This window comes from Peromyscus eremicus, chromosome 23 (assembly GCF_949786415.1).
Source record: "Peromyscus eremicus chromosome 23, PerEre_H2_v1, whole genome shotgun sequence".
NCBI lineage: Eukaryota > Metazoa > Chordata > Mammalia > Rodentia > Cricetidae > Peromyscus > Peromyscus eremicus.
The window spans coordinates 5,141,885-5,280,565 of record NC_081438.1 but is presented as its reverse complement, the minus strand read 5'-3'; the positions used below and the strand labels follow the sequence as shown (position 1 = coordinate 5,280,565).

Below are 138,681 nucleotides of genomic sequence, written 5' to 3'. Positions count from 1 at the left end.
GAGTGTCCGTGTGGGGAGGAGTTGTTTTGCTTAAAGATGGTCAAGGAAGGCCTCTCTGATAAAATGGTTGCAAGAACAGGGAAGGTGAGTAGCACACACATGTAATCCCAGCATCTGGAAGGCATTATGAGTTAGAGGCTGTATAGTGAGACCCTGTCTCAAAAACAAAGACAACAACAAACCCACATAGCCAGCTGTTGTGGGGCCTCTCACCTGTAATCCTAGCACTTGAGAGGCTGAGGCAGGAAGATGACCATGAGTTCAAGATCAACTCGAGCCACATAGTTCCAGGCCATCCTGGTCACACAGAAGGCTCCAAGTCAGCCTGGACTACAGAATGAGACTGTCTAAAAAACTCAACCAAACCAAAACAAATTTGACCTGTCTAAAATAAAATAAAGGACTGGGGATATGGGTCAGCAGTTTGGAGCACTTGCTGCTCTTGCAGGAAATCCAGGTTCTGTTACTGGCACCTACATTAGGTGGGTTACAGCAGCCTGTAACTGCAGTTCCAGAGTATCTGATGCCCTCTTCTGGCCTCTGTGGGCACTGCACACACATGGTGCACATACAGATAAGCAGGTACACACACACACACACACACACACACACACAGATTTTAAATATATGTGTGGTGATGGAATATTAGTGAGAAGGTCTAAAGATTACAGCGAGTGTGACAGGAATAGAAGACCATTTCCTGAGGTGGGGAAAGCAATTTATATAAAATGTATAACATGGGCTGGAATGGAACTCGGTTGGTAGAGAGCTTGCCTACCATACGCAAAATTCTGGGTTCAATTCCCAGCATTGCATGAATCTGGGTTGGCAGGGCAGGGCAGGGCAGGCCTCCCGGCTTTTTAACTTTTATCTTTATGAAGGCTTTTAGACAAATAGAAAGAAGAAAGGAGGAATTAAAAAATTATGTAGGCTCTGGGCCCTGGTGGTGCACACCTTTAATCCCAACCCTCAGAGGCAGAGGCAGGCAGATCTCTGTGAGTTCAAGGCCAGCCTGGTCTACACAGCGAGTTCTAGGATAGCCAAGGCTATCAAAGAAACCCTATCTCCAAAAAAAAAAAGTTATATAGACAAAATTTAACAGATGTTTGTGGAATTTGAGGGAGAAAATAGCAGCAACCACCACAGGCCAAACGTTGAGGATATGGAGCTGATACCAGAATTCAGATTTTCCGGCACCAATTCCAGGGTTCCTCCTGATTCCCGGAGCTATTCAATGACTCATTAAGACATGGATCCGTACATTCATTTATTAAATTGTATTAAGCACCTGCTAGGCACGATTGCCCAGGCACGATTCCGAGCAAGTAACTCTGAGCATGCAGCGCTGGCACAACCACGGACTTTACAGTCTATAGAGGGCGTCACAGAAGACGGTGATAACTGTCTTTAAGAGTGAGAACAAGGACGAGGGTGTCCGGTGACTAGGAAAACGCAGAATTAGGAAAGAGAATGGCGTTTCCGGTAACGTGATTTGTTCTCGGCATTTCAGATCGTGTCCAGGGACTCCAAAGAAGGCAGCAATTAATATATATATTATTATATATAATAATAATATATATATTATATATATAAAATAATAAAGCCGCACGAGTTCCGCGGGAGCTCAATTCAGAGATCACGGTCACCTAGCAGCAGACAGGAGGGAGGCGGGGCGCAGGTGCAGAGCGCATGCGCACCCCCGCTGGAGCCGCCGGGAGGCCTTGGACCCGGAGTGGCCGATGTGCGCAGGTACGGCAGCTCCTGGCCGGCGTTGAGAAGGCGTGGCCCAATGGAGACGTCGTTTGGCGTCTCTGTCCCGCCCCCTTCGCTCCGTCCCTACTTCCGCTTCCGGCGCGCCGGTGTAGTTCCAAGATGGTGGCGGCGGTGTGTGCGTCTCGGGTGTCCGGGCTGCTGGGCCGGGCCCTCCCACGGGTGGGGCGGCCCATGTCGAGTGGCTCCCACGGCGAGGAGGGTTCAGGTACAGGGTCTCGGGTGGGAGTGGGGCCTCGGCGGCCGTCGGGCGACGTGGCCGGGCCGTGACCTTGGCGGGAGGGCCTGGCGGGAGGGAGAGGCCGAGGCTGACGTTGTGGCCCCCCGCCGCAGCTCGCATGTGGAAGGCCCTCACCTACTTCGTGGCGCTGCCCGGGGTGGCGGTGAGCATGCTCAACGCCTTCCTCGCGTCGCGGCGAGGCGAGCACGAGAGACCCGAGTTCGTCGCCTACCCCCATCTCCGCATCAGGACCAAGGTACGTGCGCCCTACGCCTTCGCCGTCCTTGAAGCGTCCGTTATTTCATTCCCCACTCCCCCATTCCAAGCCCTTGGGGCTCTGGGAGCTTGGCTGCCGGCCTGTCCGCGCAAACAGGACGTTTTAGTTGTTCTCGTTTTACCTAAGGGAAGCCAACTTGTGGGTCAGCTTTCTTAAAAGGTCGCACGGTAAAATGCCTCTAGGTTTTCGTTTTCCCCGGTTTATGGCGCCTCTTGTCTTCTGGTGCAGCTCAGAAGCAGCTGTTTCTTGCATGAAAGCTTGGAGGTGTGGGGTGCCCTTTTATAGCAAATGCAAGCCCCGAAGTTGATTCGCGATCTCGGCATTTGCTGTGCTGGGTGATGCTAGGTGCTTAACGACCCGATTGCCGGTGTGTCCCTCACAGTGCCTATCATTTCAACTGTTTCATTCCTTGGCTGTTCGTTTAGACGGCTCTCCCGTCACTTGATGTATTCTAACAAGGGTGTCTTCTTGATCCTTAAGAACTGTGTCACCTTATTCACATAGGACTAGCCTCGCGGAAACTTATTCTAGACGTAGAACCCCTGAGCCTCGAGCCCAGTCTTGTACAGCCTCAGCCCTGGGAGGCAGAGGCAGGTCGATCTCTGAGTTCAAGGCCAGTCTGATCTACATAGTGAGCTCCTTGACAGCCAGAGCTATTTAGTGTCTCAGGAAAAAGGGAGGGGGGGAGGGAAGGAAGGAAGGAAAGGTAAGGTGTTTGATAGCATCCTGCCTTGGCGTCTGCCACTAGGTGGCAGTACTAATCCCTCCTAAATGTCTGCTCCGTAGCCTGCCCCTGGGTGGTAGCTCAGGTCTGTAATCCCAGCACAAGGGAGGTGAAGACTAGGAGGATCAGTAGCTGAAGGTTATTCTCTGCTACATTGTAAAATCGAGGTTAGCTTGGGCTAAATGGGACTGTCTCGGAAAAACCAAAAATGGTTGTGAGCCAAACAAAACAAAACTGGGCCTAGTGGCACATGCCTTTAATCCCAGCACTTGGGAGGCAGAAGTAGGTAGATCTCTGGTCTACATAGCAAGTTCCAGGACAGCCAGGGCCATGGAGAGAGACTTTGTCTTTAAAAAAAAAAAAAAAAAAAAAAAAAAAAGAAAGAAAGAAAGAAAGAAAGAAAACAAAAGGTATTGTAATTGGCAGAGTCATAAAAAAAAAAATCTAGGCTCCCAGGATGGCTCAGCAGGTAAAGGCACTTGCTGCCAAGCTTGAGGACATGAGTTCAGTCCTGGGACCCACTCTGTAGAAGGCTCTAGAACATACACCTGCAAGTTGTCTTCTGACAGTGGCCATACACAAAACAAACTGGTTTTTAAAATAAGGTAGCGAGTTAGCCGGGTGTGGCGGTACACCTTTGATCCCAGCACTCAGAAGGCAGAGGCAGGTGGAGCTCTGAGAGTTCCAGGGCAGCCAGGGCTGTTAAACAGAGAAAAAGAAAGATTTATTTTAAAGTAAGTGTGTGTGCACGTGGATGCTCAGGGAAGCCAAAGCAAGCTTCAGATCCCCTGGGTCTAGAGTACAGGAATTATTAGCTCCCTAATGTGGGTGCTGGGAACCAAGCTTGTTGAAGCACAGCAGTGAGTCCACACTGCTGAGCCGTCTCAAGCTATCTTGAGCTTGCTTTCCTTACCATCTACTTCAAGGGCCTCCTGCTAGTTGTTTGTTAGAACACAAGTTACAGGAAAGTCGGGGCTGGAGAGAGGGCTCAGCAGTCCAGAGCACTGGCTGCTCTTCAAAGGTCCTGAGTTCAATTCTCAGCAACCACATGGTGGCTCACAACCATCTGTAATCTGATTGTCTCTTCTGTGTGCATGAAGACAGAGCACTCATACATAAAATACATAAATAAATAAATCTAAGGGGGGAAAGCTATGGGAAAATTGAAGTTGTGCCAGTAAAGGGCAGATTTTCATTTTGGTTTTATGTGTCATCTGTTTCAAGCAGTTCATGGCCGAGTTCTTTGTGAGCATTTTTTGGGAACTATTATCTAATTGACATCTTCACTCCACAGCCCTTCCCCTGGGGAGATGGTAACCATACCCTGTTCCACAACCCTCATGTGAACCCACTTCCAACTGGCTATGAAGACGAGTAAAGAGAACCTGGACCTTCCCCCAGACCGCAAGGGACCACAGCACTGGTGTGGACCATTACTCTGTGTGTGGACCATGAAAGCGCATCTTTCCTTGTATCAAATGGTGACCGTTACACCAGTGTTCCATCCCTTTGCTCCTAAGAGGAGATGGCTTAAATAAATAACTTAAACTTACATTGTTCATGAGCTGAATGTCTCAGTCTTTGTTTATTCCCAGAAAGCGACAGTACTTTGCTATTTTACAGAGCTTCAGATCTGGTTTAGCCTACTGAATACTGTTTATAATTGGTTCTATGTTGGTTTCTTGTGCTTAGGGTGGGTAAAGTCAAGAGCACAGACAGATGGGTTCCCTGACAGACACTGAATGATCAATAGAATGGTTGCTGTTTACCACGAATAACAGGTACCTGTGACAACCTCAAAAACTGTTTGGGCAAAATAGCAAGTTCCAGGTCAGCTGAGGCTACACAGACCCAACAGAGTGCCTGTGCTCCTGTAAGCTCTGCTGTGGGTCTCAGTGTTGTCCGGTTTGAGTCTACCAAAGGGGTAAAGATTCATTTCTCAGTCAGGCGTGGTGGTGCACACTTTTTATCCCCAGCACTCAGGAGGCAGAGGCAGGTGGATCTCTGTGAGTTCCAGGACAGCAAGGGCTACACAGAAAAACCTTGTGTGTGTTTGGAGGGGGGGGGGGGGGATAAAAACAAAAGACAGCAGTAGTTACAAAATGACTCTGACATAGCCGTTAATTGCTTGTCAAGCCGGGCGGTGGTGGCGCACGCCTTTAATCCCAGCACTCGGGAGGCAGAGCCAGGCGGATCTCTGTGAGTTCGAGGCCAGGCCAGCTTGGGCTACCAAGTAAGTCCCAGGAAAGGCGCAAAGCTACACAGAGAAACCCTGTCTCGAAAAAAAAAAAAAAAATTGCTTGAAATAACTGGAGTCATTTTCTAGAGAGGTAAGTCAGGTAGGGTGGATAATTGGTAATTGTCTTAGCAGTTTAAGATGATCCTGTTGGAATGTGGTGTAAAGCAAGGAAGTTATTAGTGACTTATTATTTTATTTATTAGTGAGAAACTAATATTATTGAGTTCACACTGTTAGATTTTAGTCACAGCCACTAATTATAAGGATTTACCCCAAAAAATAATACATGGCTAACCAACGAAATCTTATATGTTAATTTCTGTCCTACAACAAAACCAGATTTTCAAGTGGAAGAGTATGTCACTTTACTTTTGATTATCGATAGCTCCTGAGTGAAACTGGTCTGTTGAGCTAGGGACAGAGCTACTGCACCCCACCTCCACCCCCAGGTAGTGTCTGAATAACTTATAGTACAATGCATAACTCAGGTACTGTAGTGTTTCTAACATTAGACCAGTGGGTTTTGTTAAAACCTAAACTAAAGGCAGTGATTACTAAATCTAAACAACTCTCAAATAGGAAGTAATTTTTCTAAATAAATCCTGACAGTAGGTGTGGTGGTATTATGTTCCCCAAAATATTGTGCACCCTAATAAACTTATCTGGGGTCAGAGACAGAACGGCCACTAGATACAAAGGCTAGAAAATGGTGGGACTCACACCTTTAATCCTAGCATTCCAGAGGTAGAAATCCCTCTGGAGCTCTGTGAGTTCAAGGCCACATTGGAAACGGCCAGGCATGGTGACACACACCTTTAATCCCAGAAAGTGAGCCTTTAATCCCAGGGAGTGATGGTAGAAAGGAAAGATATATAAGGTGTGAAGACCAGAAACTAGAAGCATTTGGCTGGTTAAGCTTCAGGCTTTCGAGCAGCAGTTCATCTGAGAGCCACTGGGATAAGGACTCAGGAGCTTCCAGTCTGAGGAAACAAGATCGTCTGAGGAAACAAGATCAGCTGAGAAGTTGGCCAGGTGAGGTAGCTGTGGCTTGTTCTGTCTCTCTGATCTTCCAGTTCACCACAATACCTGGCTCAGGTTTGATTTTATTAATAAGAACTTTTAAGATTCCTGCTACAACTAGGCTGGAGCTTAATGACATTTTTAGTAGCCGGCTGCCTTCAGACTTGCTGTGCAGAGAGGATGGCCTTGAACTGCTGGACCTCATCCCTCCAGCTTCCTTTTTTTAATGTGTTTTAATATTCTCTGTGTGGTGTATATTGCATGGTGACTATTATGGCTGCTCTTTTTAAGGCGGGGTCTTGTGATGTTGCCTAGGCGATCTTGAACTCCTAGGCTTTCTAGCCTCACCATCATGAGCTAGGTGAAGGCATGTACCACCATGGCATTATTTCAAGGATTCTTTGGTTTGTTTGTATTTAGAGACAGTGTTTCCTAGTTGTCCTGGAACTCACTCTGCTGACCAGGCTGGCCTCAAACTCAGACACCCACCTGCATCTGCCTCTTGAGTGCTGGGATTAAAAGTGTGTGTCACCACCACCACCTGGCTATTTCAAGGATTCTTCCTTTTTTTTTTTTTTAAGATTTATTTATTTATTAATGTATACAGCATGTTTGCCTGCAGGCCAGAAGAGGGCACCAGATCTCATTACAGATGGTTCTGAGCCACCATGTGGGTGCTGGGAATTGAACTCGGGACCTCTGGAAGAGCAGCCAGTGCTCCTAACCTCTGAGCCATCTCTCCAGCCCCTATTTCAAGGATTCTTAAATCTATTCTGAAAGTTAATTTGAATGTTTTTCTTACCTAAGCCAAAAATGATCACCGTCACCACCACCCCGAAACAACAACAAAGACTCTGAAAGGCCATGGTGGTACATACTTAGAACCTCTAGAACTTTGGGAAGAGGAGTCTGATGCCAGAGGACTGCCATAGTTCAAAGCTAGCCTAAGCTACAGTCTAAGACTTGTCTTAAGGGGGGGGGGGGGGAGGACTAGTGAGATGGTTTGGCAGGTAGAGGTCTTGCTGCCAAGTCTGATGACTGAGTCCCATACCCAAGACCTACACATTGGAAGGAGGGGACTGACTGCTAATGTTGGCCTGCATCCATATGCACGAATGCTGAATTGCCCACATGAATCAGTTATCAAGAAGGACTGCCCCAGTGTGGTTGTTTGAATGAGAATGGCCCCATCGATTCATGTCTAAATTCTTGGTCCCCAGTTGGTGGAACTGTTTGGGAAGGATTAGGGGGCGTGGTCTTGTTGGAGGAGGTGTGTCACTGGGGGCGGGCAGGCTCTGAGGTTTCAAAAGCCCACACCATTCCCAGTTAGCTTTCTGCCTTGTGCCTGTGGATCAGGATGAGTTCTCAGCTTCTACTCCAGCTTCTTGCCTGCCTGTCTGCTGCTATGCTTCCTGACATGATGATCATAGACTTAAAGTCTCTGGAACTAGAGCTGGAGAGATGACTCAGAGGTTAAGAGCATTGACTGTTTTTCCAGAGGTCCTGAGTTCAATTCCCAGCAACCGCATGGTGGCTCACAACCATCTATAATGAGATCTGGTGCCCTTTTCTGGCATGCAGGCAGAACACTATATACATATTAAATAAATCTTCAAAACAACAAAAACCTCTCTGGAACTATGAGTTCTATATCTCTTCACAGCAATAGAAAAGTAACCCAATATGATGGTACACACCCGAGGAACACACCTGTAATCCCTATACTTGGGAGGATCAAGAGTTCTTCATCTACATGGCAAGTTTGAGGCCAGCCTGGGCTACATGAAATCTTATAGAGATAGATGGCTCAGTGGTTAATTAGAGTGCTTGTTCTTCTTGCATAATAGTTCAAAACCATCTATAACTCCAGTTCCAGGCGATCCAACAGGCACATACATGCATGTGAACAAAATATTCATACACAATAAATAAATAAAAATAGGAAGGAAAAAAATGGTCTGGGGATGTAGCTCAATTGATATATACTTGAATGTATGAAATCTTGGGTTTAACCTCAACAGTACATAAATCAAGTGTGATCTTAACTAAATCCCAGTATATGGGAGATAGAGGCAGGAGGATCAGGAGTTCAAGGTCATGCTCAACTATCCAATGAATTCAAGGACTATATCTTAAAAAAAAAAAAGAAAAAGAAAAAGGAAAAAATGGCTCAGCTGGTAAAGGCACTTACCAAGATAGAAGCCTGAGTTGGATTCCCAGGACCCAGAGAAAACTGATTGTATCCATGCACACACAAAATGCAATAAAAATACAGGAAAATTAGGGCTGGAGAGGTGGATGGCTCAGAGGTTAAAAGCGCTGGCAGTTCTTCCAGAGGACCCAGATTCAATTCCCAGCAACCACACAGCAGCTCACAACTGTCAGTAACTCTAGTTCCAGGGGATCTAACACCCTCACACAGACATACACACAAGCAAAACAGCAATGCACGTAAAATAATTGTTTTAAAAAGTTTTTAAATCTGGATGTGGTGGAACATACTTGAAATCCCAACATTCAAGAGGTAGAGGAAGGATTATTAAGTTTGAGGCCAGCCTGGGAGACTGCCAAAAAAAAAAAAAAATCTGTTCTGTTCTCTTTGCCATCTACTGGCTATACTGAGCCCTTACTTACACAGAGTTGTGCCAATTTGAGTTTAGAATACATGCATTAACCTTTAGCCTCCTGGCTTCCCTCATAGAGGTCTCAAAAATCTCTTGTGATCTTTTGGACAATGGCTTAACCAATTGAAAAATATGAATTTTTTTTACATCTATATTTTCCTAAAAATGTAAAATGTTTTGAAATGGCATTAGGATTGGTCAAATTAAAATGAAGTAACACAGAAAATAGAGTGTAAGCCTTCTGTATATCAGCTTTCATTCTGTCTTTAGGGATATACTAAATTCTAAATTTAGGGAGGTGTGAAGGCTACATGACATTGTGTTGGAACCACAATACGTACTAATTTATATAAGCTGGGTATTATAGTGCCTATGTGTAATCCCAGCAAGCTGAAGGTAGAGGCAGGAGGCCAGCCTGAACGTCAAACTGCTGACCTACGTGTTTCATCAGCCACCTAGGCTTAAACAAATCACATTACAAAGCAAAGCTCGCGCTCTGCAGCACAATGAGATACATGGGGCAACGGGGGAATAAGTGTTCTATAATGTGCACAGTTCCAGGGGCAAAGAGTAGAATCTGAATTTTAGAATTTATTCCATTTTCATGATTACAGACTTAGGGTGTGGTAGGCAAACAAAATAAGTAAGCACCTCTCTCCCACTTGGCCAGATGCATTTTGCCTTATATGCTATGCAGATTGACCTTAATTCATGGAGTTGAAAGTTGGCAACAGCAAAGCTGTAATGTAGGTGATTCTTCCACAGCCACTCCAGGTGTTGGAGCTATGAGCGGCGCTGTGAGCTCCCAAGTGATGTTTATGCCATTTCTGAAGCTTTCACAAGTTAATCCGACACCTCGTTAAGGCAGGAGCTGAGTAAAGCTGTCTTCTACTTCGTTAACCCTGGCCACCAGCAGTTATAACCGTTACTATAAAAATACAATCATGTTCCCAAGCAGTGATTGAAACTGTTGTGTCCGGATCCCTTTTCAGAGCATTAGCTCCCTGAGAGGAAAAAGAGGTCCTGACCAACTGTGCTCATGAATAATGACTCCCGTGTAGTGTCCTCTGCAGCAAAAGCTGTCGGCAACCTTGATCATGACCAGTTTATCATTATTTACATCCAAGGACTAGTTAAAGCTGATTCCAAACCATGTATTATAACCAAAACCCCAAGAAGCTGTTCCATTGTAGCACATGGAGTCCCTGCAAGATGCCAGCAAAAGTGAAACTCTCAAAGCAAGAGGGACAGCTGCTCTTTTAGAAGTGAGAGGAGAATACCAAGAAGGAAGAAATAAAACTCCCCTCTTAAATTCCTGGAATCCCATGGCTAGCTTCACAGACTAGCTGACACAATCCAGAGGCCTCTCAATGTACCGATATCTTCCAAGTGACAAGCAGGTCAAGAGGAGCTTTCAGGCTTTTCTTTGCCATGGCCCATGAACTCCAGTCCTTCTATAGGAATCTCTTTCTCCTTTATTGCTTTCTGAAAGAAGAAGAAAATATATTAACAAAATCTATGGAAGTAGCTGAGCAGTGGCGGCCCACGCCTTTAATCCTAGCACTCGAGAGGCAGAGCCAGGTGGATTTCTGAGTTCAAGACCAGCCTGGTCTACAGAGTGAGTTCTAGGACAGCCAGGGCTACACAGAGAAACCCTGTCTCGAAAAACAGGAGGTAAAAAAAAAGTCTATGGAAGCTTGAAGTCAGTGTTTTATAACTGCAGTGTAATGGCACAAAAGTAAACCAAAGTGAACCACATTTCAAGGGACACCCTTTGAGACATGGTGTCACTATGTAGTCCTGGCTAGCCTGGGACTCACACATACCAGTCTGCCTCTGACTCCTGGTTAAAGGTGTGTACCACCACAAAGATAGTAACTCCTGTGTGGTATGCACACCAGTTCTTGGGAGGCAGAAGCAGGAGGTACCACTACTTTGTCTTAGTGTCAGTGTTCAAATCTATTCCAGTACCAGCAGCTATGTGACTGAGTCACCTTCACTGTCTGAGAATTGGCTAAAAATCGCTCCTGGAATGGAGCGGGTGTTTTAGATTAAGTTAGTGGAAGTGCATCTGCTGGGCTGGAATCAAACTTTACTAGCTGCAACTGGGAATTGATGGGAAAAAACAGGGCAAAAAAAGATAGCATAACAAAACAATGAGGACCACCGCAATGTCCACAGTGTAGAAAACAGTAAACACCATCCACTTCTAATAACAATGAAACGTTGCACCACCAACAAAATAATCACGGTCACCAGACGCTAGTGCATTTGAACCAATCACTACTTCTGAGTGCTAGTTTTCCATCTGTAAGATACAGATAACAGAACGTCTTGCAGCCAAGCCTGGTGACCTGAACTCACCGGAGCCCACATAAATGTGGAAGGAGAAAACCGATTCCAGGAAGTTGTCCCTACCCTCATCGCGCACGCAGACACACACACACACACACACACACGTGCAGTTTTTTGTTTTTTGTTTTTTTGGAGTTGAGGATCAAACCCAGGGCCTTGCGATTGCTAGGCAAACGCTCTACCACTGAGCTAAATCCCCAACCCGACACGCAGTTTTTTCAGATATGGATAACTACGGCTACTTTGCAAGTTTAGCATGAGCACCAAATAAATGAACCAGAAGATGCTACTGTACTCCGCAGAAAGCAAAGCACCACAAAAGCATCCCCGTGTGTCAAGGAGCGACACCCAATTTCGTGGGATGGCGGAGAAGAGGGCTGGCCGCAGCAGCGTCTGCGGCGGGTCTAGGGCGAGGCTCACCTGGACACACTGTTGGTAGCGTTTGAAGAGGTCGGTGCAAGGGTCCCCGGAGCCGTCCCCTTTGAGGAACTTCTCCGCAAACCAGCGGTTGAAGCATTGATCGTACTCCCGCTTCATGTCAGTGCAAGCCTCCCCGACACTGTTCATGGCGATGGCGGCGGCTGCGACGGCGACCACGGCGCACTCTAATGTCGTCAGCATCGCGCGCGTCGTCCCGCCTTTCGCACTACGGAGGCGGAGAAGCAAAGAAATGTGGGCACGGGCTGTGCGGGGACGTTTTCCGGCTGCCCTGCACCGGGGCCGAGGCTTCGCTTCCAAAGCGGACCCACAGGGAAAGGTCCAGGCTGCGGGGCCGGGGACCCACACTGCACGCCTCGCCCCGCAGGGCGGCGGCCCCGTGCCCGCCGCGAAAATCGAGCATCTGGAGCGCCTGGCGCTGGTGAACTTCGGCAGCCGCGAGGCGGTGGCCCGGCTGGAGAAAGCCATCGCCTTCGCCGATCAGCTGCACGCCGTGGACACCGACGGCGTGGAGCCCCTGGAGTCGGTACTGGAGGACAGGTAAGCTCCCGGTTGCCACCTCGAGGTCTTGACCAGGGCACCTTCGAGGCTGCTTCAGGTCCTTTCAGTGTCCTTTGCGTGACTGGGAATTTGCCCAGTCACCAAGAGGATGTCTTCACTCTTCCCTAGTTCATTATAGATCCTGTTACTCCCGTTTAGAAGCCTCTAGCCTTCCTAGTCTCGGTGTAATAGGAACAAGATCCGAGCTGTTTGTGGTCATCGCCTTCGAAGCCCTACTTCATCGATCCCCTGCTCATCCACTCGGATGTACTGGTCCCTCTGGACCCTCCAGCCGGTACTGGCTTCCATAATTTTCTCAGCAAGCCACGCTCATTCCCTGCATCAGATTAACTATCTGAAAGAAGCAAATACTATTATATATTTTGGAGACCTTCTCAAGTAAGTTCATATGCTAATATGGCATATCCAAATAACATATAAGCCATGTTCCATCTATTTTTGAAACAGAATCTGGCTATACAGCGCGGGCTAGCTTTGAACCCAAGGTTATCTAGCTGTTTCCCTAGTATTTATAGGCCTGTATCACCACACCCAGCATTTGTTTAATTATTTTTATTTACTTCTTCTGAGGCAGGGTCTTATGTAGACCAGGCAAGCTAAGGATGACCTTTAATTACTGGTCCTCCTCAGACCTCCACCTTCCAAGTGCTGGGATTATAGGTTGTTGAGCAACCACCATGCTTATGTATCCCAGGCTGGCCTCAAACGTGTGCCAGTCTTTGCCCAGTTTCTCAAATGCCGGAATTATAGGTGTGAGGTACCTTGGCTTGAAGGTGATTTTTTTTTTAATTATTAATTTGTGTGTGAATGTTTGGGCTGCTTGTATGTCTGTGTGCCACGTGTCTGGTGCAGAAAAAGGTTTGGGATCCCCTGGAACTATATTTACAGGTGATTGTAGGCCATGATGTGGGTGTTGGGAATCAAACCTGGGTCCCCTGAAAGAGCAACCAGTGCTAACCACTGGGCCATCTTTCTAGTCTCCTTAGTGACAACAGAGAGCCAAATCTGTAACCAGGTCCTTTATGTGAAGTGCTTCCGCAATTTGAATCTTGTTAGTTTCCTGGTCTTCTCACCTTCCAGCCTTTGATTCCTTCAGGTCTTTGACCTGATGCTCAGGTCCAAAGAGGTTTACACCATTTGCCTAATGTGACCCAGCACTTCACAAGAGAAACCCGATGTCATTTTCCTGACCCAGCCCTTCAGGAGATGTGCCACCGCTTCTAATGAAGCCAAGGAGGTTTCCTCAGGCCTGCAGGGCATCATCTGTCTGTCATAGCCCTTTCCCATTTCTCCAATCCGGCACTGTCATGTTCTTTCATTTTTTTGTTGTTTTTTTTTTTGGTTTTTCGAGACAGGGTTTCTCTGTGTAGTTTTGGTGCCTGTCCTGGATCTCGCTCTGTAGACCAGGCTGGCCTCAAACTCACAGAGATCCCCCTGCTTCTGCCTCCCGAGTGCTGCCCACTAGTCATTTTAATATGACATTTGTAGGACTTCAAAAACGAGGCCTCATAAATCCCAGCACCCCAGGCCAGACTTGAATGTGGGTTTTTTTTGTTTTGTTTTGTTTTTGTTTGTTTGTTTGTTTTTCAAGACAGGGTTTCTCTGTGTAGCTTTGCGCCTTTTCCTGGAACTCACTTGGTAGCCCAGGCTGGCCTCGAACTCACAGAGATCCGCCTGGCTCTGCCTCCAGAGTGCTGGGATTAAAGGCGTGTGCCACCACCGCCCGGCCCAAACAGCACTTTTATTTGAGCCATTTCACTGCCCGACCCCACCTGACCCTGGTTTTCTTTTTGGTTTTTTGAGACAGAGTCTCTGTGTAGCCCTGACTGTCCTGGAACTCCCTCTGCAGGCCAGGCTGGCCCTGAACTCAGGTGCTGAGATTAAAGGTGTTCGTTATCACCGTTGCCACCATCACCAGGAGTCCTTTGTTTACAGACAAAAAAACAAACAAACAAAAAACACCATACATTTGGGGGCTGGAGAGATGGCTGAGCGGTGAAGAGTGGTAACTGTTCATGCAGAGGACTGAGTTCAGTTCGTAGCACCCCAAGCCTGGCAGCTGAACTCCAGGGGATCCTATGCCTCTTGTTTTCATGGGCACCTGTACTCGTGTGCACATACCCACACAAACACACACATAATAAAACTAAATCTTTAAATTACATTAGATGTTACCAGCAAATTTATGAAGCCTCCTTCCGCACTTCTGTACATGAATGAAGCTAGGAGAGATGAGTTTTGCGGTGCTGGGAATGAAGCTAAGAGAGATGAGTTTTGCGGAGCTGGGACTTAGGATCTCCTGTGTTCTCAGCATTCTCCAACAGAATCCTAAGTCCAGGAAGACCAGTGGCTGCCTTTGAATGGTACAATGGCAATTTCTTTTCTACCTTCTGTGCTAGATATTGACTTTGGGCCCTCACACATATGAAGCAATCACTGTACCACTAACCAACAGCTCCAGCCCCCAATTTTTGTTTTGTAAAAAACAAATTCCAGCCTTTAATCCCAGCACTCGGGAGGCAGAGGCAGAGGCAGGCAGATCTCTGAGTTCGAGGCCTGGCCTTTCAGTTTTTGGGGTGGGGAGGAGGTGGGGTTTTACAGTGGCACACCCAGTTCAGGAGGCAGAGGCAGAGGCAGGCAGATCTCTGAGTTCGAGGCCTGGCCTTTCAGTTTTTGGGGTGGGGAGGAGGTGGGGTTTTATAGTGGCACACCCAGTTCAGGAGGCAGAGGAGGCAGGATGGAGAGTTTCGAGTCCAGCGTGGCATACACAGTATGGAAAAACCAAAACCAACCAGACAAGTGTGGACCCTAGAACCAATCCAAACACCACTCCCGTCCCCCTTCCTGTCCTCTTACCAGGAATGACAGTATCTAGCTGTGAGCTGGATGCTTCTGTTAGGGTTAGCTCCCTTTGCTGGGGACTTCAGCTCCTTTTGTTATTGGAGACAGACTTCTTCAGGTGGCTGTCCTGAGCATGCTCTGAAGACCGGGCTGACCTTGAGCTCAGACGTCCACCTTCCCCCGCCCCCCAGGTAGTGGGATTAAAGGTGCTAGACCCCTTCCTTTTTAATAGGAGTATCTAGAAGCAGGCTGACTCTGGTAAGGCACTTGCATGTTTTGAAATTAGAGTGAAACTGCCTGACAAGTTTCACTGTCAATGTATTCCCATTGTAGTTTCACTAGAGATTTTACTTCAGTTTTTTTCTTTGAGACAGAATCTTACTGTGTAGCCCTGGCTGATCTCGATCTTAGTATGTAAGCTGGCTTAGGACTCAAGAACTCACACCTGCCTCTGCCTCCTTAACATTGGAATTAAAGCAGTGTCCCATCACCTGAGTATTGTGTCTGTCTGTCTGTACAGAGACGCACTGAGCAGAGGACAAAGAATGGGAGTTGATTCTCTTTCCATGTGGCTCCAGTTTGTTAAGCTAGGTGGCAAGTGCCTTGACCCACTAAGCAATCTACGTATTTTAGAGAAGCCACGACGTCTAGAGAACAATAGAGATTCATGATGTTTGTGATGTACCTTACTTTGAGACAATGCCAATGGGGGCACTAGCCTTAAACTACCTAAGTGCAGGGTTCTTGGCATGTACACCTAATGGCACTCACTGTTGAGTGTATCTTGCCGAATGGCAGGCATCTGTGTATCCCTCTAAGTGGCTGCATTCATCTTAGGGGTACTGCTAAACTTCTTGCTGATTCACTCTGACCAGCTGTGTTCTCCTGCATGGACTCATGCTACATCTGGTGAAACGTCCATTTCCCCCCACACCCCCATCCACTTATTTCTTGTCTATCCTTTGCCAGTGACATCAGTGATTCTTGAGTACATGCTTCTCACTGAAGCAGGGTCTGGGACACTTTAAAATATGTTGTGTATGTGTGTGCAGTGCCCTTAAAGAAAGCATCAGATCCTCTGGAACTGGAGTTACATAGGCCGTTGTGAGTCACCATGTAGGTGCTAGGAACCGAACCGAGTCCTCAGGAAGAGTAGGAAGAGGAGCCAGTGCACCTAACCACTGAGACATCTCTGCAGCCCAGATTTAATACAGTTGTATCATAGTTGCCCTTTCACTTACTTCACCAAAATTAATTCACTCATACTAATTATCCAAACGTTTGCTAATCAAACTAGGGAATAATCACAGCTTACCTCGGTGCCCAGGAGGCCCCACAAACAGCAGACAGCTCTTTGGTTTACTTTTACCACAGCACCCCTACTTGGGGACGGTGGCCACAGCGAAGACTGTTTTGCTCCCCTCTAGCCTCCTTGTTGATCCTGTCTCTCTGTGCTCTGGAAGCCTCGGTCCCCTCAAAGTGGAACTCCGACCTTTGGCTTTTGCAGATGTCTCTACTTGAGATCTGACCATGTAGCAGAAGGCAACTGTACTGAAGAACTACTACAGAATTCCCGTCACGTCGTGGAGGAGTACTTTGTGGCCCCGCCAGGTATGTGTTACCCAGGGTAGTTCAACAGAGCAGTTCCGACATTCTCGCTGAAGACAAAAGGATCACAAGTGGTGGCGGTATGACGTGGTCCAGGAGCCACACTCCCCCCCCCTCTAGGGCCAGTCAGTAATGAAGGACCAGGGGCGTGTGCAGCAGACAGCACCTCTCCTGGGCTGGAGCCCTGTCTACAGGAACAGCTGCCATTCCCTGGTGCTCTGCTGGTGCCAGAGGAACCCGAGCCCATCTGCTTGGAGAACTTAAATGTATGACATTTCGTCTGCTATTTCCTCCACTTGTATTGGCAACCAATTCAAATAAGAAAAATTAGGGGGCTGGAGAGATGGCTCAGAGGTTAAGAGCACTGACTGCTCTTCCAGAGGTCCTGAGTTCAATTCCCAGCACCCACATGGTGGCTCACAACCATCTGCAATGAGATCTGGCACCCTCTTCTGTATACATAATAAATAAATAAATCTTTAAAAAAAAAAAAAAAAAAAAAAAAAAAAATTAACGTGTCCCATAGGCCAGCTGAAACATACCTATAAGCATATGTATCTTAGCCGTGGTTTGTAATCCCTGATACAGCAACTTACATATTTCCACCCTCACTGTACACACTTAAAATGGAAGCTTGGGCAGCTGGACCTTTTATCTCCTGTGCACGAGTCCTCAACCTCCACGTCAGACACCAAGACCAGGTAGTTAACAAATAAAGCTTTGGCTAACTACACTAACAAACTTGTGGGTTAAACTTTTTTTTTCTTTTTTTGGTTTTTCGAGACAGGGTTTCTCTATATAACAGCTCTGGCTGTCCTGAAACTTGCTTTGTAGACCAGGCTGGCTGGATCACAGAGATCTCTGGATCACAGAGATCCACCTGCCTCTGCCTCCTGAGTGCTGGGATTAAAGGTGTGTACCACTGCTACCCGTGGGTTAAACTCTTAACAAGGCCATATTTGCCTCAGTTAGCTAAAGAGAAAAGACTTATATATAAAACCTTGCCATCTCAGGGCCCAGTAGTTGCTACTTCGTCAGGTCATCTACTGGCCATATCACAGAGATAGAAGCCTGCTGCAGACTTGGACTCTGGGCCCAGAGGTCCATTCTTAGTCTTCCATTCCTTCCTGCATATATGTGGTGGTTATGTACAGCTTCCTCTATGCACTGCAAAGTGTGGATCTGGCTTCACTTTGAACTGTTGCTGATACGTCAGAGTTGGGGAAAGGATGGCATTAATAACTACTTCCACTGTTCTCCATGAAAACCAAGTGTGACCTTTAGTTTAGGAGGGCCAGCTGGACAGCTGGCTCAACTATAATACTCTTTCTTGTTTTCAAACAGGTAATGTTCCTTTGCCAGACATGGTAAACCAGATCCCTTCTCCCACAGCAGAGTAGCTGTTCTGGGAAAGGGGAACCCTATCAAGATGGTGGACTCACCAAGGTGGTCATTTACTACTGTGAATTCTAGTGTAAACCAGACATGATGACTTCTTGGTAGCTGTTCTGAGGACAGAAATGGAAAACACCCAGCTAAAAGACCACCGCAAGCCTGCTTCAAAGGAAATGGATCAAGTACTCACAGGCTGTTCTGTGTGGAAAACATCCTCCTGCATCCCCTCCTAAAACCACCATCAGAATGTATCTATGTGCATTCTTCTGTGTATGCTTGGGGATTAGCGAGCTCACCGGTGACCAGGTGACAAGTTATTTGAGTTACTTTTCCACTGACCTGAGCAGCCAACCACCTTCATTTGTTCCTAGTACCAGAGGGTTCATTTTATGGAAAGGTTTGCGTAGCACCAAAGTAAACTCCAGCCTGGGAACACCTAATTTAGAACCATCTTCCTTTCTCAGAAGGTAGTGTTACCCCTTCCCACACACCACGTATATGAATACTCGACCCCTCCCCACACAGTATCAACACCTGACCCTTCCCCACAAATGTGTGAACACCTGACTCCTCCACACACACACACATAGTGTCTGTGAACACCTCCCCCCTCCCCACACACCCAGTGTCTATGAACACCAGCCAACAGTTCCTTTCTGAAAAGAGAACTTGTTAAAAATAGCACTGGGCTTGTTCTCATTCTTCCTCTTCCCTTTATCTGTAATGTTCCCTCACATATACACACACACACATTGTTTCGTTTGTTCAGACAGGGCCTCTGTACCTCAGGCTGGCCTTGAAGGCACAGCTATCTTCCTGCCACGGCCTCCCAGATACAGGGATTAGAGGCATGAACAGATCATCTCTGTGAAGTCCTCTTACAGGCAGTTTAATTTACATGTCAGCTCTGAATTATAAGAACTCTGAATCTTGGTTAGAGATGGCTCAGTGGTTAAGAGAACTTCCTAAACTGGTGCCATGGCGCATGTCTTTAAACCCAGCAGTCGGGAGGCAGAGGCAGGAGGATCTCTGTGAGTTCCAGGCTAGTCTAGTCTACAGAGTGAGATCCAGGACAGCCAGGGCTACACAGAGAAACCCTGTCTTGAGAACAAAAACAAAACAGAGCACTTCCTAGTCTCCTGTCTAACGGGAGTCAGGCTCCTAGCACCATGTCAACTCAGAGGGGCCCACAACCTCCTGTGACTCCAGTTCCAGGGGTCTGTACTGCCCTTCTGACCTCGGTGGGCACTAACACACATGTGGTATACACATGCACATAAAAATCAATCTTAAAAAGATAAAAATGAAACCTATCCATGTGCTTACTCAAAGACAACCACACACCAACTACTAAACATTTAAAATATATTTCTCAACAAAATGGGCGACTCAGTCGTCGTAACTGCTGACCTCCAGAGCACAGCAACCCACAAAGATGCAGCACTGATTTCTGTCCCATAATCAGGTGAAAAACATACAACTTGTCTCTGTACCAAAGCCACACCTTCTATCTCTGCAGTCTCAAACAGTTCACTGCTAGTGTGGTGGCCCCGGCTGAAATTATATATTTCCTTAAAAAAGAAAAAAGAAAGAGAAATTGAAAAATGTCCTAAGACGCTAAATTATCAATCTGGAATGTAGATTCTGAGCACAGAGCAGCTCAGCGCATCTAAAAAAAATAGAGAAACTTCCCACCACCTTCCTCAGTAAGGCCTGAAAGGAGAGAAGTAGTGTGGAGAGCCCCTGCTTTGGTACGGAGAATCACGGCCCCTGGACCCAGACCGGGACCGTGAGTAGCCATAGCTGGTGCTTCTCTCAGGATAAACTCGGATGTAGGAAGTTTCACCCTGAAATTGGAACAAACAGAAAAGGGAAAAGTAAAGAATCAGAATAGTAAGCAAAGCCAACCTCTAACCTGGCTGTCTAAGATGCTGTAATGTTATTCAACTTTGACAATGTTATTTGGAGGTAGGTACCCTTACTCTCCCATTTCAAAAAGGAAGAAAATCAAGATAAACAAATGCATACTTCTCCCTGCTGTGACTTTGTGGGACTTAGGAATAGCAAACACTCCCTTTATTTAAAAAAAAATTTTTTTATTTATATGTATTGGTGTTTTGCTTGCATGTGTGTCTGTATGAGGGTGTCATACAGGTCTCCTGGAACTGGAGTTACAGCCAGGTGTGAGCTGCCATGTAGGTGCCAGAAGAGCAGCCAGTGCTCTGAACAGCTGAGCCATCTCTCCAACCCCTGTACATAGATCTTTAATGGTACTGGGAAGTCATCCAATGGCAAAGGCCATGACCTATTGCTACGATTACTAAATTAGAATTACTAGAAGGTAAGAACCCACCTCATGAGAGCGGAATTTTGTGTCATCCAGTTTACGCAGAGCGTATTCCATATCTTCTTTTCTCAGATATTCAACCATCCCCATTCCATCCTTTTGTACATCTGCATAACAGACATCCCCAGCTTCACGCATGTGATCTTTCAGGTCCTGCCAGCTGCCTGATGGAGGAAGTCCTAGGCACAGAGAATGTAAGAGAAGAACCACATCCTTCAGCCACGTTAACTGCCCTGTTAAGAGCTAGCAACACCTATGGTGGTCTATACTCTGTGGATCACTTTATTCTTAAGGGTTCCCAAGTCACAAATCCTTATAAGGGGCACAAAACCAGAGAAATATACATAAGTGCATATGGAAAACCACCATGAGCAGCTAGTCTAGGTTAACTGTCCAGAGACCAAAGTTTCCCAACAAAGCATCCTGTCACAGGCTTACAACCTCTGAGAATTTACCACTCTGTCCTTCACAATCAATGTGGCACTCCCAAAACTGAGTTCCGTTTTTTTCATTATGAAATTTATTAGTACCAAGTATTTCTTGTGAACTTACTTTCCCGAGACATGGGAATTTTGAAACAAACCAAGTGTAGCTGAGAGAACAGCACAACAAAAATCAAAGTTTGTTTTTTATTAGCGTGAACGGTTGACAGAGCACAGAGTACCTCGTAAGAGATCACCAACATTCCTCACTACAGTTGGGGAAAGTCACACTCAGACGCTAAAACTAGTTGGGAGTCATACAACCCTACCTGGTGTCATGAAAGGGAAATGTGCTCCTGCTCTCAAAGGCTGTGTTTACCGCTCACAGCTCAGGACTGCAGCCATTTCCTAATAGTTTTCTAAGCAGGATTTCAGAGCAGCATGGAGAGAAAAAAAGATAATGTATGACATCTTGAAGAAGGGAATAGAGTCCTAGGGTTAAAAAATTACAAAGGGATACAAGATAGACAGATACCATCACTCACGCACTACTGTGATCGTGGGACATTCACACTTTAAAAGGCGCCAGGCTCAATACATTTCACTCCACTAGGGCCCCCAAACTCCCTGTAATGTGCAGAAGGCCCCGGGTCTTAACACTGCATTGATATTTCAAAGACATAAACTTCTGAGCTTTAGCATTTCACCCATCATTCATTGACACCAGTTACAAATGTTCTATGCTTTCCAATACAATCCCCAAGATTCTTAGTTGTTTGAATCTGGCCCCTGTGACGTCTATAAAGCCAGATATCAAGGAACATTCCCAAAGAAAAACATTTTTAGAATTCTAGATCAAAGGTTCTGATATCATCTTCTCCTCTCACCAATAAGAAACCACTTTATAAGAAACATGTTTATCAGGCGGTGTTAGCGCACCCCTTTAATCCCAGCTCAGGAGGCAGAGGCAGGTGGGTCTCTGTGAGGCCAGCCTGGTCGACATAGTGAGTTCCAGGACAGACAAAACTACATAGGGACCTTGTGTGAATGAACAAACAAAACAGAAACAAGTTTCTGTACCACAAGGCCATATTACTTGTACAGTTTCATTTGTACAGTACCTGCCTCCCTGAAAACCTAGAGCAAAGCTTTAGACTGTCCCTGTGCACTGGCTACTAAAAAGCCGACATATACCACATACTGACTAACAGCTCGTGTTCCTTAGCGGCCAGACTCTGAGGTAGCACACACGCACCATCTCATTCAATGTGGTGAGAACATACCTGACACAAGAACTCGGAAGTCAGATCGTCTTGTAGGAGGCCCATTCCTTGCACCACGAGGCCACCCACCCCGACCTCCGTAAGTCCTGGGTAATTCCACACGAAGTCGACACTGGCCATAATCATAACCGTTTCTTCCATAAATTGCATCCTCAGCATCTCTGCAAAGAAAAGCTTGAAATTAGTGCTGCCCAATAGGCTGAATGACTTCCCAGTGAAGGCATGAGTAATTAAGAGGGGAAATCGGCCTGAGGGAATAGGAGGACGGACACCCAACAAAATCTTGATGGACTTCTACTGTAGTTGAGGGCATTTTCACATTACTCATAAGCTTTACAGCTGGGCCGGTAAGAGGGCTCAGCTGTGGCATGCACACATTCTCAAGTGCAAAATACTTACTCGGAAACTGAAAAAATTAAACTATACAGTTAATGAAGGGGGTTGAGTATGAGTGAAAAATGTGATATGTGTGTGTGAAGGCATCATAACAAAACTCACACTTCTGAAGGCGCATACTGACAAAAGACTACAGTAGTCAAGCACATGGTATTCTAAGGATGAAAAGTGGAGAGACAGTCAGGGGTGATAGTGCACGTCTTTAATCCCAGCCCTCGGGAGGCAGAGACAGTGGATCTCGGTGAGTTCAAGGCCAGTCTGATCCACAAAGTGAGTTCCAGAACAGCCAGGGCTACACAGAGAAACCTTGTCCCAAAAAAATAAACAAAAAAAAAAAAAAATTGTTGTCGGATAACTGATTCTCAACCTGTGAGTTAGACCCCTTAGACAAACTTCTGTCTCCAAAAATATTTACATTACGATTCGTAACAGTAGCAAAATTACAGTTATGAAGTAGCAATGAAAATAATTTTATGGGGGCTGGAGAGATGGCTCAGAGGTTAAGAGCATTGACTGCTCTTCCAGAGGTCCTGAGTTCGACTCCCAGCACCCACATGGTGGCTCACAACCATTTGTAATGGGATCTGATGCCCTCTTCTGGCGTGCAGGCACACATGCAGGCAGAACACTATATGCATAAAAAAAAAACAAATCTTTAAAAAAAAAGAAAGAAAAGAATTTTATGGTTGGGGTCAGCACAACATGAGGAACTGTATTAAAGGGTCACAGTGTTAGGAAGGTTGAGAACCACTGCTCTACAGGTTTATCCTACATTAGGCCCCGTAATGTCTTCCAAAAGGCCTAACGACATAAAGCTTATAGGGAGGATGCATTAAAAAGTTTAAAAAGGTGATGGTGGTGCCTTTAATCCCAGCACTGGGGAGGCAGAGGCAGGTGGATCTCTGTGAGTTTGAGGCCAACCTGGTCTACAAATGGGGTTCCAAGACAGCCAGAGCTGTTACACAGAGAAAACTCTGTCTTCAAAACAAAACAAAAAGTTTAAAAAGGCCAGGTGTGGTGGTACACACCCTTACTCCCAACACTGGGGAGGCTGAGGCAGGCAATTCTGAGACCAGCCTGGTATACAAAAAAGACTGTCTCAAAAAGTCAATACAAATATAAATGAGAGACAAATGTGGATCTGAGGATGCTGGTCCCAGCTCCCACATGGTGGTTCACAACCATCAGTAACTCCAGTTCCAGGGCATCCAACAATTTCTGACTTCCTCGGACAACAGGCATGCATGTGGAGCAGATACATACAGGTAACGCTATGTAAATAAATCTTTTTAAAAAGGTAAGTGAGGGCTGGGTACGATGACTCACATCTTTAATACCAGCAATGGGAGCCAGAGGCAGGCAGATGTCTGAGTTTGAGGCCAACGTGGTCTACCAAAGTTTCAGGCCAGTCAGAGCTATAGGGTAAGACCCTGTCTAAAGCAAACAAACAAAAAGGCATCAAGGAATACATCCAGGACAACGCTGACTGCCAGAATGTATTTCTAACGAAGCCTGGGATGGGGCAGGCATATAAAGGATTAAAATCGAATTTGTATGTGAAGTCCTTGAGTTAAACTTTTCATACCTCTAAATTGAGAAATAAGTCTATCTCAGTGGGTTATCAAATGGACTAAGATGCTAATATTTTAAGTGCTTTGTTTGAAATTTCTCAATTAGAGCAGAATATAATTATTCTGTTAAGACTAAAGGAAAAACACGACCATGTAACAACACACAGTACCTGTTAAGTCATGACAGGAGGTTCAGATTCTACCTAGATCCGTTATGAAACATCAAGTGTTAGCCCCTTACCAAACTCTTTCATTAACCAACCCGAAATTTCGTCATCTGTGAAATACGGTCAACAATATCCGCCTCATGGGTTGTTGGAAATGCCAACTGCACAGCATGGCACTCGACACAGAGTAACTTCAAAATACACAATGGCACTGTTATCTAGTTAAATAAGAGTCCTAACTTTCTCACGTTCATATGTAAAAATGCTTCAGTCTACTTTGGAGGCAAAAGGCAAGACACTTAGGAATAAGCTCTGTTAGTCTTCAACCCTCGAAGTCCAGGGTACTTCTCCTGGCAATCCGTATCTCCAACCCAGGCCGGCCAACGGCGGGTAGGCAGGCAGAGATGAAGCCTTCCTCCCAAGGATGCTGAGAAGACAGGAACAGGCCCTTATTGACCCTCCCAGTGACGTGACCACTGTAGCGCACTGAAAAGTTCCTGGGCTAACGTCTGCAAAACCACGGCCCCCCGAGCGCGGATTTGGGGACCTAGCTTTTCCTCAACGCTGGTACCGGTAACTGCTGGCGGGCCTCCCCCATCAGAGGGGAGTGAAATCACCGCCGCCGCCGCCTCCCTCCCCCGCTGCTTTAATCCGATTCTTTTTACACGGCTCGGCGGGGAGCCCGGGTGGGGATCGGTTGCAGACACCCCATCACAGCCGCCCAAGGCAACCTGTCCCCGCCGTCTCTTCTCCCTTCAACGGCGAGGGCCCCGGACCCGGGGGCGGGGTGGGCCAAGTCCTCTGCAGAGCCGGTTCGGGAACCCCAGGCTTCAAAGCCCCGGGCCGCTTCCCTTTGGGGGGGGGGGTGCTCCCCCGTTAGAGGGTGCCTTCCCGGCCTCGAGGGCAAGAGTGCTGGTTTCTACCCTCCTCGAGGCAAGTCTGCCGGGTTCGGGCCCTCCGGAGCCCATCTGGGGTTTTTAACACTAACGAAGGAAGTGACAACCGGGGACGCTGGAGGAAAAGACGTCGCCGCCGCCTCCAGCGCGGGGGGGATGCCGCGAGGGGTCGGTGCGGCGGGGAGGGGGAAGGGAGGGCGCCGGGGGAAGGGGAGGGGAGGGCCGGGCCGGGCGCCAGCCTGCTGCAGGAGGGCGAGCCGCGGGGGTCCTCACCGCGGGTCCTCGAAGCGTACGAAGGCGAAGGGCACGAGGCCGTGCCGGTTCTTGATCTCGATCTCGCGGATGCGGCCGTACTTGTAAAACAGGTCCTCCAGGTCCTTCTCCCGCACGTCGGTCGGAAGGTTCCCCACGTAGATGCGGCCGTCGCCCTCGCCGCCGCGCTCGTCCGCCCAGCCCGACATCCGCACCGCCCCGCCGCCGCCGCGGGCCCGCTGCAGCCCACGTCCCGCCGCCGCCGCCGCCGCCGCCCTCGCCCTCTGCCCGGATCCCCGCCGCAGCTCCCCCGCGGGCTCCGAGGCGCTCAGCCGCGCTGCATTGTGGGAACGCAGCGCGGAAAGCCGTGGGGTCGGAGGAGACTAAAGGGATCTTAAAGGGGAAGCGGGCGCGAGATGCGCGTGCGCGCCGAGGGCCCCTGGTGCCCCTAGAGGTGCCCGTGGGGCGTCGCGGGAGCGAGTCCCTCGCCGCGGGGCTCGCTCTGGAGCGCCGCCTAGGCTCGCAGGGGCTTCGGGCACACCCACCGAGCCCAGCTGGGCGCGAGGCTGTCATTCTAGGAGCCCGGGCGCCTCACCCCACACAAGTCCGCAGACGCCCCCCGCGCTGGGCTGGCGTGGCCCCCAGGCTCAGGTCAGCAGCCCTTGGCTTAGACCTGGGGTGTCAGCCCGAGGTGGTGGCCAGAGCTTGGTGGTCGAGCTTATGGAGAGCCGAGCAAGGTGGTGCACGCCATTCATTCCAGCACTCCGTGTGGGGGCAGAGGCAGGAGGAGAACTGTGAGTTCAAGACCAGTCTGATCTATACAGAAAGTTCCAGGTCAGCCAAAGCTCTTTTTGCAACCCTGTCTCAAGGGGCGGGGGGGGGGGGGGGAGAAGTTGTGGAGGATAAGAGTGTAAAAGACTCTCTAATACTAAACATTTCATAATATCACCAAAACCATCGCTGTAGAGTTTGGCTGTTTGTGCGTTCTGGGCTACAAGAGTGAGTTTGAAAACAACCTCAATAAATAAAACAAAGCTGTGTCAGTACATTCCAGTACTCTCACACTTGGAACACTGAAGTGAGAGACTCGAAAATTCTAGGCTAGCCTGGGCTACATACTGAGAGCCTGCCTTGGAAAACTGTCCAGACCTAGACGGCTGGAGGGATCAGATCAGGTAAAGGCAGCAGAACGTCAGCTGTAACTCCAGGCAGTGAGTGTGTTCACTGAGCCATTGTCTCAGCTGTTGTTCCCGTAGTCACATTTTGGGGATCCTGGTAACTGGAGGCTGAGGTTGAAGCAGTGAGTGTTAGGAATCTAGCCTGGGCTACACCGTAAAACAATAATATCTCCTAAACAACAACCCTTAAATTATGTATGTTTATGTTTATCCTTGTATTCTGTACAATTAAAAAAAAAGTTCTGGGGGCCGGAGAGATGGCTCAGTGGTTAAGAGTACTGACTGCTCTTGCAGAGGACCCAGGTTCAATTCTCAGCACCCACATAGCAGCTCACAACTGTCTGTAGCTCCAGTTTCAGGGGATCTGGCACCTTCCCAGACATACATGAAGGCAAAATACCAATGCACATAAAATAAAAATAAATTTGAAAAAAAAAGTTCTGGATGCCGGGCAATGGATGGTGCATGCATTTAGTCCCAGCACTCAGGAGGCAGACAGGTGGATCTTTGAGTTCAGCCTAGTCTACACAGTGAGTTCCAGGATAGCCAGAGATGCACAAAGGAACCTTGTCTCGAAAAACAAAAAAATAATAATAATTAATTGAAAAATGAAAACTTCTGGGCTGGAGACTTGGCGGGTGGAGGCGCCTGCTGCCAAGTCTGACAGTTTGAGTTTGATCCCTGGCCCCACATGGTGGAAGGAGAGGACCAACCAGTTGTCTCCTGACCTACACATGGGCACTGAGGCAATCACACATCCACACACATAAACACACTTAAAGACATTACAAGTGAAAGAAGAAAACTATCCTAAAGCTGTTTCCAGGAGGAGATACTAGCTGTAGACCTGAAGGACGGGGAGGAATTAGCCAGGAAGGTCAGCAGGTGTGGAGGAAAAGGCAGCTGGGGCTGAGACGCCATAAGCCAATCACGGGATTCGGAATTTGGGTTCCGCCAAGGGCACTGCCGTTAAAGGGGTGTGTGTGTGTGTGTGTGTGTGTGTGTGTGTCGCACACATGGAGAGCGAGGTTGAAGTTCGGTGTCTTCTTCAGTCTGCATCTGTCATGTGTTTTGAGACAGGGTCTCTCACTGAATCTGGAGCTCACTGATCTGCACACTAGCTGGCCAGTGAGCTCTAGGGAGTGCTTTCTTTCCACCCTCATCTCCCAGTGCTGGGACTCAAACCCAGGTCCTCTGCAAGAGCAGCCAGTGCTCTTAAAAACTGAGCTACCTCCCCAGCCCCACAGGTTTTTGTTTGGTTTTGTTCTTTAATACTAGGATTTTTTTTTTAATGCTAGGGATTGAACTTAGGGCCTTGTATGTGCTAGACAAGTGCTTGGCCACTGTACTATACCAACAACCCTCTTTGTTTTTATTTTTACAAGTATTTATTTTGTGGTGAGAGGGTCACATGTGCCCATGAGGTCAGAGGACAACTTCAGGTAGTTGATTCTCTCCTTATACCACTTAGGTCCCAAAGATCAAACTCAGGCCATCAGCCTTGGCAGCAAGCACCTTGGGCCTTGCTGAATCATTTTTTTCTGGACCCCCCCCCCCCCCGGCCATCATTTCCTTTTTTGTTTGTTTGTTTTTCGAGAGACAGGGTTTCTCTGTGCAGCTTTGGCGCCTTTCCTGGAACTCACTCTGTAGCCCAGGCTGGCCTCAAACTCAGAGATCTGCCTGCCTCTGCCTCCCGAGTGCTGGGATTAAAGGCGTGCGCCACCACCGCCCGACCCATCATTTACTTTTTATTTTGAGACAATGTCTCACTAAGTTGCTCAGGCTACCCTAGAACCTGGGACCCTCCCATGTCAGCCTCCCAAGAAGCTGGAATGATGACCTGTGACACCATGACTAGCTAAGAGGGCTCAAAGACAGGAAATGGTAGGACTTCGAAATGGCCCCGGGATGAGGGCTGCTGAAGGAAAAGTCTGGGATCCGGCTCCTGGCTTGGAGAATGTGTTGGTCAGTGATGTCATTGCAAGGTAGAACTGGTCTGCAGAAAAAGGAGCTAGTCTGAGAGGCATGGATGATGTGGAATTCGGGAACATGGAGGACATACGAAAGGAAAGCTAGAAAGCAGAAGGATTGTAGGCAATGTGTGCCCTCTAACTGAAGACAGAATTCTATAACAGGACCTAATGACAGTGGATAGGTGTTCCTCAGATGATTCAGACAGACTGTCCTTCATGCAGGGAATTTATGGAAGCATCAGGTGTGGTGGCACAGGCCTGTAATCCCAGCCCTTGGGAGGTAGAGGCAGGAGGATCAGGAATTCCGAGTTACTCTAAGCTACGTAGTGAGTTGAATGTAGCTTGGTTTATGTGAGACCCTGTCTCAAAAAACAACAGACAACAAATTCTCTGTGTTTGTGTGTGTGTGTGTGTGTGTGTGTGTGTGTGTGTAAGTTTGATCAATATTCATCTTTGATGTATTTTTTTTTTCTTTTTGGTTTTTCGAGACAGGATTTCTCTGTGTAGCTTTGCGCCTTTCCTGGGACTCACTTGGTAGCCCAGGCTGGCCTCGAACTCACAGAGATCCGCCTGGCTCTGCCTCCCGAGTGCTGGGATTAAAGGCGTGCGCCACCACCGCCCAGCTTCATCTTTCATGTATTATAATGATAATAAGAAAGGTGCCGTGGTTGAGGCACAAGCCTATAATCCCTGCACTCAGGATGGTAAAGCAAGAAGATCTCTAACTTGAGGCCAACATAGCCAATTCCGGGCCCACTGAGACCTACTCTGAAAACAAAACAAAAAACCAATCCCCCCCCCCAAAAAAAAAAAAAAACAAAAAACAAAAAACAAACCAAGTGGTTGGTGGATGTAGCTTAGTTGGTAGAGCATTTGCCTTGCATGCAGGAACCCGGGTTCGGTCCCTAACGCGGCATTAACTAGGTGTGGTAGCACACTCCTGCTGCCCCAGCATGTGGCAGGATCAGAATTTCAAAGTCATGCTCAGCTAAGTAGCTAGCTGGAGCCCAGTTCAGGATACACAAGATCCTGTCTCCAAACAAACAGGGTTGGGGAGGCCACCCAAGTGAGTAAAGTGCCACAAAAGCCTGACCCGACCCGAGCTGAGATCCCGGGGACCGTGAACAAGCCAGGTGGAGAATCCCTGGAGCTTGCTGAGCTGCCAGTCTTAACCAACTAACTGATGAGCTCTTGTCTCAAAAAAAACAAAGAAACAAACAAACAAACAAAAAAAAAAAAAAAAAAAAAAAAAAAAAAAAAAAAAAAAACCTGACGGAGGACCTAGGGAGGTAGCTGAGCATATCTAGCCTATCCGAGATCCTGGGCGTAAGCCCACCACCACAGAAACCCAGGTGTGGTGTCTCAAACCTGTCATCTCTGGAGATGAGGACAGGGTGACCAGAGGTTTAAGGTCATCCTCCAGGCCAGGCTGGCCCATGTGATCCCCTGGAGAGAGAAGGGTGCACTCAGGTGCACACACACACACACACAACACATACACACACACACACACACACACACACACACACACACACACACACGCACACACAACACACATTAGATACCAATGGGCTTGTCCTCAGATTGAGACATTTCTTGACCTTCAGAGACTGTGAGGAGTTAAATGTACTGAGCTGGGCATAATGCTGAGTGACTATAATCCCAGTATTTTGGAAGCTGAGGCAAGAGGAGCTTGCGTTTGAAGCCAGCCTGGAGTACATACTGAGATCCTACCTTAATAACCAATGGGTGCCCTTCCCACAGCAAGCCATTTTCTATCAGAAAGTAAGTAGGGTAGTGTCCAATTAAATAAAACAAAACAAAAAGCCATGTCTTCAAACCTGTTCACCTGGTTTTTTTTTTTTTTTGTTTTTGTTTTTTTTTCTCCTTTCCCTGTGACATCAGTCCCCTCTGGCATCTCAGTGAAAAGTTTCCTTCCGTGTGAAGCTCAGTCATGAACTTCTCTCAGCAGGCAGAAGGGGGAGTGATATAAGAAGGAGACAGTCAGTAGGAGAATGAGTCATCTTGGAGAAATGGGCCTTGGCTGGCATGGGAGCTGTGGGCTGGGTCACTGGAATGTGTTACTGGTCATGGCAGCCTGGAGCTTGCTGTCTGTCATGTGCCAGTATATTGCTGAGCTGCGTCCGGGACTCCAGCTTGGTGCCAGAGCCCTTGCCCAGCACGCACGAAGTCCCCGGGTTTGATTCAGGAAGAAGGACGGGTGGAAGAGTTGATTTCTGGAGAGCTCCATACTAATGAGCCATGAACCACGCGGGGCTGGGGGGCTGGGAAGAACCAGCAGCTAAATTAGGAGATTTAGAGAGCGTTAGGAATGGGGGAGCAGAGAATTTGAGGGATGCGAGTGCCAAGTGTGGGAGGACCAGAAGACAGAAGGGAAAGAAAATTCAAGAAGGTTTTCGGTCTGTTGTGAACATAATTCTCCTCTGCTGTTTTCTAAAGAGACAGCAGAAAAAGAATTTTAACATGGTTTTCAATGATTACGGGATAATGAAGGACCTGCTGTTTCTTTGGCGGTGGTCAAACAGGTGGGAAGAGGAGAGCCTGGTTTGATCGGAGGTTATTTAAAGCCCTGAATTTCCAGCAGCTGTCCCCATGTTTTTGCTAAGTTGTTACAAGTAGACAGAATCCTCAGTCATTATTTATTTAATTTGAGACAAGGTCTCCCTAAGTCGCCTTGGCTGGCCTGGAATTCACCCTGTAGACCAGACTGGCTCGTCACACACAGAGACCTGCTGGCCTCTGCCTCCGGAGTGCATGGGCCACCACACCTGACTTGTATTTATCTTTTCACACAGAGACTCCCTGTGTGACTCTGGCTGGCCTGGAACTCATTACATAGATCAGATATAGACAGTCTATAGCCATGGCTTCACTTACAGAGATCCATCTGGCTTCCAAGGACTGGGGTTTAAAGGCGTGTGCCACCATACTTAGTCTTTTATTTATTTTGTCGTGTTTATTATTTAAATAACAAACACGTGGTGGTCAGAGGACAACTTCATGCAGATGGTTCTCTCTCCTTCCACCTCTACGTGGGTTCCGAGGATTGAACTCGTGCCGCCAGGCCGGTGCGTGCAGGTGCAGGGGGAGCCTTTGCAGCCCTCACCTGCCGAGGCATTTCACTGGCTCAGTTATTTATTTCTGACGCAGGTTCTCTTGTAACCCAGTCTGGCCTCCAACTCCATAGGTCCTCCAGGTTGAATTTGAACTCCTGGTCCCTCTGTCTCCACGGGATTTTACAGGCATGCGCCAGCGTGATTTATGCGGTGCTAGGGATTACCCAGGGCTTTGCGCCCACTGGGCAAGCACCCTGCCCACTGAGCTACCTCCCCAGCCCAGAACTCCACAACGATGGGAATGTTCCGGGCTCTGTACGGTAGTCACTAGTTATTGGCATTTAAAGTGTCGCTGATACAGAGAAGCTGGCTCAGTTGTAGAGAGCTTGTCTCTGAGGGCTGAAGACCTGAGTTCAGGTCCCCAGAACTCTCCCTGTGGTGCTCTGGGGAGGTGCGGATAGGAGGGTCCCTGGGGCTTGTCTGCCAGCCAGTCCAGCCTGTCAGCCAGCTCCAACAGGAGAGCCCCTGCTTCAAAAAATAAAGTGGAGAATGACGGAGGAAGGCACCTGACGTCAATCTCCAGCCTCCATGTGCACGGACACTCACACACGTGTGCACACACACACAAAGTGTGCACACACACATGTGGCTACTGGTATTGAGAAACTGGGTTTTTGTATCATACCTAATTGTACTTAACTACTTTGAGGTTTTTATTTTACGGTTTTGTGTATATAGATAGGTGTTCTGTCTGCATGTATGCCCATGCCAGTGTCGAGGAGGTCAGAGGGCATTCTGGTCCTCTGGAACTGGAGTCACAGATGCTTGTGAGCTGGGAACGGAGCCCGGGGCCTCAGAAGAGTAGCCGGTGCTCTTCACCGTGGAGTCATCTCTCCAGCAATGTTTGTTTTGGTGTGAGACAGGGCTCACTTTGTAGCCCAAGCTGACTTGAAGATAGATCATGAGCTGAGGCTGGCTTTGAACTCCCTAGGGAGCTGAGAATGACCTTGGACTTCTGGTCCTCCTACCTTCAAAGTACTAGGGATACAGGCCTGTGCCACCATACCTGTTTACCCTGTAATGGGGATCAAAGTTGGGGCTTCGTGAGCGAATGCTCCACCCGGTGAGCTGTGTCCCCAGCTACTCTGAAGACTGTTTTAAAAGTACATTTTTGCTTCTTGGTGGTGGCGGTGGCGATGGCGGCGGTGGCGGCGGCGGCGGAGGCAGAGGCACACCTTTAATCCCAGCACTGAGATAGAGGCAGGCCCATCTCTGTGAGTTTGAGGCCAGCCTGGTCTACAGAGCCAGTTCCAGAACAGCCAGGACTACACAAATGAACCCTGTCTTGAAAAACAAAATAATAATAATAATAAAATAATAACAATATAAAAGTACATTTTAAAAATTAATTTATTGTGTGTTCATCTGTGGACAAGACATAGCTCCAATGTGGAAGTCAGAGGACAACTTGTGGGAGTGGGGTCCCTCCCACAAGGGAGGGGATCAAACTTAGGGGATCAAACTCAGATGGTCAGGCTTGGTGGCAGGTAGCTTTACCAGCTGGGACATCTTGCTGGCCCCTCTCAAGATTTTATTAAAGAAAAAAAAATGTTAACCCAAAGCCAAGCTTTTTGGAGACACACATGCATGCACCTCAACAGGAGAACATGGGGAAAAAACACACACACGGGTGCCAGGGTCGGAGGGCAGGAACCTATGAACAGTGGCTGAATTGCCTTGTGTCTGGCTGAGACTCGCTGGCTAACTTTCCTCTTCTGCAAGCCCATGACGTGTGCAGAGGTGCTGTGAATGTCACATCGACAAACATTCCCTGGAGTGGGACAGCCAGGGACCTAGGTTTTTTTTATTATTATTATTTATTCTGTCTTCCATAGTTTCAAGTTTCTCTTGCTATGGCGACATTACTTGGAGGTGTGGCAAATGCAGGCTTTTCTCCCCAGCATGCTGTGACCCCAGCTCCAAGAGGCCAGGGTATGATTCTGGCATCTGGGATGTGAGTGGCTTCCCCCACCCCGGCCTGTTCGACATATGTTCATTCACTCAACATTTATTGAGCCACGGCATCACCTGCCTGGCTGGGTGCTGCGTGCTGGGGATACAGCAGTGACTAAGGCCTCATGTCTGTCCTCACCCCCTTCACAGACAACTAGAAAGTCAATTAGAGCAAACAGTCATCTCAAGAAACACGGGGTATGTAGGTCTTCACCCTGGCTGCAGGGAAGTGACGGGGAAGGCTTTTCAGAGGGAGTGGCTTCTAAACAGAGACCAGAACAACCAGATGGTGTTAGGCAGGAAATGATGGCAGAGGGAGAGTTCTCCAGATAGAAAATACACAGGAAGAAGGCTGAGACACGGAGGCTAGCCTGATGTCCGAAGATGTTAAACAGTTCCTGAGACGGAAGGGGGTGGGGGTGGGTGATAATCATGCTTACTGAGAGACACATGTGATTTATGGTGAACTGCCCTAAGGTAAATGAGAACCCAGCTGGGTTAGATTCTAATGTGTAAGTCTTAAGTATTTCAGCTACTCAGTAGAAGGCGGCGTGAGTTGCCTTTACCATACAAATGTTTATTGTGCATCTCTGAATAGGATGATTGTGCAGGGGACTCGATGCCTAGGCTGGAGGTGTGGGGGTGGAAGGAGCCTGATTGGAGTCTGCTCTCAGAGTCTGCAGAGGGGGCAGTGAATAGCAAAAGGGCACTTGTCTGGAAGCCAGAGAGAGCAAAATCAAACTGACCAAAAGTCTAGGGCAGCAAGAGCTCAGTGCTATTAAGGATGCGTATTAGTAACTGATCCACCCCAAACTGGAAGAAACCTCAGGGTCCATCTAGAGAGGGCTTGGTAAATGGGAAGTGTGTGGACCTCAAAAAGACCAGGGCCACACATGCACATGTGAGAAGATGTCCAATGTATTTATGGAAGTCTCTTTGCACTGTTAGATGCTGGGGACCCGGCAGAGGGGAGGGAGTGCACATTCCCTGGAGAGGGCCCCATCTGTCTCCACATGCTTACCTTGGCATTCCTAAGTTGTCTCCAACAGCTTCTCCCCATGGCCTGCCCCTCCCTCCCAGCTTCTCTAAGTGACTGTGCTGGACGCCTGTGCCTTCATTCTGGGCCTCTGCTGTTAACCGAGGAGCCGTCTCTCCAGCCCTTGATGGAACAGTCTCGATGGGCTTACACAGATTGGTTATGTCAGATTGCTTTCCTTATTCAAGGTCTAGGGGCTGGGGGAATGTGATTCACTCAAGAGTAGAATGCTGGCTTAGCATGCATGAAGCCCTGGGTTGGACACCCCACCCCTACCCCCACCCCCACCCCCGCACTGGGTACGCCTGTTGTCCTGCTTAGCATTAACTATCAACTCGACACAGCCTAGAATCACCTGGAAAAGTCTTGAGTAATTTTCTTTGTCAGGTTGGTCTGCGGTCACGTCTCTAAGGGATTATCCTGTCTTACAAGAAATATTTGTTAATTTTATGTGTATGTGTGCCAGAATGTATGTGTATGCATTATGTGAGTGCAAGGGCCTGCGGAGGCCAGAAGGTGGCAGCAGACGCCCTGGAGCTGAATGTAGAGCCACTTGTGAGCTGCAGAACGGAACCCAAGTTCATGCTTTTAACCACTGACCCTCCTTGTTAACCCCCAGGGATGTCTTGGTTGTCTTGAATAGGAGGGCCCTGCCCACTGTTGGTGGCATCATTTCCTGGGCAGGTGGTCCTGGGTTGAAAGTTAACTAAGCCTAAAGGAGTGAGCCAGCAAGCAGTGTCCCTCTGTGGTTTCTCCTTCACATTTCTAACGTAGTTCTTCCTGTAGATGGTGACCTTGCCTCCCTCAAGGATGGACTGTAACCTGTAGGTGAAATGACTCCTCCATCCCCTAAGTTGCTTTGGGTCAGAGTGTTTCAGCACTGCAACTGAGAAGAAACCACACCACCAGGAACAATGGCACACACCTATAACCCCAGCCCTCAAGAGGGAGAGGACAGAACAGGTAGGGGTTGAGATCATCCTCAACTCCATGGAGGATTTGAGGCCAGCCTGGGCTATGTGAGAGCCTATCCAAAAAAACAAATAAACCCAAGGGCTGTAATCCATGGCAAGCTGATGAGACCCTGTATCCAAAAAAAAAAAAAAAAAAAATACAAAAAGGCTGTGGTTATACCCCAGTGGGAGGGCACTGAAGGGCATTTTCTTCTGTACTAAAAAAGAAAACTATACTGTAGGAAGTTTTAGGAAGGACTTTTTTTAAGGTTTTATTTTATGCGTATGAGTGTTTCTGCCTGAATATATGTCTGTGCACCATGTACATGTCTGGTGCTGGAGGAGATAAAAAGAGAGCATCAGATTCCTTGGAACTGGAGTTACAGTTGTGAGCTGCCATGTAGGTGCTGGGAATTAAACCCACATCCTCTGCAAGAATTTCCAGTGCTTTTACCCACTGAGGCATCTCTCCAGCCCCCACTTTTATAATTTTTAATAAAAAAAAAAAAGGTGTTAGGAAAGAAAACTGGTTAAAACCCCAATAAATATTCCATACGTAGAACGGCCATGGCATTGAACCTGAGAATGACCCCAGCTGGCTGCACTAATTACATTATTTTACTTTATGGCCATGTTTAAAATGGAGGGTCTAGCTGGCTGTGGCAGCATACGTTTGTAATCCCAGCACTCGGGGGATAAAGCAGGAGAATCTCAAGTTTAAGGTGATGTGTGACACTATTGTTGGGGACACATGAGCCAACGTCAACTCACCCCACACATGGAACTGACCACAGACCGAAGTGAGAACTCCGCGAAGTCCAGCTGGGGACCTAGTGCGTTTTATTGGGGTTACGTATAGGAGTATGAGTGAGGGGTTATTTACAGGAGCAGAAACGACTCACAGACAGCTGCATCACCAGAGCCCACCGAGGGGCTGAGAGCTCATCAAAGCTGGGAGTCGGTGTGTACGCAGCCTGCGGGCAGCTTGGCAAGCTGGAGAGAGTGTCCTTTTTCCAGGGAGGCCACTTGGCCTCAGCTTGCTCTACACAGCTCAGCTCTTCTGAGAGTGTCTTTCAGTCCTCACAGCTTCCATATGCTTGGGAGCGAGGGGCCGGTGAGTCTGGTCAGTTTCAAGGACTTCCTGAAGCTTTGAGTTGGTACTTGCTGAGTTTAAGGAGTTCCCTGTTGGATGGAGTGTTCCACCTCCCATTAGAACATCCTGTGTCTTGTTTTGTTTTGTTTGAGACAGGGTTTCTCTGTGTAGTTTTGGTGCCTGTCCTGGATCTCGTTCTGTAGACCAGGCTGGCCTCAAACTCACAGAGATCCACTTGGCTCTGCCTCCTGAGTGCTGGGATTAAAGGCGTGTGCCACCACCGCCTGGTGAACATCCTGTGTCTTAAAGAGCTAATTGCTACCCAATATCGGGAAGCCTGGGCCAGACAGCAAGACTGTTTAAAAAAAAAAATGAGTGAAAATAAATACAATGGAGGAACTGAGAGAATGAGACCAGAACCTCCATGGCGTACCAGCTGCCCTCTTGGACTCTGATGGCCCACTCTCCTCTTCTGAACCGCTCGCTGTGGCCTCTTAGAACCATGGGTAGTTGAAGATGGAGGCCACATATCTTATTCAGACTCACAAGACCCCAAGTCTCACTGATGTCCGCCTCTGTCCTCATCTCTCTCAATACACACACACACACACACAGGGAGTTATTGTGGCTTATTCGCTATCACCCCCTTTCACCTTCAGGCCTTTGGGTATGCTGTTCCATCCAGAAGGTTCTCTGTACTCCCCCAGCCTGCTTCCCTGCTCCGATTACTCTTCGAGAGAGACTTCCTAGAGCAGCCTTCCTTGCCTCCCAGGGTGGAGCAGAACCCTCGCTGTTGGCTTTCCCACTAGCCTGTCTTCTCCATTGCCTCTGCCAGTGACAACCACATCCTGTGCACACCCGTGCCCAGTTGCTGCTCCCTCCCTACGGAAGGGACTGTTCGGTCTTGTTCTTTCTCATTCTGGATGCCTAGGTGGGAAGCTTATCCCGAGATGTTCAAAAGAATAAAGCTGGGCGTGGTGTCCCATGCAGCAGTTAGGAGGCGGAGGCGGGAAGATAAAGGGTTAGAGGCCGAGGCTGATGAGACGGCTCAGCTGTAAAGGTGCTTGCTATCAGGCCTGATGACTTGAGTTTCATCCCCAGGTTCCATGTGGTAGAGAGAGAGAATCAGGTCACCCACGCTGTCTAAGCTCTTGACATGCACTGTCACACATACATGCTGTGTACATGTGCCACGCGCACGCGCACACACACACACAAATCATAACTTCTTTTTTTTTAAAAAAAGTGGATGTGTTCAGGAGGCAGAGGCAGGAGGATCTCTGTGAGTTTGAGGCCACCCTTTTTCACATAGTTCCAGACCAGCCAGAGCTACCTAGTGAAACTCTGTCTCAAAAAAGGGGAAGGGGGGCGGTGCTGGAGAGATGGCCCAGTAGTTTAGAGCACTGGCTGCTCTTCCAGAGGACCTGGGTTCAATTCCCACTACCACACCTGCCTGTAACTCCAGTCCTGGAGGATCTGACACCCTCACACATATATACATGCAGACAAAACACCAATGCACATAAAATAAAATTAAAAACAAAAAACGAAAGAGCTGGGCAGCGGTGGCACACACCTTTAATCTCAGCACTCAGGAGGCAGAGGCAGGCGGATCTCTCTGAGTTTGAGGCCAGCCTGGTCAATAGAGCAAGATCCAGGACAGGCACTAAAACTACATGGAGAAACCCTGTCTCGAAAAACAAAACTAAATAAATAATAAAATAAAATAAACAATAAAAATTAAAGAGTTAAAGACCAGTGTCAGCTACATGGAGGATTCGCAGAGTTCAGGCCAGTTTGAGTTACTTGGGACCATATCTTAACAAACAAAAAATAAAGCGTGAAGGGCTGAGAATAGAGCTCAGTGGTTCAACACTTGCCTGCCATTCATGAGCCCCGAGTTCAGTTTCCAGCACCACCACCGAAAAGTAAAGGATCGTTAGGACTGCGTGGCAGGGTGCACTCTGGAGGGCCATCATCTAAATAAGGTCGGCGCTCAGGCAGGGGAAACAAATTAGGAAGAAATGGAGTTTCTTTTGGACAGGTACCAAGTGAAGTTCAGCTGTATCCTGCACTTGCTCGGGGCCGTGTCTGAGATAACAGAATACTGTGGGTTGAGTCAGCACCGCCTCCGTCCCGAACTCCTCCCTTGGTGGTGATCTCATCCAGGCCCATGGTTTAAATGTCTGCCATAAGCTGGTGACTCCCCGGATTATAGCTCTGGCCTGGACATCTTCCCAGAGCTCACAGGTCCAACTGCACACTTGACACTTCACGGGGAACTCTAAGAAGCGTCTCCAACTGCACGTGGTGAAGCAGAACTTGCTTCCTCGTCTCGGCTTCTTATTGTTCAGGCCGCATAGCCGAAGCTATCTTTTTATTTCTTTTATTTAGGGTCTCACCGTGTTACCCAGGCTAGTCTCAAACTCATCATGGGCACAAGGGATCCTGTGTTGTCTCATTAGCAGCAGCAGCTGGGACTACAGGTGTGACCCACATGCCCAGCTGGAGTCATCTCTGAGGTCTCTGTTTCCCTTATGGTCCGCACACACTACAGCTTATCAGCAAGTCAGCTCCACCCTCAAGTACAGCCAGAATCTCCTCTCATCCCACCCGTCACTGATGCCCTGGTCCAAGTCACCATCACCTCGTTTTGTTTGAGACAAGGTGTCACTTAGCTCAGGCTGGCCCCAAAAGCTGTGACTCTGACCTGCCTCCACTTAAGTGCTAGAATTACAAGCATGCCCTCACAGTGAATTTTCACTTTTTTTCTACTTTATTTTTATTCATTATATTATATATGTATGTGTTTGGGTTGAGGGGGGTATGTCATGTACAGATGCCTGCTGCAGAAGTTCCAAGAGGGCATCAGATCCCCTGGAGCTGGAGATACAGGCAGCTGCCTCAAGTCCCCTGAGAGCTGGGAATGGCTCTCAGATCCTCTGCAAGAGGAGTATGTACTCTTAAGCCCTGAGCCATCTCTCCAGCCCTGAGTCTGTATATGTGTGTGTGTGTGTGTGTGTGTGTGTGTGTGTGTGTGTGTGTGTGTGTGTATTCTATGTTCTTCTGCTAGAATACAAGTTGGAGGAAATAGATTCTTGCTTCCTAGGGCCTCACACATGTTCTCTGCAATGGTAATGCGCTCTAGCCTTAGATTTCTTTCCCTTTTCTTGTCTTAAGGGTCTTCCTCTGTAGCTCAAGCTTACCTCAGATTTATGCTTAATCTTCTGCCTTAGCTTGCCAGGTGCTGTGATGAAGGACAAGCCACTGTGTCCAGCAGTTCTCTTGCATTTCTGCAGCCCAGAGAAGAGTGCCTGGTGCCAAGTTCTCTTTAGACAACTCCCAGTCATCCAGATTGAAGGTCTTAGGAACTATTAAATTCTAGACTCAGATTTTCTCTCACTGAATCAGAATGGAGATGCCAGAATCAGATTCCAAGTACCTATTCCTTTGTTTAGAGTCCTAGAATAATTAGGTTGACTGAGGAGCACTTTGCATATAATTAGAGAGTAATACTGAGGTCACCCATTAAGTCATCTGGCCCCCAGGCTCCTCCCGTAGACTACAGGTTCCTCCCACAGCCAGTACTGGAGTTAATGGGATCTGTGGGCATTGTCTTCACTAAAGTGAGAAGGCCCGGCCTATTCTGGGCAACACCATCCCCTACACAGGGGTCCTAAGCTGCGAGTGGAGGAATCAAGCTGAACAGTCGCCCAAGCAAGCATGAGCACACCTCTGTGATCTGACTTGACTTCCCTGGAATTATACAATGAATAAACCCTTTCCTGATAACTGGTTACTTTATCACAGCAACAGAAATGCACCTAGAGCAGCCTGCCTGCTCTGTGGCCTGTGCATGGGAACAGGGTGAGATCTGTAATAGTAACATTCAGACTCAGTCCACATCGTGTGAAGTGATTTTTATGTTGTTTGAGCCAAGGTTTCACACAGCCCAGGCTGCCTTTGAACTCCTGATCCTCCTGTCTCCAGCTCTTCAGTGCTGAGGTTTCAATCATGCAGTCACCAAACCTGGCTTTAAGACCTGTTTCCTAGCCAGTCATAGTGCTGCACACCTTTATTCCCAGCAACGAGGTGGCAGAGACAGGCAGATCTTTGTGAGTTCAAGGCCAGCCTGGTCTACATAGTGAGTTCAGAACAGCCAGAGGTGCACAGTGAGACCCTGTCTCAAAAGGGGGGGGCACCCTTTTTTTTCTTACTGTGTGTGCATGTATTCGTGGGGGTCAGAGTTTGCAGGAGTTTTTTTGTTGTTGTTGTTTGTTTTGTTTTGTTTTTGAGACAGGGTTTCACTGTGTAGTCCTGGTTGTCCTGGAACTCACTCTGTAAACCAGGCTGGCCTCAAACTCAGAGATCCATCTGCTTCTGCCTCCTGAGTGCTGGGATTAAAGGCGTGCACCACCATGCCAGGCAGGAATTGACTTTTTTTGCTACTTCAACTTAATTTTTCTGAAGCTGAGGATCAAACCCAGGGCCTTGCACTTGCTAGGCAAGTGTTCTACTACTGAGCTAAATCCCTGGCCATTCTCCACTTTATTTAGAAACAGGATTTCTCACTGAACTTGGAGCTTATTGATTTTACTAGGTTAGCTGGTCAACAGGCTCCAGGATCCACACAGCTCTGTCTCCCCAGTGTTAGATTTATTTGTGCCCGGCTTTTATGAAGGTGCTGGGGGATCTGAACCCAGCACTGGGGGAGGGAGGAGAATTTTGAGCTCAAGGCCCACCTGAACTGTCTAACACTTCTCAAAATAATTTTTTTTTTCTTTTTTTGAGACAGGGTCTCTCTACATAGCCCTGCATCTCCTGGAACTCACTGTGTAGAACAGGCTGGCCTTGAAATCACAGAAATCTGTCTCTGCCTCCCCAGTTCCAGGGTTAAAGCTGTGTGCCATCATACCTAACTAAATTTTGAGAAAATAAAGATACATTTACTGAGTTGAGAATACAGATTAGTGGCAGAATATTCACTCAGCATTCCAATACCCTGGTTTGAAAATTCTCACCGAAAAAACAGAGCAGGTGAGATGGTTCGGTGGGTAAAGGTGCCTGCCATCAAGTCTGATGACCTGAGTTCAATCCGAGACCTACGTGGTGGAAGGAGAGAACTGACTGACTCCTGAAAGCTGTTCTCTGACTTCGATGCACATTACAGCAACCATACACACACACACACACACACACACACACACACACACACACGTAATTATTACCAGGTGGTGGTTACACACGCCATTAATCCCAGCTCTCGGGAGGCAGAGGCAGGTGGATCTCCTTGAGTTAGAGGCCAGCCTAGTCTACAGAGCGAGTTCCAGGACAGCCACAGCAGTTACACAGAGAGATCCTGTCTCGAGAAACAAACAAACAAAGGAAATACACAAATTAAAAGTAGATAACTGAAATAATTTGGGGTTGGGGATATAGTGAATTGGTAGAATGCTCATCCAACATACATGAAGCACTGAGTTCAATTCCCGGCAGCACATGAACTGAGCATGGCAGCTGCCTATGAGCCTAGCACCTAAACACAAGTTTGTGGCCAGCCTCGGCTACATAAGACCCAGACTTAAAAAAAATTAAAATAAACTTCTTAAAATATAAAAAGAGCTTAGAAGAAAATAGTGACTGTTAAATCACTATCCCAGGCTACACAGTGAGACAGTATTTAAAAAAAAAAAAGAAAAGAAAATTATTTTTATGGGAGGAAGGGGTTACACAGATCATGTAAGGACGTCAGAGAACAACTGGAGTCAGCTTCTGCAATTTAGGTTCCCAGGAATCGAACTCGGGTCCTCAGGTTGGTGGCAGGTACTTTTACCTGCTGAGCTGGCTGTCTCTCAAGCCACCCACCACCCTCCTTTTGGAGACAGAATCTTGCTATGTAGCTCTGGCTAGCTCCAAATTTTAGGGAATCCTTATGCCTCGGTCTCTCTGGTGCTGGGATTATAGCTGGGCACCACCGAGCACAGATGGAAAGACTTTTGACTCGTGAGTTCGGATCAGTCCAGCGTGGCCGGGAAAGCTGGGCAGACGGGGCTGTTCACGTCACAGTGCCTGGCAGCAGGGGCACGCTGTCGGTGCTGCCTGCCTTCTTGTTTTCTTTCTTTTCTCTTAACTGGGGTTAACCCAAGGCCTTTCATGTGATAGGCAGGTTCCACCTAAAAAAGGTACATCCCCAGCCCCGTCTCCCCCTTTTAAATCCACTGAGGCCTGTGCAGTGGTGCCCCCATATGGAGTGGGTTCTGTCCTTGGGGTTCATCTTCTCTGGGAGCACCTTCACACACGCTGAGTTGTCCTTTACTAATGTCCAATGCCTTTCTCTGTCCAATCAGGCAATATAAGGTTAAGAATCACAAATAGGTGTCACACGCCTTTAGTCCCAGCACTCGGAGGGCAGAAGCAGGTAGATCTCTGTGAGTTTGAGGCCAGGTCTACAAAGTGAGTTCCAGGACAGCCAAGGCTGCCACACAGAGAAACCCTGTCTCAGAAAACCACAATAAATAAATAATAAGTAAGTAAATAAATAAATCACAAATGAGACTAGAGAGGTTGCCCAGCAACTAGAGCACCTGCTGCTTTGGCAGAGGACCTGGGTTCTGTTCCCAGCACCCATATCAGGCAGCTGACAAACGCCTGTAGCTCCAGTCCCAGATGTTCTGACTCCCTCTTCTGGATTCTTTGAGCACCCACATACGTGCACATACAAACAGACACATATATAAAAACTGAATAAAAGAATCACAAATAATAATAAAGGTAGTGGTTATACAAAACACATCCTGAGAATGATTTAGGAGCTCTGTGTGGTGGGCTCTCGGGGGCTTACTACAGCACCCCAGCAGTTCCAGGGGATCTCGGTCTGTGTCAGTCTGACAAGATGGCTCGAATAACCCAGAGCAGAAGCCTTTTGAGCCTCTGCTTTCTCCTTTTTCCCTGTGGAGCCCCTCTTGGTGCCATTGAAAACTGTACCAGAACCAACATGGTGGTATAAGCACTTCCATTAACACATGGAAGGTAGAAGCAGGAGAATCAGGAGTTCAAGGCCATCCTAGCTATTTATAGGAAGTGTGAGGCATGACTGAGCTATGTGAGACTCTGTCTCGAAAAGAAAACAAGAACAAAATGGCAATGAAAAACCTATATCGGGGGCTAGAGACATGGCTCAGCAGTTAAGAGCACGGACTGCTCTTCCAGTGGTCCTGGGTTCAATTCCCAGCAACCACATGGCAGCTCACAGCTGTCTGTAACACCAAGATCTGATACCCTCACACAAACATACATGCAGGCAAAACACCAAAGCAAGTAAAATAAAAATAAATTTAACTTTTTAAAAACCTGCTTGAGATACCATCTTCATGCGGCTATTGGTGCGGCCATTCGTTCATTCAGGATTCATTCAGTAAACATCGTGTGCCAGGTAGTATAGTCCATGTAAAGCCATGTATGGTCCTACATGCCTATAACCCTAAAAGTGAGTAGGACAGAGACAGGAAGGATGCAGGGCATTTCTGGCTTCCAGCACAGCTGAAAAAGAGCCCCAGGTTCAGTGAGAGACCCGATCTCAAAGGAGTAAGTTTGGCCACACACATAAGAAAATAGATTTTCCAAGCCACACATGATGGCCTCGGCCTATAGTCCAGGATTTAGAAGGTAAGGCAGGAGGACTTCAGCTCCAGGCCAGCCACAGCTTAACTAACTAAGAAGACTTTTTTTATTCCCTTTCAAGACAGGGTTTCTCTGTGTAACAGCTCTGGCTGTCCTGGAGCTCACTTTGTAGCCCAGGCTAGCCTCGAACTCACAGAGATCTGCCTGCCTCTGCCTCCCGAGTGCTGGGATTAAAGGTGTGTGCCACTACCGCCTGGCTCAGAAGACCTTCTTTAATTTTTTTTTCCCCAGAGCTGAGGACTGAACCCAAGGCCTTGCGCTTGCTAGACAAACGCTCTACCACTGAGCTAAATCCCCAACCCAGAAGACCTTCTTTAAAGAGAAAGAAAAGTGGGGTGTGATGGTGCATGCCTTTAATCTCAGCGCTCAGGATGCAGAGGCAGGAGGATCTCTGTAAGTTCAAGGCCGGGAGCTCCACAGTTAGACCCTGTCTCAAGAAGAAAAGTACAATAAAAAAGGAAGTCAACATATTTCATACCTTCCGCTCCTAAATTTTCTAAAAGTATTGTTTTGGTGTGTGGGGGCAGTCAGTGCTCATGCTCCATGCCTCACTTGTAGACGTCAGAAGACCACATTCTGGAGTTGGCTTTCTCTTCCCGCCTGTCCCTGCATTTGGAGATCAAATTCAGGCTGCTGAGTTTGCACAGCCAGCTCGTTCACTTGGAGCCATCTTGCTGGCCCCTCTTACATCCCCTGATCTTAGATATGTGTGTGCAGTGGGGGTCATAAGACCTAGTGGTTTTAAAATTTCAGCCATATTTACTGAGTACCGAGGAAAACCTGTAAGGGTTCTACCACTGAGCTACACCCCTAACCCCAGACAGTGACTTGAATGCTGAAGATGGAACCGGGGACAGAAGAGGCAGCAACACGAAGACATCGAGCAAGAAGGGCAGTGCACAAGCTAATCCCGCTGGAGGAATACGTGAGGCAGATATGGAGGAAATCTAAGCATTATCGGACTTACTGGCACGGTGGTGATGGAGGCAGAGTTCAGGGGAAGGACACACGGGAGCTGTCATCTAATGAGACAGGGCTGGGAAAATGGCTCAGTTGGCAGAGCACTTGCCTGGTATGCACAAGGCCCTGGGTCCAACTCCTTGTACCCCATAAAACTGGCTGCCACCGCACATGCCTGAAATCCCAGCACTTGAGATGTGGGAGCGGGAAGATCAGGAGTTCAAAGTCATCCTCGGCTACATAGCTTTGCTCAGTCGGTAAATAAAGAGGGTCTCCTTGGGGCTGGAAAGATGGATCAGCAGTTAAGAGCACTGGTTGTTCTGAGGAGCCAGGTTCAGTTCTCAGCACCCCCACACACAGCAGCTTACAAGTGTCTGAATTTCAGACCCAGGGGAGCCAGTGCCCTCTTCTAGCCTCGGTGGGCATCAGGCACGAATGTGGTGCACAGATACACCAACACCCCAAACACCCATAAGCATTAAAGAGAGAGAGAAAGGAAAAGCAGTTATGAGGGGTACAGAGACAGTGACTGTAAGTGCTGAGCTCGGTGATCAGCACCCACTCACTGCTGCTGCTATTCCTACCTCCTCTTCTTTATTTGACTAGGGAGAGTTGAGACAGTCTCATGGAGCCCAGGCTGGCCTTGGAACCATCTAGCCAAAGTTGGCCATGAATGTCTGATCCTCCTGGCCCCATCTCCAAAGTGCGCTGAGATTACATGTGCCTGACTCCCTCCCCTCAGCCCGCTAGGGATCAACTATGTGGCCTCTGGCCTCACTCATACTTAAGCAAGTGCTGCGCCGCCTGAGCAAGAGCCCAGTTCTCTGTTATTTTTGTTATTTACTTTGCAGTGCTCAAGACTGAAGATTGAGGGCTCACGCGCTAGGCAAACACTACCACCACCTACGCCCCGGTCCTACTTTGTTTGCTTTAGATACTCAGCTCTTTGATGTAAACAAGACCAAGCCACAGATCAGAGAAAAACATGAATGTATCAGCCGAGCAGCTCAGATTCTGGGGTTGTCAGGAATGCCACGGTTCTGAGTGGGAGGCCAAAGCTAGTAAACACACCGACCGGTCTCATTTGACAAACTCACTTCTTTCTCAATATCAATTCCTCAAGTCCCCAATCCTGCCGTTGGAAATACGGAGCTGGAATGGCTTCGTGGGCCTTTTAGCTAAGATCAAAGAGGGAGCTGGAAGAAGCCTTTGACTGATAGACATACACTTACACTGTAAGCGAGGAAGTCCTCGTTACTCTAATCATTTTCTCTTTGGAGGGGTGGGCCTCTGGGTAATTTAGTGTAAAAGGGTTCTAGGTTAGCCCTGTGTGGTGGTGACTGTCTTTAATCCCAGCACTCTGGAGGCAGAGACAAGTGGATCTTTGTGGTTTGAGGCCCGGAGCTACATACATGACAGACACTGTACAAATGCACAAAGGTAAGCAGGAAACCTGAAGTTATACAACCCAAAAATTATTTAAGGAGTCTTAAAAATATAGTCACAGGTATTGAAGGTTTGATGGTTCGACGCTAGGGATTGGTAGGATTCATTCAGCACTCTAAGCCATACGTGACTGTGCTGAGAATCTACAAGAACATCTAGTGCTCCCACACACCTACCAAGCGGTTTCCTTTTATATTTAGTCCCCCACTACAAACAGAAAGAAACAAGACAGGTTTCAACAGTGCTGGGATTCAACTCCGCTCCCTAACACCTTGTTTTTGACTACCTTTTTGTTTTGTTTTGTTTTTGAGGCACTGGGTATCAAACTCAGGATATGATGCATGTTAGGTAAGAGCTCTGCCATCAGCCTATTATAGGGACCTTATTTATTTATTTATCAATTTACTTTATTTAGGTACCACTCACTAGTCATCAATGTACCTATGCCAGAGAAGACACCTTTGAGGATCACTTTTTTGTCCATTTCCCCCCGAATGGACAACCTACCTGAGCAGGAAGCTTCACCTGTACACACCCTAACCCACCCACATTCAAACTCCTGAAGTCTGCACTGCCTGGCAGACAGACTCGACCTCCTGGAGATGATTCCTGTGCCGAAACTCTCCTTCAATCCTGAGGCTATCACCATGCGTACAGTTTTCTAGGGCAGGACCAGCTACATAGGGACTACAGTATGAAATAAACATGTAGTGCCAGGTTATAAAATTAAGAATTTACCCTGGATGGTGATGGAGCCTGAGCTACCTAGGGAGACCCTGCTAGGGTGAGGTGGGGAGGACACGAACACAAAAACCAAAAATAACGAAAACAGGATCATCGCACTTGCCTCTCACGCCCAAGGCCTCCTCAGACACGCATGCACGCACGCACAAAGGTCAGGAATGAGACAGCAGAGCTTGAAACCAAGCCCTACGACCCTTAGGGCAACTGAATCGGTGGCCCGCCCGTGCTTTGCAGAACCTTTCCAGGCCAGAGGCCACTTGTCAAAAGCGTGCTGACCCCGGGTGGGGGTGGAAGTGGGCGGCGACTCCCCGTCTTCTGGAAACTGCGGCTACTAGAACATTCCCTGGGCTAACCTCGGTGGGCTCCGGTAGGCCCGCCCTCGCACCCTTCCAGGCAGCTGGGTGGTCCGGGAACCAGCCTCTCCACCCGGGCTCCGCCTTCAGGGTGTGTGGGCCTGCACGCGTGCGGCGCATCGCCCGGGCAACCGACGCCGAGCGCGGTGCATTGTGGTCTGCAACAAAATGCAGGAGAAAGATCCTGAAGGAACCATTGAATCCCTGGGCCAATAGGAAGCGGCTGTTGGCCGCACTCAGCCAATAGCGACGTGCGCCGGGGGCGGGGCCGCGGGCCGCAGGGCGGGGCCTCGGGATTAGGCGGCGGCGGCTGGCGTGGGGCTCCTTAGATGCGCCACGGCTTCGGTAGCGACCGGTTCTCCTCAGCTGCCTGAGCGGCGCCAGCACCTTCCCTAGGAGCTCGCAGCAGCCGGCTGGCTCCTGCTTCACGGTGAGAGGGGGCTCGGGTCCGCCCCGCCCGGGCACCGGGCACCGGGGCTTGCGGTGCGAGCCGCGGGAGCTGCGCCTGGGAAGCGGGTGGGGGCGTCGTCCTCCGGGGCCGGACGGACGGCTGGCCGGCGTGCCGGGAAGGCAGCGCGGCCCGCACCCTGACCCTTCCTTAGCTCTCCCTGCGCCTCGTCCCACAGGCAACCATGTGCGACCGGAAGGCGGTGATCAAAAATGCAGACATGTCGGAAGAGATGCAACAGGACTCGGTGGAGTGCGCGACCCAGGCGTTGGAGAAGTACAACATAGAGAAGGATATTGCGGCCCATATCAAGAAGGTGAGGACCCGGCGCCGCGTACTTCCTTCTCCTCCCTCCGAGATCCCGCGGTCCCCGGGCGCTCGGCAGTTTTCCCGTGGCCCCCCCGGGCGGCTCGGTGTAGACAGTTCTAGAAAGGACGCGAATGGATGTTGTGTTCCTCATGGGAAGACCAGACCCTCAACGCCCGAAGTTGTGGGGGTTTTTTTTTGTTTTTTTTTTGTTTTTTTTAAAACCCGGGCTCCTTGGGGGAAAGCGCCACCTAGCAACGGTTTCCAAGATCAGGGAGCAGCGAGCAGTTCCCCCCTACTGTAGGATTCCTGCGCCGAGGATCCATCTGGGTGTTTGGGGAGGGGTGGGGGGGGGTGCGCTGCGTGGGTGTTTCCAGCCGGGCTAGGAGGAGATTTCTGCCAGCGTTCCAGCCGGGAGTTGTTAGTCGGCAGTTCGGGGAAAGTGGGTGGCGGTGGTGGTTGGGGGCTCGGGTGGAGGCTCGCTCGGTAAATGGCAGTTTGTCGGAAGCTGGCAAGACGGCCAACTTCTCAAGCTGTGTTTGCTGGAAGGAGAGGAAACTGGGAAAACGAAGCCGTGGGAGGGTTCCAGTGGAGAATGGGAAGATGAAAGACTTCCCATGGAACAGAATGAATACCTTTTTTTTTTTTTTTTTTTTGACAAATGCAGCAGTGTGCGCGTCTAGATTGGAGGAAAGACATTCTGCTTAATAGACGGTGTTCATGCTGCGTGCAGGGTGAGAGATAGGAGGAGCCTTAAGGAATTGTACATCTTCTTCCATCCAGCTAGTGAGGAAATTAACGTTTCCAGTTGTGGTTGCCCGCTGGGATGGGGGAAGCAGGGAGCAGATGCTAATCTTTAAGACCAGGTAGTGGATTCGGAGAGGAGAGCAATTTTAAAGGATAGAGTCTGGCCCTTAAGCTAGCTGTCAGTCTCTTGCCAGCATTTTATTTTTCAGTCCAGCTTGATTTAGATAACAATTGAAGCATTGTCCTTTAGTCTTTCTGAGGGGGGGGATTCTGTCTTCCTGGCTTTGGGGTGCATGGTAGGATAGTTATCAGGAACAACCTGATAAACCACAAGCGCTGATGTCATCCAGCTCCACTGACTATATGAAGTCAGGGTGCACGCCTTTAATCCCAGCAGAGGCAGGCAGATCTCTCTGACATCGAGGCCAAACTGGTCTACATACGGAGTTCCAGGACACGCCCCATCTCAAGAAACCCAAAATAGAACTCCCCTCCCCCAAGAAGTCAGGTGCAATCACTGAAAGAAATGTCTTTGAAAATGTCGCTCTGCCTTTGATCTCCTCAGCTCCCGTTCCCATCTCACCTCAGATTGCAAACATGTTTGCAGTCCTGTGCTAGGTAGGTGACTTAGTCAGGGAACATTCTTTTATCTAAGAATTTGCTGCGTTGTGAGTAGTTCAGTGGTGGAGTGCTTGCCTAGCACGCCCAAGGCCCTGGATTCAGTCCCCAGTGTGAAAACAGTTGCAGATGCCCGTGTTTGTCCTTTCTGGTCCTGAGGCTCTGGCTTTTCTAGAAAGTTAACTTTCCAGGTGTACCACTATAATTGTTTGTTTTATTCTTCCCCAGGAGTTTGACAAGAAGTACAACCCCACCTGGCACTGCATTGTGGGGCGGAACTTCGGTAGTTATGTGACACATGAAACCAAACACTTCATCTACTTCTACCTGGGTCAGGTGGCCATTCTTCTGTTCAAATCTGGTTAAAAGCATGGACTGTGCCAAACACCCAGTGATCCATCCAAAAACAAGGACTGCATCCTAAATTCCAAATACCAGAGACTGACTCCTCAGCCTTGCTAAGGGAACACCTCGTTTGAATCTGTTGTGTTTTGTACAGGGCATCATCCTCTGTACGAGTTTGTGGTTATAAAATAATTAGTAAAACAGCTTACATTTGTATTTATTTTCTAGTCCATACTTCTGTACCCCATTTTTTTTTCTCCCTTAGGCCATTCCTTTAAAAATAAATCTGTTGGAGATGTGTATGTGTGTGTTAGTTTGTTCAAGTAAGATAGGGTTGAAGCAGCTTACCAGTTGACAAATCCCCAGGGCTATAGGGTTGAGGACTCTGTTTTGTGGGATTAGACATTTTAGTGCCCTTGAGATAGAATGCTCAGCTGGCTATATCGGTTTCTCCAGATTATTTGGGCTATTAGCCACAGGTCTAAGGCCCCATCCCTATCACCCCAGCACTCAGGAGGCTTGGGCATGAGCACTGTAGGTTCCAGGGGGGCCTGAATTAGTGAGCCAGTGTCTCAGGACTTACTCCCTGGGCTGTGCTTTCACTGGCTATGCTCAGAAATCAGTGAATGAACCAAAGCTTCAATTAAGGGCCTAATTAAAGCTGTGGGTCTGGTCACCAAAAGCAACCCCTTACAGGCTGAGAACCAACCCATACTGACCTTTGGGAAGTACAAGATCCCAACAGGGTTCCCTGTTTTCATTTTCATGAGGTAAAAGCCTTTTGCTTTAGATGTAATTGAGAATTTTCAGCCAAAGCGCTGCTTCACAAGACTAAGAGTTGCACATTTGAACTGATAATATGATTTATGGATAATAGCAGGTCAGTTAGTTTGGAAAGTTTTTCTCTACACATGAATTTGGTTAGACACTGAGTATAAAACTGCTTTATTGTTCATGTGAGTATGCATGTGCAGGGCAGAGGACAACTGGGCAGCAGGTTTTCTATCACGTGGGTTCTGAGACTCAGACTTGACAGCAAGTCTGTTCCATAATCCATCTTGCAGGCCTGTTGGTTTTTCTGTAACTGTCTTATGAAGCCCAGGCTAGCCTCAAACTCGCTATATAGCTGATGATAACCTCCAACTAATCTTCCTTGTTCACCTGCCAAATCGTGGAGCTGCGGATGTGCGCCATCCCTCCTGGTTGTTTTAGTGTTTGTGACATTTGGTATGTGTTCCCTACGATCTGCAGAGAAGGGCATATTTTGGAGGAGAGAGACTACAGTTAGGGTAATTGAGACTTGTATCTGTTTGAACAGGTAGAAATGTTTCCATAAACATTGAGTCCCTTTCCCTCTTTATGACCTGGCTGTATTTGTATTTGAAACCCACCAGGAATTGGGCCATCAGAGCCGTAGTTTATCCAACCAGATGACGTCTCCAGCAACAGAACCTAGAGCTGATGCAAGACAACATGGCTGGACATGGAGGGTTCTGGTCTAATTTGATCTGGCCCGGTTTTCTGTCAAGAGGCTGGTGGCTTTCAACTTTGATTTTCAGGTTCAGATGTGAGAAAACATGTTGCTATAGAAATAAAATTGGTTGGATGGTTTATGGAGTATCTCTTAGTGCCTGCTCCTTCCTGTTAATTTAAAAGCCAGTAGGCTCCAGCTGGCTGAAAAACAAAATGCAGTTTTTAAGGTTTAGCGTTTTCTCGGATGCTCTTTACTGCTGTTCTGAGACACATGTAGTTGGCTGTCTGAAAGCTGTTCAGTGACAGCCGAGGTCTTGTGAAATCTATGAATGACCCCTAGTGTGCTGGGCCAAAAAGCAACATCTGCAGCCCTTTCAGATACCCAGTGATTGTGTTGTTGCCTTGCTTTGGTTGGTTTTTCAAGACAGGGTTTCTCTGTTTAGCCCTGGCTGTCCTGGAACTCACTTTGTAGACCAGGCTGGCCTCTTAGCATCACAATGGACTGTACAGGACACACTCTGCCTAGACCCATTCTGGAATACCGGAGGAGCAGCCTATGTGCATAGTAATGCTTGTTGGTTAAGTTTTTTGAGATAAGTACGAACTCAGTACGCAGCCCAAGCTGGCCTGGAACGGCTGTGCAGACTGGGCTGGCAGTCCTGCCACCCGAGTGCTGAGGCTGCAGTTTTGTGCGGTCATTCAAGGTTCACAGTTTATGTATTCTTTAGATTTATGTCTATTTTACTGCTTATGTGTATCACTGCATGTATGTGTGTGCACAGTGCCCACAGAGGTCAAAAGAGGGCACTGGGTTCCCCAGGCATGAGTTAAAGATGGTTGTGAACTACCATGTGGGTGCTGGGAACCAACCCTATTATCCATCTCCCAACTCTATTATCATTTCCTTCCCCGCTCCCTTTCCTCTCTCTTTCTTTCTTTTCGTTTTAAACATGTATAAATATATTCTGACAAGCTCTGTTTGCCAAGGCTTAGCAGTGGCTTTCTTGACGACGGACACTGAGGATGGTGTCTTGGTGATGAGGACTGATAAAAGGACAATGACACACAAACTGCATCTGTATCACCTCTTCCAAGAAAGGGTAGCAGATACCACCCAAACTGTAAACTTTACTACTTCACAAAATTCTACTTTTGTTTGTTTGCTGCTGGTGATGAGAACCAAAGCTGGCCCTCAACAGTCCATAAGCACGTGGTCTGCACTGAGCTGCACCCTCAGCCTCCGGTTCTAATATTGTCAGCGTTCTGACTCGGACCTGGTCTTTTGGCCCTAGATTCAATTCTAGTCTGAAGGGCTGGTTCAAATCATCCTTGGCTTCCAGTGATCCATTATCCCTCTGGAAGGCATCTGTGATAGAGAAGCTACAAGAAGCTTCAGAACTGGGGGAGTGCTGGTTTTACCTGACTCCACACCACATGGCCAAGTGTTAGCAGGAGTTCAGCAAAACCAGGCCAGACACTTCTGGGACAAGGCCTCAGTGGTCTGGGTAGCTGCTAATGAGAGCTGCAGAAAATGGCGGGGTTTGTATCTGCCTTTTTGAGACTGGTCAATGCAGATCATGAATCCAAGGTTTGACAGCCGTAAGAGGAAACAGACACTCAGCCAGGCTCATCGGGGAGACCATCTTCCAGCTCCAGGCTCAGCAGAAATGACTGTTCGTGCTGCACACAGAAAAGGAGCTAAAGTTTAAAGCCAGAATGAATGGCCACGATCCCTGTGGTCAGGCTTTCGTAGGTCACCTTCTGGAAGCCTGCAGCTTCAATCATGTCCTTGAACTCTTCCTAAAACACAAGAAAAGGCACATGGGATGCTTGGAATTCAGCCTCGGGGCCTTTGCTGTAAGTTACGAAAGCCCTGTACCTACCTGATTTGGGAACTTCCGAATACTTTCCACAAGGTATTGATAGGATTTCCAGTCTCCTGCAATGACCTCACCAATGACAGGGATGACCTGGAAACTGTACAGATCATAAAGCCTTGAAAAAAAAAAAAAGAGGGACAAAGGCAAAGATTAGGATTTGTGTGCATTTCTGGGCATATTCCCTGGCCTCTTCACCAATAAAATAAGGAAAAGTGGAGGGTTAGGAGAGATGGCTCAGTGGTTAAGAATGCTTCCTGTAGCCAGGCATGGTAGTGCATGCCTTTAATCTCAGCACTTGGGAGGCAGAGGCAAGCAGATCTCTGTGAGTCTGAGGCTAGCCTGGTTTACATAGAGAGTTCCAGGACAGCCAGGGCTACAGAGTGAGACCCTGTCTTAAAAAAAACTTTACAAAAATGTGCTTGGATCACCCCTTAATAGCAAGTCGGACCGTGTAAGCCAGGAGTCACTGACTCAGATGTCTACAGGGTCAAGCAAGTGCCTGAGACAGGCAAGTAGAGCAAAAGCAAGGCCGAGAGGCCACAGCAAATGACAGCCTGCGTGAAGGAGTCTGCCAAGCTGGTGACGCATCTGATTGGAAATCCAGGTCCTTAGGTAAAATTTCCCGATTTTAAGTTTTTGGCTGGCTGGTTGGGTATGAGATAGAGCCTCATCCTGTAGACTAGCCTGTCCTGGAACTCATTATATATACCAAGTGTTGAACTTGAAGAGATCCTCCTGCCTCAGCCTCCTGAGTGCTGGGATTACAGGTGTGAGCCACCACACCTGGTTATTACATTTCTTAAAATGACACATGAGTCAAACAAAATAAACCATGTGGGCTGGCTAACTCAGCCTCCGGCATCTGCTGAGGCTCTTCTGGCCTAGGCATTGTCACTAAGGACTCACTGACCTCTACAAGCCCTGCCCTTTGGTGCCTCCACAGATGCCTGTAGCTTACTGCTATTTTCTATCTATTTTGGGGTGGGGAACCTTTGCTAGACAAGTTTATAAAGCCCTGTTATCAATGCTAACCTGGATATGAGGGGATCATTCACTTGGCTAAACTCCAGACAGAGAAACCGGCCTCCTGGCTTGAGGACGCGATGGGCTTCTTGGAGTACCTGAGAGAATGAGCGAGAAGAAGATCCTCAGCAGACCTCCGCAATTCCAAGGGTCAGAGGCTGGGTTAGTTTCTATGAGCACTGTAAACATTCCCCATAAACTCCCTTTTATATCCTTAGGAATCACAATGCAGAAACTACCCCATGTTACAGGCATTTGCTGCTCATGACCTGAGAAAGTTGCTCATGCAGGCAGACAGCACAGCTCCATGAAGATAAAGCTTAGAATTATGGGTTAGAGCCACAGCGGATAACCTCTTCCATGTAATGATTTTGATTAAAAACTTTTTTTTTTTTTTGAGCTGAGGATCGAACCCAGGGCCTAGCAAACGCTCTACTACTGAGCTAAATCCCCAACCTTGATTAAAAACTTTTATTTTATGTGTATGGGTGTTGTGCCTGCATGTGTGCATCACTAGTGTGTCTGGTGCCTGCAGTGACCAGAAGAGGGCATCATATCCCCTGGAACTAAAATTAGAGACAGGTGTGAGCTACTATGTGGATACTGGGAATGCAACCTGGGTCCTCTGGAAGGAAGAGCAACCACTGACCATCCTCCAGACCCCAACATAACAATTTTAATTAAAGGAATCTATCTGACAGAAAATGACATGTATGTGGATAATTCATTTTCTATGGGACAGAACACGATGCATCTTTAACCATCGAGAGCCTTGTTAACATCATGGGAAATCTGCACAAACAGAACCTACTCAGCTATTGTAAAAGGAAGAAAGAAGAGTTTTAAGAGATAACATGGAGGAAAATCACCATATAAGCCAGACTAATCACCCAGGCCTGTAATCCCAGCTGCTTGGGAGACTGCACAAAGGACTGGACTGTAAGTTCAAGGCCAGCCTGGGCTACAGGGTGAGTTTAAGGCCAGCTTAACTTAATGAGATTACTAATAAGCATGTATAAAAGCCCTGGGTTCAATCTTAAGAGACACAAAATCACTGATTTGTGTGTATGTGTGTGTGTGTGTGTATGTGTTTCTTTAGAATGCTGGAGACTGAACTCAGGGCCTTGCACATGTTAGATAAATTCTCTATCATTTAGCTGCAACCCCAGTACACATCTGGCCTTTTCCCTGGAACTTTCTCTGTAGACCAGGCTGGCCTTGAACTCAGAGCTCTGCTTGCCTCTGCCTCCTGAGGGCTGGGATTAAAGAGTGCACCACCACCACCAGCTCCTCCTGCTTGTGTAGTGAGCACTTTACTGGGTGAGCCATCTCCTCAGCCCCCGCTAAGCACTGGGGTTACAGGCATATGAAACCACACCTGACTGTAACAGACGCACTTACAAGGCACAAAACATCTTTACAAATATACACAAGGAATTGGGGACTGTGTGGGAGAAGAGGCACCGAATGGCTGGGAGATTAGTGTGGGCAGGAGGTGCTCACTGACAAAATCAACTTTGATCCTATTCAAAAGTATTTCATTTGAATCTTTCTTTTTTTGTTTTTGTGAGATACAGTTGCTGTGCCTGGCTACAGGACAAGAACTCATCACATAGACTCTTGTGGCCTTGAACTTGTAATGATGCCTCTCCTGCCTCCTGAGTGCTGGATCACAGGCAGGAGCCACAACTGGCAAAAACATGTTTCAATCAGAGCAAATAATAAACCTTTTATAGCTGCAGGATGGCCATAAAAACCAAGCTACAGAGCGGGTGCAGGCTGCCTAGCACCACAACAAACTGCAGAATAATGTAGGGAAGGGTTGTTTAGCTTACAGTCTGGTAGGTTCCAGGCTGGGATGGGGGCACCTGTGAAGATGCACAGGATAGGTCTACATGGCAGAGCGCCTCGAAGCCAAGAAGCAACAAAGAAAGACTGCTCTTCTTTTGTTTTTGAGACAAGGCCTCATACAAGAACCACATACCTGGCCTCGGTTATTGTAAATAGGATCTATCAGGCCAGGAGAGACATGCCTTTAATCCTACCACTCTGCAACCAGAAGTAGGTGATCTACACAGTGAGTTTGAGGCCGGCCAGGGTAACAAAGTGAGACCTTTTCTCCAAAACAAACAGACAAGACAAACCCACAGAACACAAGACAACAAAGACAGGCTCTAGCTCTCCAGCCAAGACTGGCCTGGAACTTGAGACCTCTGCTTCAGCCTCCAGGTCCTGGGACTGCTGCATATGCCAACATGGCTGGCTTAGAGAACTACATTCTAGCAAACGAGCAAACCCACAAAGAGGTTGCAAAGACCCTCTGGTCTGCAGCCAGTGAGAAATGTCTATCTGAACTGGAGGGCACTTTAGTGGACTGCGCCCTTAGCCTGGAGGAATCTGTGGCAGTCCAAGCAGCTAGTATCAGAATTAAATTGGAGGGCGCTCAGTGGCTATTTGCAGAGGATTATGTGGCATGGGAAAACCTCACATGACTGGTGTCAGAAACAGTGCAGAATTGGGAGAGACAGAAAAATTTCCCCCTACAGTAGCAAAGTAATTGTTTACAGGATTAATTTGTCTCTTTAGAGAGGGTCTTTTTGTTTGTTTGTTTGTTTGTTTGTTTGTCTTAAAGCTGGATGTGTAGCTCATGTCTGTAATTCTAGCATTTGGGAAACTGAAGCAAGATTGCTGCAAGTTCAAAGACAGCCTGGGCTACATAGTGAGTTCTAGGCCAGCCTGGGCTACAAAGGGAGTTCTAGGTCAGCCTGGGCTACAGAGGGAGTTCTAGGTCAGCCTGGGCTACAGAGGGAGTTCTAGGTCAGCCTGGGCTACAGAGGGAGATCTAGGTCAGCCTGAGCTACAGAAGGAGACCCTACTTCCTTTTTTTGTTTGTTTTTTTTGTTTTCGTTTTTCGAGACAGGATTTCTCTGTGTAGTTTTGGTGCCTTTCCTGGAGCTCGCGCTTTTGACCAGGCTGGCCTCAACAGAACTCACAGAGATCCGCCTGGCTCTGCCTCCTGAGTGCTGGGATTAAAGGCGTGCACCACCACTGCCTGGCCATGCACCACCACTGCCCGGCGAGACCCTGCTTCAAAATGAGGATTTTTGTTTTTTCAAGACAGGATATTGTTACATGGGTCTTGATGGCCTGGAATTCGCTATGTAGAAGAGGCCTCAAACTTAAAGCAATCCTCCTGCCTTTACAGAGTATTGCGAATATAGCCATATGCTACCACACCTGCCTACAAAGTGTTTTTTTTGTTTTTGGTTTTTTTTTTTTCAATTAAAAAAATATAGCTGAGTGTGGTGGTGTACACCTTTAATCCCAGCACTTGGGAGGCAGAGGCAGGTGAATCTCTGAATTTGAGTACAGCTTGGTCTACACAGTCAGTCATAGATATTAAGTTCTATGCCAGGACTACATATGGAAACCTTGTCTCAAAAAACAAACAAAACCTACACACACACATACACGTGTATATATACATATCTCTATATGTCTATACCTACACTTATACATACAGTGTGTGTGCACACATGAACATGCATGTGGACAGCAGAGAACAACTTGCAGGAGTTGATTCTGTCTTCTGCCACGTATTTCCTGGGGATTGAACTCAGTGTGTTAGGTTTGGTAGCAAGTGCATTTATCCTGCACTTCTGATCACGGTTTCCAAGTAATGACATAGAGAGAGGGAGAGAGAGAAAAAACAAAAATAACAGGACGGGAGAGACGAGGAGGGAAGGGGGAAGTCGTAGAGAAACGCTAGACAGGTCAAGGCCCCACACCGCCAGGAGGCAGGCACACTCAACTGACCTATGGGGTTCCCACAAGGCCCCACCTAAAGGTCCTCAGCACCTCTCAACAGCGCCACCCTCAGGTCTCTCGGAGAGAACTAAATTCAAACCAGAGCAATCGCTACAAAGTCTCACCCGAAAGTAGAGAAGTCAGACAACCGGGCCCACACCCCAGAAAGGAAGCCAGTTCCTTGCATATAGTTTTCAAATGTCTGACAGAGTGCTCAGGAGGAAGTGAAGAGCTGAATCCTACTGAGAAATGAACATTCTCTTCCTGCTGTACAGGAACCATGTTCCCTTCTGCCCGTACAACATCCAAGTGCCCCTTTCTATATCTGACCACGCCTCTGACCTGCAAACACACACAGCTTCACAAGAGGAAACAGGAAATGCCACAGCAGGTCCAACCACGAAGAGAATGTAAGTGCCAACCTGAGCAACCATGAGCTGGGCTGTGGTTGGTTCAGGTTAAATTTTATGGCAACTTAGAAGAAAGTTCTGGGGCTGGAGAGATGGCTCCAGCACATAAACTCCCTTTTTCTGATACATTAACCAATTTTAGCTCTCAGTTGACCTCCTCCTTTACCACTCCCCTTTTGGGTTGTAAAAGAAAGCCTGACAGTCACTGCCTGAGGAAAACTCTTGTCTGTCTTTATGACCCTGTAAGAATTCAAGCCTGGTAACCTTGCTTTAGCTAGAGCATTGCTATTGCATGGGTACACAACTGTAAACCTCAGGGACTGAGAGAGGATTTTAACTGGAGAACTAGATGGAGAACTAGAAGAATGAAATGAAAGATGAGGAAGAGCTAGATGGGGAAGAATGAGATGAAAAAGACCAGGATGGGGCAGAACTTAGATAAGAGAATTAAGATAGAACTTAGAGGGGACAGCAGATAAAGGTAGAGAGGAGGCAAGATAGGAGCTAGGCATGAGAACAGAACTGAGGCTGTGTAGATAGGATTTTATCCTAGAGGAATAAAGTAGATGGACAAAGAGCTCGATGTACTTAGATTCTTTTCCCAAAAATAATTTGCACCATTGTAGCTTCTCTTCTGGGCCCCTGGGAAGATTATTAAGGCTGGACCATAATAATATTCGAGACATACCACACACACACACCCCACACACAAATAAATACATTAAGGAGGAGGAGGAAGAGGAAGAAGAAAACTCTAAGCTTAAATAGTCACTCCTCTTAAGTACCGGGCCTAGAAAAGGATCTTCCCTGTCCTCACTTGGGGTAGGTCCACTCCAGGGGCACTGCTATCCTGAAAGTCACATGTATCCTGAGCATGCAGGTAATCATACCCGGTCAATGTGTGTGACATTCCGGATCCCAAAAGCAATGGAGTACACATCAAATTTGTCATCATCAAAGGGCAGTTCTTCAGCATCTCCCAGTACCCATGCAAGTCCTGGAAGACAAAACCAGTTCTGGGTATAAGTCTAGGTAGCTGTTTCCCATGCACTGAGAAGTAGTGAATCTGAGGATTCTGTAGTAAGCCAAGTAAGAGAGTGAGTACCCTAGGCATCAATGTGTGTGGCTTGTGGAGGTGGTGACGGTCCAGTGGCATAGAGCCCATGATGCAAAGTCTGGGAAATGTCAGAACTGAAGTGAGAGAATTCGAGAACTGTTTGGTTGTTGTGGAATATTACTTTAACTATGTGAAGGTGTGTTACATTTGTTTATGCTGCATTTATTTAATGATGTAAAGATGTGTTGCTTTGCCTACCTAAGGCTCCTAATTGGTCTAATAAAAAGCTGAATGGCCAATAGGCAGGAGAGGGACAGGTGGGGCTGGCAGGCAGAAAAAACACGTAGGAGGGAGAAGAGAAAGAGAAAAAAAGAGAGAAAGAGAGGGAGACACCGAGGGCCAGCCAGTCAGCCAGGCACAGAGTAGGACACAGAATCAAAGACAGGTAAAAAAGCCCTGTAGATGAAGAGAAACAGGTTAAACTAAGTTATAAGAACCAGTAGGACAAGCATAAGATAAGGCCGAGCATTCAGAATTGATAAGAAGTCTCCGTGTCTTGATCTGGGGGCTGGAGGTCCAAGGAAGCCTGCTACATTTGGTGTGTGGGGCCTCCAGATTTGGTGTCAGAAGATGTCACATAGCTGCCTTCACTGGGGACAGCCACCACTAGCATCTCTCTGTTTCAGGGCTGAGATCAATCACAGCCCAGGCATTCTGTTGTGCTGGGTGAATGCTGCCCTGAGCTACCACGTTTACCCTAAAGCAATTGTTTTCCAGCCAGGTGCTTCATAGGTAGCACTGTGGTTTGAAGAGCAAAGGTCTTAAGGTTTTACTTATTCATTCATTTTTTAATGGTTTTCAAGACAAGGCTTCTCTGAGGAGCCTTGGCTGTCCTGGAACTCACTACATGGACTAGGCTGGCCTCGAAATCACGAAAACCCACCTGCCACAATGCCCAGCTCCAGCTTTCTTTTAACTTTTCATTTTGGGATGAATTTAACTAAACTGCCCAAGCCTAAGCAGGAATGAACTCACTCAGGCCCAGGCTGGCCTGGAATTTTTGATTCTCTTGCCTCAGTTTCCCAAACAACTGGGATTGCAGGCCTGAATCATTGGCCTGACTCTAAGTTCAGAACTCATCAGGGTAGCCATGTTCTGAAGGACACTGATCTGGATCTAACATAATTCATTAAAGACCAGCAAGGCAGCTCTGTGGAAAAGGTGCTGTCACCAAGACTGACACCTGAGTCTGATTCTTGGAAACAGTCACTTCTCCACACTGTTCTTTGACTTCCACAAAACACGTTTGTGCACACACACATACAGGCACACAAAAACACACTTGTGCACACACACATACAGGCACACAAAACACGTTTGTGCACACACACACATACAGGCACACAAAAACACACTTGTGCATACACACGTACAGGCACACAAAAACACACTTGTGCACACACGTACAACCCCACGAATTACGTGAATTAATGTAAAAAGACCCCAACACTGTCAAATAAACTTTACTACGCTCCTACGCTAGGTCCAATAGACCAGACTGAAACTCACAATGAAATTCTCGTGCTCAAGTTCCCACATCCACATGGAAAATGACCCACTGTGAGTCCTGAGGACTAGCACAGCTCCTCCGACTTTAACCCTATAAGAAGAGAGGGACAGCTGGGAACGTTCTGCTGTTAATCACTCACTGCTCTTCTGGACTCTTCTACAGAGATGGTAACTCTGAAACAGCCAGTCGGCTTTTGAGTCTCCCTTCTGCTTTCTCTAGTCTCCCGTCTGCTTTCTCTAGTCTCCCGTCTGCTTTCTCTAGTCTCGCGTCCGCTTTCTCTAGTCTCCCGTCCGCTTTCTCTAGTCTTTCTCTCTCTATAAACCAACCTCTCGGTCATTCAAACCTTTTTTTGGGGGGAGGAGGTTTCAAGACAGGGTTTCTCTGTGTAGCCCTGGCTGTCCTGGAACTCGCTCTGTAGACCAGGCTGGCCTTGAACTCACAGAGACCCACCGGCCTCTGCCTCCCGAGTGCTGGGATTAAAGGCGTGCGCCACCACTCAGATTGGAAACTTTAGAGTTTATGTCTAATTGGCTACATGTGGAATAATGTTAGCAAAGGACAGATTCCAATCACCTAGCTCAAAGGGTTTTGTTGTTGGTTTGTTTGTTTGTTTTTGTGTATATGTGTGAGTGTACCTGAGTGTGTGTAAGCGCACCGCATATGTACAAGAGCCCACATGCTGGGAACCCACTGCAAGAACAACCCGCTCTCTCAGGGCTGAGCCACCTCTCCAGTCCCTGGCTTACAGGCTGGAAGTGGCTGTGTTTTCATTGCATAATCAGGCAGGTGGTGGCAGAACTACCAGGGGCTCAAGGCCAGCCCTGACTGCTAGCCTGGTAATGTGACATCTCGTCTCAAACAACAACGGGTTCCTAGACAGGTTCATAGCCACACTACATTGCCCATCGTCTCACTGTTCTCCATTCTTTACGGCCAAGCACCAGACAAGGGAAATACATCTGTCCGCAGGAAGGAGTAAGACACGCAGTGCCTTTGTCTAGCCTGCCTTCTGACGAGTGTGGACAGCTAACAAAGGAGTCCTTCACCGTCAAGGCCAAGTGGGCTGCAGTTCGTCTAGGCAGCTCCTTCCTGGTGTGTGAGGAGGAGGAGGAGGAGAATAATTGGCCTAAAATAACCAGACATTCATAGTGGGCGAGGGAAGCACAGAAATGCTGACACTGCCCAGAGTGTTGACAGAGGACTTTTTGTGATAGGCCCTTGTCTCTCTGGCTGCCTGCACTGCCTGGGCGGCGAGGAAGAGGGCAGTCCGGCGGTCGGGCAAGCTGTCAAGAGGGTGCAACATGCAGGGTCACCAGTGAACGTGCACTATTCAGGGTAAACGTTTGTTGTTGTTGTTTGAGACAGTTTCACTATGTGGCCTGGACTGGCTGGGGACTCACTATATAGAGTTCTCACAAAGATCTACCTGGTTCTGCCTTCCAAGTTCTGGGATTAAAATTATGTACCACCATGCTTGGCTAGGGCAAGTATTTTGAAACATTCAGTGGCCAGAGGTAAAATCAGTGGCAGCGTAGTGAGCATGTGCAAGAACCTGGCTTCAATTTCCAGTGCTGAAAAAGGCATTTAAAGAGAGAGAGAGAGAGAGAGAGAGAGAGAGAGAGAGAGAGAGAGAGAAATTGTGTGACTTAAGAAGCTCCTGCTATGAATTCAAGGCCAGCCTGGTCTACAGAGTTAGTTCCAGGCTAGCCAAGACTATACATAGTTAAGACCCTGTCTCAAAACAAAACAACAAAACCAACAGCTTGAAGGAGACTTCTAGGGCCAGTGAGATGGCTCAGTGGGTAAAGGGGCTTGCTGCCAGACCCAGTGACATGAGTTCAATTCCCAAGATTCCATGGTGGAAGGAGAGAACCAACCCCCACAAGCTGTCTTCTGACCTCCACAGGAGTGCTATGGCACCAGCATAATACCCCCTAGCCCTCATTAAATAAAAACCCTAATTTCAAAAGGTAACAATGGCTGGGGAGATGGCTCAGCAGGTGGTGGTGGTGGTGGCGGCGGCGGCGGCGGCGGCGGCGGCGGCGGCGGCGGCGGCAGCGCACGCCTTTAATCCCAGCACTCGGGAGGCAGAGCCAGGAGGATCTCTGTGAGTTCGAGGCCAGCCTGGACTACCAAGTGAGTCCCAGGAAAGGCGCAAAGCTACACAGAGAAACCCTGTCTCGAAAAAACCAAACCAAACCAAAACAAAAAAAACAAAACAAAACAAAACAAAACAAATGATTTTGCCGGGCGGTGGTGGCGCACGCCTTTAATCCCAGCACTTGGGAGGCAGAGCCAGGCGGATCTCTGTGAGTTCGAGGCCAGCCTGGGCTACCAAGTGAGTCCCAGGAAAGGCGCAAAGCTACACAGAGAAACCCTGTCTCGAAAAACCAAAAAAAAAAAAAAAAAAAAAAAAAGAGCACTGGCAGCTCCTCCAGAGGACCTGGGTTTGAGTCCCAGCACCCAGCTGGTTTACAACCATCTATAACTCCAATTCTAGATCTGATGCCCTCTTCTGCTCTCTGTAGGCACCAGGCACCCATATGCTGCAGAGAAATATGTGGGATTTAAAGACTGTACCAATTAAAAATAATTGTAACAAAAAAAGAAGATCCTTAAGCTCTTTGGGCCACTGTTCGTCAAGCTTAGCCTGCGGCTCCGATTCTGGACCAACAACACCTATGAGCTGTGCTCAGCCACATAAGCCACCTTCAGCTCCCGCTGACTGGAACATCGCGTGCATCACCTTCCTCTGTAAACGTGCAAACAATGCCGGGGTCTGCTGAGGGACTCACCCGCCGTGTGTCCTTGGTCCAGGGCTTTCTGCTGTCCAACCTTTAGCATCTCCCTGTTGATGTCACAGACTATGACAAGCGAACCACCCAAGGGATCCTCTCCATGCTGGTACTTTTTGGCAATTTCTTCCCAGGATAAATTCTGCTGAGCCCTTAACTGCCTCTTCCGTTTCCTCTGATGCTGAGCCTGAACATACCGAAGGAACCGGAATGCAATGTCGCCTGTGGGAAGCCAAGAGAAGGAAAGACACAAATGAAACCAGCCAGCCAGTACCCCAAGCCCCAAGAGCAGATGCAGAGAGGGGTGTGGTCGCGGAAGGATGCTTCTGCTCCTTTCAGTAGAAACCAGTTCCCACTCCACCCCCAAAAGGACGTGTCTCTACTGTCTAGGCTGGCCTTCAACTCCTGATCCTCCACCTATGGTCTCCTGGGCTGGGGTTATAGATGCATGCGACCATTCCTGGGTTAAACTATGCCCTTCTCCTTCCTTCTTTCCTCCCTTTCTTCCTCCCCTCCCCTCCTTCACTTCTTTTGTGACACTGTTTCGTGCAGCCCAGTCTGGCCATGAGCTCACTAAGTAGCTAAGGATGATTCTGACCTCCTGGTCCTCCTGCCTCTACTTCCTGAGTACTGGGATTACATGTGCACACCACACAAGTGGTGCTTAAAATAGTTTTAAGGTTAAGGGCTACTGGTGTGGCTCAGTTGCGAGAGTGCTTGCCTAGCACACACAAATCAAGGGGCTCCATGCCTAGCAGGGCATACACCAAATACACCAAGTGTGGTGGTGCATGCCTGCAGTCCCAGCACTTGGGAGGTGGAGGAAAAAGGATCAGGGCAGCCACAGCCATGTAATGAGTCTGAAGTCAGCCTGTGGTACATGAGACCCGTCTCAAAAAAAAAAAAAAAAAAAAAAGCCACTCACAGCAGCACATGCCCACTACTTGGGAGGCACATGGATGATCTTTGTGTTAAAAGGCCTGCCTGATCTATATAGCAAGTTCCAGGTCAGCCATGGCAACATAGTAAGACCCTGTCTCTAAAAAACAAAACAAACAAAAAAAGCAAAGACTTGCAAAAGTAGTATGAACAGTATGTACTCTAAAGCACTGAGTCACTTCTCCAGCTCCTGTTTGCTTGGTTTTTGAGACAGGGTCTTGATCTGTAGCCCAGACTGGCCTCGCATGCACTACGGAATCCAGGCTGGCTTTGAATCTACTTGGCTCCTCCTGCCTCAGCCTCCCAAATGCTGAGATTAAAGGCTTTCTGATGTACACTTTCTTGGCACTTTTCTCCCCAGGTGCTCAGTGTGCAACAAGAAACAAAGGCCACAGTATGCTTTGATGCCTGATGTGCAAGTGGGTACAGAGGAAGGCAGCCTGAAAAGCTTGTGTCCTAAACAGCTTGTGTAATGTGAGAAAAGGCTTCTCTCCAAACAGAAGGAGAGTGGATTAAAGGCCAAACAGAAGATAAAATGGGCTGGGGAAAAGTTCCATGACACAGCACTTAACTACTGTATTTTGAAGCCCTGGGTTTACTTACTCCCCATTGAGGGGGAAAACCAAAGCAAAACAAAACAAAAAACAAGCTGGACATGCTGCCCGAGGGCTGGGCATGCTGCCCTGGGGATGTGATCCCAGCACTTGGGAGGCAGAAGCAGGAGGGCCTTAGAAAAGCGCCAGGCACAAAGCTGCTCTGGACCGACATGCTTGCCCTTTCTCAGAAGTTAAGCGCACACTAATCCTTCAGTCATCACCGTCAGCCCAAGAGGCAGCCCACTTCTACAGCAGACAGGCCTAACACTCAGCCCTCCCCAAGGACACCAAGCAGGGCGTTACCTGTGCCGCCAGCCACATCGAGCAGTTGGGTCCCAGGCAATGGGTGCATTTTCTTGACCAGCAAATCTTTCCAAGCACGATGGATGCCGAGACTCATCATGTCATTCATCACATCATACTTCTTGGCTACACTCTCAAACACCTGGTAGACTGAGGTGGGACAGACACACTGTTATCAATAGGATTAATATGGGGAAAATCTAAATGAAAATGACAAAGGGAGGTTTTCCCTCTTGAAAGTGCCTGTCTTTGCAAGGTGATGCTACACCACAATGCTTGATACCCGAGACGCACCTTCACATTATGTTTCCCCTCTCGTGGTGCTGGGGATGGAATCCAGGGCCTTGCACATGACAGGTAGGACCCTACCACTGAGTGACTTCCCCAGACCCCAACACCACCCTGCATCAAATTCTTAAAGGTGTACAGGAGAAGCCAACCTCTTTCCTAATGACCAAGATCACCATTCAAACAGGGTGTTGGATTAACTGTGAGTATGCGCATGAAACACAAACTTCAGGTGGTTTTCATTCCATGACTCATGATGAAAATAAGAGGTGTATGTCATAATCAGTGACCAGTTATGTCATCTACTTTATAGACTGCAGGCTGATGTGTGTCATCATGGATGGGTTAATCAGTTTACACTCATTCATGTCAGAGCATAATACTTCTACTGTTTCCTTGTCTCTCGGTGACAAACCAATGTGGCATGCTTAGCTCAATGAAGGAGGAAATTGAGCAACAGAAACGAAGAGACCAGAGGAATGAGGTTCAGATCAATGAGGAGGACTAAAGCCCTGAATTTAATCCCAGCACTGCAAAAAACAAAAAGCAAACCACAATAGCAACAAGGAAGAACGATGGGGGAATGTCCTTCTGTATGCTGTGAAAATATGCTGCTCTGTCTGGGTGGTAAATAAAGCTGTTTGGCAGGTGGGAAATCCAAACAGATAGGAAGAGAAAGGAGAGGAAAAAGCAGGCACCAGCTACCACCAAAGCAACAACATGCCAGCAGACCAGTAAGCCACGGCCATGTGGCAACTTACAGATTAATAGAAATAGATTAACTTCAGATATAAGAACTAGATAACAAGAAGCCTGCCATGGCCATAGTTTTAAAATAATATTTGGAGGATTTAGCTCAGTGGTAGAGTGCTTGCCTAGCAAGCGCAAGGCCCTGGGTTCGGTCCTCAGCTCTGGGGAAAAAAAAAAATAATAATATTAGCTTGTGTTTGTTTATTTGGGTTGGAGCGGTGGCGGGACCAGCGGATGAGAGAGATTTGTCCTGACTGTGGGCCAAGCGGGACACAGAAAATTTTTCAGCTACAGAAGAGTGCATCGCACAAGTGGAAAGGGACAGTGCGGGGAGCGGAGTGAGAATGCAAGCATGCAGTGCAGTTGCAAGCATAAGAGGTGACTGTGTGGGCACACGCTGCTGGGGCCCAAGAGCCTCCAGACACACAGCACAGGGAGCTTGTGAGGGCAAACTTTGTAACCTAGGTAAGGCCAACCAGGTTCAGATGTGTCAGAGCAGAAGCAGCAGGAAATAAAATCACGGGGCCAGGGAGGTGGCTCAGTGGGTGGAGCACCTGCCTCCAAGCCTGAAGATGTGAGTTTGAGCCCCAGGACCCACATGGCAAAGGAGAGAACTGACTCCTGCAAGTTGTCCTCTGACCTCCCCCGAGCCCACAGACATGCACACACACAATCGAATGTGATAGAGTTTTTCATAACTTCCATAAAGGGGTTCTTAGAGATATTTCGTGATGTTGAAAGCACAAGGGCTAGAAGCGACCAAGTCGCCTCTCCATCCCCTAACAAAAAGCTTAGCATGGGGTTAATGGCAATTTGTCAAGTCATAGTGTGAGACCAAAATGAGCCATCTTAGAAATAAGACCAAAATGCTTTCACCCTAAAATTAAGGCCTAAGATTTCTCCTTTTGGGAATAGGCCATTAGTTACTGCAACCAGTCAGTTCAGATTCCAGAAACCCAGAAGTGTAAAAGTACAGAGTCACAAGGTAGTCATGAGGTAATGCCTGCCGGACTATGGACTGTCCTCTCCCTGGTTTCCAAGGTAACTGACCATAAAAATGCCCCCACCTGAGGGCAGCCAATGAAAAATGGTGGCGGGCAACCATTCCCTTAGAAGTAAGATTAAGCCATGATTTCTAGAAAGCCCCTAGAAGCGAGCCAATCAGAACTGTACCCGTACTAGCACCCCTAAACAATGTAACCTTGTGATTTTTTCCCTTTAAAAACTGAGCTTGCAGACAGGCGGGCGCTTCCTCCAGCCTCCACTGCGTTGGATGTATTGGACGAAGTCCCTGCCTACGCTTGTATTGCTTTTGGATATCCAGAATTAAACCTTGCTTTTGCATTCCGGCATGCTCGTCTTTGGTGGTCTCTCTGGGGGTCACGATCTGGGCACAACAATAGGAAACACACTTAACCCCTACTGTAAGCTTTATGACAAGGGAACAGTGTTCAAATTGCTCCTGGTAACTTTTTGGTTTTGTTTTCGTTTTTTTGTTTGTTTGTTTGTTTGTTTGTTTTCGAGACAGGGTTTCTCTGTGTAGTTTTGGTGCCTTTCCTGGATCTCGCTCTGTAGATCAGGCTGGCCTCGAACTCACAGAGATCCACCTGGCTCTGCCTCCCAAGTGCTGGCTGTGTGTGTGTTTTTTAAAGGGGAGGGGATGGTGTCATTCCTTAGTAAGAAACTGTGTTAGAGTGGTAGTTCTCCCACTTGTTAGCAATTCTATATCTGTCTCTGTAGAGACAGGCTCTCACTATCTGAAGCTGGGCTGGGATCCCAAGCGTACACCACCACACACAACTGAGCCTAGGGAGTGAGAGGCAAGAAGCACCCTACCCACTGAGCAACACTCCCAGCCCCTGACCACCACTTTAAATCGTGCAAGTTCTTGCTTAACCTCAACTCTGTTTCCCAAGAGAGGGATTAACAACAGTCACTCATGGGAAACTGAAGTGAGAAATGGGGGTGGGGGGGGGGGGTGAGAACGTCTACACGGCGCCTGGCGGAGGGCAACCTCGAAGTCGGTGAGAGTTAAGGATGCTGCGGTGGCGCACGCCTTTCATCCCAGCCCTCAAGAGGCAGAGGCAGGTGCGTCTCTGTGAGTTCGAGGCCAGCCTGGGTCTACACATCAAGCTCGAAAGAGGGCGTGTAGCAAGGTGTAGCGTCGCAAATGCCTGCGTCCCCAGTTAAGACTCGAAGAGTGTGGGAAGTTGAGTCTGGGAGGTGGGTACTCCTCGGAAGTCAGGACTGCAGGAATGAATGTAAGGACTAACATTCCCAGGGCTAACGGGACATTAGATCCACCCGACTCGGTGACAGACAGGTCCCTCCATCCGCCCTCTGGCCCGCTCGGTCACCTCTGCCGCCTTTCTCCTCCTCCGACACAGTCTCGAACCCGAAGTGCGTCTCCGCGGCCCGCTTCTCCTGGGACAAGGACCGCGCACTCAGCGTGGCTCCGGGCCGGGATCGATGAAACCCGGGCAGCCTGCAGCCTCCCGCCGCCCGCGACCACCCGGGGCAGCAGAAGCGCCAGAGACCGAAGCTCCTGGGGGCCGCCATCTTGATATCCCGGCGACCGCGGGCGGAGAGCACGTCGGGTTGCGTCACCAGCCGGGGCACGGCTGCCGGCAGGAGTCAGAATTAGTGGAACGCGCCCGAAAAAACGCCTGTCGCGAAGGCGTCACGCTTGGTATAAGGGTTTGAAAACCTGAAAGCCTTTCCTGTGTTCCCTAACAGAATTTAGAATCCACCAGGAATTGAGGAGAGCTCGGTGTGAGACCCTAGTTGTGTTTAAGTGGCTTTATTTCCATCCTGCCAACCAGTACCTCTGCATCCCGAGTGCTAGAGTGCTCTACCAAGTCCTGCAACTCAGGTTTTTCTGGTGCAGAATCTGGCTGAAATGGGAGGCATGTTGTAGTTAAAAGACCAAGATTACGTGATCAAGAAAAGGTGTTGTGTGTGTGTGTGTGTGTGTGTGTGTGTGTGTGTGTGTGTATGCCTGTGTATTTTTTTTTTTTTTTTTTTTTTTAATGTTAGTGCAGGTTACTGGGGAGCCCAGAGGCATCCAATATCTTCTTGGTGCTGTAGTTGTAGGTAGGTAAGCGGTGTCAGTGACCAGACTCCTGCGTTCTGCCAGAGTGGTATGCATCATAGCAGGTGGGCCATCCCTCCAGCACCTTAAGTGTCTTAATTCTGGAACTAGCTTACATAGTCTAGAGTGGACTTGAACTCATAATATTCCTGGTCCAGTTTCATCCTGAAGACTGAGAACACAAACCTGTGCTACTCCCACCCCTTTTTAGTGGCTTTTGGGATTGAACCCAGGTCCTTGTGCGAGCTTGGCCAATGTTGTACCACCGAGCTATATCCTAGTGCTTTTTAAATGTATTTAAAGTTTTTGTTGTTGTTTTCTGTTTGTCAAGACAGGGTTTCTCTGTGTGGCTCTGGCAGTCCTGGATCGCTCTCTCTGTAGACCAGGCTAGCCTCGAACTCACAGAGATCTGCCTGCCTCTGCCTCCGAGTGCTGGGATTAAAGGTGTGTGCCACTACGGCTTGGAATATTTTTTTTTTGAATATTTGATTTTTAAAATTTCATTGTTTGTGTCTTTTTGATATGTGTGTATGTGTGTGTGAACATACACACGCTCTTACACACAGGCATGCACATGCCAAGGTCCATGTGTGGAGAGATGACTTTCAGGAGTCAGTTCTCCAGGGGCTCCGGGAATTGAACTCAGATCCTTAGACTAGGCTCCCACAGCAAGCACTTTGACCTAGGAAGCCATCTTGGCAGTCTTCGTCTTTTATTTGGAGATAGATTTTTCACTAAATTGGCGAGGCCTTCAACTTACTTTGTCACCCTACAGGCTTTGAACCTTTGACCTTCCTGGCAGGTGGAATTAAAAACCTGCATCACGAGTCATGGCTTCCTTTTATTTTTATTTTTATTTTTATTTTTTTACGGAAAGGATAAGCCATGACAGCCCATCTTGCGCAAAAGCGAGGATAGAGGCTGCTGGATTTTGCTAGAATTTCTGTTTCTGTTTTAATTCCCCCCTTTTTAAATGTATATTTTCTGTAAATATTTCACAAAGAGAAAGTGCCAAGGATACTAAGAAACTAATTTGAAATGAAAAGTCTCTTCTTGGTTTAATATAGCCTGGCAGATGGACACCTACTGCTTTGGGATTCTTTTCCCCTATCTTCCATTTTTATGAATGACAGAGGGAAGAAATTATTCATCCACACACTTAGAATTCTCGTGTCTTTGTTATATGAAATAAAGTTTCATCACAGAATTTTAGTACTCCCGGCGTATCTAGTTATATGTAAGAGTGGACCTTAGGATTTGGGGCTGTTCCTTCTGGACATCACATTACATTTTCCAACCGAGGCTGTAGTGTGTGAGTGTGTGTGCGTGTGTGTGTGTGTGTGTGTGTGTGTGTGTGTGTGTGTGTGTACGTGATGGTGAAGCTCTGTAATCCCAGATACTTCACGGGATGCTGAGGTAGAAGAATCCCAAATTCAAGTTTAGTGTTGACAACTCAGTGAGACTCTGTCTCAAAATAAAGAGCAGAAAAAGATTGAGGTAAAGTAATGCCTAGCATGTCCAAGGCTCTAAGTTCAATATCTGTCTCAAAATTAAAAACAAGAAAAAGATTGAGGTAAAGTAATGCCTAGCATGTCCAAGGCTCTAAGTTCAATACCCAGAATCCTTTGCCACATTCAAACAAAAGAGCAAAGCCAAACAAAAACTGGGAGATCATTGTTTGAAAGGCCAAGGCAGGAATATCAAGAGGTCAAACAGGCTGTGGCGTTGCACATCTTTGATCTCAGCATTCCAGAGGCAGAGGCAGGAGGATCCTTGTAAGTTGAGATAAGAGGCCAGCCTTATCTACAGAGCGATTTACAGACTCGGGACATGATGACAAAAAGGAGCTGATGGAGGGCATTTCAGAGGGAGAGGGAAAGGTTAATTTTTATTTTATGTGTATTAATATTTGGCCTGCATGTATTTAAGTGTCTTCCACTAGTGTCTGGTACTCTCAGAGGCCAGAAGGGGACGGGGCACCCGACACTTGAAACTGGAACTAGGGGATGGTTGCCAGCCACCCAGTGTGGATGCTGGTAACCAAATCCCATCTGCAAATGCTCTTAACCACTGAGCCATCTCTCCAGCCCCATTACAGGAGACTCTTTCTAAACAATACTTGTAGGCCAGTGAAATGGCTTAGAGCATAAAAGTGCTCCCTGCCAAGGCTGACAATCTGAATTCTATCACAGTAGGAGAGAACTGACTCCCACAAGTTGTCCTCTTATTGTACATGTGAACCATGGCACATGTCCCCATAGTCGCGTTCACACACACACAAAACATACATACATAAATAAATGCAACCATCTTTAAAAACCTCTTTCCTAGCAATGGTGGTATATACCTTTAATTCTAGCACTCAAGAGACACAAGCAGGTGGGTGTTTGTGATTTTGAGGCCAGGCTGGTTTATATAGAGAGTTCCAGGTCAGCTAGGACCACAAAGTGAGACCCTGTCTCAAACAAACAAACAAACAAAGTCTAGGAGTCTGGTGAGATAGCTCAGGCTGGTGAGGTAACTCAACAATTAGGAGGACTAGCTGTTCTTCTAGAGGACCTGGGTTCGATTCCCAGCACCACAGGGTGCTGTAGCTCCAGTGCCAGGAGATCCAATGCCCTCTTCTGGCCTCTAAAGGCACTGCATGCACATGGTGCACAGACACACAAGCTGGTAAAATACCTATACACATCAAAACGAAACAACAAACAAAAAACTGAAAATTATACTCTTACTGGTCTGCATTCCGCTTTAAACTGTGATTCATTTCGTACTATATAATATCTCAATACTATATGATAATAAGGAACCAGAGAGTTTCAAATTAGAGTCTAATTCTTCTTTTTTTTTTTTTTTTTTTTTTTTTTTTTTTTTTTTCTGAGACAGGGTTTCTCTGTGTAGCTTTGAGCCTTTCCTGGAACTCACTTGGTAGCCCAGGCTGGCCTCGAACTCACAGAGATCCACCTGGCTCTGCCTCCCGAGTGCTGGGATTAAAGGCGTGCGCCACCACCGCCCGGCCTTTTTTTTTTTTTTTTTTTGTCACAGGGTCTTACCATGTATCCCTGGCTGGCCTGAAACTTAGAGAGCGCTATCTGCCTCTGCCTCAAGATGTATTTTTACTACTTATACATTGTGTGTGTGTGTGTGTGTGTGTGTGTGTGTATGTGTGTGTGTGTGTGTGTGTGCATGTACCTGTGTGTGGGTCTGTGCACATGAGTGCAGGTGCCTCTACAGACTAGAAGAAGGCATTGGGACCCCTGGAGCTGGAGTCCCAGGGGGCTGTGAGCTAACCCAATAGAACTCAACAGAACTCAGATCCTCTGAAGAACAGTACAGTCTCTTAGCCACTGAGCCATCTCTCCAGCCTCTGATCCATGCGGTGTTATTCTCCCCGCCATGATACTGGGGTTCAAACTCAGAGCTTTGCCCATGCAGGTACCCTCCCACTAAGCTGTACGGTCTTTCTCTCTTGTATGAGACATGGTCTCGCTATGTAACACAGGCTAGCCTTACATTCTTTGTTGCCTGTTTTGGTTTCTTGAGTATTAGGACTACAGGCAATCTGGCTGTCACTCATACACCATTGCTAAAATTCCACTCATCAGCTGATCGAGAAGCTCCGAGGTAGAAAACCTGATTGAGGGGCTGGAGTGATGGCTCAGTGGTTAAGAGCACCAACTGCTCTACCAGAGGACCCGGGTTCAATTCCCAGCACCCACATGGCAGCTAATAACTGTCTGTAACTCCAAGATCTGACACCCTCACACAGACATACATGCAGGTAAAACAATAATGCACATAAAATAAAGATAAATTGTTAAAAGAAAGAAAGAAAACCTGATTGAGTGTGTGGGGCCCTGGATTTGATCCCTAACACCATTAAAGAAAAAATGGTGTTCTGTGTGTTACGTGTCCTCCACCTGGCACCAAGAAGTCCTTCTGTGCCCCTCCACCTGTTCTCACTCAACTGTATTACGTTGTTTCTTTCTTACTGATTTTTACATCTGAATGCGGCATGCGTACATTATGAATGTTTTTACACACATGCACGTCTGTATGGGGTTCTGAGGCCGGCGTTGGGTGTCTCCCTCCATGACTCTCCATATTCTTTGCTGAGTCAGGGTCTCTCGGTGGACTCACCACTTCAGCTAGTCTGGCTAACCAGTTTGCTCTGGGGATTTCTCTGCCTCCTGTGCACTGGAGTTGCAGGCCGGCCATCACACTCCACTTGGCTTTTTAGAAATGTTTGTGTATGGGTGTTTTACCTGTATGTATATCTGTGCACCATGTGTTTGTTTGGTACCAGACAGACACCCATACACCTTAAAAGAAAAAAAAAAAAAAAAAAAAAAAAGATCCCAGTCTTTGGGAGGCAGAGGCAGGAAAATCTGTGGATTTGAAGCCAGCCTGGTCCACATAATGAGTTCTGGTTCAGTTTGGGCTACCTAGTGAAACACTGTCTTAAAAAGAAGGAGGAAGTGAGGGAAGAAAAAAAAAAGGAAAGAGAGAAAAAGCATTGTTAAGAACAAGTCTTGCAGCGGTCCCGCCCCTAGGATATGGGAGGGAACCATTACTGGACCCGGATGTTGGCGAAAACTACACTTCCCAGAATGCATCACGCCCACTCGGCGACTATATAAATAGTCCATCCGGGTTCTTGGAGATGCTGTTTGGCGACTCGTCGCCATTCCCGGAGCAGCTCGGCCTCGGCCCAGAGGCGAGTGTCGGTCGCTGTGTCGGAGACCCCGGTCCCCGGCACCGAGACAGCCAGCTCTCTCTCCTGCCCCGCGGCGGGAGAGCGTGTCCGGCCGGCCGGCGGGGCTCGCGACCCTCCTGCACCTCCCCTTCCCCCGCAGCCTCCGCCCCGCCAGGCCCGGCCCGGACCTCCGAGCCCCGGCCTCCTCCTCCTCCTCCTTCTCCTCCTCTCCGGTCACCGCCGCCCCTGGGCCCAAAGCCCCACCTGTCGCTTCTCCTTCCATTTTGAGAAGCTGAAGAAGGAAACAAGGAAAAATGTCGCCATGAAGGCCGAGAACCGCTGCCGCCGCCGACCCCCGCCGGCCCTGAACGCCATGAGCCTGGGTCCCCGCCGCGCCCGCTCCGCTCCGACCGCCGTCGCCGCCGCCGAGGCCCCCTTTGATGCCGCAGAGCTCCCCCAGCGCCGCCGCCACCGCCTCCGACATGGACAAGAACAGCGGCTCCAACAGCTCCTCCGCCTCCTCGGGCAGCAGCAAAGGGCAGCAGCCGCCCCGCTCCGCCTCGGCGGGGCCGGCCGGCGAGTCTAAACCCAAGAGCGGTAAGAGCCGGCGGAGGTCGGGTCTGCGGGGTCACTTGGGGACAAACGACCCTCCCTCCCTCTCTCCCTTTGCCCCGACGCCCAGTATTGACGATTAAGCTGATCTGCGCCGCGTGGTTAATTTGGGCCCTTGCATTCATATTCAAAACAGCTGGTTGAAGCAGGCGCTATTCTTAGCCCCATTTCGCAGATGTGGAATCTGAGATTGGGAAAGGGTTAAGGTCATCCAGGTAACGAGTACCTCACAGCAGGCCTTAAGACCTGGTTTGTGTGACTCATCAGTCCACGCTCTAAAACCACTGAGTTTATGTTGGTTTAGCATTTGGGTGGCATTCAAATTTAAATAAGAGAGGGTGAGGCCCGAGGATTTGCAGACTTAAATCTGGCACCAGATCTGTTCAAGAGGACTCCTCTTGGAATGGCGTTGTCTAATGTGAGGGTAAAGCATGCAGAGTCTGCATTTAGTCTTTTAAAAAAGGTCCGCTCCTTTTTAGTTTGCCTTACCTGTAAAAGAGGAGGTGATACACTATTAAGTAAATCAGCTAAGTGCTTAGAGTGCTTGGCAACTACTTGCACCAAAAATATTGTACCTGTGTGTGTGTGATAGGTTATAGGTGTTTTGCTTTCGTGGGGGAAGATGTCATGTGTGTAGTCGTGCTTAGTATTAACATAGCATAATGATAAGTTACTGATCATGCTCTTCAAGTCCTGGGCTGAGCTTGTTACCACTATTCTAATCTTTTATTCTGTCTAGCAAGGCGGAGTGTTCCTTTTGAGAGAATAAACTGAGACTGTGTAGGTTCTTAGGAATTGGCAGGATCCCTAGTCTGGCTTTCTCCATCTTGTTTCAGAGCTATGTACAAATCCCTGTTCTCTTTTGTATTTTCATCATACTGGTTATAATAGCACGTGGGGTTTTGTTTGTTGTCTTTGAGATTTGAATTTAATTACAGTGTTTCTCCTTCCCTTTGCTCCCCTCAAACCTTCCCATATAACCCGCCCCCACCTCCTTCAAATTCATGGCCTCTTTTCATTAATAGTTTTTGCATGCATATGTGTATTTGTGTGTGTGTGTGTGTGTGTAGGCCTCACCCTACACAAAGAGCTACAGGCAGTTTAGTAAAGCTAGGAGTGGGCGAGGTGATCTTCCCCAGGGGAGAGCACACCAATTGGTTGTCAGTGACAAAACGATCAGCCCCGGAAAACATAAGTGCAAAGTAACAGTGGTTTTTTTTTTTCTGTGTGTGTGTGTGTGTGTGTGTGTGTGTGTGTGTGTGTGAGAGAGAGAGAGAGAGAGAGAGAGAGAGAGAGAGAGAGAGAGAGAGAGAGAGAGAGAAGGGGACCTTTGGAGATAACTGCCTAAGATTCAAAAAGCTGTGAGGCTAGTTTAATCATAGGCTGGAGGTGTGGGTCAGTGGTAAAGCACCTGCCTAGAGTGTGCAAGGCCCTGGGTTTGATCCTTACCTCCCCCCATTTATTAAATTAAAAGGAAGACCATTAAAGACACATACACACACACACCCCGAATTTGTAAGGCTTGCTGACTTGAGAGTTCATCTGCAGGTGTGACAGACTCCTTCACCAGGTATACCTGAGGACTTGTAGAAATTGCCTGTGGAGACCCGTTGTCACTGTGATAGACCAATGCTTTAATATCTAAGCAGGAGTTAGTGGAACTTGAAGGCCAAGTTAGGAATTAAGTAAACTAATTTTGCACATGTGTAGTTTTATCATAAATCTTTCCTCTTGGTTGTTGTTAGAATTGGTTTAGAGAGCTCTGAGTATTTCTCAAATTGATGACCTTAGCTTTGCACCCTGCTTGTAGATGTAATGTCTTTGGTTCTCTAAGAATTCTAAACTCATTTTTTAGGGCCCTGTTTGAGTCACTAGAATACATTCATGCATGAGTCAGCTGTAAGAAATGCTTTATTTATTGTTTAGTGAGCAGTAGGCCAAAGCTACCAGACAAACAGAGGGTGGGAAAGAGGTTCACTGCTGTGCATGGGGAAAGAGGGAGCGAACTCCACGCTCTCCCACACAAATACATCATGCACACACATGATTATGATACATTTTTTAAAGTTAAAAAGCTAGAGAGCTGATGTGTTTAAGGTATTTTACCACATTGTTGACTTTGACAGTAGTTCCTGTAGAGTAGAATGTTGGAATTACCAACAGTGTGGTACCCAGTGGTGATGTAGCTTGACCAAAACAAATAACTGTCAGTGTTAACATTTCAGGCAGAATTGTGGGTGATGAACGGTAGTTGTCCAGGACATTCTGACTTGGTCCTTTTTTTAAAGTTGGCCTAACTAAGTAGGCCAGGAACTGCTTGAGGGCCTCCCAGGTGCTGCTGGTGTCATTCTGGTTCCTTAGTGGTTAAATACTTTATATGAAACACTTGTTAACTAAGATTTAACTTAGTTAACTGAATGTAGTGGCTCACGCCTGAAATTCCAGCGCTCAGTTGATGGAGAAGGACCTCCTTCAATTCAAGCCAGTCTGGGCCTCACACGGAGTCCAGGGTGCCTGGGCTACAGAGTAAGACTGTTTCTAGCATCAACAGTTTATTTATTTAGCCCTGGCTATCTGGAACTTACTCAGTAAACCGGGCTGGTCTTGAACTCAAGGACCTACCCCAAAACTCTTGTTTGTTTGAGACAGGGTCTCACTGAGTAGCCTTGACTGGTCTCACACCAGTCAAGAGATCTACCTGTCTCTTTCTCAGAGGTGCTGGTATTAAAGGCATATGAGTCACCATACTTGCCTAACTCTTTGTTTTAGTCTGGGTCATACTGTACAGCCTCTATCTCATGTATGAGAGGGACATGTATTTATTTACTGGACTCAGAGATCCACTTGCCTCTGCTCAGCTTTTTTCTTTTCTAAAATACGGATTCCAGGGATTAAACTCAGGTCCTCAGGCATGGTCAAGTGGGTACCTTTAACCACCGAGCTGCCTTACTGGCCTTATTCTATAAAAATTTTTTTCCCTACATGTATTTATTTGGGATAGGTGGTTAGAATTGGTGGCAAGCACCTTGACCAGCTGGAATTAAAGGCTGGCCCTAGTTTTGATGCCCAGAAACATAAACAAAAAAAAAAAAAAACAACAAAAAAAAAACAACTAATAAAAGCAACCACAAAAATGTGAGTGAAGCAGAGAGCTCAGTGGCTACTCACTGCTCCTACAGAAGACTTGGGTTTGGTTCTCATTCCTACAGTGTTCTGGCCTCTACAGTGACAAACCTCATGTGGTGTGCAGCCATGCATGCAAGCAAAACACCCACGTACACATAAGAATTAGTAAGTCAGGCAGTGCTACCTTTAATCCCAGCACTCAGGAGGCAGAGGCAGGCAGATCTCTGAGTTCTAGGCCAGTCTTGTCTGCAGAGTAAGTTCTGGGACAGCCAGGGCTACACAGAGAAGCCCTGTCTCAAAAAACCAGACAGACAATGCAAACTGTAAATGAAGCTGAGTGTGGTGGGTACAGCCTGTAATCCCGGCACTCACTGGCCGAAGCACCATAAGTTTGGTGCCACACTAGGCTAATGAGAAGTTTCAGGGCAGCCCGGTTATGTGGTAAGTCCTTTCCCCAAGCGAAGTGAGAACACTGGCTGAGAGAGCTGCTGCGGAAGCCAGTGTTAGAACTGATGCAGTGACTTGGAGATGTGCACGGACCAGAGGGTAGTTTTAGGGGTATCTCAGAGGCTGACTCACTGTTGAAAGGACCTCTTGAATGTCAGAGCCCTGGCTTGGAGTGAGAAGCATGGAATGAAAGGTACAGTTTCACTTTGTTTTGCCAGTGCAAAAAAAAAGAAAAAAAAAAAAACCCACAAAACTTACTTGGTTTCTATAGGCAGTCTCATGTCTCTAAAACCAAATCCCATTCTGCCTTGAACTCTGATCCTCCTGCCTCCACCTTCCAAGAGCTGGGACTTAGGTGGGCATCACCACTGCTGGCTTAGTTTTTTCAGTATTTAGTTCCTTTTTTTCCTCTCTCTCCCTCTGGTATCTATAAGCTGTGTAAGTTGTAAAGTGGTCATTTGCTTTCTAACTACATGAATGTACTTGTTATGTTTTCCTGTGTTCCTGTGGCTATCTTACTTTGGCTCTTCACTGGTATGCTTTTGACTACCAGGACCCTGCTCCTTGGTCTTTCTGTTACAGCCTTGGCCTTGGCTAATTGCTTCATATACTTACAGAACATCCCTTTTCTGGCTATATTTCTACCACTTTATTCCAGTAGGACTAAGACTGTTGTTAGAACAGTTTACCAGCGACTGTCCCAACAGTACAGCCCACAGGAGAGAGGAAGTTTAGGGAACAGGGAAGCCATATAGAAAGCAAAAACTTAGAGATTAGAGAGGTCAGAGATTTATAGGCAGACCTTAGGCCCTGTCCAGGAACCCTGCTCTTGTTCCTCCCCCTTAAGCGGAAGGTGCTGCTGTGGAGGTTAAGGGAAGGTCAGGCATTATGAAGCAGTTATTTTGAGGTTGGTAGTGTGAAACACTGTCCTGACTGACATTCTTCCTGTTACCTGGGATCAGAAGCTAGGTTACTAGGTAATCTGACTTGACTGTCTGCCCCCTCACAGCTGGGGTGGAAGGTGTGAGGACACCCAGCCTGTTGTGTGGTACTGGCATCTGAACTCCAGGACTCTGAACCTCCCAAGCCATCTCTTCAGCCTCCAGTGGGTGCTATTAATGAGAATAATTGTGTCTATTATTAGTATAGCAGCAGGCTTTTCTAATCAGAGCAACTATGTGCCACTACTGTAGAAAACAATGTTTTAGATGGTGTTCCTCTATTTTTAGAACTCTCTGAGGAAGTAGGGTACAGTATCAGCTGTTTATATACATAAAAGATGAAGCGTTGAAAGAGTTGCCATAATAGCAGGTAGCTGGCTGGCTGGCTGGCACGTGCCAAGTTCGGATACTGATATTGCTCTCTTTCCATTCAGAACTTCTCATTTCAGTGGGATCTGATTGGTTGTTAGTTGAGTGTGTAACTAAGGCCACATGTTGCTCCTCTGGCGATGCTTGTCAACCACTGTGGATGATGATGGATAAGCAACGTGCTCACAATTACAGCATGAACCAGCAGCAGAAACTTCCTGGCTGTTCTGACCTAGGCTGTGCCACCTCTTAGAATTAGACCTAGAAATGTTGCTGATTTTAAGCATCTGTGAATCTGGATTAAAATTTTAAGTCTCTCCTTTGTTGATTCTGAGATCTTAGGTTCTGAATTTACTCCATCTAATAGTTTTGTCAGGGATATGTCTTGACAGTTCTCAGCTCCAGCTGTGTGTCAGACTCCTGGAGACCTTTACCCAAGGAAGGATGTGGGTCTTTGCCTTCCACTGTCTTCAGCGCCTCTGCCCCCTCCCCCGAGTCTTGTTATTTCACCTCCTGAAGGCCAGGATTAAGGGTGCGAGCTGCCTTGCCTGACCTTTTCTGATTCTCTTAAGTCTACTTTGGGCCCCTTGGATCCTGGGTATTCTTTTATTCGTTTTCATTTTATTCATTTTCATTTTATTATTTACTTTCAATTATTTTGGTGGGGTTTTTTTGGTTTTTGGTTTTTGGGTTTTGTTTTTTTGTTTTGTTTTGTTTTTTGTTTTTTCCAGACAGGATTTCTCTGTGTAGTTTTGGTGCCTGTCCTGGATCTCGCTCATAGACCAGGCTGGCCTCGAACTCACTGAGATCTGGCTCTGCCTCCTGAGTGCTGGGATTAAAGGAGTGCGCCACCACTGCACGGCTATTTTGGGTTTTGTTTTGTTTTGTTTTGTTTTGTTTTTTTGAGACAGGGTCTCTCTACATAGCCCAGGATGACCTGGAACTCACTATTTATACCAGGCTGGCTTCAAACTCACAGAAGTCCGCCTGCCTGTCTCTTCTGAGCTAGGATTAAAGTCATGTGCTTCCACACCCGGCTCCTTGTTTATTTTTAAAGGTGTGTGCATGTGTGTGATGTGAGTGCAATGTCCTCAGAGGCCAGAAGAGGATATTATATTGCTTGAAGCTGGAGTTAGAGATGGTTTTGAGCTACCCAATGTTGCTAGGAATAGAACTTGGGTCCTCTGGAAAAAGAGCACCAGGGAGTCTTAACTACTGAGCCATCTCTAGCCTTCTTGTGTATGTATGTGTGTATGTATGTATGTTTGTATGTTTGTATGTATGTATGTTTGTATGTATGTATGTATGTTTGTATGTATGTATGTTTGTATGTATGTATGTATGTATTTGTTTTTTTGAGACAGGGTTTCTCTGTGTAGCTTTGTGCCTTCCCTGGAACTCACTCTGTAGACCAGGCTGGCCTCGAACTCGCAGAAATCTGCCTGCCTCTGCCTCCCAAGTGCTCTGATTAAAAGCATGTGCTACCACCGCCTGGCTATATATTTACTTTTGACACTGGGTACTGAACCTAGAACTTTGTGCAGACTAGGCAAGGACTTGACTATTGAGTTACATCTCCAGCCCCCTTTAAAATTTTTTTGAGAGTTAACTGAGATTGGCTAAAACTGAGTTTGTAGCCAACCAAGCAGGCCTTGGACTTTTGACCTCCTGGCTGTAGCCTCCTGAGTAGCTGAGCTCACAGGCCTGTGCTGCCAGGCCCATCTTGCTTGGCCTCCCCCTCCTACCTCTCTTTCTTAATTTCTTAGAGTTGGCCTTATTGAATAGTTTAGGCTGGCCTTGAACTCTCGTCTCTATTGTCCTGCCCTTAGACTCCTGAGAACTGTAGTGCCTGGCAGCATTCATAGTTTTAAAACTCTCGAAGTGACCCTGATGTACAGCTGGAATTGGGAACCACCGTTCTGAGGTTTAAAACTTGACCAGAAAGCAAAATAACGAAAATGAAAAACAAAACAAAAAATGGAGGAGATAAAAAGTTTCTTCTAGGAACTTGACTTGTTTTCCAGACTCTGAAGTTGATCCTCTTGTTTGTTCTGAGAGAGGAGGGCAGTTAGTTCCTCCCTGAGCTGTTCACCAGAATGTCCTGGCAAGTTGTCTACAAAACATCTCAAAAATAGCACTGTGCGTTTTATCTCCGGGTCCCAGGCAGGACAGTACCATCAATCCTCAGCTACCTGTTGCCTGGGTTTAGAGATAAGAGCTGCTTTCTCACTTGAGATGTCTCCCTTCAGGCTTTGAGGTATTTGGAAGACAAGAGAAGGGAGTTGATTTGGGGACCTGAAATCATGAATCCTTATGTGGTCCGTTGTTGTAATCTGATTTAGAAATGAGCAGTTCACAGAGTGGTTTCTAAGTGTTAGGAAACTGTTTCCCTGAGAGTGTGGTAATCAATGAAGAAAGAAACAGCCTTACTGAGTGCCAGTTCATCTTAGGTCTTCTCAGGGTAGAATTTGGCTTCATTCAAATCTACGCAAATATGAGGTGTCTTTCTTAAGTAGGATCCCACCTCCTATTTTATGTTGTGCTGCAGATCAAACCTAGGGCCTAGTGCACACTGGGCAAACACTTCCATGCACTGCATGTGATGTGAACGTAGGTCTCCTGAAAGCAGCGGTTAAGAGTCATGCTCTGTCAGCCTCAGATAAGGAGGGTGAGGGGATATGTTTTCCTTCTTTGTTGGTGTGTGTGTGTGTTTTTTTTTGTTTTTTTGAGGCTGGAGAGAGGGCTTTGCAGTTAAGAGCATTGGATACTCTTCCAGAGGACCCAGGTTCAATTCCCAGCACCTACATGGCAGCTCATACCTGTTAGTAACTCCAGTTTCTGGCCTCCCTAGGCACCAGGCATACATGTGGTACACAGACGTGTTTGTTTTTGAGACGGTCTCATTCTGTCGTCTAGATTGGTTTTTGTGTCTGTCAGCCCTCTGCTTCTTGTGTGCCACAACAGGTGGTGGCCTAGGCTCTGATCTCTGCTGGGTACCCCTGGTGCTGCACGCGACAAGAACTGTTGCTAGCTGAAGAGGTCGAAGGGTCCTGTGCTTGCTGGACAAGTACTGTATCACTGCGCAGCCCCAATTCCAACTTTGACATTCTGGTTAATATCTGTAATTCAGGAGTGAACTTGGCTTGGCAGTTTCCTGTGATGACCTGGTCTGTCCTTCTGCTGCCGCCATCTCCTGTAACTCGGTACCCTGATTCCTTGGCTGCAGCTGCGTAGGTTTGGAGGGGCTGGTGTGTCTTTCATTCTCCCCATGAGATGTGCTGCTTTCAAAATTAGGATTTATGGGCTGGCAAGATGGCACCGTCGTAGGTAAGAGCGCTTACCACCAAGCCTGACCACCTGAGTTGGATCAATCCCTGGGACTAAATGGTAGAAGGAGAAAACCAACTTCTGCGACCTCCATGTGCACACTGTGGTACACACACACACACACACACACACACACACACACACACACACACACACACACGATAAATAAGTATAAATTAGGATTCATAGTTTTTTCTTAGATTTATCTAGCCTGGTGTACAATAAGCTTGTGATCTTATGTAGAAACAGTTTCTTTTAAGTTAAAAATTTACTCAGGTGGTAGCTGGATATGGTTGCTCATGCCTGTAGTTCCAGAAGGATTGCCTTGGGTTTGAGGCCAGCCTGAGGTACAGTATAGTGAATTCTAGGCTAGCTTAAACTATAGAGTGAGCTCTTGTTTCAGAAAACAAAACAAAAAAGTGCCCACCTCTTTTAAAAGAGTCATACTTTTGTACTGGAGTCAGAGTCTCTGAGAGCAAGTCAGAGTGCAGGAACATCCTAGAGCTCACCAGGCTGCTTGTGTGGACTAAGATTAATGTGGGCCTTCCCTGCAGATTCTTAAAGCACTCCCTCCATATTTATTTATTATTTTAAAAAAATATTCTAAACAGACAAACTACAGGTGTTTGCAAGAAAGAAAAACCTCATTATCAATAGCTGAATGTATTTTTTTTTTGCAGGATGTTTCTTTTTTTAAATTTATTTCTTAGGTATGTTTCTTTTAAGTGTGTATGTTGAGACAAGGTATCATACTCTAGCCCAGGCTGGCCTTGAACTTCTGATTCTCCATTTACCAAGTGCTGGAATTATAGACTAGTGCTAGGATTGCACATGTATATGCATTACCACATCCAGACCCCCTCTCCCCCCACACAGGGTTTCTCTGTGTAGCTCTGGCTGTCCTGGAACTTAATCTGTAGACCGGGCTGGCCTTGAACTCAGAGATTCACCTGCCTCTGTCTACCAAGTACTGGTATTAAAGGCGCGCACCACCACCACCCAGCTCAGTTATATATTTTTAAAGAACAATTTATTAATTTTTTTATTTTCTATTACGAGCTTTTTTATTTTTCCTACATGTATGTCTTTGAACTACATGTGTGTCTGGTGCTCAAGGGGGCCAGAGGAGGGTGCCAGATACTCTGGAACTGGAGTCACAGATGGTTCTGACCCCATGTGGGTGCTGGGAATTGAACCTGGGTCCAAAAGAGCAGACAGTGCTTTAGCCCCTGGCCATCTCTCCAGCCTCAAGTTATATATTTTCATATAAACAAAATGAAGTTCTGTTTGGAAGGGAGAGTCTAAGTCCTGAGCTTCTGAGGCTCATGCTGGAGTCCCTTGCCGTCCCCTTGGAGTCTGAGCATCCCTAGCATCAGTGGGGCTGAAGGGTCTGTGCCTACAGTCTCAGCTACTGGGAGCTCTGAGCCCAGACTCGGAGCTGGTCTGTGTGTGACTCTTTCAAGGAAGAAAGTTTCCACTTTTTTTTTTTTCTGAGTCAGGGTCTTTTTGGTTTTTCGAGACAGGGTTTCTCTATGTAGCTTTGGAATCTGTCCTGGAACTTGCTCTGTAGATCAGGCTGGCCTCAAACTCAAAACTCACAGAGATCCACCTGACTCTGCCTCCTGAGTGCTGGGATTAAAGGTGTGCACCACCACCACCCGGCAAGTCAGGGTCTTACTATGTAGCTATGTAGCCCTGGTTGGCATGGACCTGGTTATGTAGACTAGGTTGGCCTCCAGCTCAAAGATCTGCGTGCCTCTGCCTCTTCCTCCAGAGTGCCAGGACTAAAGAGGTGTGCAACCATGTGCAGCGAAGTTTTTCATTTCCTGTTTCAAGCCTATAAACTAGTGCCTGTACTTAATCAGATTTCCATACTGCAGTAGGATGACTGTGATTTGGGGACCTTTGTTTTTGTGAGGTAGTTGTGTGTGTGTGTGTGTGTGTGTGTGTGTGTGTGTGTGTGTGTGTTTTAATTTTACAATTTGATTTTTATCTATTTAGTTGTATATGGTTCTTTTTATCCCCCCCCCCCTTTTTTTTTGACAAGGTCTCACTGGCTATCCTCACAGAGATCCACCTGCCTCTGACTTCTGAGCACTGAGATTAAAGGTGCGTGCCATCATGCCTAGCCATGTGTGGGGGATAGGTAGATGGGCTCGGACACATGCAATGGGGAGCATGTGGAGGTCAGAAGACAGTTTACAGGAGGAGTTGGTTCTCTACTTCCTTTATATGAGTCCTGGGAGTTGAACTCAGGCCCTCAGACTTGGTGGCAGGCTTTAACATGCTGATCTGCCTCATCTGTTCAGTGTTTGTGGTTTTTAAATAAGTTTTCTTTTGCCTTTTTTTTGGTGAGTGTGCACATGTGTTTGTACATTCTCTCACCCTTGAATGCACATATGGAGGCCAGAGGTCAGTGTTGAGTATTGCTTCTACTTTATTTTTTTGTAGCTGTATCTCTCACTGAACCTGGGAGTTGCCTTTTTGGCCAAACTGGCTGTCCATCAAGCCTCTGAACTCCCCCTGCCGCTGCCTCTGCCTCCCCTCAAGCTAGAGTTCTGTGTTGGTGCATCTAGCTCTTAATGTGGGCACTGGGGTCCTCACGCAGAGCCTCATGCTTGCAAATGAACCACTTTATACTCAACTGAGCCTCTTGCCCCAGCCCCCCTATTTCGAGCTGGTAAACTGCCATGTGTTGTGTACTGACCCAGGTTTTTGTTAAACTCCATTAGTAATTTGTGGATCCTGGCAACAAAATTCCTCAAGTTCATTCTCTTGGTAAGAAAAGAAGAACAAGCCGGGCGGTGGTGGCTCACGCCTTTAATCCCAGCACTCGGGAGGCAGAGCCAGGCGGATCTCTGTGAGTTCGAGGCCAGCCTGGTCTACAGAGCGAGATCCAGGAAAGGCGCAAAGCTACACAGAGAAACCCTGTCTCAAAAAACCAAAAAAAAAAAAAAAAAAAAAAAAAAAAAAAAAAAAAAAAAAAAAAAAAAAAAGAAAAGAAGAACAAGGCAGCCAGGCTGAGTGGTGCATGCCTGTAATCCTAGCACTTGGGAGGTAGAGGCAGGAGAATGGACATTTTTAAAAAGATCTATTTTATATATCTGTGTGTACACCTGCACATCAGAAGAGGGCACCTGATCTCACTACAGATGGTTGTGAGCCACCATGTGGTTGCTGGGAATTGAACTCAGGATCTCTAGAAGAGTACCCAGTGCTCTTAACCTCTGAGCTATCTCTCCAGCTCGAGATTGGTCATTCTTACCTGTAGAGTGTGAGTTTGAGGCCAGCCTGGAGCTATGTGAGACACTGTCTCTAAAACAAATCAAGCAGGCTTTTTACCCAAAATATAGATGGTCAGCAGATGGACTGAAAAAGTATTATTGCTAATTAGAGAAATTAAGTTTAAAATCAGAAACTAAAAATCCAAATAAAGTAAAATCAGAAATCATTTGTCCTTGCATTTGGACAAAGTTCATTCAAGTTGCTATTATTATTAACAGGAATATAGTGAGCTTGACATTCTCTTGTATGGTGCTGTTAGGGTATAAATCAGTTGTCATTAATTTCTACAATGCAGCTTCAGGATGTGTAAAGGGCTTTCATGATTGTACTTTATAAGCTAATTTCACTTTGAAAATTTGACATGACCATATAGACCTCTTTATAAATAAACTAGCAGAAAATTGAACACTACTAAATGTATTGGTTATATCATGCTATAAGTTCACAACATGCAACTGTGTAGCCATTTACTGTGCTTTTGAAGAGTAGGTGACTTTTAAAAAAAAAATTATGTGCGTGTTTGCCTGTGGTCAGAAGAGGGCATCAGATCCCTCGGAACTGGATTTACAGACAGTTGTGAGCCACTGCGTGAGTTCCGGAACTGAACTTGGGCCCTCTGCAAGAGCCGCAAGTGTAGTTACCATTGACCCACCTCTCCAGACCCCAACTGTCTTTTGAGACATAGCCTTGTATAGCTCAGGCTGGCTTTGAACATCAGGTTCGTGCCTCTGCTTCCTAAGTGCTAGGGTTAGCAGGTGTGCCACAGCCCTTGGCTGCTTGTTCTGTTCTGTGCTTTTACGTGTGTGATGTGTACAAGTGAATAAGCTTGTTTGTATGTATGTGCACAGGTGTGAAGTTGATGTCAAGGGCCCTTCTTGATCACTCTCATTTTATAAATTACATTATTTGTTTATGGATTGAGGCAGGGCCTCTCTCGAATCTGGAACTTGCTGATTTCTGGTTTGTCTAGCTAACCAGCTTCTCCCTGGAATTACAGGCAGTTGTCATAGCTGGGGATCTGTCATAGCTGTCAGATCTGGGGATCTGACTCCATCTTGTGCTTTCAGTGACAGTACTTATTGACTACTTATTGAATCATCTCGTCAGCCCCTTTACAGTTTCTGATTCTTGGTCTAGGGAGCTGGCTCACTAAGACAACCTGGTGCCAAGCCTGATGACTCTTTTTTTCCAGAACCCATTCCCACAAGTTGTCCTTCTCACTCTACATGTGTGCTATGGCACCTGCATATAAACACATACACACATGCAAAATAAATAGTGTGTAATAAAAAAAATTTAATCCATGATTTCACTCTATCACTTTTCACCCAGGTTTTTGGATGATCCTCCTTCCTCAGCCTCCCAAATGCTTGATAGGTGTGAGCTGCCATGCCAAGCTGAAGACTAGGGATATATGAAACTGCTCATAAAGTAACAAAAGAAAAGTTTGTATAAGACGTGGCGAGTATAGAAAAAGAAGTCAGCATGGTGAGAGTGTGCCTGCAGTCTCAGGGTTTAGGGGGCTGAGGCAGGAGGAAAGTTGACTTCTAGGACTATAAACTTTGCTGGAAGATAGAAATCAGCCATGTGGGTGGAAAAACATAAAACTTACTATTACTATTTCTTTTTGCTTTCAGATGGAAAGAACTCAAATGGATCCAAGCGTTACAATCGCAAGCGTGAATCTTCCTACCCCAAAAATGAAAATTTTAGCAACCAGTCCCGTCGCTCCAATTCACAGAAAAGCAAAACTTTTAACAAGATGCCTCCTCAGAGGGGCGGTGGCAGCAGCAAACCCTTTAGCTCTTCTTCTAATGGTGGAAGACGAGATGAGGTATGGAACTGACGAGTGTCTTACAGAGCTTTGTTTATTTTGGTTCGGCTTTTCCCTCTGTAGCATTTCAGCACCTAGGGAAAGAGTGAGAGGCAGAGCAGGCATCCAAGCTGTCTGAGCAGCCAGGGGTTAGCCAGGCCTGGAACCTTGCCTCCTTCCCTCCCCTAGGGGCTTTGAACACCTTCTGTGGGGAGAGACTTCACTCATAGTCAGGGTGGAGAAATGACAGCAGGTGTGTATTGTACCTTTACGATCACTGTTGTGTTTTGTATACCCTTTGGAGTGCTTGAGTAATAAAATCACTGCAGTGATAGTGAGCTTGCAGGGTGAAAAGCTGATGTCCTTAGTCTCAGCACCTGTGTTTAGGAGTCCCTTAGGTTTGCTTTTGAGAGCAGAGACTGTTGACATGAAGGGCGTTGTAGTTGCTGGATTTAGGAAGCAGCGTAAGCACTAAGGGAGAAGACACTAGTTCAGCATCCTGTTGTGTGACTGTCCGTACAGTGTAGCCATTACAGAATAAGTATCTACAGACACAGTAGATGCACTTGCAAAAGGATTACTCCCTCCTCCTCGGGAACTGCGCCCAGAACACTGAGCAGTTGGAAGCACAGCATTCACCAGTATTCACTGTCTTTGTCCTTAGGGGCTAATCCTCTAGTCTGGCGTGTCAGTAACCAGTATGTTCTTTACCTGATGGTAAGTGTTATCAGATTAAACAGTGTCCACGGGAGAGTAAAAAGTGCTGGAGGAACTCTTGTCCATCCTGTGAGATACTTTAGTTTTTCCTCTTTATTTATTTTTTTGGAGAGGTCTCACTGTATGTATAGCACAGGCTGCTGGAGCGTCCTGGGTGCTGAGATCACAGGCCTGTGCCATCAGCCAGGCTGCAGAGGTAGATTCTGAGAGACATGTGAATGGCGCAAGGGAACACTGCTGGAGTTGAGAGCCGCAGGACCACATGGGAGCCCTGCAGAGTGCTGGGAGCAGGGCAGGCGCAAGCGCTGAGCCAGTGAGAGAAGCTCGTCACTCTGCTCAAGTCCTGCTGTTGAGTTAGACCAGGACTGGAAACTGGGAAGGCCGGTCAGTAGGTCACCGGCCTTGAGTCGTGTTGGTGGAACGATGACAAAAGTGTGTTTGGCCTAGAGTCAGGAGAGTGGGGGATGGGAAGAAGAAAGGGCGGTGTCTGCTCTAAAGGGAAGTAGAGAGGTGAGGTGGTGCTTGAACAGTGTGAGGGGAGCTGGACAGGAATGACTTAGCAGTAAAATCGCTCTACTCTTGCAGAAGGCTGTGGGTCAGCTCACAACCCCTGTAACTCCAGCTCCAGGGGATTGGAGTTGTCCTCTGGCTGCTAGACTCTGATGCACATACCCACACCTAGACACAAACATATACAAGTAGTTTTTAAGAATATTAACGAGATTTTGGTTATTTTGGTTGAGATAGGGTCTTACTGTATAGTCCTGGAGCTCTCTGTGTAGACCAGGCTGGCGTGAACTCACATAGATCCAACTACCTACTGGAATTCACCTACTTATTTCTTACTTACTTACTTACTTACTTACTTATTTATTTTGAGGTAGGGTCTCACTATGTAGCTCTGGCTGACCTGGAACTTGTATGTAGACTAGGCTAGCCTTAAACTTTCAGAGGTCTTGCCTGCTTCTTTCTCCTGAGTACTGGAATTACAGGCATGTACCACCACAACTGTCTTAATAAAACCTTTTGAAATACTAGAAAGTGTTGTGAGTGCGGGAGAGGCTTTATAGTTCGGGTAGGGAAGGAAGTACAGCGTCTCTCTCCTAATAGGTGGTTGATGAGAGGGAACGACAGCAGGGAAATGGAGTGTGACAGTGCCCTCGACGTGGTGATCTCTGGAAGAAGCCCAGGGTTGGCATGAGGAAGGGCTCTGCTGATTCAGCACAGTAACAAGAGGGCTGTGTGTTCTTAACTCATGGAGCTCGTTTTCTCCGTGTAAGATCTGAGAGTGGTTTGGGAACCTGAGAGGTGAAGGGGCTTGTCTGGAGGGTAGGAGGGATGGACTGAAGTGTAAGTGCACTGTGGCTGCCAGCAGTGTGAGGGGCTACTTCACTGAGACACCGGAGCTGCTGGGGTGGGTAGGGAGGCTAGCTGCTGAACATAGGAACTAAGCCAGATGTGGAAAGAGTTCGCGAGAGTGGACCATTGGTGCAGTGACGGGGTAGAGGTAGAGAATTGTTGGAATTACGCAGGTGTGGAAGCACATGCCTCTAATTCCACTCTATCTGGAGACAGACGGGGTGGACTGAGGTCTCTAACATGAGTTCCAAGCAAGTCAGGCTACATAATGAGAGCCTGTCTCAACCACAAACAAACAACCCCACAAACAAGAATTGTGAGCACAGTGGGTTCCTGGTTCAAGTGATGCTCAGGTATGACAGTGTGCTTGTCAGCAGCATGGTCTAAACTGTAGAGCACTGCTGTCCAATGGACAGCAAGCTGCAGGATGCAGTCCCAGCACTTGGGAGGCAGAGGTAAGAAGAGCATGGATCCAAGGTCAGCATCGGCTCTACAGTGAGACCATCTGAGATGCAACGCTTCTGCACACACACACCCCAAAAAGCCATGTGTTTTATATTCTCTCTCTCTCTCTCTCTCTCTCTCTCTCTCTCTCTCTCTCTCTGTGTGTGTGTGTGTGTGTGTGTGTGTGTATGAGTGTTTTGCCTGCATGTATGTCTGTGCACTATTTGCACCAGATACCAGAAAAAGCCAAAAGAGGGTGTCAGATCCTCTGGAATTGGAGTTATAATCTGTTTAAGATGCTGTGTGCTGGCTGGAAATTGAACCTCTGTAAGAGCAACAAGTGCTGTTCTTTGAGACAGGGTATCATGCTATAGCCTTGGCTGCCCAGAGGCTTTGTAGACCAGGAGCTCACCTTGAACTCAAATCTGCCTACCTCAGCCTACACAGTACTGGGACTAAAAGGTGTGCGCCACCACACCTGGCAATTACTGTTTTCTTTAGCAGTTCTGGGGCTGAAACGCAGGACCTTGTACGTGCTAGTCACTGTTTTACCACTGAGCTGTGTCTCAGCTTCAGCAACATGATTTTAAGGTTTCCAGTTGCCACATTATAAAGGTGGAAAGAGCCAGCCTGGTCTACAAAGCGAGTTCCGGGATAGCCAAGACTATTACACAGAGAAACCCTGTCTGGGGGTGAGGGGTAGGGGCAGTGGAAAGACAAGCTACAACAGACTTTTTCTTATAGGCCACCAGCCAGCCCCCAAATAATGATGCAGAGACTTACTAGTTTTGAAGCCTACCCTACCGTAGGCTCCTTTCTGGCTGGCTCTTTTTTAATTTAAATTAACCTGTTTCTCTTTGTCTACCTTTTTTTTTCCCTTCTGTATATCTTATTTCACTGCTGCTTACATCTGCCTACTGGTGGCTGCCTGGCTTCTGGCCCCAGGCCTGTCTCCTCCTCCTCCTCCTCCTCCTTCTCCTCCTCCCTAGATTTCTCCTCCTATTCTCTCTGCCCGCCAGCCTCGCCTATCCCTTTTCTGCCTAGCTATTGGCCATTCAGCTCAACCAATCTCTGAAACAAAGAGGGTGTTGGATCCTCTGGAACTGGAATTAATGGATGGTTGTGAACCACCACGTGGGTACTGGGAAGCAGACCCTATCTTCTGCAGAAGCACTTGTACTCCTTAGCACTGAGCTGCTGTCGTCTCTCTAGCCCCTAGAGTGTGGGGGTTTTGACGAGTACAGACTCTTAGTTCTAGGTTTGGTGCTTTGTGAAAAGAGAAACTGTCTAATTGTGTGCCACAGCTGGCTGGTTTGTTTTCTGGAGGTACTTTATAGTCCAGGCTGGCCTGGAACTAGCTGTGTAGCACAGGCTAGTTCCCAGCTCGCAGTGGTCTGCCTTCACCTCTTAAGTATTGCGATTATAGGCATGAACCACCATACTTGGCCACTGTATTTGTTTTGAAAGGTTAGAATGGTAGGGTTTTGATTTGTTTTTGTTTGTTTGTTTTGCTTCTTAAGTGCTAGCATTACAGGATTGAGCCACTCTTGTATGCCTGTATGCGCATGTGCAGCTTATTAAAAACCTTCAAATTTGACTAGACAGTGAAAGTGTTACATTTACCTTTGTTGGAGCTCCAGTTTTTTTTGCTTGTGTGTAAAAAGAAATAATAGGTTTTTGGTGGGGTGGAAAAGGTTAAAGAAGAACCAGCTGTGATAACTCTGCCCTTTAGTCCCGGCACTCGGGAAACAGAAGCAAGCAGATCTCTGAGTTGGAGGCCAGCCTGGTCTGCAGAGGGAGATCCAGCAAAGACAGCCAGGGCTACACAGAGAAACCCTTTGTGCTTCTCAATGACTAGAGAAGGTTGTGAGTGCTTTGTCATTGAACAGTTCATCGCTGCTTAGCAGAGCAGGCTGCAGTGTAAGGGGATCTAAAGGCGTTTCCTCTGTGCTCTTCCAGACATATCTGAGGTTAGCATTTATGCCAGCGGTGCCATGTTTCCAGCTGTGTGGAAGCAGGATGTCCTGGTTGTTGCTGTCAGTTGGTCGATTAATCTAAAATGTTGCCATTCTTTCTAGGTAGCAGAGGCTCAGCGGGCAGAGTTTAGCCCTGCCCAGTTCTCTGGCCCTAAGAAGATCAACCTGAACCACTTGTTGAATTTCACCTTTGAACCCCGTGGCCAAGGAGGTCACTTTGAAGGCAGTGGACATGGCAGCTGGGGAAAAAGAAACAAGTGGGGACACAAGCCTTTTAACAAGGAACTTTTTTTACAGGCCAAGTGAGTATTTCCACTTCTAGGACAAAAATGAAAAACCTGCTTAGATGGTTGCACTTCTTGGAGGAACCTTTCTCTAAACTGTTATGGGGAGAAACAGAAGAGACATTGGTGTGGTCTTTTCTTCCCTGTCAACGTTTTCTAAGTGACCGTTCTCGGTACTTAGAGAACATAGTGCTTGGTGTAACTTCTGGGACTAGGAGTGTTCTGTGGTCTGAGCTCTGCTGTACAGTGGACTGGGAAGAAATCACGGGTCCAGGGAGGGTGGGGACCAGACCAGAACAGTTCTGATCATGTGTTAGCTTAGTAGAGGATGAGCTGAGGTGCAGTGGAAGAGCTTCCACGGCGAGCTCTCCTTCTGGTCAGGCCTCCTACGTCGCAGGGCTCACTTGACTCTGAGGGCTTCTGCAGCTCACACAGATGGTTCTTAGGCTGTGGATTCTAGCTGATGCCGTCATTGGTCCTCTTGAGGCTTTCACTCCAGTTCTAGGCAGTTTTGATAAAATGGTTGTACAAAGTGAGCTCTCTGGGGGCTGGAGAAGTGACTCCAGGGTTAGGAGTATTAGCTTCTCTTCCAGAGGGCCCAGGTTTCTTTTTGTGTTGTTTTGGGTTTTTTGTTGTTGTTTTTCAACACAGAGTTTCTCTGTGTATCCCTGGCTATCCTGAACTTGTTCTGTAGACCAGGCTGGCCTCAAACTCACAGATTTGCTTGCCTCTGCCTCCTGAGTGCTAGGATAAAAGGTGTGTGCCGCCCTCACTTGATGAGCACCCAGGTTGTTTCCAGAACCCACGTGGTGGCTCACAGCCATCTGTAACTTTAGTTCCAGGGTACCCGACCCCCTCTTTTGGCCTCTGAGGGCACTGCATTCAACTGGTGGGTGCGCAGACACTTGCAGGCAAGACACCCACACACACGTTCTTGCTAACCTTTATATAAGCAGATAAAGTAGGCACCCTGTTTTCAAAAGATTGCGTTTTAAATTATGTGTGCGGGAGTGTGTGCCCGTGAATGCTGGTGCTGGGAGGAGGACGGGCGTCCAGTTCTCCTGGGATTGGAGTTGAGGCAGCTTTGAGCCTCCTGACATGAGTGCTAAGAACTGAGCTCAGGTTCTCTGCTTACCTTCCACAGTTCTAGGAAGGCTCGTTGCTAGGAACTTAATGCAGACTGCTCTCAGATGATTGAGAACAGCTCTCTGCTGCCATGAAGATGAGCTGTGGTCATAGGGTCCAAGGGTTGAGGGAGGAAGTCTCAGTCTGGTTAATTTTAGTTCAAGGGAGAACAACAGGGAGCTTGGCCGGGCTTGAAAGCTGAGGAAATAGTTGATGGATTTGGGCATCTGCCCACTGAGTCTAGACTCCTCATGGAGCCAGGGCTCGGAGCTGCGGCTAATGTCTGGGGTCATGCTGCTGCAGCTGGCAGCCTCAGCCGCTCTTGGCCAGCATCCTGATGAACTCAGAGAGGTGGTGAGTTTCTGACAGCTCCTCTCTCCTGTCCCTCCTGCTCCTTCTAGCTGCCAGTTTGTGGTGACTGCAGACCAGGACTACACAGCTCATTTTGCTGACCCTGACACCTTAGTCAACTGGGACTTTGTGGAACAAGTGGTGAGTGGCTTCGCCAGGTTTGTCATCCTCAGCGGGAGAGCTAAAGAAAGGCTGTGGTATGGCAGCTGTTAGCAGTGTTAAACTCGGGCACACGTCAGTTCCTTGTTCCTCTTGGAGTTCATTTTGTTACCAAGCGAACTCGGGATATGGAAAGCTCTGCTCCAAGGGCACGTAAGCATTCCTCCCTCTCTGTCAGTCACTTGTTGAGGAAGTCGTAACCAGGAGTCTGTTAGAGGAACTCTAGTTACCTCATACCAGGCTGAGCTCAGATACACGGACATTGCTTCATTGGCAGCCCCTTGTCGTAATTGGTGTCAAATTAGCAGGTGGTTGCGTTTTCTGCAAAGCCAGTCCTGCATTTTTTTCTCCTGAGTTTATGAACGTGTGTCTCCTTGCTGATCCTAACAGGGTGTATGATGTAGTTACTTTCAAAATAATAAGTACTCTTACTTTTATGTTATTCTGACAAATTTTGACTCCTGTTGCTTTAAAAGTTTATACAATCGCTGGGTTGTGGTGGCGCATGCCTTTGATCCCAGCACTCAGGAGGCAGAGGCAGGCGAATCACTGTGAGTTCGAGGACAGTCTGGTCTATAGAGCGAGATCCAGGAGAGCCAGAGCTACACAGATCCTGTCTCGAAAAACAGAACAAAACAAAAAAATTTTCACAATCATCTAAGAATGACGTAGAATGCCTTATAGGAAAAAAAACCACTTACATACATTGGGTAAAAAAACAGACACCGGGGCTGGAGAGATGGCTCAGTGGTTAAGAGCACTGGCTGTTCTTCCAAAGGTCCTGAGTTCAATTCCCAGCAACCACATGGTGGCTCACAACCATCTGTAATGAGATCTGGTGCCCTCTTCTGGCCTGCAGGCATGCATGCTTGCAGAACACTGTATGCATAATAAATAAATCTTAAAAGAAAAAAAAGATTGTGGCACAGGTGCTTCCCCCTTGTTAAAACAAACAAACAAACAAAAAAAAAACATAAAGAGAAGGTCTTCACTACTGTTTGAAGTTATCAGTAAATTAAATCTGGATTTTTATGCCTTCCATTAAATATACAATTAAAAATTGTGAATATGGGATCATGTGATTTATGACATTTTCCCTGTAATGTAGAGCCCTCCAAGTGTCTATTACCTGTCCTGTTGGATTAGCCCATGATTGTGGATTTCTTTTTTTTGTTGTTGTTGTTGTTTTTTGTTTTTCGAGACAGGGTTTCTCTGTGTAGCTTTGCGCCTTTCCTGGAACTCACTTAGTAGCCCAGTCTGGCCTCGAACTCACAGAGATCCACCTGGCTCTGCCTCCCGAGTGCTGGGATTAAAGGCGTGTGTGGATTTCTTAATTTGCTTAATGTGTGTTCATTCTTAATCTGTATTATTAAACAGGCTTTATTTATTTTTATTGTATGTGTATGAATGTTTTGCCTGTGTATTCGTAAGTACGCTGTGCATGCCTGGTGCCTGTGGAGGCTGGAAGAGGGCACTAGATCTCCTGGAACTGGAGTTACAGAGTCATGAGCCATATGTGAGTGCTGGGAACTGAACCTGGGTCCTCTGCAAGAGCAGTGTGTTTTCTGTTGCCATGGGGAGGTGTGAATTACAGAGGAAACGGTTGAATTGGGTGCTTGCTTACAGTTTCAGAGGGTGAGTGGGTCCAGACTCTCCTGCAGGGGACACGGAGGCAGGCCTGGTGCTGGGGCAGCAGCTGAGTTTTATGTTGAAACTACCACCAGGCAGAGACAGAGCTGGCTGGGGATGGCGTGGGGCCCTTCTCACTCAGACCACCACAAGAGCAAGTGCTCTGATTGCTGAGCCAGCCAGCTCTCCAGCCAACTCGTCTGTTAAACGGTTTTGTAAGAGCAGGAGAGGAGAGGCTTCTGGCTTTGTCACCCTCTCCCCAGTCAGTTCTGAAAGCAGTGATGCTGTGCTGTCTTGTGTTCCAGCGCATCTGTAGCCATGAAGTGCCATCTTGCCCAATATGCCTCTATCCACCTACTGCAGCCAAGATAACTCGCTGCGGACACATTTTCTGCTGGGCATGCATCTTGCACTACCTTTCCCTCAGTGAGAAGACCTGGAGTAAATGTCCCATTTGCTACAGCTCTGTGCACAAGAAGGATCTCAAGAGGTAAGACAGAGAGTCGTGTTAGACCCTAGGCTGCTCCCTTCTTAACTCTGCGCCATCTAAATGTTTCTGTCTCAGTGTTGTTGCCACAGAGTCACGCCAGTATGTTGTGGGGGACACCATTACAATGCAGCTGATGAAGAGAGAGAAAGGAGTGTTGGTGGCCTTGCCTAAATCCAAGTGGATGAATGTAGACCATCCGATTCATCTAGGAGGTGAGCATGAGTAATCGATTTAAAGGGTAAACAACACTGTAAGAAGCTGGGTGGAGGTGGTACATTGCTTTAATCCCAACACTTGGGAGGCAGAGGCAGGTGGATCTCTGTGAGTTTGAGGACAGCCAGGGCTACACAGAGAAACCGTGTCTCAAAAACAGCAGCAGCAACAACAATCCATCCTTTGGATAAACAAGTTTTAGCCTAGGCCATGCAGTGAGAACTTGTCTCCAAACAAAGGCAGGGGTGTAGCACAGGGCAGAATGGTTGCCTAGCATGGGCAAGTCTGTAGGTTCAACTCCCAGCACTGGTGACAGCAGAAACAAGGGAAGAGCTGGCCAGAGTGGTGTACACCTGTAACCCCAGCATTTAGGAGGCTGAGGCTAAAGGCTCAGAAGTTCAAGGTCACCCTTGGCTACATAACAAGTTGGAGCCACCCTGAGCTTCCATGGGACACTGTCTGAAAAAACCAAAGTATTAGAGAAGGAAGGAAGGAAGGAAGGAAAGAAGTCATCCATGAGTCTTTCCGTAAAGGCTACCCCACAATGATGGGCTTCTTCAGTTCACTCACACTGTTCTGGGGTTGGGGTTGGATGTGCTGGTTTGACACTTGTTTTGTTTGTCATGGTTTGGGATTTTGTTTTTTTGAAGACAGGGTCTCCTTATGTAGCTCCAGCTCTCCTGGAACTGACTGTGTAAAACAGGCTGGCCCCAAACTCACAGAGATCTGTGTTTTATTTTTAAAATTATTTTCTGTGTCTGAGTGTTTTGCCTACATGTGGCTGTGCGTCAAGTGTGTGCAGTGCCCCGTGGAAAGAGAAGAGGGTGTCAGGTCCCCTGCAGCTGGAGTCACAGACAGTTGTGAGCTGCCGTGTGGGTGCTGGGGATCAAACTGGAGTCCTGGAAGAGCGGCCAGTGCTTTCCACTGCTCAGCTGTCTCCTCAGCCCCTGTTTCTTGTTTAAAACAAGACTCTACAGTGGTTTTACAATACAGTGCTTGTTCCCGTCACTCATTCTTAAAAAACCATCTTTCCAAGCATTTCCTTACGTTAGACTGAATGTTCTAATTAGTAGACAGTAGACTGATTTTTTTCTTTATTTTTGTTTTAATTCTTATTTTATGTACATTGGTGTCGTGCCTGCATTTATGTCTGTGTGAGGGTATCAGATCTTGGAGTACAGACAGTTGTGAACTGCCATGCAGCTGCTGGGAATTGAACCTGGGTCCTCTGGAAGAGCAGTCAGTGCTCTTAACTGCTGAGCCATCTCTCCAGCCCTTTTTTCTGGTTCCTTAGACTTCTTGAATTAACCTGGTTTAAGATTATCATTAGTGTCTCCAGGAAGTTGTACTAAGTCTCATGTTTTGCCTAGGGCAGATAAAGTCTGTGTGAGACAGTCTCCCCTTAGTCCCAGCGCCTCCCTCCTTGAGCTGTGTTTGTGATCCCTTGACTGTCTTGCAGATGAACAGCACAGCCAGTACTCCAAGTTGCTTCTGGCCTCTAAGGAGCAGGTGCTGCACCGAGTAGTTCTGGAGGAGAAAGTAGCGTTAGAGCAGCAGCTTGCAGAGGAGAAGCACACTCCTGAGTCCTGCTTTATTGAGGCCGCTCTCCAGGAGGTTAAGGTAGGTACATTGGGAACTGAAAACCAAGTTACGTCAGCTCCAAGGGGTGGCTGAGAAGGCCATTTAAGTAAGTGGTAATAGGAAGGAAGGGCCGAGTTAGCTTTCAGACTCTTTGTAGAGCTGAAAGTAATAGCTCACAATGTTTTTATGACTCACTGTAACAGTGGGGTTTCTATTTGAGCTCTATTCTGAGTTAATAAGCAAGGTAGTGGTTTCCCCTGTCTAGGAAAATGCCTATAGTTCTCAAGGTGTTTTGGGAGACATTGCCGAGAGAGTATTATGGTTTGCCCACCAGGCCTTAGCAACACTTGTTAAAGATTGGGAGTACGTAGAATTATCCAAAGAAGTACTCTTATATCCTCTACAGCAGGGATTCTTCAACTTGAGCCGGGAGTCTCTGCTTGACCTTTAAAATGAGTGTGTTTCTGGTCTGTTCTCTGGCCTCAGATGCGGGAAGAGGCTCTGTCTGGAGTAGCTGGAGGCGGAGAGGAGGAGGTCACTGGTGTCGTGGCTGCTCTGGAACACCTGGTGCTGATGGCTCCCCTGGCGAAGGAGTCTGTTTTCCAACCCAGGAGGGTGAGTGTGCCCTGAGTTAGAACGGGGTGCTGCCGTTCTCCAGACTGCTGGAGCCGGAGTGCCGGTGTGTCCTCGGGACCAGGTCGTCCCCTTGTTCTGTGGCGATGATGGCCATGAGAGGCGAGGCCTATCCTAGGCCCGTCTTGGCCACATCATTTCATGAGACAGGGTACAGTGCTTTCTGTTGACCTGCGGTTTGTTCCAACAGGGGGTGCTAGAGTACCTGTCTGCTTGGGATGAAGAAGCTGCAGAAGTTCGTTCTCTGGACTCCCCTCGTCCTCTCGCTCTCCCTTTGGTAGAAGAAGAGGAAGCAGTGTCTGAGCCTGAACCTGAGGGGCTGCCGGAAGCCTGTGAGACGGCGGAGGTAGCAGATGCCAGTCTTGGCGAGGGGACCATTTGTACTGAGTCAAGCCAGGAGGAGCGCCTCACGAAGCCAGGCTTCACCCAGCTAAACAGCTCTCCTTGTTACTACTTCTACCAAGGTGAGGGGCCCCAAGAAGAGGGAGGGCTTCCTCAAGGGGAGGTGTCTTTACTAGATCCTGGGGGCAAGTGGGAGTGGCAGGCCCAGCTGGGAGAGGTCCGTGGGGAAGGCTGGCCGGGGCTTGTGTGATAGAGCTCTGTGTTTAGCGGAGGATGGACAACACATGTTCCTGCACCCCGTCAATGTGCGCTGCCTGGTGCGCGAGTACGGCAGCCTGGAGCAGAGCCCCGAGAAGATCTCAGCAACGGTGGTAGAGATTGCTGGCTACTCCATGTCTGAGGTAAGGCTTTCTGGAAAGGGGAAGAGCAGGGTGTGACATTAACCTAATCTCTTTGGGGTAGTACTCACCAGAGTAAGGCTACAAACCTTTAGGGCCCTTAACATGTTTGTTTGTTGTGGTTTATTTACTTTTGAGACAGGGTCTTGTTATGTAGCTCTGGCTATCCTAGAACGTGCTGTGTAGAGCAGGCTGGCCAAGTGTGCACCACCACACCCTTGCATTTCCTCTCTGCTTACTGCTTGAAAGAGATGTTCAAAATCCAAGTCCTTGGAGGGTTTAAGCGAGGTTACACAGGCAGGAAGTAGGTTTCTAGTTTGGAAGATACCTTTGAATTACAGTTTGACGGTTTACATGTGTGAATTATTTGTCATTCATGGTCAACTTTGCATGGAATAAATCCAGAAAAAGAGTGGAAACTTCTTAGTGAACAGGCTCTGGTTTCCTGTTCAGGCGGAACTTCACTCAGCAGGGCTCTCGACTTTCTTCTTCCCCAGGACTGCCGGTGGTTCCCCGTTCTCCGATTGTGGGCCCTAGACAATTAGAAACAGTGGGCAGCTTTAGGTCATTTAGGGCTCAATTTACTCCCTTGTAGCTCAGTCTGACGACCAGTGAGTCTGATGGGTATTCTGTCGGCTGCCCAGAGTGCCTGGCTTTTCAAAAGAGCAGTGATAGTGCCGGGCAGCAGTGGTGGCGCACGCCTTTAATCCTAGCGCTTGGGAGGCAGAGCCAGGCGGATCTCTGTGAGTTCCAGGAAAGGCGCCAAAGCTACACAGAGAAACCCTGTCTCGACAAACCAAAAAACAAACAAACAACAACAACAACAAAAAACCAGTAACAGCAGCACTGTTCTGAGTCCCACCCAGTGCTACGTGTGTGTACACCGTTGGGATTCTGGGTTGGGATCCTTTGCTCTCAAGAGCTGTTGAGCATTGGTTTTGTTTCCAATGTAGGATGTTCGACAGCGCCATAGGTATCTCTCTCACTTGCCACTCACTTGTGAGTTCAGCATCTGTGAACTAGCTCTGCAGCCTCCTGTGGTCTCGAAGGAAACCCTAGAGATGTTCTCAGGTGAGAAAGCCCTGTTTTTGTTCTCTTTGTACTGGGAACCTAGGTGGAAAGAGGGGCTTGAGCTAGCTCCTGAGACAGGATGCATTCACCTAGTCATCCAGGAAGAGTTGATGGCTGATCTGGCTTTCTTACAACTTGACCAACCCACAGATGACATTGAGAAAAGGAAGCGTCAGCGCCAAAAGAAGGCTCGAGAGGAGCGTCGCCGAGAGCGCAGAATTGAAATGGAGGAGAACAAGAGACAGGGCAGGTGTAAGTTCAAGAGCTCTGTGTCTGCGGAGCGTTCCCGTGTGTGCTTGTGTGCGGCTGCCTGCCTAGGCTCTGCCATTTGTTTTCCTTACCTCTTCCCATGAGGAGTGTGGAAAGGTGATGGTGGCGTGCGTCCCAGCACGGTGGGTGACAGACCTGTTCCCTGGGAGGGAACTGGAGCACTGCTCCACGTGCCGTAGACAGGACTGTTGAAAGGTGGCGCTCACAGTGACAGCCGTGGGAAACATGCAGGGTTGGGCATGAGAACGCTCTGGAGCAGGGAGCAGGCTTCTGATTTGACTCTAGAATAAGTCACTAACTCCAGGGGATCAGTGTGACTCGAGGACCTAGTTACCAATAGAAAACACGGACTAGAGCTGGGCCTGGTGACTCAGACTGCTGTAAACTTAGAAGAGGAGGATAACGTAAAAAGAAAACGCTGGGTGTGGTGGTCCATGCCTTTAACCCCAGCACTCCGGAGCCAGAGGCAGGTGGAGCTCTGTGAGTTCGAGGCCAGCCTGGGCTACAGAGTGAGATCCAGGACAGCCAGGGCCACACAGAGAAACCTTGTCCCAGAAAAACAAAAGAAAAGGAAGGTTTTAGTGCTTGACTGGGAAAGGACTCAGCTCTCCCGGTTCCATCCAGTGTGGACACAGGTTGACTTGGTAGAGTGAGTAGAAAAGAAAAGTTTGGGTTTTTTTTTTTGCTCTTATTTCATTTAATATGTTTATTAAAGTTTTTTGTGTTTTGTTTGCGAGACAGCAGCTCACTGTTTAGCCTGAAACTTACTGTGTAGCACTGGCTGCCCTTGAGCTCCGTCTGTCTCCTGAGTGCTGAAGTTGTGTAGGCTTGCACCACAGCCATGCTTCTCTCTTTGAGGGAGTGGGGGTAGGGCTCTGCTTTATAGACCTAGGATGGCCTTCAGTCTGCGCTTCCTGTTGCAGCCTCCTGCATGCTGGATTACACATAGCATGGATTGTTGTATGAAAGCAAAGACTTAATTGTTTGCATCCTCTCAGCTCTCCAGACCCCCTTTCTAGAGAAAACACAAACAGTTGTGTGATGACTTCTCATTGCCTTTGCTTTGCAGATCCTGAAGTCCACATTCCCCTAGAGAACCTTCAGCAGTTTCCTGCCTTCAATTCCTATACCTGCTCCCCTGATTCTGCTTTGGGTCCCACCAGCACTGAGGGCCACGGGGCCCTCTCCCTTTCTCCTCTTAGCAGAAGTCCAGGTTCTCATGCAGGTAAAGAGTTGGTATTTAATGAATTCTGCTACTGGCTAGAGCTTTAATTTGATTTAATTTTTAAATGTGTATGAGTGTTTGCCTGTGATGTATATGTGTGCCACGTGCATGCCTGATGCCCCTAGAGGTCAGAAGAGGATGTCTGATCTGGAACTGGAGTTACAACAGATGGTTGTCAGCCACTGTGTAGCTGCTGGGAACCAAACTCGGGTCCTCTGCAAGAGCAACAAGTGACCTTAATCACTGAACTAACCAGGTCCTAACCTTAAGCAAAGTCCTAGTGTCTGAATTTATAGCTCTGACCAACTTGGCATAATGTACCATTTAAGTGAAAAACTTGTTAGCCCTGAGCTACATTGATTCTTATTTTATCACTCTTCCCCATTGATTATACTGGCTTAGACCTGCCAGCTTCTCAAAACCTCAATGCAGTTGGTGTCCTCTGACTCTTCTGTCCTGGGTTTTGTTTTTTGGGGGTTGTTTTGTTTTGTTTTCCTCTTCTAATTTTCATGTTTGAGCATGTTTGTTAATGTCTCTGTTATAATATTGATTGTAATTAATAGGGGAGAAAATCAGACTACTGAATGCACAGTAGGGAAATGGCTCAGTTAAAATGTATTTATAGGCTGGACGTGTGGACCACTTGCTATGGTACACTGGGCCCTTCCACATCCGTCATCAGTGCCCCACAGACTTGCCTGCAGGCCAGTCCTATGGAGGCATTGTCTCAGTGGAGTTAAGATTCCTTCTTCCTGAGTGACCTTAGTTTGTGTAAAGTTGACACTCAAAACTAGCCAGCACAGATCCGGAGACTAAGAGCGTGCAGGAACTTCAGTGGCAGGAACTGGGGCTAGAATTTGGTTCTTGGGGACAGATAGTCTAACTATGGTGCTTTTCCAGTTAACTGGGAAGGAAGCTGCTGCATGAGAAAATACTGTGGATCGCTGGGTACACTGTCTGAGGGGTAGAAAGAGTTCTCATCTGCCAGGTTTTGTTTTGTTTGTTTTGCGAGTCTGGGTTTCTGAGGCATCAGGAAGAATAGTTTGGTCCTCAGAGAGAAACTGCCAGTCAGCATTGCTGAGTGTGGAAGCCTGCTACTAGGAAAGAGACACGACGGACGCCTCTTGCCTAGCAGTCCCCAAGGCAGTGGAGAGAGTAATGTGTGCAATGTAGCTGTAGGTGAGGAAGGACAGAATGCTTCCTAGGAGTTTCGAGAGGAAAACTAACTTGGCATGTGTCTTGAATCCTGAGTATTTCCATGTCATAGTGGCTGGTCATAAAAGGAGATCTAGATTTTTTTTTTTTTCCTTAAAGTTGTCCATGCACATAAAACCAGTCAATAGCAAACAACTATAGTCTATGAGAGCCAGCCTTTTGTTTTTATATTTTGAGACAGGCTTGCCATGTAGCCCAGACTGGCTTTGAACTCATGATGCACCTGCCTCAACTTCCCAACTGCTAGGATTACAGTCAGGAGCCACCCTAGCTAGCTTGAGAGCCAGTCTTTGTGGAAGGTGTAATGTTTCCTGTGGAAAGGGCTGTCCTGCTGTGGCTGCAAGTGTTACAGTAACTGAAGAAGCCTCTGATCTGTTCACTGGTGTAGGTGATGCAAGATGTTGTGTAAGAACATGGCAGAATTAACATCTGAATCAAGGGTTACCTTTTGTTTTATGGGGAAGGTTATCCAACCCTTATTCAGTTACAGCTATTCTCTCTCTCTTTCTTCCTCTTCCCCTGCCTCTGAGACAAGGTGGCATTCTGAAGCCAGGCTGGTCGGGAACTCACTATATTGCCGGAGTTGACATCAAACATCTTCCTGATGTAGCCTCCTGAGTTGGGGTTACAAGCATGTGCCACCACGTCTGGCTTTCATGGTTATTTCTTGTTAAGAGGATGCCCGTTCTTTGGAACCTGACTCATGTAATCAGGCCTCTGATTCCCTTTCAGACTTTCTGCTGACTCCTTTGTCACCCACCATGAGTCAGGGCAGTCCCTCCTTCTGCGTTGGGAGTCTGGAAGAAGATTCTCCCTTCCTTTCCTTTGCCCAGGTAAATCCTTTGCTTGTAAAGCAGCCCACATGAGCTCTGCTGCTTGTCCGGGAACCTCATCCAGGGATTGTTGCCCCTCAACCTAGAATAGCTGGACAGAGAGTCACCTGCTGGATGAGAACTTGTAGCCTAGTGGAAACTTAGGCAGCAGGGAGTAGCTGAGGGCAGTTGTGCGGAGAGGGTAGCCAGGTGGATTGCTCATCAGAGGCACAATGGTGGGGGAATTTGTCAAGAGCAAAGCTCATAGCAGTTGTTGAGAATCCAAGTTTTAATTACTTAAGATCATTAGATTCTTAGAAAGTGGATAGTGTCCTAGGTGAGGGGCTGCGTCAGTTCATTTCAGCTGGTTCTAGGACCTTAGATGTAGGTAGTATTTCTATAATGTAGAATAGATCCTCTACATCTTGAGAGGGCAAGGTCATCCTGGTTACCCTGTAACGAGGCACAGCCACATCCTCGGTGGTCAGGTAGGAAGACAACAACAAGCAAACACTTGGTGTATCCGTGCTCGGATAATTGACAGGTGGGTGGACAGCTTCACAGGTACCTATAGAGGAAGTTCTTTAGTCTAGATCAGCAGTTTTCAACCTGGGGCTCACATGTCAGATATTTACATTACAATTCCTAACAGCAAAATTACAGTTATGAAGCAGCAACAGAAATAATGTTATGGTTGGGGGGTCACCACAGCATGAGGAACTGTTAAAGGGTCGAAGCATTAGGAAGGCTGAAAACCACTGGTCTAGATGCTTCTCAGCTTACAGTGAGGTTACATCTGATAAACTGCAAAGTTGAAAATAAATTGGAAAGTAAGTAAAAAATAAATTTGATGGTGAATGCCTCGGGTCATTGACTGCTGCAGCAGAGGTAAAGAGGATGGTTATGAGTACACTGTGAAAGGAAAAGAGATGGAGACTGTCTACTTGATAATGGGTAGTTTGTGCTGAGGCGTAAACGGGAATTCAACGTTGGTGTGGGGAGGCAGACCAGACTGGGGGCTTGAATTTGTATTTTCCTATCATGGCCTCTTTGGTACTGGGATTATAGGCATATGCTTCATGTTATACGCTTGCTTTAGACAAGGTCTGCTTTAAACTAGCTGTGTAGCAAGAGTGACCTTGAACTTTGAGTCCTCCCGCCTCAGCCCCTTTGGCGAGGTTTCAGGGGTGTACTTGTGTGCCAGCTAAGTTGTTGGAACCTGTTTTACTGACATTACTTCTCTTCCTCACAGTCTTATACTTTTGAAAAGTTGAAAGAATAGTATCGTGAACATTGTATTTTACCTGGGTTCACAAATTCTTACTGCTTTTGCTTTTCTTTTCCCCACTCTCTTCCCATGGTTGTAGGTTTTTGTTTTGTTTGAAAAAGGTCTCACACAGAAGTGCAGGCTAATCTGCAACTCACAGTGTACTCAGGTTATCCCTCAGTCTCTGGGTGATCCTGAGGCAGGACGCTTTCTCTTTTTCTGTGTAGAGTTGCAGACATCACGATGACATTTCACTCCATATCTAGAAAGGGCATGTTGAGGACCGTAGTATTTTCTCTGAACCACCAACGTCACATCCAGTAAATGCAGTTGCTACTGTGTTGAATACCCCAGGGTATTGCTCTCTCCCCACTTGTCCCACTGTCCTTGATCATTCTCAGTTCAGGATACTCTTAAAGATTCCTTATAGCTAACTATTAAGTCTTCAGCCTCTTTGGGGCCACAACAGTTCATGCTCCCCTTGAATGAATGGTTTCGAAACTTCCAGGCCAGTTGTATCGTTTTGCCATGTAGCTCAGGCTGGCTTTGAACTCCTGAGTACTGGCATTGCAGGTGTGCACCACCATTCCTGGTCTTTGGATTTGTCTACTTGTTTCCTCATGGCTAGTTTCAGATTAAACACCTGAATAGTCCTTGGAGAATAAATATCGATGATGCATTGAATTGTCTTTCAAAAATAGAGTCCAGCCCTGGGTTTGAACCCCGGCACCATTTTTAAAAAAGGTGGAATCAGATGTCATAATATTCAGACTTAGAAATTACAGGACTCTAGAGGAGATGAAGGCATTTAAGTGCATGCCTGAGATCCCAGCACTTAGGAAGACATATCAGGAAGTCAGGACCAGCCTGAGGTACAGAAAGGTCACCCAGAGAAACCAACACCTGTCAGCACAGCACAACTTACCCTGAATGTTCCTGTCACACTTTGGGACACAAGTTTTAGCATAAGGCAGGCTAGCTTGACTCCTGTGCCGGATCTGGGTGGGGTAGAAAGATCTCTGTATGTTTCTCCGTGCAGAAACCCATGCCTATAATCCCAGCACAAGTTCCAGTCCAGCCCAGGCTACAAAACCAAGAAGGAACAAATACTGGTAGGAGCTGCAGGGCAACTTGGCAGATGAGCATACAGTGACCAGTTAGAGAGCTGGCCTTACCATGAAATGAAGACAGTTCCTTAAGGAACTATTGTGACAGGTCTGTGTCCGCATCTGAACATCTAAACGGTGATAATTGAGGAGGAGGTATTTGGAAAGTAACAGGGTAAAAGCACTGTTGGGCTGTTAGAGTAGGAGGCTGGGTTATCAGCATGGGTTCTTTAAATTAGAAGGTAGGCTGGGTGTGATAGCAAAAGCCTTTAATCCCAGTAGAGGCAGACAGATTTACAACCAGGGCTATAGGCTATGTAGGAAGACCTGGATCCCCTGCCTCAAAAGAAAGGGAAGGTACTGTATATGCTACTTACTGTAAATTTTGTTTTAAATTATTTTCTGTTTTTTGAGATAGAATCTCTATGCTCCATACTAGCCTTAAACTCATATAGTCCTGACTGGTTTTGAATTGTAGGTAATCCTCCTGCCTCAGCCACCCAAATACTGGGGTTATAGGTGTAAACCACCATACCAGCTCAGGTGCCTCGAGAGGGACCGGAAAGTACATCAGACAAAGTATTCCTAACTTAAGACTGAGTGAGAACCTCTTGTACTTAGTATTAGAATCCTCGTTATTCTTCGCCTGTTTCCTAAGGAGTCAAGTCCCCTGGGGCTGTACCTTGGGGCACACTGCTGTCTCATTAGTTGCAGCAGAGAAGACCCTAAAGGGGGGCTTGTGGAGGTCGACACTGGGAAAAGACATTCATTGGTCAGAACAAAACTTAAGTTCTTCCTTCGGTCCCCTTGGCAGATGCTGAGGGTCGGGAAAGCAAAAGCAGACGTGTGGCCCAGAACTGCTCCAAAGAAAGGTGAGAACCGGGCAGGAGAGGGCAGCTGTGTGTGGACCAGTCCCTCTCAGTAAAGCTCTAGAACTGTGACATTTTTGTTTTTCTTCCAGATGAGAATAGCTTGGTTCCTCCTGCCCCTGTGGACAGCGATGGAGAGAGTGATAATTCTGACCGTGTTCCTGTGCCCAGTTTCCAAAATTCCTTCAGCCAAGCTATTGAAGCAGCCTTCATGAAATTGGACACACCAGCTACTTCAGACCCCCTCTCTGGTAAGGGCGGGAAACTCCCTCAGCACTGGGCTCAGGCTTAGCCACATAGGCTGCTGTTCCTGCCAGGACTGGTGGCAGGTAGCAGTGGTTGAGGCTTGGGTCTCTTTCCTGTAAACAGCAAGTGCTCTTGACCCTGGGCCATCTCTCCAGCCCCCACACTTGAAAAACCCGAGTTGGCTGAGGGCGGTGTTGACGGTGACCTCAGTGCCCACCCGACAGCCCTGCTCATGAGCAAAGCCTGCAGTCACTCAGCTGTGAGGGAGGCAGGGATGGGGTGGCGGTGTGCGCTAAGATGGCTGTTTCCCGCAGAAGACAGAGGAGGAAGGAAAAGGAAGAAGCAGAAGCAGAAGCTCCTGTTCAGCACCTCGGTCGTCCACACCAAGTGACACTACCCACCCAGGCACCTCCTCCACCTGGTTTCTTTCCTCTGCTTTTGTTTTGCTGCTGTAACTTTTAAGTATTTGAGTTTGAACAGATTGATTAGCTTGGGGCAGGGGGGAGGGGGTTTCCACAATGTGAGGGGGAACCAAGAAAATTTTAAATACAGTGTATTTTCCAGCTTCCCGTCTTTACACCAAAATAAAGTATTGACAGTCACAAGAGACGCCTTCCTGCCAAGCTTAGTTCATCTGCAGGGTTAGTCTGTCATTCAGATGCTCATTTTCTCAACCCAGAGTTAGCCTGAGTAGTCTCTTCAGTGTCCTTTGGAGCAGGCCAAACCAGTGATACAGCACTGCTGTGTGGTCCTGTTTGGGCTTCCTGACTTGCAGGTACAGTTCTATCTGTTAAATTCTCCTTGTCAAAGATCCAGCGGACTAGGAGTAAGCAGAGTTAGGAGATCCAGTTTAACACCTAGGCTTAGGGAACCACTGTGACCTCCAGGCTGAATGGCTGCAGTAGAAAAAAGCCAACCAAAGGAATTGGAAGGTTTCCTTCTGGTAAGTGGCTGCCATGGCCAGACCTCAGCTGGCAGCTAGCCCTGGGGTAACTTATCCTCGGCACTGAGATAGTGAGGGTTTTGTGTTGATCCTTGTTAAGAAAAGCTTTATAAACCTTCACCAAGAAAGCTCTGGGCCCTGTCACACCCCCTAACGGCTTTCAAAAATATGTATGGGTATTTTGCCTGCAGGCATGTCTGTGTTGGATTCCCTGAAACTGGAGTTACCTTACATTTGTTTGTGAGCACATGTATGTGTTGGGAATTGAACTCAGGTCCTCTGGAAGAAAACCACTGCTCTCAACCTCTGAGCCATCATTCCAGCTCTTAACCCTAAGCTTCTCTTAAGTGACAGTGGTTTAGTAGAGGCATAAAGGGTGTCTTAGGGTTTCTATTACTGTAAAGAGACTGTATCATGACCAAGGCAGCTCTTATAAAAGAAAACATTTAATTGGGACTGGCTTAGTTTCAGAGATTTGGTCCATTATTTATCTTGATGGCAAGAAACATGGCAGTGTGCAGGCAGACATGGTGCTGGAGAAGGGGCTGAGAATTCTACATCTTGATCCGTGGGCAACAAAAGCAACTGTTGAGCTACACTGGGCATAGCTTGAGCATAGGAGACCTCAAAGCCCACCCCAACAGTGACACACTTCCTCCAACAAGGTCACAACTCCTAATAGTGCCAGTCCTATGGGCCAAGTATTCAAACACATGAGTTTATGGGGGCCATACCTATTCAAACCACCATAAAGGGTGAGTCCGCAACCATTATGGGAGTATGGCAGCAGACAGGCAGGTATGGAGCTAGAGACGTAGCTGGCAGCTCACATCTTATCCATTAGCAGGAGGCAGAGAGCTAACTGGGAATGGTGTGAGCTTTTGAAACACCCCCATAACATAGCTCCTCCAAGGCCACACCTCCCAATCCTTCCCAAATAGTCCCACCATCTGGGAACCAAAGTAAATATATGGGAGCCATTCTCATTCAAACCAGCAAACCTCCCAAGTGCTAGGATTACGTTCCTGCCTCATTGGGGCCAGCTGAAAGCTGCATTTCTTACCAAGTGCCCTGAGCAACGGTCAGGTGGGTATCCTGGTGTTTGTAGCCCTAGGATACAGTACTAAACTGACTCTAAATTATGCAAGTGTAGTTGGTTACTCACTGATATTTCTGCTTTACAGGCGTTTACCCCACCCCCAACAGTTTCCCTGTGCAGTCCTGGCTGTTCTGGAACTCATTCTGTAGGCCAGGCTGGCCTCAAAACTCAGATCTGCCTGCCTCTGCCTCCCTGGTGCTGGGATTAAAGGAGTGCACCACCACGTTAGGGTTTGCATGAGTTCTTTTCAGGGTCTAGGAATATTTAAAATTCATCTAGTACCACGCAGGGAGCACACTTAAGACCAGTGTGATAGAAGACAGAGACCTGGCCAAGCATGAACTATATAGTTCATTTTGTACTTCTTGTGGTTTAGGAATGTTGCTCTGGAAGCCAAGAATATTTTATTTTACCCACTCAGTTCAGCAGTTACATATAAAAGAGTGTACAGAGCCTTCAGGACCATGGATGGTAAAGGCAGCAAGCCTTCCATTTCAAGATGGTCGCCTGGCTCTGGTTGGTAGTCCGTTTGCAGAGCTGTGGGGTGCTGCTGCCAACTCCCACAATTTCCTGGTCCCACAAGTGGCCTGGAAACCGGGTCACTCTACTGCTTCCATAGCCTCCTCACCAACACTGTCTGAAAGCTCTTCGGCTGGCTCTTTCTCCAGTAGACAGCTTCTGGAGACAGACTTCTTAATGGCTTCCCGTTCCCCTAGAGGAAAGAGACGTCCTCGGGCATCAGCCTGCCCACGGGGCCTCGGCCACTGCTTGCACCGGCCAGCTGTTGCTTACCTTCATCAGTGCAGTTCTGCAACAAGATCAACAGCTGTCTCCGGTTGTACTGAATCAGGAACTTCTGACAGGTTCTAATTGTACCTGGCACAGGAGGGAGCTTCTGTGGACAACAGCTTGTGAAACAGTCACTGTCTTTCGGGTGGGGGTGGGAGGAACATCCTGTTCTCAGTGGGACAGCAGGGAGACCACCCATCTGCCAGGACTGAGCTCTGAACCAGTTACTCCATGAAACAGCCACCGTACATACATACACAAGCTCCCACCACTCTTACCTCCCACGTGCAGTGTGTTGAAAAAACACGGGTAACGGTGTCCTTTGCTCTCCAGATATGTGATGAAAGGGAGAGCTGACCACACGAGCTGGTAGAAGTCCTTCCGGCATCGAAGTAGCACTACCCCAGTGTAGGCATTGAGGTACCGGACTACAGTAGGGAGGGGAAAATGGAAAACTTCCCTTTCACAGAATTAAAAACAGGGAAAACCCTAGTATGTGCCGGCGACTGCTCTAGACAAGTGTCATATGGGAGGGTGCAGCACTGAGTACATGTTTAATTTTTAAATTTTGTGATGTTCTGCCTACACGTATGTATATGCACCAAGTGTGTGTGTGCTGGGTGTCATCCTCTGGGACTGCAGTTAGGTAGTCGCCATGTGGTGCTGAGAATGTAATCCTGGTCCTCTGAAAGAGCCACAAGTGCTCTTAACCGCTGCGCCCTCTCCAGCCCCACCAGTCCCCCTAAAAAACATTCTTGAAAGGTTTTGTTATTCCTTTGAAACAGTCCCGTTGTGTCATCCTGGCTGGCTTGGAAGCTGTCTCTGCCTCTCGAGTGCTACGGTGCCCAGCTTTAAAGGAAATTTTAGGATAAATCTGCCAGTGTCAAGTCACTGACCACTCCGGTCAATAAATGGAGAGAGAAACTCCACCATTAAGGCAGCAAGAAAATAATCCTTGCCGGGAAAATAGGTGTCATTAAAACCGGGTTCTGTAGGCCCCTCTTAATGTAGTCTCCCCAAAGCAAGAAAGCTTTGTTTACGTTGGTTTAATTCTGCAGAATTCAAGTTTAAGCTTACGGTAAAGGGCGCTAAAATGTGGCACAGGGAGAAAAGGCTTTCGAGTTCACCCCGCCTTCCCATGTGAGAATTCCTGTGCACTCTACCATCAGAGGCGCTTTAAACTTTGACATTTTAGAACGTGCTAACGCGACCTGTCAAATCCTAGCTCTCACGAGCAATTCTCCAAAGCTATCTTCACTTAGCCTAGTAACTTCAACACCCATCCCCCGCTAATACGTCGGACAGTAAACGTACCCACCATCACCACCACCACACACACGGTGCTGGCTATGAACTTTCTGCCTTGTGACGCTGGGCAAGTGCTCTCCCGCTGCGCGATCGCCAGCGTTTGCTCAGTTTTGGACTCGGCCCACTCTGTGGCTCACAGGCTTTTCCAGCATCCTCCAATATCGCACAAACCGCGCCCGAGCCGCAGCGCCCCCCACCCCGTACCTGCAAAGCCCACGGAGCAGGCGGCGGCGCCGAAGGTCCCGTGCACCCGGGCGATCGTGTCGCGGACGAGGCCGCCCAGCACGCGGTCGTCCAGGCTCAGGCGGCAGCGCGCGTCCTCCGACACCAGCTCGCACAGAAGGTACCTGCGGCGGACGGCAGCGGTGAGCGCGGGCCCGGCACGCCGCCAGGGCGCGGGGAGGGTGCAGCTTACCTGTGCTTGAACCGCACCATGGCGTCCGCGCCGGATGCGGCCGGGAGGCGGGACTGGGCCCGACAGGCCGAGTGCCCTGTCAATCTCCACGCTCCGCCTCCCGCCCGTGGAGGGTGTAAGAGCGCATGCGTCCGCCTAGGCTGGATCTGGGGGTTCTCACCGAAGCCCTGGGTGAGCTTGTATTTCCCCCCAACGTTGGACGGTCAACGTTTGAGGCCAGCCCTGCACTTAAAGCCCGAGAATGTCGCGGGAATTGGGGACTTTAAAGGAACCAGAGCAGAGGTTTTTCCATACAGCCAAATACGCTCATTCTTTTAGGTACTCTGGACAGTTTTGTGGAGGCTTTTGTCAATTGGTTTGCAAAACAATGTAGTACTTTCCCTTCCTTCTTTTCTTTCTTTGTCTCGTGTTCCCCAAGCTAACCTCAGACAGACTGTGTAGCCAAGGATGACCCCGAATTTCTGATCCGCCTGCCTCTTCCTACCAAGCGCTGGAATTATCAGCATCTGCCACCACACCGAGCCCCTTTGTTTTCTGTTAAAAAAATAGGGATTATGAGCCCAGGACAGCCTAGGCTACACAGAGAAACCAAAATAAGGGGGAGGAGGGGGTAGATTATTCATTTGAGTGTGTGTGTGAAAAACAGGGTCTCGCTCTACCTCAGGCTGGCGTAGAGCCTGAAGCTTCTTTACCCCGCCAAAGGGCTGGGATTACCGGGGTACACCACCATGCTTGGTTCACTTTGCTTATCTTGTACGTAAAGTGCATGTTCTTTTTGTTGTTGTTTTTTGAGACAGGGTTTCTCTGTGTAACCTTGGCTGTCCTGGATCTCACTCTGTAGTCCAGGCTGGCCTCGAACTCACAGAGATCCGCCCGGCTCTGCCTCCCGAGTGCTGGGATTAAAGGCATGTGCCACCACCGCCCGGCTACGGCTGGTGTCTTGAGAGTTGGTTCTCCTTCTACCACGTGGATCCCTCCCGGGGATCAAACTCAAGTGGTCAGATCAGCAGCCAGCGCTCTCACCTCTTCACGACCTGGGTTATTCCTACATCCATCACGGCCTCGCCTGGGCGGGCGTGGTAACGTTAAAGCGAGAGCTCTTTCACAGCTGACTGTTTGCGAGACCCGGGATAAATTCCCAAGCTTCCCACCGCCCACAGGTGTGGGAGACCACCAAGGATTCAGAACCACCGTCGCCAGCGTCCTCCTTAGCCGGTAGGGGGAGCCAGAGACCCACAGTGTGCCGGAGCTCACCCCAGCCTCGGAACAACAGCCTCGCCGCCACCCTCTGCCTCCCTAAAAATAGCATCATCCTAACCCTGCGCCCATTTCATGGATGCGGTTCAGGCCCAGCCCAGTGTCACCTGCCTAACGCGGAACAGGCCCAGCATTCAACCTTGGAAGCATTGGTCTCCAAAGTCCCTGCTCTGGTGCGCGCCGGTCCACTCCTGTGCTCACTTAGTGTAACATAACCATAGACGTGGGTTCGGGTCCCCAGTGTTCATACGCTGGCCGGGTGCTGTCGGGGAGGACACCAAGTCCCTAGAGCTCCGCTTCCGCCCTCCAGTTCCCATTATTGGGAGTTATTAGGATAGAGGTGTAGGTGGGGTTCCCTGGCACGGGCCGGCGCAGGGAGCGCCTAGTGAACTAGTGAACGGTGATGAATGGCTGACTCCAGGAGAACACACCCTGATCCGGGCCAGCCGGGACGGTGCGTGCGGGCCAGACGCCCCCGGTGGGCCGCCGCCGGCGCAGCCTCTCCCGGTGGTAATTAGCCCCCTCTCTCGGATCCGCCAGCCGCTAATTACACGTCTCCTAATGAGGCCGGCGGCTGTTTGCAATCACCCGGGTCCCCGCCGCGCGGGGGCGGGAGTCGTGGGCCAGCGTCAGGCGGAGGAAGGGGCTGAGGCTTAGGGAGGCGGACGCTCGCACTGCAGGCATGACTCACGCAGGGATGGAGCCTAATCCCTGCTGAGCCCAACCAAACCTGTGCGCGGAGCCCATTCATCACCCGCCGCCGGCATCCATCCGTGGGGGGGCTGGCGCTGACTATTATTACAGAGGTTCTGGAAAGACCGGCCCGAAACCAGGTCACATGGCCAGATGTGCGTGGATCGGATCAGGGTGGCTGGAGCTTCGGTTCCCTCCCCTTCGGGTCTGACGCTTCCCGCTCCCAAACGGGCCCTTTGGATCATCAACCACAGAACCGAAGGTTAGCTCCGGCCACGCGTTTTAAAAGCCTGTTCTGAAACCACTCACCTAACCCGTTAATCAGACTCGAACTTTGGAGAATTTCGTGGGAAGTGGTTGGGGTAGCTGCTAAACTGATGGCTAGGGGGTCGGTTGAGATGGTTTAGTGCGGAAAGGAGCTTGCTGCCAAGCCTGAATACCCGAGTTGGATCTCGGGAACTCACACAGTGGAAATCCTGGGATGGACTCTCGAAAGTTGTCCTCTGACCCCGACATGCGTACACGGGCCTCCCCCTAAATAAATATTAAAATTGCACAGTTAGATGGAGGCGGCAGGAGGCAGCAGCTACAAAGGTGTGTGTGCATGTGTGCGCCTTCCCGAGCCTTTGCTCACACTTGTCTCTTCTTCTTTGAGACAGGGTCTCAGTGTGTGACCCTGGCTGGCCAGGAACGCACTATGTAGATCATGTTATCCTCAAACTCACAGAGGTCCACCTGGCTCTGCCTCCTGAGTGCTAGGATTAAAGGCGTGCACTACGAGGCTCAGCTTTAGGGTGCTTTTGTTTTTGAGGTGCTGGGGAATGCATTGTGGGTGCTAGGCAAGTGCTGTGCTGCCAAGGTACATCCCCAGCCCCGGTGTTACCCTCGGGTGCTTTTGGCATGGCAGGAGTCTCTTTTAGAGTCTAGATGCAGCCATGGAGGATGGTGGCTGAGGAGACTTGAACCTGCTTGGCAGTTCTACAGCACCACTGCTTCCTGTCTTCAAGCCTATCAACCAATTTCCTGTAATAAATAATAAATTAATAATTAATTAATTAATTAATTTTAAAAAACTGGTATGGGGACAGTTTAGATAGCTTCCGTCTGCTTGGCCAGGGGCCTGAGGAACCAGTTCTCACTGCCCTGTGGACATCGTTCCCAGTCGCTGGCTTTGGGGATGAGTTACTCCCCAAATTAACGTAAAGTCCCAAGTGCAATCCTCTTTCATTTAGCTTTCTCCACTAGGAATTTATACCACGGATTTTTTTTTTTTTTTAAGTGTTTGAGTGGTCCTTCGTGTGTATCTGAGCACCACATGCAGGCAGTATTTTGGGAAGCCAGAAGAGGGCATTAGTTCCCCTGGAACTGGAGTTACAGATGGTTGTGAGCCACCCTGTAGGTGCTGGGAACAGAACCAGGGTGCTCTGGAAGGGCAGACTGTGTTCTGACCTGCTGAGCAGTGTCTCCAACCTCCACACGGTAACTATTATGCTGATTTGACCAGTGTCTATTGGAAAGACTCGGGGTGTGTGTGTGTGTGTGTGTGTGTGTGTGTGTGTGTGTGTGTGTAAGATTGGACAGCCGTGGACCAGGGGATATGTTCTAAATACTTTGCACAGGTTGAGTTGCTTAACCATCACAGCCACCTTATGAGGTGTTATTAGTGATGTTATTAACTTGATGTTATTAATCCTATTTTACAAATGAGGCTGAAGTCAAGGAAATAGTAACTTGCCCACCCGCAGGCAGGCAGGGCTCAGGAGCAACATTTGATCCAGATAGTCTGGAGGAAGTTTTTGTTTGTTTTTGTTTTTGTTTTTTGAGACAGGGTTTCTCTGTGTAGCTTTGGTAGGCACTGGAACTCGCTCTGTAGACCAGGCTGGCCTGGAACTCACAGAGATCCGCCTGGCTCTGCCCCCCCCCGAGTGCTGGGATTAAAGGCGTGCGCCGCCGCCGCCGCCGCCGCCGCCGCCGCCGCCGCCGCCGCCGCCGCCGCCGCCGGCTCTCTGGAGGAAGTTTTTGTTTGTTTGTTTGTTTTTGTTTTGTTTTAAGGGAGCAGTTGAAACAAGGTCTCATTGAACAGGCCTGGATGGCCCAGACCTTGGGGTTAGGCTGTCCTCCACCTGCCTACTTCTGTCTCCCCAGTGCAGGGATCAAAGCCCTGTACGGACATTTCTAGCTCCAGATAGTGTATTTAACTACAACCCATATAGCTTTTCTGTCTTTATTTGCATGGGAAATTTCCAGAAGGTGACACAGGAAGCTGTTGATGGTGGCTGCCTCTGGGGAGAGAAATTAGAAGTGTTAAGTAGGAAGAGAGATTCACTTTTTATCCTGTGATTTTTTTTTTTTAAAGAGGCTCCTGTAGCCCAGGCTGTCTTTGACTTGCTGTGGGGCCCAGGATGGTGTTGATCTTCCTGCCTTCACCTGAGTGGAGGGGTCACAGGCGGACGACACCACACTTCGTTTCGTGCAGGGCTGGGGATTAAAAACCCAGGCTTCCTGCACACGAGTGGAGAACTCTGCCAAGTGAGCTACACGGCCCCCAACTCCCCCATGGTTTGAAATAGGGTCTCACTGTGTAGCTCAGGCTGGCCTTCAACTGTTTTAATACAGTGACTCACTACATAGCCCTGGCTGGTCTGGAACTCCTCAAATGAGTTGGAATGGTCCTTCCTGCTGCTCTCTAGGATTGCAAATAGGAGCCATTGCCCTCAGCTCCCGTGTGACCTTCTGTACCATCTTATCCTGATGTTGGGCACTGTATGGTCATCAACCCCCACTCCTGTTAAAGTCCTAACCTTGCCGTGGTGCGAGGGGTGAGGCACTTTGGAGGGGACTGGGAAACGATTAGGTTATGAGGTTGGAATCCTCATGCATGGAAATAGTGTCCCTATGAGAGGAACCCCAGAAAGCTCTCTCGCCCTTCCTGCCATGCGGGGGACACCCCAAGAAGACAACTCTGTATAAACCAGGAAGTGGGCCTTTAATCAGACACCAAGTGTGGTCTTTGCCAGAATTGTGAACAAAGAAACGTTAGTTGTTTAAAGCACACGGTGGTGTTTTGTCACAACAGTCTGAGCAGATGACTAGACACATGCATAGGTTGGTTTCATAAGTTAAAGAAGTTACGGGGCCCAGTCCTCCCAAGCATATTATTACTAATATTCACCTCAGCTGAGGGAATAGAGCTGAGCCCACCGAAGTGATCTGACTGGTTTGGCAGAGGGAATGCTGGGATTAGAGATGAGCCCAGACACCCTGCTGGTCCCTTCCCTGAATCTCCGTTTCTTCTTTATGATGATTAGACAGTTTCTGTCAGTCCTGAGAACCAGGCTCACCGTGGCATCTTTTCTGAGTGTAAGCTCAGAGCAGCCTTTTGAGACCTGCAGGTCCAGCCTGCTCCTGTTCTGCCTCCAAAGGGCAGGGCCGGCCACACAGCTCCAGACCCCAGCAGAACTTCCTCGGGATCTGTCATCTCTGTTTATCCCAGTGCGATGGCTGTGTTCAGAGCTGGACCCTCCCCTCAGCTGGAGGAAGTGGCGGAGTCACAGAAGCCTGGGGTGGCCAACATCCCGGGCACGTCTGTGATGGGCAGCCTCCCGGTTCGGGATGTTCCCGGCACCTTCCCACTGCTCACGCTCGGAGGGAGAAGGACCTCAAAAATAGCTGTTGCTTCCCCAGCCCGGCGCTAGGCCAGGGACAGGAATAGACATCTGGGGGTGGCTGCCTCAGCCTCCCTCAGGGCCTTTGGGGGCTGGGAATAGGCAGAGGCCAGCCCCCTCCCCTAGCGTGATACGTGTGGAGACAATTCAGTGGTCTTCATGTGGTAACCTGTCTGTGACAATCCAGGCATCAGAGGTGTCTCAACTGGTCAGTCACGAGCACTGGCCAGGCAGTGGCCATAGCCTGGTTGGTTTGAGGAGTCTGAAGTGCCCTTTACCTCTGCCTCCTATGGTTCTCTTGTAGTAGATGATGGAGTGACTATTATCCAGAATCACATGACTGACATCACATGGTCAGGCAGAGGCCAGAATAACAGCTGAGGTAGCCTCTGGGCGGTGGAGAGGTGGCGGCTTAGAGGGCTGAGAACTAAGCCCGCCTGGTCTGTAGCCAGCCTCCACATCCTGTGTCCTGCAGGCCCTCGGGCCTTGATGTCCTGACCTATAAAGTGTGTAGAATAAGCTGGATATGGTGATGGATGGCTATAAACCCAGCACAGGAGAGGCTGAGGCAGGAGAATTGTGGAGTTAAAGGCTAGCCTGGGCTAAATATCAAGGCTCTATCCCCTCTATACCAAACAATATTAAAATATTGAGCACAATAAACACCTACTTCCTATAGTGTTTGTGATAGCCACATAAGTTGGAGTGTCAATGTCATTATGATTGGAGTTTTCTTACCACATTTTTCGGTCTTAAAGCACTGGGTGAAGCTGGTCGGCGGTGGCTCATGCCTTTAATCCCAGCACTCAGGATCTCTGTGAGTTCGCGGCTAGCCTGGTCTACCGAGCAAGATCCAGGACAGGCACCAAAACTACACGGAGAAACCCTGTCTTAAAAAAACAAAAACAGCCGGGCGGTGGTGGCCCACGCCTTTAATCCCAGCACTCGGGAGGCAGAGCCAGGCGGATCTCTGTGAGTTCGAGGCCAGCCTGGGCTACCAAGTGAGTTCCAGGAAAGGCGCAAAGCTACACAGAGAAACCCTGTCTCGAAAAACCAAAAAAAAAAAAACAAAAACAAAAACAAAAAAACAAAAAAAAACCAAAACCAAAACCAAACCAAAAAGCGCTGGGTGGGTGTCTATTGTGTGCTGACTACCTCTACTACCTAGATTAGTGCAGTTCACACTCCAGGGCGTCTTCTCTGAGCCAGCCACTGTGCTAGATGTGTTTTGAGACAGGGTAGACCAGGCTGACCCAGAACTCACAGAGAGCCAGCCACCTGCCTCTGCCTCCCGAAGTGCTGGGATTAAAGGCCAGTGCTACCATGCGGGTACTCGGGAATTTTCTTAGACACATTCCCTCATTAAATTCTTCATGATCACCCCCGAGGAGCCATTACCACGGTTCCCTTTTGCACAAGTGGAAAGGACCAGAGAGCTGAAATCCTTGCCTCGAGCCACGCAGCCGGAAGCTAGAAGAGGCGGGATGTGAAAGCTTCCTGTACAGCGAGCACTCTTTGTGGGGAGGTGGAGGAGCGGGGGTTCTGTTGTTAGTTCTGGGCTGGGCTGGTGTCCGGTGCATGGAGAAGGGGTTGCACTTCCTGCTGCTCTGGCATGCTTTCTCCGACCTCTGCCCCAGGTCTGTGTGATCGGCAGGGTCTCTTAGAAAGAGGGAACCTAGGGGAAGCCCCTGTCCAGCGTCTCTCACAGCAGCCCAGGGTGAGGTAGCTCCAGCCGGAAGCTCCAGTCCCTGGGCTTCCTTGTAGGTCTCCATGACTGTCTCTGTCCCATTCAAGGTGGAAGAGACTGGCTGCAAGGAAGGCTGGAGAAACCCAGAAGCTTGTGACAGGCTAAGAAGGGGTAGATTTGTGCCCAGATGATGAATGGAATCAGCCTGTGACATCAGAGAGGGCTTCCTGGAGTTGGCGGCGTCTGAGCTGAAGAGAGGTGGTAGGAACAGCAGCTGCTAGGCAGGGGAAGTACTGAGTTCCAGAAACCGAATAGTAGAGGGGGAGAGTGGGAGAGGGCATCTGGGCCACGGAGACGGGCAGGGGGTGGTCCTTCAGGGCCTTGCTGCCTGCACTAAAGAGCTTGCTTCCTGTCTGGAGGAATGAGAAAGGATCTAGAAGATTCCATCTAGTTGCAGGGCAAAGTAGAGCTCAGGAGGCTGGGTGGGAATTGGGACCCGGTAGGGAAGCTCAGCTGGGAGAAGAGAGAGAGAGAGACCAGGGAAGTAGCAATAGAATCGGGTGGCCCTGTAAAGTGTTTAGAGGTCGCACTGGTGGGGCCAACGAGATGGCTCAGTGAGCCAAAGTGCCTGCTGCCAAGCCTGATGGCCTGAGTTCAATCCCCAGGACCCACATGGTGGGAGGAGAGAACCAGCTCTTGGAAGCTGTCCTCTGAACTCCTTGTATGCACCGTGGTCCATACACCCATTTACACACACGAGTAATTTATTATTGTTGTTGTTTTCCTAGACAGGTCTCACAGTGTAGTTCTGGCTGGCTTGGAACTTACTCTGTAGACCAGGCTGGCCTCGAACTCCTGGAGACCTGCCTGCCTCTGCCTCCCAAGTGCTGGGAACAAAGGTGTGTGCCACCATGCCCAGCTCACCAGCAATTTTTTTTTTAAAGCTAACACTGGTGACATGTTGCTGCACAATAAATCACCCTGAAACTTTGTGACTGAAAACAGCAACTTCGACTTTCTCGTGCATCAAGGGCAGATCAGCGGAGAGGTTTCAGCAGGAGGCGAGGCTAGCTGGAATGGCTCCATTCACGTGGACAGTCGTCCTGTGACCTGGGCCCTTAGTTGGGACAGTTGGGCCTCAGTACACCTCCAAGTGACCTCTCCATGGGCCTGAGGCCATTCACAGCATAGCCACTGGCTTCCAAAACCCAGAAGCAACAGGGGTCTGCACTGTGGTGCATGCTGGGAGGTGGAGCCTGGAGGAGCAAGAGTTCAAAACCACCCTGAGCTACATCGCAAGACCCTGTCTCAAGACAAAAACAGAGCAGGGGCTGCAGATGTCTCAGTGGGGAAGCACTTGCCCTCCAAACATGAAGACCTGGGTTCGAATCCACAGCGGCCCCATAGAAAGCTGGGCATGGCTTGCACGCCTGTAACCCCAGCATTTGCAGTAGAAACAGGCAGATCTCAAGAGCCCGCCAGACATCCTGCTCTGGACTCTACATGTATGTGTACATGGGCACACACTCGCATGTATTACAACATGCACCCCTGCAAACACACACGCACTCACCAAAAAATTAATAGTAAAAGCAGAAGCAACTATGATGTCTTTTCTAGTCTGGTTTCAGAACATCGTTTCTGCCAACAATAGTCCCCAAAGCAGTCTGACTCAAGGGAGGGGACAGAAACTCTCTTTGTTGTGATCGTTCTGTGTATACGTTGTGATATGTCCACTGAAGGACATGTGGTACACATTTGCAGTGGTTTGGGGATTAAGCAACCACCTTCCTAGTTTCAGAACATTTTCATCATTCCATTCATCATTGCACATGAAGCAATCACTCACGGCTTCCACTCTGTTCGGGTCCTGGCAACCACTAATCCAATTTCCGTCTCCATGGCTTTACCTATTTTGAACATTTCATGTAAAAGAAATCTTATGTGACCTTCTGTGTGTGGCTCCTCTCACTTAGCTTAGTGTCTTCAAGGTTCATCCAAGCCATAAGAGGTATTTTTTTGAATGAATAAAGCTTCACTGTATGTCTGTACACTACAATATCGTTTTTCCTTTTTTCTTTCGCCTGCTTTTTTGAGAAAAGGTCTCTCTATTATGTAGCTCTGGCTGTCCTGGAACTTGCTATGTAGACTAGGCTAGCCTCAAATTCCCAGAGATCAGCTTGGTGTGGTGGCACACACCTTTGATCCCAGTACTTGGGAAGTGAGAAGCAGGCAGATCTCTGTGAGTTCAAGGCCAGAATGTTCTACAGAGCGAGTTCCAGGACAGCCAGAGCTACATAGTGAGACTTGGTCTCAGAAAACACAAAACCAAAAAAAAAACACCTAGAGATCCACCTGCCTATGCCTCCTGAGTACTGGGATTAAAGGTGTATGCTTTAATCCACTACAATTTAATCACTAGAATTTATCCATCCGCTTGTAAAGGGCTGTTGTGGATATCCCTATGAACATTGGTGAACAAGTGCCTGAGTCCGTTTCAATTCTTTTAGGGATGGAATTATTGTTTTATAGTAATTCTATGTTTAACTTTCTGAGGCAACGCCAAACTTTCCCAGTGGCTGCACCATTTTACACTCCCACAGGCAATGTTCAAATGTGGTGGACTGAGTTCACATATCAAGATCTGAACACCCAGCTTGATGCCGTGAGGAGGTGGCTCTTAGAATAAGATGAGCTCGATCCTTCTTGAGTGGGATAAGTACCCTTAAGAAAAGATCTCAGTGGAGCCAGGTATGGTGGCACATACCTTCAATCCCAGCACTCGGAAGGCAGAGGCAGGTGGATCTCTGTGGATTGAAGTCCAGCCTGGTCTGCAGAGTGAGTTCCAGGATAGCCAGAGCTGGCCTCAAACAAACAAAAAGACCTCAGTGGAGCTGGAGAGATGGCTCCGTGCTTGATTAAGACCTTTTGCTGCTGCTGCAGAGGACCCAGGTTCAGTTCCCACGTGGCAGCTCACCGTCACCTGTAACCCCAACTCCAGAGACTCTGACACCCTCTTCCAGCCTCCACAGGCATCAGGCACATAAGTGATGCACAGACATGTATGCAAAACGCCCGTATACATAAAATAAAATTTACAAAAGGAGACACTTCCGGCCTGGCGAGGCGGCTCAAGAGGGTACAGGTGCTTGTTATGTGAACCTGGCATCCCGAGTATGATCCCTGGAACCCATGTAAAGATTGAAAGAGAACCAATTCCACAAAATTGTTCTGTGTCCTCTACAGACATGCTGTGGCATGCATGCACCCCATCATACACACAGGCACACACACACACCATTAATAATAATAGCTTAAAACAAAAAAGGAGTCCCTGTGCTGGCCAGTCTTTTCTCAACTCAACACAAGCTGTAGTCATCTGGGAAGAGGGAACCTCAATTGAGAAAGTGTCCCCATCCGATTGGCCGGTAGGCAAGCTTGTAGGGCGTTTTCTTAACTAGTGATTGATGGGGGAGGGCCAGCCTGCTACAGGTGGTGCCATCCCTGGGCTGGAGGTCCTGGGTTCTACAAGAAAGCAGACTGAACAAGCCATGAGGAGCAAGCCAGTAAGCAGCACCCCTCCATGGCCTCTGCATCAGCTCCTGCCTCTGGGTTCCTGTCTTCCATTCCTGCTCTGACCTCCCTGTATCATGGTCTCTAAACTGCAAGATGAGTCAAATCCTTTTTCCCCCAGATTGCTTTGGGTCACGGTGCTTTATCACAGCAGTAGACACCCTGACTAAAGCAGGACACCTGAGAGCTCTCCTACCATCCGTGAGGATGGTGGTCTGTCTCAGGAGCTGACCCTCGCCAGAAATGGGCTGAGCTGACTGACACTTTCACCTGAGACTTCTAGCTTCCGGAACTTGCAACAGTCTAGAGGCCACGCCACCCAGTTCGTGGTGCCTTATTACAGCTGTTCTAATTGGTTAAGATGACAGAAGCCGGCCGGGCGGCGGTGCACGCCGAAGGCAGAGGCAGGTGGATCTCTGTGAGTTCGAGGCCAGCCTGGTCTACAGAGCGAGATCCAGGACAGCCAGGGCTACACAGAGAAACCCTGTCTCGAAAAACCAAACAACAAAAATGACAGAAGTCCCCATTTTTTCACCTCCTTGCCAACACTTATCTCCCACCCTCTCTCCACCTTTAGGAGAGTCTTGAGATTAACTGATGAGCAATAACATTGAATTATCTTTCTTAATTTATCTTTATTTTACATTCATTGGTGTTTTGTCTACATGTATGTCTGTGTGGGGGTATCAGAAGCCCTGGAACGGGAGTTACGGACATGTGTGACCTGCCATGTGAGTGCTGGGAATTGAACCCAGGTCCTCCAGAAGAGCAGCCAGTGCTCCTACCGCTGAGCCATCTCTCCAGCCCCGAACTTTTTTTTTTTTTCCAAGACAGGATTTCTCTATATAGCTTTGTGCCTTTCCTGGAACTCACTTGGTAGCCCAGGCTGGCCTCAAACTCACAGAGATCCGCCTGGCTCTGCCTCCCAAGTGCTGGGATTAAAGGTGTGTACCACCACTGCCCAGCCCCATCTTTAATTTTTAAAAAGAGAGTTAGGACCGAGTGTGGTAGCGCATGCCCTTAATCCCAGCACTTGGGAAGCAGAGGCAGGCGGATCTCCTCAGCCTTCCAAGGACTGGAATTAGAGGTGTGGGCTGCTATGCCAAGATAGGCACACACATTTTCATTTTTTTTTTTTCTGAGGGTCTCACTTTGTAGGGCTGGCTAGCTGGCTTGGCTGGCCTGGGATTTACTATATAGACCAGACTGGCTTCAGACTCTCGGAGATCCACTTTTGTCTTGCCTCCTGAGTGCTGGGAGACATCTTTTCTGAGCTGAAGCTGTGGCCGCTAGGGAAGCCTGAGGAAGGAGGAAGAGACAGATGAGCAGAAGAACTCGATCCCAGACACAGTGTTGAGTCTGAGGCCTCAAGAGCTCTGTGGATGAAATAAATGATAAATGCTGCGTGGAAAGGTCCTGGGACCTGCTCAACAAATGTTTACGGAACATTTCATACTAATGCTAGCTAACATTATGTGGTATTAGCCAAGGGCCAGGGGCTTTGCCCGCTGGAAAAAAAAATTGAGCCATAAAATATATATATAGAAAGACACACAGCTTGTCACATCTTACATACCAGATAAGCTCTAGAACATTCTCAGCCCCCAGAATGTGCCTTCTCACATATGCTCTGTTTGATTTCCACAACAACGCTATAGGGTAAAGATTAGTTTTCCTAATACTGACAGAAGGGTAGCCACATGGCAGATGGCACAGGGTCCGTCTAAAGCATGACGGAGCCCTTGCTAGTCCCCCTGACAGCGCCCCCCCCCCGAAATCCAGCCTTGGGATGCTGCACCCCCTCACCCCCTCACTGGGCTATGACTGGATTCTGGCCTCTGCACCCACCAGGGCGGAAGCAAGGTGTTCTCTGTGTTCCTGTGTCTGGGTGAGGGAGCGAAGAGCCACCTGCCACTCTGCCAGGCTCCAAGGCCATCCCCTGGGGAGCGCTGTGGGCAGAGGCTAAACAGGGGGTGGGTGACCAGCAAAGGCTGTTTCTTCACAGGGCAGGGCAGAGGATCAGCTTGTCCTGAGCCTAATTGGCCTGACTCTGGAGAAAAGGGCCCTTGCTCCTGTCACAAAACATCTTAGGCCACACTTCTGAGCGTTCCTCAGAACAGCAAGGAAGGTCCAGAATGTCCTGGAGGAGGGATGGGGTGCCATGTCACCCCCATGTGTCTGCGCTAGCACCCTTGTGACCACGTCTGTCCTCCACTACAGCTAACGCTAGTCTCCTTGCATTCCAGCCTCAGGGCCTTTGCACTCAGTGTCCTCACCATCTGGACCCTTCTGCCCCCTGGACTTGCCTTGTCTTATTGCATTTTAGCTCAAATGTCAACCTCTTCACAGGACTTCTCTCTGGACAAATTGCCCTACTTAATGCTGCCCCTACCGGGCAGCACATGGAGCCAGATGGCCTGGGTATAAATGTCAGCTCTACCTCTCAATGGCTGTGTGGCATTAGGAAATTGACTCCTGCCGGGCGGTGGTGGCGCACGCCTTTAATCCCAGCACTCGGGAGGCAGAGCCAGGCGGATCTCTGTGAGTTCGAGGCCAGCCTGGGCTACCAAGTGAGTTCCAGGAAAAGGCGCAAAGCTACACAGAGAAACCCTGTCTCGGAAAAAAAAAAAAAAAGGAAATTGACTCCGAGACCTCTCTCTGCTATCATTCCCTCGGGTGTAAAATAAGGGTGGCGATATTACCTTGACTCACACAGGGCTGTCCTAAGGACTTACGTGATTTAACATCTGTTAGCAATGCCTGGCCCACGGGACTCGATTTACAAAGATTTGGCCTTTTTTCTTTTTGAGCAGAGCGTTGTGGCGTAAGGACTGGGTTCCCAACACTTAAGAGGCAGAAGCAGAAGGGTCGGGAGTTAAAGGTCATTCCCAACAAGACAGTGAGTTTGAAGCTGGCCTGGTCTACATGAGACCCCGTCTCCACGACGACATTAGGTTTTGCTCACATAGCATTTTTTTTTTTCCCATCCTGAAATTATTCTGGCTGTTGAGTTGTTATGACTGGGTTCTCGGGTTTCCTCCAGTAAGAATCCTGTGAGGACAAGACACCTTGTGAATGCTGTGACACCCCCCCACACACACACACACACTATACGGGACAGCGCCTGGCACCCAGGAGGGAGGCAGGCTGTGGTTGTCTGCTTGCAGCCTCTCCTGTGGACAGCACCTGCTCCCGGCCCCTCTACTTGGAACTATCCCCCAGGGAAGAGGGAGGAGGAAGGGGAACTGCCTGCTGGTGTTGGGCGCCACCTTTACCCCTCTCCACGGTCTATCCCGCAATATCCATTTTTGAGCCAGGGAACAAAAATCTAGACCCCCCCCCAGGATTAGAATCGCCCCCTACTGCCCCCTGCTCGGCAGCTAGGGAAACAGTGTGGAGGAACAACTATCTCAGGTCACTGTCTCACAAAGGAACACACAAAGTGAGAGCAGTTAGTTCAGCAAGGGGATTCCTTTTTTCGTAAAAATGGTGTGCCACACCCCGAATGGGCTAGCAAGCCCACGTGGCCAAGCTGACCTCTGTCTTTCATGCTTATTACATGGGGTGACTGTGTCTCATCCCATCATGGTCTGATTCAACCGGCTAATTGGCACAAAGGGGAAGGGAGAGATTCAGATTCAAATGGGTGGGCCCGTTTGAAAGAAAAAAAACTACCTTTGAAAGAAAAAAAACCTCTCCCACTGAGGCTCAGAGAAGGGCTTTGACCAGTGCCCTAGAATGAGTCCAAAGCAAAGCGTCCTCACTGAACCCCGAATGTCTCACTCCAATGTCCTTATTGGATCTGCCTCCTGCAGGGCCTGGAGAGAGGTGGTGGGGGAGGGGCTGGAAACTGCTTGCAGGTGGTGAGGGGCCAGGGCAGCTAGACTGTATCAAAATCTAAATCTCTTTTAAATGTGTATTTATTTTTCTTTATGTGAACTTATATGTGCCTACCTGAGTTTATGTGCACCATATGTGTGCAGGTGCCACAGAGGCCAGCAGAGGGCACTGTATCTCCCAGAAGTAGAGATAGAGACAGTTAAGAGCTCTTTTTATTTTTTGGTTTTTTCGAGACAGAGTTTCTCTGTGTAGCTTTGGAGCCTGTCCTGGATCTCACTTTGTAGACCAGGCTGGCCTCGAACTCACGAAGATTCGTATGGCTCTGCCTCCCGAGTGCTGGGATTAAAGACATGCATCACCACCGCCTGGCTTTATTTAATTAATTTACTTATTTGGTTTTTCGAGACAGGGTTCCTCTGTGTAGCTTTGGAACATTTCCTGGAACTCACTCTGTATACCAGGCTGTCGTCGAACTCACAGAGACACACCCCACCCCCACCCCCCACCCCCACCCCCACCCCCACCCCGCCTCTACTTCCTGCATGCTGGGATTAAAGGCCTGGGCCACCACCATTGGGCCGGTTGTGAGCGCTTACTGTGGGTGCTGGGAACCAAACCTGGGTCCTTTACAAGAGCAGTGAGTGCCCTTAACCACTGAGCCATGTCCTCAGCCACCTCCCATTCTAACTGGGGGTTGCTGCTCACCACAGCATGCGCGAGGGTCCAGAGAACAACTTTTGGTTCTCTTCTCCCTTCCACTACAGGTTCTGGGGATCAAACTCAGGCTGTGCAGCAAGCACCCCTACCTGTTGAGCCGTCTAAATGGAAACTCGGGGCTTCCACTTCTATGTCACGCAGCTGGCCTTGGGCTCTGCATGCCTTTGCCCATTCCCCTGATGGGGGAGAGACCAAAGAGCTACTGGGCAACAGCTCTTTATTATGGACCGTAATAAAAATCCCCCAACACTGACTTCTTGATCTCAACTACCCTGTGGGGCAAGTATGATTTGAATCCCCCTTTTCCAGGTGAGAAAACAGAGGCTCGGAGTGAGGGATCCACAGTCCGAGGCGCACACCTCCAGTCTCTGGGTTTAAATCTCTGAGTTCAGGGCCAGCCCAGTTTACAGAGCGAGTTCCAGGATAGCCAGGGCTACTCGGAGAAACCCTGTCTCAGAAAACCAAAAGCGGGGGTGGGGGGGGGTGGGGGGGGGGTGAGGGAGAAGAGAATTCAAATCTCAACAGCCCCGCTTCAGAGCTCACAGGCTTAGCCACTGGGGCCCTTCTGACCGAGGCCCGAGGAAGATCTTCTGGTTAGGTTGGCACAGTTTTCTGGGACAACAACCCCTCTTGTGTGTTTGTGGGGTGGGGGGCAAATACATCTTTTGTATTTGCCTAATTGTCCTCGGCTTCCAATGCTCCCGGCAGCCTCTCCGCTGGATTTTTGGATTATTCCCACCTCGATTCGTTCCAGCCTCTCCCGCAGAAGCGGTGAGTTATTTTGGGGACTTGACGGCTCCCTCTGGCTGCTGCCCATGACCCCCCTGCCCAGTTGCAAACACCTCTCCCTTACAGTGCACGCCTCATTAGGCTGCTCGGCTGCTTTCTGCCCCCCTGCGGCTGTCAGTTCCCAGCCCGAGCACCTGCCCTCCTGCCCGCCCCCCTCCCCTCTCTAACCCAGCTTCCCTTAGTGAAATGGAAGACCTCTTCCCTGATCCCGGGGCCCCGGCTCTGCCCCAGAGCGATGACCTGACCTCCAACTTCAGAATTCTTCCCAAACAGAGCAGAACCTCCCCGCACCATTTGGTGAACCAATTTTTTTGGCTGGCATCCACACTCCCTTGTTCCAGCAAGAGCTCGGTCTTCAATGTCACTCAGCGCCCCGCCCGCCCCGCCCCCTCCGGTGTGTGTGTGTGGGGGGGGAGTTGTTAAAAACTCCCAAGGATGAATTTTAGGTTATGAATATCTTACCACAATTTATAAAAGTGCACCCAAGGAGGGGGGGGGTGCAAGGAGGCCTCCCCCCATCCCCTGCCGCCACCGCCACCGTCTTATGTCACAATGCGTGGGGCTGACGTCATAGGGACCGGGCGTGGGCTCTGCGGTAGCTGTCTGTTTCGCTCTGCTCCTGCTCGCCCATCTTCTTCCAGCTCCGAGTTCTGCCAGGGCCGCCTGCAGGCCTCGCTTGCTTTTCAAAAATAACTCGAGTCTCTCACCGAGGGAGGCCGGGGCTGCTTCCTGGGTGTCCCGGGGCTGCGTTAATCCCCAGAACTTCACCAGCTTTGCCCCTGGGCCCGGCTGGTGAACATCGGTGTCCGCAGGAGTAGATCTGGGCTTAAACTACTGTAGCCACTGTTAACCGTCAAGGAGGAAGGACAGGCGAGCATCCTCGGTGCCAGCGGGTCATGCTTTCACGCTAGTGCCCGGGGACCCGCAGAGCACCAGAACTTGCCCTTGGTGTCCAGTTTGCTGTTTCCTCCTTGTTCCTCTTACATCATCTACTTCCTTGTCTAAAGTAGGGGATTTCTTTTTCCATTTTATCTTCTTCCACTCCCTCTCCAAAGTTTTTTTTTTTTTTTCTCAAAGTCCCCCTCTGAGATAGGTCTCATTATGTAACCCTGGCTGACCCAGAATTCATTATGTAGACCAGGGTGGCCTCAAACTCAGAGAGATTCTCCTGCCTCTGCTTCCTGAGTGCTGTGCCATCAGGGTCTTGTGTAGCCCAGGCTGACCTCAAACTTGTTACATAGATGGGAATAACGTTCTTGAAGTCTGTCTTCTCTCTTCAAGATTTATTACCCTGTCGGCGATGGCGCACGCAAGCCTATAATCCCAGCACCAGGTCCCTGAGGACACATGCACACAGCCCTGGGGAAAGCCACCAGCCTCCAGGGCAGCCAGCATCACCCAGCCCAGTGGCTCCTGCTTTCAGACTCAAAGAAACCTTGCAAGTTGCCAGGCAGTGGTGGCACACACCTTTAACCCCAGCACTCAGGAGGCAGAAGCAGGTAGGTCTCTGCAAGTTCAAGGCCAGCCTAGTCTACAGAGAGAGTTCCAAGACAGCCAGGACTCCACAGATAAACCCTGTCTCCAAAAACAAAAAAACAGATGTATTTATTGTGTGGCCAGCCCCTATATGTTTTGAGACAAGGTCTTTCTCACTATGCAGCTGTGGCTGGCCTGGAACTCCCAGAGATCTGCTTGCTTCTGTGTGTGTGTGTGTGTGTGTGTGTGTGTGTGTGTGTGTGTGTATGTGTGTGTGTGTGTACATGACACAGTGCTCACGTGCAGGTCTGAGGTCAGGAGTGAGTTCTCTCCTCCCACCATGTAAGTCCCAGGCATTACACTCTAGTCATCGGGCTTGGGGCCAAGCGTCTTTATCCACCAAGCCATCCTGCCAGTCTCAGGGTGCACGTCTGTATGCTATGTGCATATGAGGCCAGTGGCTGGAAGGCCAGAGGCAAAGGACCCCCCTGGAGTTACAGGTGGCTGTGAGTGAGCTGACATGGGGTGCTGAACTCAGGTCCTGTAGAAGAGCAGGGCATGTTCTTAGCAGTTAAAGCTGAGCCACCTCTCCAGCCCCGATTTATTTCTTTTGAAGCAAGAGCTCACTCTATAGCTCTGGCTGGCCTGGAACTCTCCAAGCTCCACCTGCTTCTCCCACCTGAGTGCTGAGCGCAGGTGCGTGTGTGCCAGCACACCTGGAGAAAGTGGATTTAGCCAGGCAAACAGGCAGCCGACAGAAACCACGTGGTCAGTGCTCTCTGTGAATGTTAGCTTATGTCATGACGGCTGTAGAACAAATTACCCGCAAATGTGATGATGTCTAACAGCAGTGTCTACTTACTGATTTAGGAGACACGGTCTCGCTATACTGCCCTGGCTAGCCTTGATCTCCTCAGCACAGTGGATCCTCCTGCCTCAGCCTCTCTAGCCATTGGGACTAACTTTGGTACTGTTAGTAACCTGACCTGAGCAAGAACATTTATTACCTTGCATGGTTTCTATTTATTGTGTGACCAACTTTTATCTATCTATATCTATCTATCTATCTATCTATCATCTATCTATATCTATCTATCTATCTATCTATCTATCTATCTATCTATCTATCTATTTATTATTTTGAAATAGGATTTCTCTGTGTAGTCCTGGCTGTCCTAGAACTAGCTCTGTAGATCAGGCTGGCCTCGAACTCAGAGATCCCCCTGCCTCTGCTTCTTGAGTGCTGGGGTTAAAGGCGTGTCCCACCATTGTCTGGCACCTTGCAAGGTTCCTTTGAGTCGGGAAGCAGGAGCCACTAGACTGGGTGATACTGGCTGCTCTGAAGTCTGGTGGCTTTCCCCAGGGCTGTGCATGTGTCCTCAGGGACCTTCTACAGAAAAATCCAAGAGCAAGATCTTGGCGTGTCTAGTGGGTTTATCTAAAAACCTACAGACTGTCATCTCCACAATGTATATCCTACTCATTACACAGGTGAGCCCTACTCAGATTGTGACCCTGGGGTACGAAAGCCAAGAGGCAGGACCCACCCAAGACCTACTTTGAAAAACTGAAGACCCAGGTACAATCGTCTACCGTTAGTCCCTGCTAGTTGAGAGGCTAAAACAGGAGGATTGTTTGAGTCCTGGAGTTTGGACCAACCTGAGCAATACAATGAGACCCTGTTTCAAAAGCAGGGGCCAGGCATGGTAGTGGATGCTTTTAATATCAGCACTTAGGAAGCAGAGGCAGGGAGATCTCAATAAGTTCCAGGGCAGCCTTGTCTACATAGCAAGTTCCAGGCCAGCCAAGGCTACATAGTAAGACCTTCTTTTAAGCTAAATAAATAAATAAACAAATAAATAAATAAATAAGCAAAGCCGGATGTGGAAGTGTACTCTTATAATCCCAGCACTCAGTAGGTATTGGCAGAAAGGACCAGGGGTTCAAGACCATCCTCATCAATGTTCACTTAAGATAGTGTTTTACAAACTGGTGTGGTGGCGCACGCTTTTGATCTCAGCACTTGAGAGGCAGAGGCAGGCATTTTCTGAGTTCAAGGACAGCCTGATCTACAGAGTGAGTTCTAGACAAGTTTTGCAGACACGACCCTTGGCCCATCTGATCTGGACAATTCTTCAGTTGAGGTTCCCTCTTTCCTGGTGACTCTAGGTTGTGTCAAAGTGACAATAAAAACTAGCCAGAGGGGCTAGAAAGGTGGCTCAGGGGTTAGAACATTTGTCAGTCTCACAGATGACCCAGGTTCAGTTCCCAGCACCCACATGGTGGCGCACAAACCACCTGTAACTCCAGTTCCAAGGGATCTGACAACTTGTGCCGACTTTCTGGGCTCCTGCATGCACGTGGTGCACACATATACACACTCAGGTGCACACGCAGACACATCAAATTATTTTTTTTCTAAAGAATAAAGCTGTGAAATTCATGTGTCAGCCTTTCGTATACATACGCATTTCATTTCTCTCAGGTAAATGGCTGGGAGTAGAATTACGGGACCACAGTTAGGTGCGTGTTTAGCTTTATAAGGGACTGTCAGTCTCCCCCAGCATAACTGCTGTTTTACACTCCATGTTCCCACCAATACTGTGTGTTTAGACATTTTGCTCATCTGAGAAATTCACTCTAACCTGTGTGCAGGGGTGTCGTATTTTGGTTTTAACTTGTACTTCCCCGCCAGCTGATCACCAGTTTGGACGTCTTTTCTTGTGCTTACTGGCCATTTTCATGTCTTCCTTTGTGAAAGCATTTGTTCAGTCATTTTTGCCTACTTAAAAAAGAAAAAGGTGGATGGGGCTGGAGAGATGGTTAAGAACACTGGCTGCTTTTTTAGAGAACCAGGTTCAATTCCCAGCACCCACATGATGGTGCACAGCCACCTGTAACTCCAGTTTCAGGGGATGTGACGCCCTCTTCTGGCCTCCTGAGATACCTGGCATGCATGTGGTGCATGCACATGCATACGTACACACAGGCAAACACATTAATAAAATAAAAATGTATGATAGTGCGTGTGCGCACACCACAGTGTAGCGGGATTGGGAGGAGAAGAGAACAATTCTGTGAGTCAGTCCTCTCCACCTTACATGGTTCGAGGAGTTGAACTCAGGGTGCCAGGCTTGTGTGGCAAGCACCTTTACCCTCGGAGCCATCTTGCAGACACTGCCTTTGATGGGTTTGCTCTCCTGGTCTTGGTGCTAAGGGCTGTTGGTTGTTGCTGCTGTTGTTTTTCAAGACAGGGTTTCTCTGTGTGGCCCTGGCTGTCCTGGAACTCGCTCTGTAGCCCAGGCTGGCCTCGAACTCACAGAGATCCGCCAGCCTCTGCCTCCTGAGGGCTGGGATTAAAGGCATGCGCCACCAAGTACTCAGGGTTCTTAATTCCAAGTACACATTCTTTGTCAGGTATGTATATTCATATATAGCTATATATCATGAATACTTACTATTGATCTTTATTTTTTAAAATATTTTTATTATTTTTATTTTTGTTTTTTTGGTTTTTCGAGACATGGTTTCTCTGTGTAGCTTTGCACCTTTCCTGGAACTCGCTTTGTAGACCAGGCTGGCCTTGAACTCACAGATAGCCGCCTGCCTCTGCCTCCCCACTGCTGGGTATTTTTTAAATGATATGTATGTGTGTGCGTGTACCTGTGTTTGTGTGTGTGCACATGGATGCAAGTGCCCGTAGAGCCCGGAGATGTCGGGTCCCCTGGGACTGGAGTTATAGGCAGTTGTGAGCCACCTGGTGTGGGTGCTGGGACCTGAACTCAGGTCCCCTGCAGGAGCAGCATGTGCTCTTAACTGCTGAACTGTCTCTCCAGACACTAATTTTTTTTTTCCCTTGAGACAGGGTCTCACTATACGGAAGGACTGGCTTTGGATATCAGATCCTTCTGCCTCAGACCCCAGGCGCTGGGGTTACAGGTAGGTGTCACCACACCTGGAAAAAATATAGTGTTTTTGAGGTTCATCTACGTTGTAGCATAACTCAGCATTTGATTCCTTTTCATAGCTGAGTACTATTCAGTCACTTGTATGGATATACCGTAATTTATTTACCCATTTGTCAGCCGGTCCAATTTGTTCGTAGTATCTCGTGATTTTATTTTATTTTATTTATTTATTTTGGTTTTTCGAGAAAGGGTTTCTCTGTATAGTTTTGATGCCTGTCCTGGATCTCGCTCTGTAGACCAGGCTGGCCTTGAACTCACAGAGGTCAGCCTGGCTCTGCCTCCCGAGTGCTGGGATTAAAGGCATGCGCCACTGCTGCCCGGCGTATCTTGTGATTTTAATTTGTATTTCATCATCTAGATGTTTGAGCTTCTTTGCATATGACTATTGGTTATTTATTTGCAAATCTTTTGTGAAATTGTATTCAGTTTGCTTTTATTAAAATATTTCATCGATTCTTTGACAACTTCATAAGACATACGTAATGTGTCTTGATTATTTTTTTGTGTGTTTTTTTTTGTTTTTTTTTTTTGTGTGTGTGTCTTGATTATATCCACTTCCTACTGCCCATTCCCCCCCCCTCACCCACCCACTCCCACTCCTTCAGACCCCCGCAAAACATCCGCTTCCCGGTTTGATGACTGAGTCCAATTTATTCGCACCCCCGGCCCTCCTGTTTTGTGCTGGTGATGGAGCCAGGACCTTGCAAAATAAACCTGTCATTCTGTGCTGTCCCTGACCCCCAGACACAGCGGTAAGCATTATCCTGTGTGGGGTCCCTGACCCCCAGGCACAGCGGTAAGCATTATCCTGTGTGGGGTCCTTATGTGCCAAGTGCGCGTTCCGCTCTGCGCAAAGGGAGAAGAGGCCTCGTGTGTCCATGAAAACAAGTGCAGCGTTGTCCACTTCCAGATTTCCTGCTCAGGCTAAGGTCCCGGGAGGAAGGACCATGCTCATTGTCTCCAGAACCCCCCGTGCGAGTCGGTCCCAGTGTGGATGCCGTTAGCTGAATAGAGGGGCAGCTTAACATGGGGAGGCCTCCTGGAGGAAGCCGCTTCTGTGTGGAGCGGTTCCATCCTTAAGGACAGCCTGGTTTGCCCTCTCAAGTGTCATAAGCATGTTGACACCCACTGTCGCTCCTCAACACCCAAATAGGCAGGGGGTGAGGAGTTGGGACTTGAACCCGGGCCCACCTTCCACTGCCGGCTCCAGATCAGGGCTCAGGGCTTCCACTCCATCCGCTCGCTCTCTCTTCTTTGAGGACATCTGTATGGGACAGAGTGACAGGAGGATCGAGAAGGTGGCCAAGCCTGGACTTGGGATCGCTAGATACCACGAAAAGGACGCACGGGACGGACCCCGCGAGCCGCCCCCCCCCCAGGCTGCCAGCCCCTGTCCCTCCTCCCCCTCCTCCTCCTCCTCCCCCCCCCCCCCCCCGCAGCCCCCGGAGTCGGGGCTGAGCCGGAATCTGTGGGGAAAGGAGCGGGATTTCAGCTAAATATACACCAGGCTGTTCTGGAATCCAAATAGAACAAAGGAGCAGGGTGTTAAGTTGATTTTTATAAATAAAGAGAGAGGGAGTGAGAGAATATTTTTTCGAGATGTTTAATAAAATCGCCTTGTGAAGAGGCAGGAAAATCACTGGGCTGCGGTGGGAGGGTGGGGAGGAGGGCGGGAGGGAGGGGAGAGGGGGTGGAGGGTGGGGAGGGATGAGGCTTCCTGGCTGCCGGGATCCCACCCTTTCCTGCCGCCGCCAGGGAGGGATGGTGGTGAGGAGAGGGGCAGAGAGGTAAGGGGGAGCGCAGGAGGGTCCCCGGCGGCAGGAGGAGGAGGAGAGGAGCGCAGGGGTGGGGTGGGGTTAGCAGCCCCAACAGCTACTGTGCGCAGAGCGCCTGCTGGATGCCAAGTCCTGCGCTAGCTCTCCGCCTGGTCCCCTGCTCCAAACGCTGTGAGGCTCTTGGCATCTGGAGCTGTGGATCTGCCCCGGCCGCCCTCTGACTTCACCTCTCCCCTCGCTCTCTGCCCCCAGCCCTACACACCAAACGCGTTCTTCCCCCGCGGCTTGCACCTCACAGCCGGCCGTTATCACCCATTACTCAAAATCATAAACAGCACTTTTTGTTTGTTTTTTTATTTGATTTGATTTGATTTGATTTTTTGAGACAGGGTTTCTCTGTGTAGCCTTGGCTGTCCTGGATCTCGCTCTGTAGACCAGGCAGGCCTTGAACTCACAGAGACCCGCCTGCCTCTGCTTCCCAAGTGCTGGGATTAAAGGCGTGCACCACCACTGTCCAGCTGTTAGTTGTTACACAAGGTCTCTCTAGGTAGCTCTGGCTGTCCTAGAACTCACCATGTAGACCAGGCTGGTCTCAGACTCACAGGGGAATCCACCCACTTCTGCCTCTATAGGCTGGGATTGATGGTGTGCACCCGCTACATCCCGGCTCAAATGTCACTTTCATCCTGATGGATTTATTAAAAAAGAAGCCCTTCTCTCCTCCTGCAGTGGGGACCGCAGTCCCTTGTTCCACTGTCTTCATTAACACAGCCCTTCTGAGATTATTTGCTTGCTTATTATGTCTTTATGAGCCTCCTCACCAAAATAAAAGTTCCCAAAGACAGACCTACTGCATGGTGCCAGGGCCTGTGGCACAAGATAGGGATTACTTAAAATGTACTTGCACAGCGTTCAGAGAGATGGAGGTACTTGTCCAAGGTCACACAGCCAGGAAATGACAGAGCCAGGTGAGAGCCCAGATCCCCCTGACACCCCAAAGGCATACCTTTCTGCTCTGCAGGCCTCTAATATGGTGGAGGGATTTTTTTTTTTTTTTTTTTTTTTTTTTTTTTTTTTTGAGACGAGGTTTCTCTGTGCAGTTTTGGTGCCTGTCCTGGATCTCGCTCTGTAGACCAGGCTGGCCTCGAACTCACAGAGATCCGCCTGGCTCTGCTTCCCAAGTGCTGGGACTAAAGGCCTGCACCATCACGACCTGGCTGGTGGAGGAAATTTAAAGCGATCAGTTAGAAACGTGGAGAATAAAACGGGCAATGACTAGACAGAACCCTGGAATAGCAATGGATATCGAGATCAGTGAATCCAAATTCTTACCAAAACATTCCCCCTTAAATAATGTGCATGGGCCAGGCTTGGTGGCACACACCTTTAATCCCAGTACTCAGGAGGCAGAGGCAGGAGGATCTCTGTGAGTTGGAGCCCAGCCTGGTCTACAGAGGGAGTCCCAAGATAACCAGAGCTGCATAGAGAGACCCTGTCTCAAAAAAAAAACTAAAAAAAGAAAAAAAAAAGGAAACACACAAACACACACCACACATGCATGTACACACACACACACACACACACACACACACACACACACACACACACACACACACACACACACACACACACACGTTTGAGAGTGATGACTCAGCAGTCAAGACTAACGTTACTCTGACCTGAGTATGGTTCCAGATACCTACATCAGGCAGCTCCAGGGGCTCTGTCGCCCTCTTCTGGCTTCCAAGGGTACCTGCATTCACATTCACAGACACAGACACAAACACACATAACTAAAATAAAAATAAATCTAAAAATATAAAGAAATGATAAATTTTTTAAAAATTTGAGACAAGGTCTCATCATGTGCCTCAAACTCCCAGATCTTCCAGTTTCTGCCTTTTAAGCACTGGGATCATAGGCGTGAGTCA

General features: G+C 48.3%; 8 protein-coding genes and 3 long non-coding RNA genes across 12 annotated transcripts; 4 read left to right on the top strand and 7 right to left on the bottom strand.

Moving 5' to 3' along the window:
• The first annotated feature begins 1,651 nt into the window (after nt 1-1,651).
• Nucleotides 1,652-4,555, top strand: LOC131898039 (cytochrome c oxidase subunit 6A1, mitochondrial). The gene is made up of 3 exons (XM_059249090.1): nt 1,652-1,978; nt 2,104-2,246; nt 4,286-4,555. Exons 1-3 carry the CDS (start codon nt 1,690-1,692, stop codon nt 4,367-4,369), a joined length of 516 nt encoding a protein of 171 aa, XP_059105073.1. The 5' UTR covers nt 1,652-1,689; the 3' UTR covers nt 4,370-4,555.
• A 4,890-nt stretch (nt 4,556-9,445) lies between these two features.
• Nucleotides 9,446-11,844, bottom strand: Triap1 (TP53 regulated inhibitor of apoptosis 1). The gene is made up of 2 exons (XM_059248836.1): nt 11,650-11,844; nt 9,446-10,359 (listed from the first exon to the last, which is right to left on the bottom strand). Exons 1-2 carry the CDS (start codon nt 11,794-11,796, stop codon nt 10,276-10,278), a joined length of 231 nt encoding a protein of 76 aa, XP_059104819.1. The 5' UTR covers nt 11,797-11,844; the 3' UTR covers nt 9,446-10,275.
• Nucleotides 11,773-18,323, top strand: Gatc (glutamyl-tRNA amidotransferase subunit C). Of its 2 annotated transcripts, none has more exons than XM_059248835.1 (3): nt 11,773-12,207; nt 16,577-16,680; nt 18,151-18,323. In XM_059248835.1, the coding sequence occupies exons 1-3, from the start codon at nt 11,795-11,797 to the stop codon at nt 18,153-18,155; spliced, it is 522 nt and encodes a 173-aa protein (XP_059104818.1). In that variant the 5' UTR covers nt 11,773-11,794; the 3' UTR covers nt 18,156-18,323. The 2 variants fall into 2 exon arrangements, with proteins under 2 accessions (XP_059104818.1, XP_059104816.1); XM_059248833.1 differs by having other exon boundaries at nt 18,022-18,323.
• A 1,097-nt stretch (nt 18,324-19,420) lies between these two features.
• On the bottom strand, nt 19,421-25,661 carry Srsf9 (serine and arginine rich splicing factor 9). Its single transcript, XM_059248832.1, has 4 exons — nt 25,428-25,661; nt 22,125-22,285; nt 20,426-20,598; nt 19,421-19,919 (listed from the first exon to the last, which is right to left on the bottom strand). Exons 1-4 carry the CDS (start codon nt 25,613-25,615, stop codon nt 19,776-19,778), a joined length of 666 nt encoding a protein of 221 aa, XP_059104815.1. The 5' UTR covers nt 25,616-25,661; the 3' UTR covers nt 19,421-19,775.
• A 10,798-nt stretch (nt 25,662-36,459) lies between these two features.
• On the bottom strand, nt 36,460-37,938 carry LOC131898249 (uncharacterized). The gene is made up of 2 exons (XR_009375886.1): nt 37,383-37,938; nt 36,460-37,084 (listed from the first exon to the last, which is right to left on the bottom strand). It is a non-coding gene; the product is annotated as an uncharacterized LOC131898249 (long non-coding RNA).
• Nucleotides 37,939-43,553: 5,615 nt separating this feature from the next.
• LOC131898337 (uncharacterized) lies at nt 43,554-48,053 on the bottom strand. Its single transcript, XR_009375902.1, has 3 exons — nt 47,913-48,053; nt 44,888-45,015; nt 43,554-44,209 (listed from the first exon to the last, which is right to left on the bottom strand). It is a non-coding gene; the product is annotated as an uncharacterized LOC131898337 (long non-coding RNA).
• A 147-nt stretch (nt 48,054-48,200) lies between these two features.
• Nucleotides 48,201-50,678, top strand: Dynll1 (dynein light chain LC8-type 1). Its single transcript, XM_059249471.1, has 3 exons — nt 48,201-48,342; nt 48,539-48,676; nt 50,260-50,678. Exons 2-3 carry the CDS (start codon nt 48,545-48,547, stop codon nt 50,395-50,397), a joined length of 270 nt encoding a protein of 89 aa, XP_059105454.1. The 5' UTR covers nt 48,201-48,342; nt 48,539-48,544; the 3' UTR covers nt 50,398-50,678.
• Nucleotides 50,679-52,926: 2,248 nt separating this feature from the next.
• On the bottom strand, nt 52,927-69,851 carry Coq5 (coenzyme Q5, methyltransferase). Its single transcript, XM_059249429.1, has 7 exons — nt 69,625-69,851; nt 66,230-66,379; nt 64,392-64,613; nt 59,860-59,966; nt 54,762-54,850; nt 53,733-53,844; nt 52,927-53,649 (listed from the first exon to the last, which is right to left on the bottom strand). Exons 1-7 carry the CDS (start codon nt 69,824-69,826, stop codon nt 53,548-53,550), a joined length of 984 nt encoding a protein of 327 aa, XP_059105412.1. The 5' UTR covers nt 69,827-69,851; the 3' UTR covers nt 52,927-53,547.
• A 5,522-nt stretch (nt 69,852-75,373) lies between these two features.
• Rnf10 (ring finger protein 10) lies at nt 75,374-109,361 on the top strand. The gene is made up of 17 exons (XM_059249836.1): nt 75,374-75,651; nt 88,799-88,995; nt 93,573-93,772; nt 95,281-95,371; nt 97,324-97,508; nt 97,584-97,720; nt 99,181-99,341; nt 99,789-99,917; nt 100,126-100,399; nt 100,545-100,678; nt 101,629-101,746; nt 101,897-101,998; nt 103,086-103,241; nt 105,189-105,289; nt 108,456-108,513; nt 108,603-108,761; nt 109,071-109,361. Exons 1-17 carry the CDS (start codon nt 75,495-75,497, stop codon nt 109,145-109,147), a joined length of 2,436 nt encoding a protein of 811 aa, XP_059105819.1. The 5' UTR covers nt 75,374-75,494; the 3' UTR covers nt 109,148-109,361.
• A 1,822-nt stretch (nt 109,362-111,183) lies between these two features.
• Nucleotides 111,184-113,363, bottom strand: Pop5 (POP5 homolog, ribonuclease P/MRP subunit). Its single transcript, XM_059249835.1, has 5 exons — nt 113,311-113,363; nt 113,100-113,242; nt 111,866-112,015; nt 111,591-111,674; nt 111,184-111,510 (listed from the first exon to the last, which is right to left on the bottom strand). The coding sequence occupies exons 1-5, from the start codon at nt 113,328-113,330 to the stop codon at nt 111,398-111,400; spliced, it is 510 nt and encodes a 169-aa protein (XP_059105818.1). The 5' UTR covers nt 113,331-113,363; the 3' UTR covers nt 111,184-111,397.
• Nucleotides 113,364-125,037: 11,674 nt separating this feature from the next.
• LOC131898069 (uncharacterized) lies at nt 125,038-130,098 on the bottom strand. Its single transcript, XR_009375840.1, has 3 exons — nt 129,994-130,098; nt 126,921-127,236; nt 125,038-125,484 (listed from the first exon to the last, which is right to left on the bottom strand). It is a non-coding gene; the product is annotated as an uncharacterized LOC131898069 (long non-coding RNA).
• Nucleotides 130,099-138,681: the final 8,583 nt, after the last annotated feature.

Bases quoted from the DNA above. Each gene is read 5' to 3' on its own strand.
- Coq5 (XM_059249429.1), bottom strand. From the start codon at position 69,826: ATGGCGGCCCCCAGGAGCTTCGGTCTCTGGCGCTTCTGCTGCCCCGGG. The intron at 59,967-64,391 runs GTGAGTCCCTCA...TTTGTCTTCCAG, and splicing joins GGACCAAGGACACACGGCGG to GACTTGCATGGGTACTGGGA. The intron at 54,851-59,859 runs GTATGATTACCT...TCATTCTCTCAG, and splicing joins ATGTCACACACATTGACCGG to GTACTCCAAGAAGCCCATCG.
- Srsf9 (XM_059248832.1), bottom strand. From the start codon at position 25,615: ATGTCGGGCTGGGCGGACGAGCGCGGCGGCGAGGGCGACGGCCGCATC. The intron at 22,286-25,427 runs GTGAGGACCCCC...TTTTCTTTGCAG, and splicing joins GTACGCTTCGAGGACCCGCG to AGATGCTGAGGATGCAATTT. The intron at 19,920-20,425 runs GTGGGTTCTTAC...TTCCAATTTCAG, and splicing joins CAAAATTCCGCTCTCATGAG to GGTGAAACTTCCTACATCCG.
- Dynll1 (XM_059249471.1), top strand. From the start codon at position 48,545: ATGTGCGACCGGAAGGCGGTGATCAAAAATGCAGACATGTCGGAAGAG. The intron at 48,677-50,259 runs GTGAGGACCCGG...ATTCTTCCCCAG, and splicing joins TTGCGGCCCATATCAAGAAG to GAGTTTGACAAGAAGTACAA.
- Pop5 (XM_059249835.1), bottom strand. From the start codon at position 113,330: ATGGTGCGGTTCAAGCACAG. The intron at 112,016-113,099 runs GTACGGGGTGGG...TCCCTACTGTAG, and splicing joins CTGCTCCGTGGGCTTTGCAG to TCCGGTACCTCAATGCCTAC. The intron at 111,511-111,590 runs GTAAGCAACAGC...TCTTTCCTCTAG, and splicing joins GCAGAACTGCACTGATGAAG to GGGAACGGGAAGCCATTAAG.
- Rnf10 (XM_059249836.1), top strand. From the start codon at position 75,495: ATGCCGCAGAGCTCCCCCAGCGCCGCCGCCACCGCCTCCGACATGGAC. The intron at 97,721-99,180 runs GTGAGCATGAGT...ACTGTCTTGCAG, and splicing joins CCATCCGATTCATCTAGGAG to ATGAACAGCACAGCCAGTAC. The intron at 99,918-100,125 runs GTGAGTGTGCCC...TTGTTCCAACAG, and splicing joins CTGTTTTCCAACCCAGGAGG to GGGGTGCTAGAGTACCTGTC.
- Triap1 (XM_059248836.1), bottom strand. From the start codon at position 11,796: ATGAACAGTGTCGGGGAGGCTTGCACTGACATGAAGCGGGAGTACGAT. The intron at 10,360-11,649 runs GTGAGCCTCGCC...TTCTTCTTTCAG, and splicing joins GCTACCAACAGTGTGTCCAG to AAAGCAATAAAGGAGAAAGA.
- LOC131898039 (XM_059249090.1), top strand. From the start codon at position 1,690: ATGCGCACCCCCGCTGGAGCCGCCGGGAGGCCTTGGACCCGGAGTGGC. The intron at 1,979-2,103 runs GTACAGGGTCTC...CCCCCGCCGCAG, and splicing joins CCACGGCGAGGAGGGTTCAG to CTCGCATGTGGAAGGCCCTC. The intron at 2,247-4,285 runs GTACGTGCGCCC...TTCACTCCACAG, and splicing joins ATCTCCGCATCAGGACCAAG to CCCTTCCCCTGGGGAGATGG.
- Gatc (XM_059248833.1), top strand. From the start codon at position 11,795: ATGGCGATGGCGGCGGCTGCGACGGCGACCACGGCGCACTCTAATGTC. The intron at 12,208-16,576 runs GTAAGCTCCCGG...TGGCTTTTGCAG, and splicing joins GAGTCGGTACTGGAGGACAG to ATGTCTCTACTTGAGATCTG. The intron at 16,681-18,021 runs GTATGTGTTACC...GTTTTCAAACAG, and splicing joins GTACTTTGTGGCCCCGCCAG to GTAATGTTCCTTTGCCAGAC.